Here is a 144,179-nt window from a genome sequence, read left to right on the forward strand (position 1 = left end):
TGCCTAATTTTCTTTGTATTTTTAGCATTTAGTCAATTTAGTATAGTTTTAGTTTCTATCTCTGGTACTGCTCGTGTTCGTTTAATCTGTGCAAAATAGCACAAGATGGGAGCGGAAGCGATTACGTGACACGAAGTACGAAGAATAAAGTTTTTTTTACTTTTTAGTTTAGATTTAGGAATTTAATTGGGTTTGTAAATATTGCACTTTACGCCCTCTGCGAAGGGTATTCATTTGTTGTAATAGTTAGTTGTTTTTACTTTTCTTGAACACTTTACATTTCAATAATTCGACAATAAAGAATAGTTTAGACTTGTGTGTTTGAATACGAAATATTCCCGTTCCCTGAGTTCGACCCGGTCTCATCCACTAGTGAGAACCGGTTTTTATTATTTGATGTCTGGTTTTCACATGTTTTTCATATAAAAGTCTTTTCAAAATTACAACGATTTAAAAGAAGACATCAAATTTTTGGCGCCGTTGCCGGGGAACGGCGTAATATTAGTATTCACTTTATTGCCTAGTGTTTGTGTGTGCATTTAGGTTTAGAACGACGTATGTGCATATCTTAGAGAGGAGCTTACTTTTCTGCACAACCCACCTATTAGGATTCCCTTAGAGGTGACTGTGTACGATTGGTACCGTACACATAGATTTTATATTTCTTATGCATACTCTCTTTTATGTGTAACTGCGTGGTGTTTGTTTAGTTTTGTGTTGTTTTTAGTTCACTCGCTTTGTGGTTTGCGTGGTTTGGCCGCTTAGTGCGTTAGTTAGGTAGAAAACCAAAGTTAGGACGTGTGCTACACCGGTCTACTCCAAGGTGTACGCAATGGCTGACGATCATCATTTGATCCGTCCTTTGAGGGAGTACTTCATGCCAAATACGTATACTTTCACCTCCTGCATCACAAGACCTGATGTAGGAGCGAGCCATTTTGAGATTAAGGCCAGTGTGATTCAAATGTTACCTTCGTTTTATGGCCTTAGCAATGAAGACCCATATCGTCATCTCGACGAATTCCTTGAGATTTGCTCGACTGTGCGAATCAATAATTTTGGAGACGACGCTATGAGGTTAACTTTGTTTCCGTTCTCTCTCAAAGATAAAGCCAAGCACTGGTTAAAATCTCTTGAGACGGTTCGTATTACTACTTGGGAAGGAATGCAAAAAGAATTTTTAAAAAAATATTTCCCAATTTGTAAAACGAATCAGTTTCGTAAAGCTATAACTAGTTTTTCTCAAATTGAGGGAGAACAATTTCAGGAGTCTTGGGAGAGATTGAAAGATCTTCTCCGCAAGTGTCCCCATCACCAGGTGCCTCGTTGGCAGTTGGTGCAGTATTTTTATGACGGGCTTACTGAAAAGCATCGTCAAATGGTTGATTCGTCTTGTGGGGGCACTTTTATGCTCAAGAGTGAAGATGAGGCGTGGTCTCTATTTGAGACCTTGAGTGAAAACACGATGCATCATAATTTGTCTTCACGGCTCGATAGGACTACATCTCTGCCTAGTGGTCCTAGGAAGGTTGGGATTTCCGAAGTTGGGTCCGAATTAGAATTGCATACCAAGGTTGACCAATTGACTAGGAAGTTAGATCAATTCCTAGCCAATTCTTCGAGAAATCCAATAGAAAGAGTGTGCGAGATATGTGCTAGCCCTGCACACTGTGTTTCGGATTGTCCGGCAGCACCATTATATCCTGAATTCGTTCAGGAGCAGGTGAATGCTGCCCAAGGTTTTGCTAGACCCATGCCTGATTCGTTTACATCATCATATAACCCAGGTTGGCGAAACCAGTCTATTCCCCCAGCCCATCAGCCCTCCCAGACACAGTATAGACCCAGTAACCCTTCACAAGGTTACTTGCATCCTATATTTCCACAGGTTCATCCTCAGTATTGTCAACCCCATCCTCAGGAGCCCATTCCAAGTTCATCATTTCAAGAGAAGATGTTAGAAGCTTTTTCTGATATCAAGGCCACTCTTTGTTCCCATACGCAGTCAATAGCCCAGCTAGAGACTCAAATGGGACAGTTAGCTCAGACATTGAGTAGACAAAGTTAGGGGAACCTTCATAGTCAGTCTGTTGTCTCAAAGGGAGAGGATTCAATGTCATTTGACTTGCAACCCACTGATTCACATCATGAGCAAGTCAAATCTATTACATCCCTTCAGTATGGGAAGGCGTGTCACTCCACTCAGGAATCGACTCATGAGCCCCATATCAATTCTACTGACGAGTCGATTTCCATATTACCTCAGCAGGAAGGGCTTTACTCACAACATATATTTTCATCATATAAAGCCCCATTTCCTCAGCCTTTAGGATCACCAATTGTTTTTAGTAAGCAAGAGGTGCAGATGCAGAAGGTGCTTGACCAAGTCAAGCCTGATCATATTCACCACTTGTCTGAAGTAGCATTCAGTGATACTCGGTCGGTCCTAGACTCTCGATTCTTGACCAGTCTCTCAGATGAGACTAATCTCTGTTCTTCACGTCGAGAGAATTATGATCCTACAGTTAGAGGTAGACGGGATGGAAACACAGTGCGTAGTGTCACAGATGACACTCTTTTCTTCATAGAGCCCGGTTGAGTCTGACTTCATGTCCATTGATCTCATGGACGATGAAGGATTTTTCCAGGGATCCGTCTGGCTGGGGACGTGAAACTTAGCGCTTTATGGGAGGCAACCCATATTTTGTACAGTATTACATTTGTTGTTAGGATTTGTAGATTTCATTTGGTTTTATTTTTTATTTTATATCTTTTCTATGAGTTTCATGTTTTGTCATGTATACATTGCATTCATTACATTCATTACATTCATAGAACGTGCATTTTTAATTCATGTCAGGTCATTCTACTCTTTTCCCTCATTTATTTCTCTCATGTGCATTCACTTAGTTTCATTCAAGCATGGGGGAGTGCCACTGGGACAGTGTTATTCAAGCATGGGGGAGGGTGTAGAGTGCACACCTTGATATTTCAGTTTACGTTCTTGCACATGTGTACACATTTCTCATGAAAAGTAGATTTTTAAAGAAAGAGTTTGAACTTATATGAATGTTATTTCAAATCTGATGTTTTTAGAGGATTTTTAAGCCCCACGAAAATTTTTTCTGACATAGATCTAAAAATTATGGTTGTTTATGTGGATTTCGAGGAAATGATGATAGATACATGTTAGAGTTTATTTTGAATCATAAATATGAATATGCACAGTTTTATTTTTGAAAAACTAAGCAAATGAACAAAAGCATAAAAATGAGCTCAAAAAGTGAGAAAAGCATGCGTTAGGTTGTTTGGATAATTCCACAATCCTTAGTAGATGGAACTTAGATGTAAGTTGAAACTTTTAATTTCATTTCCGAAAAGGAGAGTGGAAAACTTCGTGATCCTAAGTAACTGAGAACAGATACAAGTTGAAATGTTTGACTCTCATGTTATAAAGGTGAATGAAGGAAGTCACTTTTATGTCTTAGTTGATATCTTTTGGTATGTATTGAAAAAGTATAGAAGATATTGACATTGCACAAGGCATAAAAGCAGACCACACGCAAGCTATAAGAGAAAAATAAGTACGCAAAAAGAAAAAGCGTGAAAAGAAAAAGAGAGAGAAAAGAGCTTAAAAAGAAAGAAAAGTTCAGTGCTTAGAAGTGCGATTGAGAAAACCTGTGCAGAAAACATATGAGTGAGGATAAGTAAATAATAATATGTTTTTATTGGATTTTCTGAGAATAAAACATAAATAATTGTGATATTTAGAAAAGTGAAAGAAATTCTTTTCTGTGGTGGTATATAAAAAACTCTAATTATATTTTGATTTTGAAATAATAGGAAATATTTGTGAAAACAAAGTCTTTAATTACCTACTGCTTATGAGGATGTGTAATATTATGCATACATGACAGAGATGTTTGTGAGTAGCATCACTGCAAACCCTCACGAGACCTTACTCGTCCACTGGGGTAACCCAGGGGTTGAAAGGGCTTGTTGCATGAGCTAAATGCAACCGTGATTCCTACGAAAGTGAGTTAGGTGATAGTTTGATTTCTTGCATTTTTCTAGTTTGCTCGAGGACTAGCAAAACATAAGCATGGGGGTATTTGATCATGCATATAATTCAGGGTTTATTAACATTAAAATATGCATGATTTTATAAAATAATATTTTAAAAACCCAATTTTATGTTAGTTTTTGAGTAAATGTGCTAAAATGATTTAAAAATAGAAAATGCATGAAAAATAGTTTTATTTTACATTTTTATACATATTTTAGTTTTTGTTATATTCATAGTAGTATAGTGTTAGTTTTCAATTAAAAATAAAATAAAAAAATAAATAAAATAGTTTTTAAAATCATTTTAAATGTTTGTTTTTTAGAAAAGAAAAAAATATAAATATAAATAGCTAGAATAGTTTTTTTTAGTTTTGATTTTAATTTTTGAAAACTTTATAATAAACTAGTTTACATAGTTTTTGTTTTTACAAAATTGAAAAAAAATATATAAAATAACCAACCGGTTTACACGGTTTGGGTTTCTTGGAAAAAAAAATTGAGAAAATCATAAATAAATCGGCTGAACCGGTTTGAATTTAAAAAAAATAATAAACAAACCGGCTTGAACCGGTTTGCATTTGTTTCAAACCGGTTCCAGCCGGTTTGTTGCTCTTAAAAACCCCAAAAACAGGGAGCGGAAGGGCGCCTCCTCCCATTCACGTCTGAGTTTTTCTTTCCCTTCTTTCACTCTATTCCCTCTCTTTTCTCTTTCCCTCCACCATTGTCGGTGCCCTTTCCCTAAACTTCTTCTTCTTCCTCTTTCTCTGTCTATCCTCCTTCCGGCGATGGCAATGGTGGAAGCTCCTCCTTCCGGCGATGGCAGTGGTGGTGGAGGTCGCCACATTCTCCTCTAACCCTCAGATTCACGGTGAGTGCTGAGTACTTTTCTTTATCCTCTTCTTCTTCTTCTTCTTCTTTTTCAGAACTTCTTCTTCTTCTACTTCTTCCTCCTCTTCATCTTATTCCTCTGATTTTTCTTCTTCCACTTCTTCAGCCGATCTGTTCTCCTCTTCTTCTAATTTCATCTTCTTCCACTTCTTATTCTTCTTCTTCTTCTAATCTACATCTTCAGCATTTATTCTTCCACATTCTTCTTCTTTTTCCACATTCTTTTCAATCAATTCTGTCGTGAGGTGTTTGTTTCAGAAAAACTAAAAAAAATTTATATAGATCGTTGTTGTTTCAGATTTTTGTTTTTCATTGTCCGATCTTCTATTCTTTAGTTGATTCTTTAGTTAGTTTTCGTTGATTCATTCATTGTTCTATTTGTTTGTTACAGCATAGCATTTTCATTTCATAATCACATTAAATTTTCGATTCTTTCATTTTTTTGGTTTTTCTGTTGTTGTTTTTTTTAATTCTTTGTTTTCCCTGTTTGTTCATTTACCATTTTTTTTGGTTTTTCTGTTGTTTTTTTTTTTTTTAATTCTTTGTTTTCCCTGTTTGTTCATTTACTGCAAATCATTTTCTGCTTTTCTTCAGTTATGCAATTTTCCTGTTTATGCATATAGCATTCGATCGGTTGAATTTCTGTTTTGCATTCAATTTTTTAGTTTTCACCTGTTGTTTTCTTGTTTTTTTTTTAATACCGAATTCATGTGTGTTCAATGTTTTTCCAGGTTGAAATTCTTGTCTTTGTTATTCATTAATTGCATGATTTTTCATTCATTAATTTTCTGTTTTGCTTTCCTATGCTAATTAGAGTATTCTACTATTAGTTAAATGATTAGTTTACTCTATTGTTAGATACTAGTTAATTAAGTTGTAATTAGTTGTTAGTTGGATAATTAGCATTGTTAATTAGTTTGTAATCAGTAATTAGTTAGTTAGATTTAATTAGAATTCATTTTCATTTGAAATTGTCATTTAGAATTCTTGCCTAATTTTCTTTGTATTTTTAGCATTTAGTCAATTTAGTATAGTTTTAGTTTCTATCTCTGGTACTGCTCGTGTTTGTTTAATCTGTGCAGGATAGCACAAGATGGGAGCGGAAGCGATTACGTGACACGAAGTACGAAGAATAAAGTTTTTTTTACTTTTTAGTTTAGATTTAAGAATTTAATTGGGTTTGTAAATATTGCACTTTACGCCCTCTGCGAAGGGTATTCATTTGTTGTAATAGTTAGTTGTTTTTACTTTTCTTGAACACTTTACATTTCAATAATTCGGCAATAAAGAATAGTTTAGACTTGTGTGTTTGAATACGAAATATTCTCGTTCCCTGAGTTCGACCCGGTCTCATCCACTAGTGAGAACCGGTTTTTATTATTTGATGTCTGGTTTTCACATGTTTTTCATATAAAAATCTTTTCAAAATTACAACGATTTAAAAGAAGACATCAGCTGGTACTTCCAAAAAATCCTGCTTTCGAGCTGGTCAGTCAAAACAAAAAATCTAAATATTCCTTCCCAAAATATTCAGCTAAAGGTCGCATCAAAATCTATATCGAGTGAGTATTTCACACAGAATTCATGAAAACTTTGCCAATTTGCTAAAAGCATTTGTTGATTCTAAATATTCTTACTGCACAGAAGAATCACCTCTGATTACCTCTAGTATTCTTTCCAAAAAGGTGAAACTTTTTGCGAAAAATAGGTAAAATTCAAATCTTTTCCTGTTGATCAACCAAAAGGATGAAAGAAATATCCTCGGCATGATTAGCGAAAGAAATATTCAATGATATTGAAAAGCCAGGAGCGAATTGATATTGATCATGGCTATGGCGCATGTTTAAAGACGGCTTTCTGGCAATCAGATAGTGGAAATATCTTGAGCTATAAAAAAAAATTCACTCAATCCATGTCTCTTCCATTCATTTTCAAGCTGCAATCAAATATCTGCAAAAGGGATCTCTCAATTGTCGTCAAGATGAAGACGAATAGGCGAGCAGACCCCCGGGGCTAAAGAAGATTTGGATCATCTCCGAGATGAAGGAGTTCATGAAGGATCCTTATAGAGAAAGTTCAGATCACCGTCGAGATGAAGGCGAGTGTGATGAACCTGCCGACAAATCCTAAAAGATATTTGATTTTTGTTATCCTCTAAAGACCTTTTGAGCCAATATCATCAATAGAATCCCTCAGATGAAAGAAGGATCGGAACATCTCCAAGATGAAGGAGTTTGTGACGTACCCTTCCTTGAAAAAGAGAGAAAAGTCAGGACATCTCCAAAATGAAGGATGATGTGAAAAAGCCCGAGAAAGCCCAATGAATCAAAGAGAGTGCAAAAAGATCATCAAATTGCCGAAATTGCCAGAAGTCATCTTTTCTTATGCGAAATTCTTTTATCAATATCTTCTCACTACTTGTTTTTATGAAATTGAGAATATTTCTTCTCTTCTCATATTAAGGAAATGGATAGCTTTCTTAAAGAAAATCATCAGCGCTAAAATTTTGAATTTGACTCTTAAAACCGAGGAGTTAACCTCGTTGGAAGGAATACTCTAGGTAAAAGAGGGAATGTCTTTTTCACATACATACACATTTTAAAGCGTTGTGAGTCAACTATAATTTTATCTTATTGGCAAAATTTTTTAGATATTCCAAGAATGAAATAAATATTCAATATCCATCTTGATGCAACCTAGCGTTGTTTATATCTTTCAAAAGAGTTGCCTCATTTAGTTGAAGTATCTCTCCTATCCCATCACGGTTTCGAGAATTCTTTATGGTTATACCCACTCAGGTTAAGGGTCAAACCTGTACTTTCTGCGAGAGGTCTTTGATTTCAAAAAGCTATTTTAGTCTCAGCAATGAGACGCCCAAGTTCATCCCTTTTTCAAAGCTTTAGGGAACCCCATCTTTCCTCCTTTCACAAAACCCCTTTCGGATTTGTTCTTCCAAACTCCGAAGGTCCCATCATGGTTTCTTCGTTCGAGGATTCCATTTGGTTGTCCCCTTCAGGATAAGGGTTAAGCCTGAACCTCGCCCCTTGAGGTATCTTCCTTTTTCAGGTTTTGGTTAAACCTGAATCTCGTTCCAACGAGTCTCCCTCGTTTCGACGAGGTATTTTCTTCCAGTCCCATCATGGTTCTTCCCATCGAGGAATCCATGCTTTGTATATCCATCCAGGACAGGATCCTACTTGGGCTTCATCTCACGAGGCATTTTCTAAAAAAAAGTCCCATCAAGATCCACTTATATTCCTTCCCCCATTCAGGTTATCTTGAGATATCTTAGTCCCATCTAGGTTAAGGGCTAAACCTGAATCATTCTGAAAAGCTGATCTTGTCTCAACCATGAGACTTGATCAAACTTCTTATCTTTCATCATTTTGGGATCTTCGTCTAAAGTCCCATCACGATTTCCTCATTTCTATTATTCAGTCATATCATTTTCGAGGATTTCGTCTCCCCCAAGCCATTCAGGATAAGGTTTTTTAGCCTGAAAAGGCCATGTTGCGAAGTCATTCTTCCACACCCAGTTCAGATCTGCTGACTAGGGCATTTTTCAAAATTTGGAGTGTTTTCTTTCCCACTAAGCTCGGCTTTCAACCGGCTTAATAGCAAAGAGGGGCATTTGTAAATAACCCAAATTTTTTAAAATCTTTTAAATATCACATTTTTGCCCCTCATTTCATTTTATGAGCAATTGAGTCACTTTCAAACCAAAATTCCAGTACATTTCCCAAAGTTTTACTGAAATTAAATTCATTTTATATATCTGACTCAATTTCGGATCCAAATCCGATATCAGAATCCAAATCTGAGCATTGTCATCCAATTTTTAATTAAATTCTCAAAATTACCAAAATAACTTTTGAAAAGCTCAGACACTTCGCCCAGTATCCGTTTAGATCCATCATGTTATATTCCTCAAATTCAAGGTTTAAAGCTCGAATATTTTCTCAAAACTCAGGTCCAAACCCATTTTCTTCCAAAATTGCTCAGAAAACCTTTCCTTTGTAAATATTTTTGAAAATTTTGCAAAATTATTTTAAACTCCTTAATTTTTAGAATTTCATTCCAAAAAAACACAAAAAAATATTGAAATTCAAGAAAAGAACAAAAAAAATAAAAAATAATGAAGGAAATTACAAAAAAAAAATGTTTTTTTAGAAACCCGTTTTTGGAAAAGACTTTTTAAGAGGCCTTTTTGTGAAAATTTTTATCTTTAGTGTTTAAGAGTTGAGAACTCTCGCCTTCTCCCCTTCGCTTCCCCTCCTCTCAGACACTCTCAAAATCCTCTCTCGCCCAAACCTTCCTCCCAAAACCCTTCATCTTCAACAGCCACCTTCGTTCTCCTCCATCCATCCGCAATTGATCTCCTTCTCGAATCCTCCGCTCCCCCTTTAAGAGAATCACGCATGGGCCTCTTCAACCCCATCCGTCTTCACCCCTCCTGGCTTGGGCGTCATCTAGTCTTCATCCTCTCAATCCCTTCTCCTTCTTCACGGATATTTTTTTCCCCTTCTTATCTCTTCAATCTCCCCTCTGTTCTCCCTCCAACGCTTTTTCCCTCGAGCAGCTAAGAGTCAAAGGTGTTCGCGATTCCATGTAAGTAATCTTCTCTTTTTCTTTGTCTCTTTTCTTTCTTCCTTGATCTTTTGTAAAATTTCTCCTTATTTAGTTGTTTCTTTGTTTTGAATTCATTCCTTGATCCCTTTTTAATTTTTTCAAATATGCAATTGGTGAGGTAGACGCTGCTATGGCAGCGTCGTCCCACTTACTGCTACATCCATGGAATATATATTCCAGCAAATCTTTAATGGTCATTAAATTTGCATAATTTTTCGGATTGAAAATTTGTCTATATACATTTGTCATGTTTTATTCTCATCTGTTTACATGCGATTTCCCATTTACATTTTCTTTTCTTTGCTCCTGTTTATACCATTCTCCGATTTGCCAGGAGTCTTTGTTATGCTTTGATTACCTGTTAAGTTTAAATCCCCTTTTTCATGTGGGTCAGCTGCTGATCCTAATGGTCATAAATTCCTTTTTCTTATTTTCAGATGTCTCATCTTTGTTGCTATTTCACCACGTTTCTGTTAAGAATTATTACCTCCTTTTGATTTTCGGTAGATCTTTTCCTTTTATTCTATTGTTTTAGTCTTACTTTTGCTTTATTTCCATTCTACTCAGAAGCATCGTAGGTGGAATCAACCTGTAGGTAGCAGGATCGGTCCACCTGCTGCAATAGCCAAAAGAATTCTTTAATTCCAATATTTAGTTGTTTACCTATTTCCTAACATGTCATCAGTTTTATAACAAACATTCGCATCTTATGAGAAGATATAACGTTCATCTACCATCCTGCAAAATGTCTTTTGTTCCTGTGAAATGATTGTTATTATCTTTTCACAGACGTTGATCAGGTTGTTAGTGAAATGTCTCCTTTCTGCTTGTAAAATTGATGTGTGCTTGAGTATGTAAATTAGATAGGATAACATTGTTAGTGTCTCTGCATATGATAAGATAATAGATAGCTAATGCAATTTCTGTATAGCTTCACGGCTACCTCCAGCGTCTCAATACCCATCTCCATGTACATCTGTAAGTTGTAAATTAGCACCCATTTTCAACGTTATTGCTTCTATATAGTTTGTATAAACCAGTGTCCTGCGTTTTCAATCCAGCGTATACATTGGTTGTCATTTTACCTTGCATTATTTATCAGTTGTTACTGTATCCTCATTATGTTTGCCACCGCCTGTGGGTTGTTATGACACTTCATTTCATTATTTGTACATCCACCCCCTTTCCCCTGGTATCTCCCGGCGTATTATAAGCTTTACAGAAAGACCAAAGCTAAAATGTTGGCAAGCACATCCACGCACTATTCACCAATCCTGCTGAAAGCTATTTACCACCTCCGATCATGGTCCTGAGAATGAAGGTTAATGAAAGTAGGCAAATCTGTTAAAAAATTAATCAGCAGGATCAATCTGCTGGGTGCGTGAGCAACAGATCAAAACCTCACGGTAACTGTGTCAATGGTCCGACTACTTCAGAAATTTTCTTTTTACAGAACCATCAAGCCTGTGAGTAGCATATCTTTTCTCGTTTAGTTATTATAGTATGTTAACCTTGATCTGTCATGACATTTGCATTAGTCACCTTATAATTAGCTAAGGTTTAACAGTTTAATTCATATGGTTAGTTTACATATTATGCCAGCCAATGTTAAATTTTATCAAATGGATTAGATAGCATGTTGTAGTAAGCCTTGCTTTCCCTTATCAGATATTCATGTTATACACGTTAATCCAACTGCACCAGCACAGTTCATATACCTCTTTTTGCCCAGCAGTAGTCTGTTTGCATCAATAGTTCATTGCTATTCATTTTAATATGTCCTCTGTTCAGTATTGGACCTTCTGTGCCTATATTCCTTTTTTTTTTTATCAAGCATTAGTTACTGAATTCATTTGGGTGTCTATTCTGCGGATCAATTTATATCTTAGTCAAAGTCGACCAATGTTGCCTATAGTTTACCGATAAAATGCATGGTCCTCTGGTGTAGGGTTCTAGTTTATGTTGCATGAACATCAATTATCCTTAATCCTTGCCCTAATAGACAGAAGTAATTCAAATAGGTTGTTTTCTCACATGATGGGCTTGCTAAAGTAGAATTTCCTTTAGAAATTTTCAGAATCTAGTTCTCTCACTAGTAGATAGTTGAGAAAAGAAGAGAATTTTGTTCCTGTGTATGTATAAAGCTTTATGAGTATATTTTTAGTATATGCACTTATTGGATGGCTCCTAAAATATTAGAAGATTGGAATAATTGGCTTTTCATTTTGCTGACTGGGTATCAAAATATAAACTAGGGTAAAAAAAAAACTGTTAGCCAAATCATCATCAAATACAGGTGCAATTATTCTATGTTACAACCCTGCATCTATACCTTCACCAGCTTGGGAACGACCTATCCCAACACACTCAGAATTTGGATCGTCTCCTCTCTGCCTCCTGTTGTTTCTTAAGTTCAATCCTTATTAGCCTTCCATTGTGCTCATCTGCTTATCACCCTTCAGCACATTTAGCATCCAATATCCTTTTATCTCCATCTATAGCTTCCAGACCACCACCTACATCCCTTCGTATCTGCAATTCTGTATATATACTAGCAGCAACCTCTTTGGCCCTCACTATCTCCACTTTACACTACAAACTGACATCTTCATATTTGCTGCCCATCCTCAGTTCATCCATCTCTCATCGTTCATATCCTGCCGAGCATTGCACAACCCCACCTCCTTGCAATTATATTGCTATTCCCATGTTGCCATTACTTCCAGCATCATCATCCTCCAAATCATCAATTTCTAGAATTGCTGGGATCAACTGATTAGTGACACTAAGATCCCCCTTGAGATACTGCTAGAACTCATTAACTTGTTTTGCAAAAACCTATGTTATTGGCTGTATCATTAATTCCCTGCATATTCATCACATGTTCCGCATTTCGTTACCTGTACACTTTTCCATTTTGCACTCCATTTCACCATTTGCACTTGCCACATCCATTTCACCCCCTGCTACAGTTTCCCATTGCCTTGTATGCCATACTATTGTTGTGATGGCAACATCCTTTCATCCTACCCCTGTTCGACAAAACTATTTGCTGTCTCATTTTCTATTATTTCATCTGTGCATATCTACCACATCATTGTCATATTTCTAGCACATCATATCTTCACTAAACCCCAAAGGCGCTGAAAAGTGCCTTTTCATATGCAATTTTTCAGTAACTTAAGATGTTGTACATGTGTTTATTATTTCATTAACATATATATGTGCACCTCAGTGCCAACACCCTCATTCACCACCACTTCATCTGTGTGCACCTTCACTGCATCTTACCTTCACCAACTTCACTTCCAGCACATATGTTATTACTGCCACAATTAGCCTAATACATCGGCAACACACATTCATCCTTTTGCTGAAAGTTCAACAATAAATCCACACCAAACATGCGTGCTGTATAACATACCAGAAATTTTAATATCTTATCAGCTCCCAACTGCCACCCGGCGTTCCTGTAGCCCCATCACCATCCATTTTCCTGCTGTTATATGGCACCCATACAGCACCTTGTTACCAGTATACTCTGGCCACAACAGCACCAATTTTCACTGCCAAAACATCTTATATATAGCAGCACACCCTCTGCACCCCCACTATGTATCTCCCACAAGCACCACTCTGCTTACACCACCATCATTCTCACCCACCTATGTTATCTACATGCTACATATATAGATATATATACATAGGAGTATATGTAAATATATGCACACACATGTGTGTATATATATATATATATATATATATATATATATATATATATATATATATATATATATATATATATATATGTATGTATGTATATTGGCATGCCTGTATATATATATGTAAGCACATACGTACACATCATCTCTTGTCTTCTCACATTCTAAATATCTTGGCACATGAGCATTTTGCCATTAACCTCCATATGATATGTGCAATGTTCTTCCATTTTTATACTAACCAAGTGTTTGGCAGGGAATATGTAGAAAAGGTCGTTACTCAGAATTATAAATCCAATTTTATGAGTTGTAATAGTTAGGTCTTAACGAAAATTTACATTTTCTGCATTAGATAGAGTGAATGAGCATGTAAATCTCATAAATCCTGTGTTTTCATCTCATTTTTTTCTTTTATTTCAAAATTTCACAAATGGTGAAACACGAATGGCACGTGCACCATTCTAATAGGAGGTGGTTAATCCTAAGTTGATGATTTGCATCAATGACCATAGTCAGGATGTGAACAAAACTTAGGATTTTCATCTTTTATGGAAAAACACTGATCCACACTGGATCCTCTTCAAAAATCATCATATTTTCAAATATTTTCTTCTTTTATTAGAGTTTAACTTAAAATTAACTCAAAATATATATCAATGGCCATAGTCAGGATATATTGAGAGTTAATTTCATTTTAAACTCTATAAAAGCACAAAAATATGTTCTATTCTTCACCTGAATTCAAATATAGATTATCATATAATACATTCAATGACCATAGTCAGGAGTGTATTATATCATTAATCTTATTTACATTCATTTAAAGAATAAAATATGATTTTCAAATCCAATTTCAAAATTCTTTTAATTCATTCATCATTTAGGATAGAACTGCATTATATTTTTAAAATTCTTTTCCAAAATCCAAGAAATCTCAAATATCTCTCTTCAATCTCTATTTTAATTCTTTCTTCTATCTTATTTCAAAGATTTAAAATTTCAATTTCAAAGTCCAATTTGACTTTGAAATTTCAAAATTCAATCTTTATATTCAAAATTCCATTTCCAAATTCAAGCTTCAAATTCAAAGTCCAAATTCGACTTTGAAATTCATTTGTATTCTCAAATTAAATTCCAAATTCATTTTCAAGATTCAAATTCAAATTCAAAATTCAATTCAATTCTATTTTTTTCAAAGTTCAATTTAACTTTGAAACTTCTGAGTTATCTTCTGATTTCACATTCGAAATCAAGTTCATCTTCAAATTCAAAATCAAAGTTTGAGATTGATTCTGAATCTCGAAGCTTGACCCTTTTTAAATTCTAAATTCAAACTGGGTTTTCAAAACCCATATCCATCTTCAAAAAGTCCCATTTAGACTTTCAGAATCCAAATCCAAAGTTAGATCCTAATCCCAACTTCGATCCAGATTTCCAAATACAAATCTCCACTTTTGGATCTCAGACTTCAGACCCAATCCCCATTTAGGATCCTAGATCCACAATTCAACCTCATCTTGGATCTCATATTATAAATCCAACATCCATTTTAAATTCAGAATTCAACCCCATCTTGGATCTCAGATTATAAATCCAACATCCATTTTAAATCCAGAATTCAACTTCCATCTTGGATCTCAGACTTCAGATCCAATTCCATTTTAGGATCCAGAATCCAATCTCATCTTGGATCTCAGGTTTCATATCCACAATCCATTTAGGATCCAGAACCTAATTCTACTTTGGATCTCAGACTCCAGATCCAATTCCATTTTAGGATCCAGAACCCAATTCTACTTTGGATCTCAGACCTCCGATCCAAATTTCATTTAGGATCCAGAATTCAAATTCCATCTTAAATTCTGGATTTCAAATTCAATTCCCTTTTCAGATCTCATCTGAACTTCCTAAATCCATTTCTATTTCTAAATACCGTTTGGATTTCTTAAATCCATCCTGAACTCCAACTTTCAAATCAATCCCATTTCTCAATTCTATTTAGATTTCCCAAATCTCTTTCAGATTTCAAACTTCAAAGCCAGAGTTCAACTCCATTTCAGATATTCATTTCCTTTCCTAAATCCAAGTTTAAAATTCAAGATTCAAAATCCATTTCTGACTTTGAAATTTCCTATTCTTTTCCTTTTATCCCATCTTCAAATCATTCTCTCTCAGAAATCAAGATTTATTCTTTCAACTCTAAATTACTTCAAAGACTTAGAACTTCTCTAATCTATCTCAAGTTCTAAGTTGGATTTTATCATTCAGAAACCATTTCTTCACTTCATTATCAAGTCTACCTCAGAGAACTTAGAAATTTTCAAAACATTTTCTCAAAAGAGCACACATCCTTGCATTACACAGGCATGATTCTTTGTGCATTTAGACTTAGGATAAATTCTTAGATAATATTTAGGCAAAGAGGGAGAAACCACAAGAGAGGAAAAATTTTGCGATGATCACAATGGGGTATCGATATCGATGAAGGAGACGAGGAAGGAGAATACGACAGCTACACAACCAGCGATGGTGATTCAGGCGTATATTGTTTAAACATCATGTCGATTTTCTTCAAAATGTGTCTCTTTTATGGTGTTTATGTGATTTGTGTTGTATACTGTGTAACAAAATTTCAATATCGTTTCTTGAATATTATGCTAATGTCAGTGGAACATCCACAAAAAGCAGTGTCTGAAAACTCAGCAAAGAGCTCCAAGATAACATCAAATAGATGCAAAACAAATATGCAGAAGGGAACACTATCAGTAATTTTATACATATGAAACCACTATCAGTAATATATTTACGTATGCCATGGTATGTATGTTAACAAGTTTATATTTGTTGCAAACAGACTATATCTGATTTCGTCAAGTATATTCAAAGCAACGCAACAACCAATACTAGACGCATCATCAACCCTTATTTCATGGTATATCGGTTCTATTTTATGTTTATTTTGTTTTTTTATTTACTCTTGTTGCTTTGTGTTTTAACATTGCTATTATCACTGTTTCGGTCAACAGAGTATCGTACGTCGATTGCTATACTCTATTGGATTTCAAGATGGACTACCATACTGGGTTAATGATGATCATTACGGAGACTTTTGGTCAAGTGAAAAAGTAAGTGAACAAACCTCTTGTGCAAGGTTACGGCATAACAATCCTAACACCATTTGTACGATCAATTTGCAGGTATTGATTCCTACACTCTGGCAAACTGAAGTGCATTGGGACTTATACATGATGGATTTAAAAGAAAAATGGCTATGGTGATGCAATTCATTGGAGTTACACAGTGGTGTACGTTGTGACATTTTACATTTCGTAAGTTTCCATCTAGAAGGATATCTTATCCTGTACAGAGGTCAAGAATTTACTTTCTTCTGCATGAACCATAGGTAAGATTCGTCAAAGATGCTTTCGGTGTCAACATTGGCAAGTGGATCTTTCGCTCAGCAGAAGATGCTCCTTTACAAAATAATGGCGTCGATTATGGCGTATTTGTAATGAAGTATATTGAAGCAATATACAATGAACGAGGATCTGATTTCAACGTTGTATGCTGATTTTGAGTAATATTACCCTCTATTATTGGGGACTCAATGTATAAATTGGTCACATTACATTTTTGTTGCAGGTTGATATGCCTGGATTTCGCACAGAACTATGCAGAAAATTGATGGAGTATCTAATTGTGAAAGAGGAAAAAACTCAGCTGGCAAGAATACCTATAAGGCAATGAGCGACGGGACCCCCCACACAAGAGTAATTTGATATGCATCGACTTCCAGTAGATTTTATAGACTGTACAACCAAATTTTGTATAAACAATTCTTGTAGACTATGTATACAAATTATGTAAATATCACTAGGTTCAAATAAATAAAATTTCAATTTCACTAAACATGACAAATAAGTTGGATTGTTATATGGTAAAAGCAAATCGTTGTTATGTTTGGCCTTCGTAATTAAAAATCGTAAAAGCGATTAGTGTTGTGTAAAGTAGAAACGAGATGTTTTCTTTAACATGACTTTCTATAAATGTATAAACCTATTTTAATCAATGTAGCACACAAATGTCACTGAATAAATAGTTGTAATGATTGGCTTTCATAAATTAATATCGAACAAGCGTTTATATAAGGCTTAAACAATTTGCACAAACATTCATAAATGACGAGCATGATTTGCAATGAGGTCTGTCTTTAAGACAATGAGCTTTGTCTAAGTGAACCATAAGTACCATCGTGATTTATACAATGACGTATGAAGGCTACGTGCTATCACGATTTGCTTTTACGGGCAATGTCTATGTCAATGCAATTTCCTAATCGCTTTTACGGGCGATTGAAGTTCAAGGTTTAAGGATTTTGGGTTTTACTTCAAGGATATAAAATGAGTTAAATTCTTAAATACAAATCGATTTCGTTCATAAATACAAACAAAGACATATCGTTATCGTCGTAACTTCGTAACTACAAATCCACATGATTTACAACCACATTCATACAGAAAAAATATTAGTATTTAGTTACAATATCAATGGGAGGACAATTTCGTCCAATGCATATCTATCTTTTAGAGACTCAAATTTTTACAGAAGAGATCACCAAAACATTCATATCGTTCATCGTCGCATCCTTTTATGCTGAGGATACATCCTCTGCAAGCAAATGAGCTCAAGGAAAATGGCAGCCCACTGCACCATTTTTCCTTAGACTGAGACTGATTCTTAGAGACTCTAGCATTGGTGCACTCTCGACAATAAGCTTCAAAAGTCAGGAATTGTTCCATTGATGGAGCCAAGGGGATACATAATAGATCGCTGTGAACACCCCAAATTTTTCAAAATCTTTTAAATATTCCCTTTTTGCCCCTAAATTCATTTTTTGAGCAAATGAGTCATTTCAAATCTAAACTCCAGTTCATTTCTCAAGTTTTATTGAAATTAAATTCATTTCATATGTTTAAAATGATTTTTGGATCTGGATCCATTGTCCAGATGTTCAAATTTTAAATTAAAAATATAGAAAATACCAAAAATAGCCTTTAAATAGCTCGGATAGCCCATTCGACATCCGTTTGGGTCCATCACATTGTATTTCTCAATTCGAGTGTCAAAACTCGAACATTTTCTCAAAACCTGGGTCCGAAACCATTTTTCTGAAGAAATTTCCCCGAAATGGTCCGAAATTCTCAGAAAAATACTTTTGTAAATATTTCTCAGAAAAATACAAAAAATTAGTGTTTAATCTTTGTTTTCTCGTAAAATCTTAGATTTTCATTCCAAAAACACAAAAAAATAAAATATTGAATAGAACAAAAAATAAAAAATAAATAAAGGAAATTGCAAAAAATGGTCTTTGGAAACCCGTTTTAGAAAAAACTTTTTATAAAAGACCTCTTTTTGGAAAAAGTAAAACCCTTAAAATTGAGTTAGGGTTTCGGGGGGGAGACCCTCTCGAGTTCTCCCTCTCTGGCGGCTTCTCCTCTCCAAACAGCCGCACGCCCCCATGTGCGAGCTCCTCCATGGCCGACCTCCCTCCACCATCCATCTCGCCTTCCCCCCTTCTCTTTCGTCCATCCTCCTCCTGCTTCACCTGATCCCTCCATCACCAACGGCTTCTCCATCTCAAGATCGATCTCCTCTTCAGCCATCTGATCCCCAACGGCATTACTTCTTCCAGAGCCATCGCCTCCCTCTTTAAAAAGACGCAAAGGGGAACCCTAAATCCATCGCTTCTTCACCCCCGCACCTTCTTCAAACTTCTCAATCCATCTCCTGCCTCTCCTTCTCCTTCCTCCTTCAGCAACACCACCCCTCTTTCATGATTCTTCTCCTTCCTCCATTCCATTCGACGATCTATTTTCCACCCCGCATCATTCTTCCCCTTTTCCCTTTTTTTTCCCTCTTATTATATCTCGTTCTGATCTTCTCCCATCAACTTAAAGAGCAATCCGTCAGCGGTGATATAGGGGATTCATTCCTTTGAGATCAACCTCTGCAATCAGGTAAGTAGCTTATTTCCTTCTTCTATGATATTTTCCTTCTCACGGCATTTCCCTTGACTCTCTGTAGTTTTCTTCCTTTGCTTTTTTTTTTCCACCAAAAGCAAACTCATATCACCGATCTGCTTATTGCAGCCTCGATGATACGCATTGCCACATCAATGGAATGCATATATTCCAACATTTCTTTTTTTTTTCTTGTTTTTCTTCTTTGTAATTTATTTCTGGATTCCTTTTGCCTTGAATATTTGTTTATACATATTGTCTGTCACTTCATCATCGTTCTTCAATTCTGCAATGCACTGCATCTGTGGGTTTTTTTCTTGGTATTTAGCTTATAGCATTATTTCATCTGTGTGACATTATCAGCATCTCGGCGTTCATCCATTTTGTTTCAATTTATTATCCATGTCGCCATTTTCTGTTTTTCTTTATCACCCATCTCGGTATACCATGCATTTTTTTTTGTTTTGGTAGTTCACTGATTCAGCATGGTTATTCTATCATTTCCTAATTATAATTTGGTCACTTTCACTCTATTAGAGTATACCAATATCATATGCCATTCTTAGTTGTAACTATGCATCCGGTTTATTTGGTTTTCTGCATTCACGACATCACATTATGATTTTTTACCTGCATAGGTTGCCTATTCATGTCTTCCTGGCATCAATTAGCTAAATCTGCTAGCTTTGTGGATGATGATCGCCAATTGATTCATGGCAACATATGGCATAAATTCCAGATTGAGAATCCCACGTGTTTTGTGTATTGTTTGGATTTTATAGAAATGATGAATCCCCTACAGGTCCTGTATTGCAATATGAGTGACGATTGGTCCATGGTATAAACTGGAACTTGTAAAAAAAAAAAAATTTAACTTTGATCTATACAGATGATCAAATCTGTAAGATTCACATTCGTTTCACTATGGAGTCACAGAGATTCTGTATCTACCGGCAGCATGTAAAACCCTTTCATTTGGCATCTCCCGGAATCTGAGCATGGTATTCCACGATAAAGGTGTTCTGTGATTGTCTTTCCATTTGTTTTTTTTTATGTTTGAGATTCTATTATGTTGAGGCTCCAGTGCTCCAGCCTGAGGCTACTATGTTACCAGACAACAACCCTTGTCTCTGCCATGGAGTAATATACACCAACGAACGCAGGTATGCTCCATCAAAAGAATCTTCGATTCCAAAAGTTTTATCTCATGTTTCTCCTTCTCCTTGTTTAGAATATTAAAAGGATTATGCATGTCGATCACTGTCATATGTGTTACAGTTTTGATGTCCTTTTTTTTTAGCTAGTTTTATTTCAAATAATTAGTCTGCAGATAGATGTTGGTTATTTCCTTTTTTTTTTAGTTTGTTTTGTGATTTATATCACTTACAGAATGGTCTGGCGTTCTAAAGAAGGATTAGCCTTGTGACTCATGTTCATCCCTTTGGCAGTTTTATGAGATGATTCCTCATTTTTTTTTTCTTTCTCTTATTTTCAGAGAATTGATATGTCATTTACACCATACAGATCCTCATCTCTGGATAAATTCATGTATAGTTTTATCACCTTCCCTACAAGCATCTCTCCCACGGCTTGAAACTGTATCTAGATGCACATCCATGGTTGATGCCTGCCTGCTCTCTGTGGAGAATCGCGAAAGGAAGGTTAGTGCTAATATATGCTTTGATTCCAGAATCATTGAGGAAATAACAAGAAACCAAAGCCTGCAAGGTATTGTGAATTCATATGTTCCAACAAGGAAAGCATATCTGCAGGTCATGTATGTGTTATGTTTCATTTTCATGTTGCTAATATATACATTACAATAACAGGAGTATATCCACGTACTGTATTTCCATTACATTTCATCCTGTATTGTGAGCATGCACATTACTTTTACCTTCCATTTCATGCTACTTGGTCATCCAATACTTTCGTTCTTTTAACTATGGATTGCTTATTCCATCTAAAGAAAGGGGTATGTTATGAAGAAGTTCCTGGAGTGTCATGTGCCAATGCCTTTGAGCATGGTCTTGCTAGATCTATTGAAAACAGGACTGGAGGCATAATAAATGTCGATTGAATCGCCTCAGAAATAATATGAATCATCTAGAGCTCCAGGATTATACACATTTCAAATGAGATATTCCGTGATATCTCTCAAAATCACTAATGCTCTATTCTAGAATGACAAAATGGGTTGCAAGAGTGAAAAGAGACAAAACTGGTTTAGAAGAACTGTCTGGAGTGGCATTACAGGAGCTAAAAAAAATATATAGGCATTTATGGTGGGCAACGGATCAATGGGAGAAGCCGGATGAATGGAGTGGCATCAATGTCTTCTGGTAAATTAAAGCTCAATTCTAATCCATATGACCCGGGTCCAAAACTATCAGGCTTCACTGGGGTGAAAAGATTCTTCACCAGAGAATTCTCCAGCTCAAGAAACCAGATTCCCATTTTCAAAAGTCTGAAGACCATGGACTTTTTCCATTATGATTTGCTCAACTCACATCAAACTGATAATTCTAGTAGGATTTATTTTTTTCTTCTTTTTTTTTTGCAACATCTCACCACTGTTTCATCACACTGTCACTTGTTATAACACCATCTTCACATTCACACTTTCCATTTACCTGTCATTCACCTATCAGCATGCCATATTCCATCTGTAAATCACATCCCTCTACCTTGATAGCATATCCAACTCTCACCCACCTGGTTGCTGTATGTTACAGCCCGACATGTCCACACATTGACTCTGCTGGCCACAACATTTGTCTAGCACAGCCCCAGTTTTTCTTCATCCAACTTCACCTAGTTGCTGCAAATGCAGCAGCTTCCACCTCATGGCATTATGTTACCTCCTTACACTACACCATTCCCTTAATGCCACTTGCCGTAGGTGTCTCAACAGTACCCTGTCACAAGTGTTGAATCCCCCAGCACACATCCTCACGTAGCACCCACTCACCATCTGTTACCCTCAACATATATTTCCAGGTTTATTACCCACTTCATGTCCAGCATAATGGCTGATGTACTGTATTGAGGTGAGATTTCATTATCACTATAGTTGCAGCAGTGCCCCAACTACTTTCCCAGCCTACTGCAGTCAATAGCCCCTATGTCGTCCGACCTTCCTCATAATATATGCCTAATTCATATTCATAACAGCCTTGTGCACTTCCCACTAATCTTCCTACCCTATTTCCTGTACATCATCAATACCCAGTTTTGATGTCTCATAAGCTATTGTATATACTCTATATATATACATACATATATATCTATATACATATATATCTATATACATATATATGCATGTGTATAGATATATATATATCATTTCCCATCTTTCCATCATGAAAGAATATTTTTGACATTTATATGTAATTTCCTTCTATTTCTTCTATTAATCAAGTGTTTTGCAGGGAATATGTGAAGGATATCACTATGTGGAGTTGTAAAAATTTCATGTGTTGTAATAGTTAGATCTTAAATGAGAATTTACATTTTCTGTTCTAGATAGAATGAATGAACATTGTAAATATCATAAATTGCTTGTTTTTCATGCTTTTTCCTTTATTTTTTTTTAAATCTCATATTGGTGAAACACGAATGGCACGTGCACCTTTTCGTAAGAGGTAAATTAATCCTAAGTTGATGATCCACATCAATGGCCATAGTCAGGGTGTGGACAAAATTTAGTATTTTTATCTTTTACGAAATAACACTGGATCCACACTGAATCCATTTTAAAAAATTTAACATATTGTCCTTAAATATCTTCTTCTTTTATCAGAATTTAACTTAAAATTAATTCAAAATATATACCAATGGCCATAGTCAGGGTATATTGAGAGTTAATTTCATTTTAAATCCTATAAAAGCACCAAATGTGTTTTATTCTTCACCTGAATTTAAATATAGATTATTATATAATACATCCAATGACCATAGTCAGGGATGTATTATATCTTCAATCTTATTTCAATTCATCCAAAGAATGAAATAGCTTTTAAAAATCCAAATTTCAAAAATTCAAATTCATTCATCATTTAGGATAGAACTGCATCATATCTTCAAAAATCCCTCTTTCAAAACTCCAAGTGATGTAAATATCTTCCTCAAATCTATCTTCAATTCTTATAAAATCCAATTCATCCTTTTTATTTTCAAATTTAACTTCATTTTTCAATCTCAAAGTTCAATTTAAACTTTGAGATTTCAAAGTCATTTTTATATTCAAATTCAAATCAGATTTCAAAGTTCAAATTGACTTTGAAATTCCAAATTTATTTTATATTCAAAACTCTAATCAAACTCAAAGTTTAAATTTTAGCTTTGAGACTCTTGATTCATCTTCTAAATTTCAAATTCAAAAATTCAAGGTCTAATTTGACTTTGAAATTCGTTTGTATATTCAAATTCTAAATTTCATTTTTCAAAGTTCAATTTAAACTTGGAAGTTCTTGATTCATCTTCTGAATTTAACTCCAAATCCATTTTAGGATCCATGATTCAACACTCATATTGGATCTCAGACTTCAGATCCGATTCCTCTTTAGGATCCAGGCTCCAATTTCACCTTGGATCTCAGACTTCAGATCCAATTCCTCTTTAAAGATCCAGAGTCCAATTCCACTTTTGGATCTCAGACTTCAGATCCAATTCTCCTTTAGGATCTAGACTCCAATTTCACCTTAGATCTCAGACTTCAGATCCAAATCCATCTTAGGATCCAGAGCCCAATTCTACATTTGGATCTTAGACTTCAGATCCAAATCCATCTTAGGATCCAGAACCCAATTTTATATCGGATCTCCGATTTCAGATTTTAAATCCATCTCTAGATCCAATTTCATTCCCAATTCTAGATTTCAAATCCAATCTCAAACTCCCTAAATCCATTTCTATTCTTAAATACCATTTGATTATCTCAGATCCATTCCAAACTTAAAAATCCAAATTCAATTCCATCTCAAGTATTCATTTCCTTTCCTAAATTCAAATTCAAATTCAAAGTCCATTTTTGACTTTGAAACTTCATTTCCTTTCATTTCAAAGCTTCAAGTCATTCTTTCTCATTTATTCTTCCAATCCTGATTTACTTCAAAAACTTAAAACTCCTCTGATCTATCTCAAGTTCTAAAGTTAGATTCAATCATTTCTTCACTCCCTTATCAAGTTCATCTCAGAATACTTAGAAATTTCCTAAACATCTTTCAAAAAGAGCATACATCCTTGCATTGCACAAGCATGATTCTTTGTGCATTTAGAGTTAGAATAAATCCTTAGATTATATTTAGGCAAAGCAAAAGGCATTGATTCGATCCTTGGTTCGATTACCCCTGGTAAAGGCGCCAGGAACGGTCGAACCTCGTACCGACGAGCGAATCCCGTCTCTCCATTTTCCCGCAAATTTTCAAAACGGAGGCGAGTTATTTTCTAAATCTTTTTCAAATTAAGGTCAAGTGAGACCGCGCAGAAGAGTTCCTCTTCTCTCTTTCTTTCTTTTCTCTCTTTTCTCTCTCTTTTTCTTTCTTTTATTTTTCTCCCTTCAAAAAGGAGGAAAATAGAGGTCGGAAAAGGGAAAGAGAAGGAAGAGAGAGAAACCGACAAGAGAATAGGAAAAATTTTGCGATGATCACAGTTTTGGCGACCGTGATGGGACTTGTCTTCGTCCGGTTGGATCTATGCCTTTGCTTTGCTTTTATATAATCTAAGTCTTTATTCTAACATATGTCAGCTATATTTCCATGCAAACCTTAGGAGCTTAGACTCTGTCCTAACTTGACATTATTTTCATATAGGATCTAAGTATGGTTTGGTAGGACCATATTGAGGAGATTATATCCATGTTCACATTAGATTTAGGCCTTAAATACAACTCTCCTCAATTTTAGGGATTGAATGCAGACAATGTATGCAAGTGTATGCTTCTTTTCATTTAAATCTATCTCTTTAGGACTTGCATTAGAGCTTTCTGATTTTATTGCATGTTGATCATATTTTGAAAACATCCCTACCTATATTGTCCCGGTCTTCACGTTGCTGGGCTGTCTCACTGAACCATAGTTCGGGAGAGAGCCTCACAACTGGACCACTTATTTGGGTTTGTGCCCCCTACCACGTACCTAAGGGCCATAGTCTGAGGTATATCGGTAGGTGCTCAAGGATGCTGGGAAGCCATTACCTTAGAACCGAAGAGATATCTTTATATGCCACGTATTTCGAGCTTCGGCTTGAGTATATCGGCGTACCTTGATTGAAATCAGATGATCTAAATCTTAGAGTTAGGATTAAGGTCCTATTTGCCATTTCAAATATTGCATATAGAGTCAGCTTTAGGGAGTGCTATTTTGTACATCCTTGCTTATATGTCTGTGATTGAATGATATTACATATATATATATATATATATATATATATCTTCCTTATATTTTCCAAAACTCTGGGTATATATTATTCAAAATTTCCTCTTTTAAAACCCCAGGTGTATTGCCTTTTCTTTCTGATTTCTTCAAAATCTTTTTGATCCTGCTTGCTATTTTTCAAAAAATTTAAATCCTTGTCATCTTTCAAAATTTGTTTTCCTCCATCATGAGAGAAATGATATTGCCTATGAGGATTTTCAAAATCATAAAATCTCAAAAAGTTTATGCAAAAGTCTTCAAAAGGTTCGAATATTTTGATCTAAATCCCTTTTAAATAAACTAACATGTTGATTTTCCTTTTTCAAATTTGGTTTTGAAAACCATTTGTCTTCAAAAATCATCACCTCAGGTTTGTTTTCTTTTTTTAAAAAACCACTATCCTCGAAATCAAACCTCATGATGATCTCTCATGATGATTCTCCTTTTTAAAGGATCAGATCTCACGCTGATCGTTCTTCTTACAAATGAATTTTCCTCCCAAAATGATTTTTCACTTATCTTTTAAATAAACATTTTTCTTTCAAAATCCCATATGCAGGCAGGATCAGAAAAAACTCCTTTTTCTCTTAAATCTTATAAATTTTCAGTTAAGTTTGATATTTTTATCAGTTTCATTCATTTTATTCAAGTTTATATCAATTTTATCAAGTTTTTATCAAGTTTATCAATATTTCCTCAATTCCATTAAATTTTATCAATCTTTCTACCCTTTCAGGTTAAGGGATAAACCTGATGCCTCTTTCCCATGAGGTATTTCCTTTATTCTTATTTTTCCCGCTCAGGTTAAGGGATAAACCTGACCCTCGTTGTCCGAGGTGTTCCCATTCAGGATAAGGGATAATCCTGAAATCCCTCGTAGGAGCAATAACGCTACCTATGAGGATTCTTTCATAAATACAAGTTTTGCCAATCTTTATTGATTTTCTAGATTTATATCGATTTCCCTTCATTAAATTTTCTTAAATTCAGGATAAAGGGATAATCCTGAAACCCCTCATAGGAGCAACAATGCTACCTATGAGAATTCTTTTCCAAAATAAATTTTCAAAATTTCTTTCCTTTCTTCTTCTCCATTTTTACAAATTTTATTCTTCTCCCCTTTCAGGTTAAGGGGTAAACCTGAATCATTCCTTTCTAAATTCTCATCAAATGTCCATTTTATTTCCCCTTCAGGATAAGGGAAAATCCTGGAAACGCCGACAATCATTCTCGCTCAAATCTCAAGTATCTTAAAGAATGTCGGTGTCCCCTTTTTCTTCAAATCTCCATCAGAAAACCCAGTACTTACACTGGGGCATTTTTTTGAAAAATTCAATACTCATACAGGTAAGCCTAGCACTCGTGCTAGTGTTTGGCTGACCGATCAGTTAGCCCTCAGGTCACAATCTTTTCTCAATTTTCCTCAAATTCTGTCAATCTTCCATCAATTTCTATCCAATTCTCCTTTGAGATTCGAGTTTCAGTTCAAACTTCCTACTTTTTCCTGAAGGTCCGAGCCTTGACTCGAACTCTCCAACTCTCCTTCAAAAATCTAGGTTTTAACTCGAGTCTTCCTTTCCTTCAAAAATCTGAACTTCCAAAATTTCCTTCAAGATTCGAGCCCTGACTCGAACTTTCCAGCTTTCCTAAAAAAAAAAAAAAATTGAATTTTATCTTGATTTTTTCTTTCCTTCAATAAATAAAACTTTCAAGTTTTCCTTCCAAATTCGAGCCCTGGCCCGAACTTTCCAACTTTCCTTCAAAAATTTGAGTTTTAAGTTTTCTTGCCTTCAATAAATGAACCTTCAAAGTTTAGATTCGAGCCCTGACTCGAACTTTCCCGTTTTCCTTCGAAAATTTGGGTTTTAACTCGAGTTTTCTTGCCTTTAATAAATGAACTTTTCAAGTCTTCTTTGAGATTCGAGCCCTGACTCGAACCTTCTTGCTGTCCTTTGAAAATTTGAGTTTTATCTCGAGTTTTCTTGCCTTCAATAAATGAATTTTCAAGTTTTCCCTTGAGATTCGAGCCCCGACTCGAACCTTCCAGTTTTCCTTTGAAAACTCAAGTTTTAACTCGAATTTCCCTGTTTTCCTTGCAGAATCCGAGTCCTGATTCAGATACTTTTTCAAAGGCTTACCTTCAAAACCCAGTTTTATGCCAAAACTTACCTTCAGAACCTTAAATTTACATTTACCTTCAGAATTCAGCCTCATGTTGGATTCTTCCCCAGAATCCCACTGATATTATCAAAATTTGATGTTAAGCAAAGGTTTGGTCATCAAGGATTTCAGGAATAACTTGCCAAATTGTCATAAAATAGTTGTTGATCTCAAACTTTTATTACATAAAGAAATCTCCTCAAATCTCCTTAGTTTTCCTTCCAAAAGGGTGAAACTTCTGTGAAGAAAGGCTCAAACTCCAAATTTTATGTTGGTCAACCAAGAGGATGAAGAAAAAAAATCTTCGACATGACCGGTAAAGGAAATATTCAATGATGCTGAAGAGCCATAAATGAGCTGATATTGATCATAGCTATGGCACATTCTTAAAGATTATTCTTTGGCATTAAGACAGTGAAAATATCCTGGGCAGTCAGAAAATAACCTACCCAATTCATGTCTCCTCAAGTCAGCTAAGCTGCAAATCAAATATCTGCAAAAGAGATCTCTCAATTGTCGTCAAGATGAAGGCGAATTAAGCGAGTAGACCCCCGGGGCCAAAGAAGATTTGGATCATCTCCAAGATGAAAGAGTTTGTGAAAGATCCTTCCAGGGAAAGTTTGGGTCACCGTCGAGATGAAGGCGGATGAGATGGACCTACCGACAAACCCTAAAAGATATTCAATTCCAGCTATCATCTAAAGACCTTTGAGCCAATACCATCATATATAATCCCTGAGATAAAAGAAGGATTGAAACATCTCCAAGATGAAGGAGTTTGTGACGTACCCTTCCCCGAAAAGAGAAAAAAGTCAGGACATCTCCAAAATGAAGGATGATGTAAAAGCTCAAGAAAGCCCCATGACTCAAAAGAGTGCAAAAAGATCATCATGGGAAAATGCCCAGGATATCAAACTGCCCAAACTGCAAAGAATCTTCTTTACCTGTGTGAAATTCTTCTATCAATATCCTTTCATTTAATTGCTTTTATGAAGCTAAGAATATCCCCTCCTTTCATATCAAGGAAATTGATAGCATCCTTGAAGAAAAACCAACAACAAAATTTGGCTTTGATTCTGAATTCTATAGAGTTAACCTAGTTGGGGGTAATACTCTAGGTGGAAGAGGGAATATCTTTTGAAAGTACTTACCTTCAATTACCTTGAAACAACTATAAATGTTATCATTTTGGCAAAATTTTCCAGCTTTCCTGATGAGAAATAAGAACTTGACATCTGTTTGGATATATCTTGGTGTTGTCCTTTCCTTCTTTCGCATAGTCGAAAGAGTTGCCTTCCCCTCTTTCATAAGAGTTGCCTTCTTCGTCTTTCGCTTTGTCGAGAGACTCGCCTTCTCCTTGATAAAAGGATTGCCTTCCCCGTCTTTCGTTCTTGTCGAGAGACTCGCCTTCTCCTTGATGAAAGGATTGCCTTCCTCGTCTTTTGCTTTGTCGAGAGACTCGCCTTCTCCTTGATGAAAGGATTGCCTTCCCCGTCTTTTGTTTTTATCGAGAGACTCGCCTTCTCCTTGATGAAAGGATTGCCTTCCTCGTCTTTTGCTTTGTCGAGAGACTCGCCTTCTCCTTGATGAAAGGATTGCCTTCCTCGTCTTTCGCTTTGTCGAGAGACTCGCCTTCTCCTTTCCAAAAGGATCGTCTTCTCCATCTTTCACTTTGTCGAGAGACTCGCCTTCTCCTTGATAAAAGGATTGCCTTTGCCGTCTTTCGTTTTTGTCGAGAGACTCACCTTCTCCTTGATGAAAGGATTGCCTTCCTCGTCTTTTGCTTTATCAAAAGATTTGCCTTCTCCTTGACAAAAGGATTGCCTTCCCCATCTTTCGTTTTTGTCAAAAAGACTCACCTTCTCCTTGATAAAAGGATTGCCTTCTCCGTCTTTCGCTTTATCGAAAGACTCGCCTTCTCCTTGATAAAAGGATCGCCTTCCCTGTCTTTTTGCATTGTCAAAAGATTTGCCTTTCTCCTTGATTAAATGATCGCCTTCCTCGTCTTTTGCTTTGTCGAGAGACTTGCCTTCTCCTTGTTAAAAGGATTGCCTTCTTCATATTTCACATCTTGCCTTCTCCTTACCAAAAGGATTGCCTTCTTCATATCTTACATTTTGCCTTCTCCTTGTTACAAGGATTGCCTTCTTCATATTTCACATCTTACATTCTGCTTGTTAAAAGCATTGCCTTCTTCATATTTCACATTTCGCCTTTTTTTACTATTGCCTTATTCATATTTTACATTTTGCCTTCTCCTTGCTAAAAGGATTGCCATCTTTATCGTCATCTTCATATTTCACATTTTTCCTTCTCCTTACCAAAAGGATTGCCTTCTTCATATCTTACTTTTTACCTTCTCCCTGTTAAAAGGATTGCCTTCTTCATATTTCACATTTTTCCTTCTCCTTACCAAAGGAATTGCCATCTTCATATCTTCATATTTTACCTTCTCCTTGCTAAAAGGATTGCCATCTTCATCGCCATCTTCATATTTTCGCTCTCACCTTCTCCTGTCCAAAGGATTTGCCTTATTCCATCTTTCCCCTTGTCAAGAGATTCGTCTCCTTGATAAAGGATCCTCCTTATTCATCTTTCTTTCCATCAAAAGATTCGCCTCCTGTTACCTTATTCATCGTTCATTTTTCCTCGCATCTCCTTATTTTCCATTTCTCACATTCCAGAAGAGTTGCCTCATTCAGTTGAAGTATCTCTCCTATCCCATCACGGTTTCGAGAAATCCGTATGGTTGTTCCCACTCAGGTTAAGGGTCAAAACCTGTACTCCCTGCGAGAGGTCATTAAATTCAAAAGCTGATTTAGTCTCAGCAATGAGATGCCCAGGTTCATCCCTTTTTCAAGCTTTAGGGAACCCCATTTCCTTCCTCCTTTCGCAAACCTCTTTCGGATTTGTTCGTCAAAACTCCGAAAATCCCCATCATGGTCTCTTCACTCGAGGATTCTATATGGTCGTCCCCTTCAGGTTAAGGGTTAAGCCTGAACCTCGTACCACGAGGTATCTTCCTTTTCAGGTTTGGGTTAAACCTGAGTCTCGTTTCGACGAGGTGTTTCTTCCGCTAGTCTCATCACGATTTCCTCATTTTTTATTCAATCATATCATTTTCGAGGATTTCTTCTTCCCAAAGCCATTCAGGATAAGGTTTTAAGCCTGAAAAACCATGTCTTTTAAATAAATTCTTCCACACCCAGTTCAGATCTGCTGACTGGGGCACTTTTCAAAATTTGGAGTGTTTTTTTTGCCACTAAGCTCGGCTTTCAACCAGCTTAGTAGCAAAGAGAGGCATCTGTGAACACCCTAAATTTTTCAAAATCTTTTCAATATTCCCTTTTTGCCCCTAAATTCATTTTTTGAGCAAATGAGTCATTTCAAATCTAAACTCCAGTTCATTTCTCAAGTTTTATTGAAATTAAATTCATTTCATATGTTTAAAATGTTTTTTGGATCTGGATCCATTGTCCAGATCCAAATCTAAGTCTCCTTGTTCAAATTTTAAATTAAAAATATAGAAAATACCAAAAATAGCCTTTAAATAGCTCAGATAGCCCATTCGACATCCGTTTGGGTCCATCACATTGTATTTCTCAATTCGAGTGTCAAAACTCGAACATTTTCTCAAAACCTGGGTCCGAAACCATTCTTCTGAAGAAATTTCCCCGAAATGGTCCGAAATTCTCAAAAAAATACTTTTGTAAATATTTCTCAGAAAAATACAAAAAATTAGTGTTTAATCTTTGTTTTCTCGTAAAATCTTAGATTTTCATTCCAAAAACACAAAAAAATAAAATATTGAATAGAACAAAAAATAAAAAATAAATAAAGGAAATTGCAAAAAATGGTCTTTGGAAACCCGTTTTAGAAAAAACTTTTTATAAAAGACCTCTTTTTGGAAAAAGTAAAACCCTTAAAATTGAGTTAGGGTTTTGGGGGGAGACCCTCTCGAGTTCTCCCTCTCTGGCAGCTTCTCCTCTCCAAACAGCCGCACGCCCCCATGTGCGAGCTCCTCCATGGCCGACCTCCCTCCACCATCCATCTCGCCTTCCCCCCTTCTCTTTCGTCCATCCTCCTCCTGCTTCACCTGATCCCTCCATCACCAACGGCTTCTCCATCTCAAGATCGATCTCCTCTTCAGCCATCTGATCCCCAACGGCATTACTTCTTCCAGAGCCATCGCCTCCCTCTTTAAAAAGACGCAAAGGGGAACCCTAAATCCATCGCTTCCTCACCCCCGCACCTTCTTCAAACTTCTCAATCCATCTCCTGCCTCTCCTTCTCCTTCCTCCTTCAGCAACACCACCCCTCTTTCATGATTCTTCTCCTTCCTCCATTCCATTCGACGATCTATTTTCCACCCCGCATCATTCTTCCCCTTTTCCCTTTTTTTTCCCTCTTATTATATCTCGTTCTGATCTTCTCCCATCAACTTAAAGAGCAATCCGTCAGCGGTGATATAGGGGATTCATTCCTTTGAGATCAACCTCTGCAATCAGGTAAGTAGCTTATTTCCTTCTTCTATGATATTTTCCTTCTCACGGCATTTCCCTTGACCCTCTGTAGTTTTCTTCCTTTGCTTTTTTTTTTCCACCAAAAGCAAACTCATATCACCGATCTGCTTATTGCAGCCTCGATGATACGCATTGCCACATCAATGGAATGCATATATTCCAACATTTCTTTTTTTTTTCTTGTTTTTCTTCTTTGTAATTTATTTCTGGATTCCTTTTGCCTTGAATATTTGTTTATACATATTGTCTGCCACTTCATCATCGTTCTTCAATTCTGCAATGCACTGCATCTGTGGGTTTTTTTCTTGGTATTTAGCTTATAGCATTATTTCATCTGTGTGACATTATCAGCATCTCGGCGTTCATCCATTTTGTTTCAATTTATTATCCATGTCGCCATTTTCTGTTTTTCTTTATCACCCATCTCGGTATACCATGCATTTTTTTTTGTTTTGGTAGTTCACTGATTCAGCATGGTTATTCTATCATTTCCTAATTATAATTTGGTCACTTTCACTCTATTAGAGTATACCAATATCATATGCCATTCTTAGTTGTAACTATGCATCCGGTTTATTTGGTTTTCTGCATTCACGACATCACATTATGATTTTTTACCTGCATAGGTTGCCTATTCATGTCTTCCTGGCATCAATTAGCTAAATCTGCTAGCTTTGTGGATGATGATCGCCAATTGATTCATGGCAACATATGGCATAAATTCCAGATTGAGAATCCCACGTGTTTTGTGTATTGTTTGGATTTTATAGAAATGATGAATCCCCTACAGGTCCTGTATTGCAATATGAGTGACGATTGGTCCATGGTATAAACTGGAACTTGTAAAAAAAAAAAAATTTAACTTTGATCTATACAGATGATCAAATCTGTAAGATTCACATTCGTTTCACTATGGAGTCACAGAGATTCTGTATCTACCGGCAGCATGTAAAACCCTTTCATTTGGCATCTCCCGGAATCTGAGCATGGTATTCCACGATAAAGGTGTTCTGTGATTGTCTTTCCATTTGTTTTTTTTTATGTTTGAGATTCTATTATGTTGAGGCTCCAGTGCTCCAGCCTGAGGCTACTATGTTACCAGACAACAACCCTTGTCTCTGCCATGGAGTAATATACACCAACGAACGCAGGTATGCTCCATCAAAAGAATCTTCGATTCCAAAAGTTTTATCTCATGTTTCTCCTTCTCCTTGTTTAGAATATTAAAAGGATTATGCATGTCGATCACTGTCATATGTGTTACAGTTTTGATGTCCTTTTTTTTTAGCTAGTTTTATTTCAAATAATTAGTCTGCAGATAGATGTTGGTTATTTCCTTTTTTTTTAGTTTGTTTTGTGATTTATATCACTTACAGAATGGTCTGGCGTTCTAAAGAAGGATTAGCCTTGTGACTCATGTTCATCCCTTTGGCAGTTTTATGAGATGATTCCTCATTTTTTTTTTCTTTCTCTTATTTTCAGAGAATTGATATGTCATTTACACCATACAGATCCTCATCTCTGGATAAATTCATGTATAGTTTTATCACCTTCCCTACAAGCATCTCTCCCACGGCTTGAAACTGTATCTAGATGCACATCCATGGTTGATGCCTGCCTGCTCTCTGTGGAGAATCGCGAAAGGAAGGTTAGTGCTAATATATGCTTTGATTCCAGAATCATTGAGGAAATAACAAGAAACCAAAGCCTGCAAGGTATTGTGAATTCATATGTTCCAACAAGGAAAGCATATCTGCAGGTCATGTATGTGTTATGTTTCATTTTCATGTTGCTAATATATACATTACAATAACAGGAGTATATCCACGTACTGTATTTCCATTACATTTCATCCTGTATTGTGAGCATGCACATTACTTTTACCTTCCATTTCATGCTACTTGGTCATCCAATACTTTCGTTCTTTTAACTATGGATTGCTTATTCCATCTAAAGAAAGGGGTATGTTATGAAGAAGTTCCTGGAGTGTCATGTGCCAATGCCTTTGAGCATGGTCTTGCTAGATCTATTGAAAACAGGACTGGAGGCATAATAAATGTCGATTGAATCGCCTCAGAAATAATATGAATCATCTAGAGATCCAGGATTATACACATTTCAAATGAGATATTCCGTGATATCTCTCAAAATCACTAATGCTCTATTCTAGAATGACAAAATGGGTTGCAAGAGTGAAAAGAGACAAAACTGGTTTAGAAGAACTGTCTGGAGTGGCATTACAGGAGCTAAAAAAAATATATAGGCATTTATGGTGGGCAACGGATCAATGGGAGAAGCCGGATGAATGGAGTGGCATCAATGTCTTCTGGTAAATTAAAGCTCAATTCTAATCCATATGACCCGGGTCCAAAACTATCAGGCTTCACTGGGGTGAAAAGATTCTTCACCAGAGAATTCTCCAGCTCAAGAAACCAGATTCCCATTTTCAAAAGTCTGAAGACCATGGACTTTTTCCATTATGATTTGCTCAACTCACATCAAACTGATAATTCTAGTAGGATTTATTTTTTTCTTCTTCTTTTTTTTTTGCAACATCTCACCACTGTTTCATCACACTGTCACTTGTTATAACACCATCTTCACATTCACACTTTCCATTTACCTGTCATTCACCTATCAGCATGCCATATTCCATCTGTAAATCACATCCCTCTACCTTGATAGCATATCCAACTCTCACCCACCTGGTTGCTGTATGTTACAGCCCGACATGTCCACACATTGACTCTGCTGGCCACAACATTTGTCTAGCACAGCCCCAGTTTTTCTTCATCCAACTTCACCTAGTTGCTGCAAATGCAGCAGCTTCCACCTCATGGCATTATGTTACCTCCTTACACTACACCATTCCCTTAATGCCACTTGCCGTAGGTGTCTCAACAGTACCCTGTCACAAGTGTTGAATCCCCCAGCACACATCCTCACGTAGCACCCACTCACCATCTGTTACCCTCAACATATATTTCCAGGTTTATTACCCACTTCATGTCCAGCATAATGGCTGATGTACTGTATTGAGGTGAGATTTCATTATCACTATAGTTGCAGCAGTGCCCCAACTACTTTCCCAGCCTACTGCAGTCAATAGCCCCTATGTCGTCCGACCTTCCTCATAATATATGCCTAATTCATATTCATAACAGCCTTGTGCACTTCCCACTAATCTTCCTACCCTATTTCCTGTACATCATCAATACCCAGTTTTGATGTCTCATAAGCTATTGTATATACTCTATATATATACATACATATATATCTATATACATATATATCTATATACATATATATGCATGTGTATAGATATATATATATCATTTCCCATCTTTCCATCATGAAAGAATATTTTTGACATTTATATGTAATTTCCTTCTATTTCTTCTATTAATCAAGTGTTTTGCAGGGAATATGTGAAGGATATCACTATGTGGAGTTGTAAAAATTTCATGTGTTGTAATAGTTAGATCTTAAATGAGAATTTACATTTTCTGTTCTAGATAGAATGAATGAACATTGTAAATATCATAAATTGCTTGTTTTTCATGCTTTTTCCTTTATTTTTTTTTAAATCTCATATTGGTGAAACACGAATGGCACGTGCACCTTTTCGTAAGAGGTAAATTAATCCTAAGTTGATGATCCACATCAATGACCATAGTCAGGGTGTGGACAAAATTTAGTATTTTTATCTTTTACGAAATAACACTGGATCCACACTGAATCCATTTTAAAAAATTTAACATATTGTCCTTAAATATCTTCTTCTTTTATCAGAATTTAACTTAAAATTAATTCAAAATATATACCAATGGCCATAGTCAGGGTATATTGAGAGTTAATTTCATTTTAAATCCTATAAAAGCACCAAATGTGTTTTATTCTTCACCTGAATTTAAATATAGATTATTATATAATACATCCAATGACCATAGTCAGGGATGTATTATATCTTCAATCTTATTTCAATTCATCCAAAGAATGAAATAGCTTTTAAAAATCCAAATTTCAAAAATTCAAATTCATTCATCATTTAGGATAGAACTGCATCATATCTTCAAAAATCCCTCTTTCAAAACTCCAAGTGATGTAAATATCTTCCTCAAATCTATCTTCAATTCTTATAAAATCCAATTCATCCTTTTTATTTTCAAATTTAACTTCATTTTTCAATCTCAAAGTTCAATTTAAACTTTGAGATTTCAAAGTCATTTTTATATTCAAATTCAAATCAGATTTCAAAGTTCAAATTGACTTTGAAATTTCAAATTTATTTTATATTCAAAACTCTAATCAAACTCAAAGTTCAAATTTTAGCTTTGAGACTCTTGATTCATCTTCTAAATTTCAAATTCAAAAATTCAAGGTCTAATTTGACTTTGAAATTCGTTTGTATATTCAAATTCTAAATTTCATTTTTCAAAGTTCAATTTAAACTTGGAAGTTCTTGATTCATCTTCTGAATTTAACTCCAAATCCATTTTAGGATCCATGATTCAACACTCATATTGGATCTCAGACTTCAGATCCGATTCCTCTTTAGGATCCAGGCTCCAATTTCACCTTGGATCTCAGACTTCAGATCCAATTCCTCTTTAAAGATCCAGAGTCCAATTCCACTTTTGGATCTCAGACTTCAGATCCAATTCTCCTTTAGGATCTAGACTCCAATTTCACCTTGGATCTCAGACTTCAGATCCAAATCCATCTTAGGATCCAGAGCCCAATTCTACATTTGGATCTTAGACTTCAGATCCAAATCCATCTTAGGATCCAGAACCCAATTTTATATCGGATCTCCGATTTCAGATTTTAAATCCATCTCTAGATCCAATTTCATTCCCAATTCTAGATTTCAAATCCAATCTCAAACTCCCTAAATCCATTTCTATTCTTAAATACCATTTGATTATCTCAGATCCATTCCAAACTTAAAAATCCAAATTCAATTCCATCTCAAGTATTCATTTTCTTTCCTAAATTCAAATTCAAATTCAAAGTCCATTTTTGACTTTGAAACTTCATTTCCTTTCATTTCAAAGCTTCAAGTCATTCTTTCTCATTTATTCTTCCAATCCTGATTTACTTCAAAAACTTAGAACTCCTCTGATCTATCTCAAGTTCTAAAGTTAGATTCAATCATTTCTTCACTCCCTTATCAAGTTCATCTCAGAATACTTAGACATTTCCTAAACATCTTTCAAAAAGAGCATACATCCTTGCATTGCACAAGCATGATTCTTTGTGCATTTAGAGTTAGAATAAATCCTTAGATTATATTTAGGCAAAGCAAAAGGCATAGATTCGATCCTTGGTTCGATTACCCCTGGTAAAGGCGCCAGGAACGGTCGAACCTCGTACCGACGAGCGAATCCCGTCTCTCCATTTTCCCGCAAATTTTCAAAACGGAGGCGAGTTATTTTCTAAATCTTTTTCAAATTAAGGTCAAGTGAGACCGCGCAGAAGAGTTCCTCTTCTCTCTTTCTTTCTTTTCTCTCTTTTCTGTCTCTTTTTCTTTCTTTTATTTTTCTCCCTTCAAAAAGGAGGAAAATAGAGGTCGGAAAAGGGAAAGAGAAGGAAGAGAGAGAAACCGACAAGAGAATAGGAAAAATTTTGCGATGATCACAGTTTTGGCGACCGTGATGGGACTTGTCTTCGTCCGGTTGGATCTATGCCTTTGCTTTGCTTTTATATAATCTAAGTCTTTATTCTAACATATGTCAGCTATATTTCCATGCAAACCTTAGGAGCTTAGACTCTGTCCTAACTTGACATTATTTTCATATAGGATCTAAGTATGGTTTGGTAGGACCATATTGAGGAGATTATATCCATGTTCACATTAGATTTAGGCCTTAAATACAACTCTCCTCAATTTTAGGGATTGAATGCAGACAATGTATGCAAGTGTATGCTTCTTTTCATTTAAATCTATCTCTTTAGGACTTGCATTAGAGCTTTCTGATTTTATTGCATGTTGATCATATTTTGAAAACATCCCTACCTATATTGTCCCGGTCTTCACGTTGCTGGGCTGTCTCACTGAACCATAGTTCGGGAGAGAGCCTCACAACTGGACCACTTATTTGGGTTTGCGCCCCCTACCACGTACCTAAGGGCCATAGTCTGAGGTATATCGGTAGGTGCTCAAGGATGCTGGGAAGCCATTACCTTAGAACCGAAGAGATATCTTTATATGCCACGTATTTCGAGCTTCGGCTTGAGTATATCGGCGTACCTTGATTGAAATCAGATGATCTAAGGATTAAGGTCCTATTTGCCATTTCAAATATTGCATATAGAGTCAGCTTTAGGGAGTGCTATTTTGTACATCCTTGCTTATATGTCTGTGATTGAATGATATTACATATATATATATATATATATATCTTCCTTATATTTTCCAAAACTCTGGGTATATATTATTCAAAATTTCCTCTTTTAAAACCCCAGGTGTATTGCCTTTTCTTTCTGATTTCTTCAAAATCTTTTTGATCCTGCTTGCTATTTTTCAAAAATTTTAAATCCTTGTCATCTTTCAAAATTTGTTTTCCTCCATCATGAGAGAAATGATATTGCCTATGAGGATTTTCAAAATCATAAAATCTCAAAAAGTTTATGCAAAAGTCTTCAAAAGGTTCGAATATTTTGATCTAAATCCCTTTTAAATAAACTAACATGTTGATTTTCCTTTTTCAAATTTGGTTTTGAAAACCATTTGTCTTCAAAAATCATCACCTCAGGTTTGTTTTCTTTTTTTAAAAAACCACTATCCTCGAAATCAAACCTCATGATGATCTCTCATGATGATTCTCCTTTTTAAAGGATCAGATCTCACGCTGATCGTTCTTCTTACAAATGAATTTTCCTCCCAAAATGATTTTTCACTTATCTTTTAAATAAACATTTTTCTTTCAAAATCCCATATGCAGGCAGGATCAGAAAAACTCCTTTTTCTCTTAAATCTTATAAATTTTCAGTTAAGTTTGATATTTTTATCAGTTTCATTCATTTTATTCAAGTTTATATCAATTTTATCAAGTTTTTATCAAGTTTATCAATATTTCCTCAATTCCATTAAATTTTATCAATCTTTCTACCCTTTCAGGTTAAGGGATAAACCTGATGCCTCTTTCCCATGAGGTATTTCCTTTATTCTTATTTTTCCCGCTCAGGTTAAGGGATAAACCTGACCCTCGTTGTCCGAGGTGTTCCCATTCAGGATAAGGGATAATCCTGAAATCCCTCGTAGGAGCAATAACGCTACCTATGAGGATTCTTTCATAAATACAAGTTTTGCCAATCTTTATTGATTTTCTAGATTTATATCGATTTCCCTTCATTAAATTTTCTTAAATTCAGGATAAAGGGATAATCCTGAAACCCCTCATAGGAGCAACAATGCTACCTATGAGAATTCTTTTCCAAAATAAATTTTCAAAATTTCTTTCCTTTCTTCTTCTCCATTTTTATAAATTTTATTCTTCTCCCCTTTCAGGTTAAGGGGTAAACCTGAATCATTCCTTTCTAAATTCTCATCAAATGTCCATTTTATTTCCCCTTCAGGATAAGGGAAAATCCTGGAAACGCCGACAATCATTCTCGCTCAAATCTCAAGTATCTTAAAGAATGTCGGTGTCCCCTTTTTCTTCAAATCTCCATCAGAAAACCCAGTACTTACACTGGGGCATTTTTTTGAAAAATTCAATACTCATACAGGTAAGCCTAGCACTCGTGCTAGTGTTTGGCTGACCGATCAGTTAGCCCTCAGGTCACAATCTTTCCTCAATTTTCCTCAAATTCTGTCAATCTTCCATCAATTTCTATCCAATTCTCCTTTGAGATTCGAGTTTCAGTTCAAACTTCCTACTTTTTCCTGAAGGTCCGAGCCTTGACTCGAACTCTCCAACTCTCCTTCAAAAATCTAGGTTTTAACTCGAGTCTTCCTTTCCTTCAAAAATCTGAACTTCCAAAATTTCCTTCAAGATTCGAGCCCTGACTCGAACTTTCCAGCTTTCCTAAAAAAAAAAAAAAATTGAATTTTATCTTGATTTTTTCTTTCCTTCAATAAATAAAACTTTCAAGTTTTCCTTCCAAATTCGAGCCCTGGCCCGAACTTTCCAACTTTCCTTCAAAAATTTGAGTTTTAAGTTTTCTTGCCTTCAATAAATGAACCTTCAAAGTTTAGATTCGAGCCCTGACTCGAACTTTCCCGTTTTCCTTCGAAAATTTGGGTTTTAACTCGAGTTTTCTTGCCTTTAATAAATGAACTTTTCAAGTCTTCTTTGAGATTCGAGCCCTGACTCGAACCTTCTTGCTGTCCTTTGAAAATTTGAGTTTTATCTCGAGTTTTCTTGCCTTCAATAAATGAATTTTCAAGTTTTCCCTTGAGATTCGAGCCCCGACTCGAACCTCCCAGTTTTCCTTTGAAAACTCAAGTTTTAACTCGAATTTCCCTGTTTTCCTTGCAGAATCCGAGTCCTGATTCAGATACTTTTTCAAAGGCTTACCTTCAAAACCCAGTTTTATGCCAAAACTTACCTTCAGAACCTTAAATTTACATTTACCTTCAGAATTCAGCCTCATGTTGGATTCTTCCCCAGAATCCCACTGATATTATCAAAATTTGATGTTAAGCAAAGGTTTGGTCATCAAGGATTTCAGGAATAACTTGCCAAATTGTCATAAAATAGTTTTTGATCTCAAACTTTTATTACATAAAGAAATCTCCTCAAATCTCCTTAGTATTCCTTCCAAAAGGGTGAAACTTCTGTGAAGAAAGGCTCAAACTCCAAATTTTATGTTGGTCAATCAAGAGGATGAAGAAAAAAAATCTTCGACATGACCGGTAAAGGAAATATTCAATGATGCTGAAGAGCCATAAATGAGCTGATATTGATCATAGCTATGGCACATTCTTAAAGATTATTCTTTGGCATTAAGACAGTGAAAATATCCTGGGCAGTCAGAAAATAACCTACCCAATTCATGTCTCCTCAAGTCAGCTAAGCTGCAAATCAAATATCTGCAAAAGAGATCTCTCAATTGTCGTCAAGATGAAGGCGAATTAAGCGAGTAGACCCCCGGGGCCAAAGAAGATTTGGATCATCTCCAAGATGAAAGAGTTTGTGAAAGATCCTTCCAGGGAAAGTTCGGGTCACCGTCGAGATGAAGGCGGATGAGATGGACCTACCGACAAACCCTAAAAGATATTCAATTCCAGCTATCATCTAAAGACCTTTGAGCCAATACCATCATATATAATCCCTGAGATAAAAGAAGGATTGAAACATCTCCAAGATGAAGGAGTTTGTGACGTACCCTTCCCCGAAAAGAGAAAAAAGTCAGGACATCTCCAAAATGAAGGATGATGTAAAAGCTCAAGAAAGCCCCATGACTCAAAAGAGTGCAAAAAGATCATCATGGGAAAATGCCCAGGATATCAAACTGCCCAAACTGCAAAGAATCTTCTTTACCTGTGTGAAATTCTTCTATCAATATCCTTTCATTTAATTGCTTTTATGAAGCTAAGAATATCCCCTCCTTTCATATCAAGGAAATTGATAGCATCCTTGAAGAAAAACCAACAACAAAATTTGGCTTTGATTCTGAATTCTATAGAGTTAACCTAGTTGGGGGTAATACTCTAGGTGGAAGAGGGAATATCTTTTGAAAGTACTTACCTTCAATTACCTTGAAACAACTATAAATGTTATCATTTTGGCAAAATTTTCCAGCTTTCCTGATGAGAAATAAGAACTTGACATCTGTTTGGATATATCTTGGTGTTGTCCTTTCCTTCTTTCGCATAGTCGAAAGAGTTGCCTTCCCCTCTTTCATAAGAGTTGCCTTCTTCGTCTTTCGCTTTGTCGAGAGACTCGCCTTCTCCTTGATAAAAGGATTGCCTTCCCCGTCTTTCGTTCTTGTCGAGAGACTCGCCTTCTCCTTGATGAAAGGATTGCCTTCCTCGTCTTTTGCTTTGTCGAGAGACTCGCCTTCTCCTTGATGAAAGGATTGCCTTCCCCGTCTTTTGTTTTTATCGAGAGACTCGCCTTCTCCTTGATGAAAGGATTGCCTTCCTCGTCTTTTGCTTTGTCGAGAGACTCGCCTTCTCCTTGATGAAAGGATTGCCTTCCTCGTCTTTCGCTTTGTCGAGAGACTCGCCTTCTCCTTTCCAAAAGGATCGTCTTCTCCATCTTTCACTTTGTCGAGAGACTCGCCTTCTCCTTGATAAAAGGATTGCCTTTGCCGTCTTTCGTTTTTGTCGAGAGACTCACCTTCTCCTTGATGAAAGGATTGCCTTCCTCGTCTTTTGCTTTATCAAAAGATTTGCCTTCTCCTTGACAAAAGGATTGCCTTCCCCATCTTTCGTTTTTGTCAAAAAGACTCACCTTCTCCTTGATAAAAGGATTGCCTTCTCCGTCTTTCGCTTTATCGAAAGACTCGCCTTCTCCTTGATAAAAGGATCGCCTTCCCTGTCTTTTTGCATTGTCAAAAGATTTGCCTTTCTCCTTGATTAAATGATCGCCTTCCTCGTCTTTTGCTTTGTCGAGAGACTTGCCTTCTCCTTGTTAAAAGGATTGCCTTCTTCATATTTCACATCTTGCCTTCTCCTTACCAAAAGGATTGCCTTCTTCATATCTTACATTTTGCCTTCTCCTTGTTACAAGGATTGCCTTCTTCATATTTCACATCTTACATTCTGCTTGTTAAAAGCATTGCCTTCTTCATATTTCACATTTCGCCTTTTTTTACTATTGCCTTATTCATATTTTACATTTTGCCTTCTCCTTGCTAAAAGGATTGCCATCTTTATCGTCATCTTCATATTTCACATTTTTCCTTCTCCTTACCAAAAGGATTGCCTTCTTCATATCTTACTTTTTACCTTCTCCCTGTTAAAAGGATTGCCTTCTTCATATTTCACATTTTTCCTTCTCCTTACCAAAGGAATTGCCATCTTCATATCTTCATATTTTACCTTCTCCTTGCTAAAAGGATTGCCATCTTCATCGCCATCTTCATATTTTCGCTCTCACCTTCTCCTGTCCAAAGGATTTGCCTTATTCCATCTTTCCCCTTGTCAAGAGATTCGTCTCCTTGATAAAGGATCCTCCTTATTCATCTTTCTTTCCATCAAAAGATTCGCCTCCTGTTACCTTATTCATCGTTCATTTTTCCTCGCATCTCCTTATTTTCCATTTCTCACATTCCAGAAGAGTTGCCTCATTCAGTTGAAGTATCTCTCCTATCCCATCACGGTTTCGAGAAATCCGTATGGTTGTTCCCACTCAGGTTAAGGGTCAAAACCTGTACTCCCTGCGAGAGGTCATTAAATTCAAAAGCTGATTTAGTCTCAGCAATGAGATGCCCAGGTTCATCCCTTTTTCAAGCTTTAGGGAACCCCATTTCCTTCCTCCTTTCGCAAACCTCTTTCGGATTTGTTCGTCAAAACTCCGAAAATCCCCATCATGGTCTCTTCACTCGAGGATTCTATATGGTCGTCCCCTTCAGGTTAAGGGTTAAGCCTGAACCTCGTACCACGAGGTATCTTCCTTTTCAGGTTTGGGTTAAACCTGAGTCTCGTTTCGACGAGGTGTTTCTTCCGCTAGTCTCATCACGATTTCCTCATTTTTTATTCAATCATATCATTTTCGAGGATTTCTTCTTCCCAAAGCCATTCAGGATAAGGTTTTAAGCCTGAAAAACCATGTCTTTTAAATAAATTCTTCCACACCCAGTTCAGATCTGCTGACTGGGGCACTTTTCAAAATTTGGAGTGTTTTTTTTGCCACTAAGCTCGGCTTTCAACCAGCTTAGTAGCAAAGAGAGGCATCTGTGAACACCCTAAATTTTTCAAAATCTTTTCAATATTCCCTTTTTGCCCCTAAATTCATTTTTTGAGCAAATGAGTCATTTCAAATCTAAACTCCAGTTCATTTCTCAAGTTTTATTGAAATTAAATTCATTTCATATGTTTAAAATGTTTTTTGGATCTGGATCCATTGTCCAGATCCAAATCTAAGTCTCCTTGTTCAAATTTTAAATTAAAAATATAGAAAATACCAAAAATAGCCTTTAAATAGCTCAGATAGCCCATTCGACATCCGTTTGGGTCCATCACATTGTATTTCTCAATTCGAGTGTCAAAACTCGAACATTTTCTCAAAACCTGGGTCCGAAACCATTCTTCTGAAGAAATTTCCCCGAAATGGTCCGAAATTCTCAGAAAAATACTTTTGTAAATATTTCTCAGAAAAATACAAAAAATTAGTGTTTAATCTTTGTTTTCTCGTAAAATCTTAGATTTTCATTCCAAAAACACAAAAATATAAAATATTGAATAGAACAAAAAATAAAAAATAAATAAAGGAAATTGCAAAAAATGGTCTTTGGAAACCCGTTTTAGAAAAAACTTTTTATAAAAGACCTCTTTTTGGAAAAAGTAAAACCCTTAAAATTGAGTTAGGGTTTCGGGGGGGAGACCCTCTCGAGTTCTCCCTCTCTGGCGGCTTCTCCTCTCCAAACAGCCGCACGCCCCCATGTGCGAGCTCCTCCATGGCCGACCTCCCTCCACCATCCATCTCGCCTTCCCCCCTTCTCTTTCGTCCATCCTCCTCCTGCTTCACCTGATCCCTCCATCACCAACGGCTTCTCCATCTCAAGATCGATCTCCTCTTCAGCCATCTGATCCCCAACGGCATTACTTCTTCCAGAGCCATCGCCTCCCTCTTTAAAAAGACGCAAAGGGGAACCCTAAATCCATCGCTTCCTCACCCCCGCACCTTCTTCAAACTTCTCAATCCATCTCCTGCCTCTCCTTCTCCTTCCTCCTTCAGCAACACCACCCCTCTTTCATGATTCTTCTCCTTCCTCCATTCCATTCGACGATCTATTTTCCACCCCGCATCATTCTTCCCCTTTTCCCTTTTTTTTCCCTCTTATTATATCTCGTTCTGATCTTCTCCCATCAACTTAAAGAGCAATCCGTCAGCGGTGATATAGGGGATTCATTCCTTTGAGATCAACCTCTGCAATCAGGTAAGTAGCTTATTTCCTTCTTCTATGATATTTTCCTTCTCACGGCATTTCCCTTGACCCTCTGTAGTTTTCTTCCTTTGCTTTTTTTTTTCCACCAAAAGCAAACTCATATCACCGATCTGCTTATTGCAGCCTCGATGATACGCATTGCCACATCAATGGAATGCATATATTCCAACATTTCTTTTTTTTTTCTTGTTTTTCTTCTTTGTAATTTATTTCTGGATTCCTTTTGCCTTGAATATTTGTTTATACATATTGTCTGCCACTTCATCATCGTTCTTCAATTCTGCAATGCACTGCATCTGTGGGTTTTTTTCTTGGTATTTAGCTTATAGCATTATTTCATCTGTGTGACATTATCAGCATCTCGGCGTTCATCCATTTTGTTTCAATTTATTATCCATGTCGCCATTTTCTGTTTTTCTTTATCACCCATCTCGGTATACCATGCATTTTTTTTGTTTTGGTAGTTCACTGATTCAGCATGGTTATTCTATCATTTCCTAATTATAATTTGGTCACTTTCACTCTATTAGAGTATACCAATATCATATGCCATTCTTAGTTGTAACTATGCATCCGGTTTATTTGGTTTTCTGCATTCACGACATCACATTATGATTTTTACCTGCATAGGTTGCCTATTCATGTCTTCCTGGCATCAATTAGCTAAATCTGCTAGCTTTGTGGATGATGATCGCCAATTGATTCATGGCAACATATGGCATAAATTCCAGATTGAGAATCCCACGTGTTTTGTGTATTGTTTGGATTTTATAGAAATGATGAATCCCCTACAGGTCCTGTATTGCAATATGAGTGACGATTGGTCCATGGTATAAACTGGAACTTGTAAAAAAAAAAAAAATTAACTTTGATCTATACAGATGATCAAATCTGTAAGATTCACATTCGTTTCACTATGGAGTCACAGAGATTCTGTATCTACCGGCAGCATGTAAAACCCTTTCATTTGGCATCTCCCGGAATCTGAGCATGGTATTCCACGATAAAGGTGTTCTGTGATTGTCTTTCCATTTGTTTTTTTTTATGTTTGAGATTCTATTATGTTGAGGCTCCAGTGCTCCAGCCTGAGGCTACTATGTTACCAGACAACAACCCTTGTCTCTGCCATGGAGTAATATACACCAACGAACGCAGGTATGCTCCATCAAAAGAATCTTCAATTCCAAAAGTTTTATCTCATGTTTCTCCTTCTCCTTGTTTAGAATATTAAAAGGATTATGCATGTCGATCACTGTCATATGTGTTACAGTTTTGATGTCCTTTTTTTTTAGCTAGTTTTATTTCAAATAATTAGTCTGCAGATAGATGTTGGTTATTTCCTTTTTTTTTAGTTTGTTTTGTGATTTATATCACTTACAGAATGGTCTGGCGTTCTAAAGAAGGATTAGCCTTGTGAATCATGTTCATCCCTTTGGCAGTTTTATGAGATGATTCCTCATTTTTTTTTTCTTTCTCTTATTTTCAGAGAATTGATATGTCATTTACACCATACAGATCCTCATCTCTGGATAAATTCATGTATAGTTTTATCACCTTCCCTACAAGCATCTCTCCCACGGCTTGAAACTGTATCTAGATGCACATCCATGGTTGATGCCTGCCTGCTCTCTGTGGAGAATCGCGAAAGGAAGGTTAGTGCTAATATATGCTTTGATTCCAGAATCATTGAGGAAATAACAAGAAACCAAAGCCTGCAAGGTATTGTGAATTCATATGTTCCAACAAGGAAAGCATATCTGCAGGTCATGTATGTGTTATGTTTCATTATCATGTTGCTAATATATACATTACAATAACAGGAGTATATCCACGTACTGTATTTCCATTACATTTCATCCTGTATTGTGAGCATGCACATTACTTTTACCTTCCATTTCATGCAACTTGGTCATCCAATACTTTCGTTCTTTTAACTATGCATTGCTTATTCCATCTAAAGAAAGGGGTATGTTATGAAGAAGTTCCTGGAGTGTCATGTGCCAATGCCTTTGAGCATGGTCTTGCTAGATCTATTGAAAACAGGACTGTAGGCACAATAAATGTCGATTGAATCACCTCAGAAATAATATGAATCATCTAGAGCTCCAGGATTATACACATTTCAAATGAGATATTCCGTGATATCTCTCAAAATCACTAATGCTCTATTCTAGAATGACAAAATGGGTTGCAAGAGTGAAAAGAGACAAAACTAGTTTAGAAGAACTGTCTGGAGTTGCATTACAGGAGCTAAAAAAAATATATAGGCATTTATGGTGGGCAACGGATCAGTGGGAGAAGCCGGATGAATGGCGTGGCATCAATGTCTTCTGGTAAATTAAAGCTCAATTCTAATCCATATGACCCGGGTCCAAAACTATCAGGCTTCAATGGGGTGAAAAGATTCTTCACCAGAGAATTCTCCAGCTCAAGAAACCAGATTCCCATTTTCAAAAGTCTGAAGACCATGGACTTTTTCCATTATGATTTGCTGTACTCACATCAAACTGATAATTCTAGTAGGATTTATTTTTTTCTTCTTCTTTTTTCTTTTTTTTTGCAACATCTCACCACTGTTTCATCACACTGTCACTTGTTATAACACCATCTTCACATTCACACTTTCCATTTACCTGTCATTCACCTATCAGCATGCGATATTTTATCTGTAAATCACATCCCTCTACCTTGATAGCATATCCAACTCTCACCCACCTGGTTGTTGTATGTTACAGCCCGACATGTCCACACATTGACTCTGCTGGCCACAGCATTTGTCTAGCACAACCCCAGTTTTTCTTCATCCAACTTCACCTAGTTGCTGCAAACGCAGCAGCTTCCACCTCATGGCATTATGTTACCTCCTTACACTACACCATTCCCTTAATGCCACTTGCCGTAGGTGTCTCAACAGTACCCTGTCACAAGTGTTGAATCCCCCAGCACACATCCTCACGTAGCACCCACTCACCATCTGTTACCCTCAACATATATTTCCAGGTTTTTTACCCACTTCATGTCCAGCATAATGGCTGATGTACTGTATTGAGGTGAGATTTCATTATCACTATAGTTGCAGCAGTGCCCCAACTACTTTCCCAGCCTACTGCAGTCAATAGCCCCTATGTCGTCCGACCTTCCTCATAATATATGCCTAATTCATATTCATAACAGCCTTGTGCACTTCCCACTCATCTTCCTACCCTATTTCTTGTACATCATCAATACCCAGTTTTGATGTCTCATAAGCTATTGTATATACTCTATATATATACATACATATATATCTATATACATATATATGCATGTGTATATATATATATATATATATCATTTCCCATCTTTCCATCATGAATGAATATTTTTGACATTTATATGTAATTTCCTTCTATTTCTTCTATTAATCAAGTGTTTTGCAGGGAATATGTGAAGGATATCACTATGTGGAGTTGTAAAAATTTCATGTGTTGTAATAGTTAGATCTTAAATGAGAATTTACATTTTCTGTTCTAGATAGAATGAATGAACATTGTAAATATCATAAATTGCTTGTTTTTCATGCTTTTTCCTTTATTTTTTTTTTAAATCTCACATTGGTGAAACACGAATGGCACGTGCACCATTTCGTAAGAGGTAAATTAATCCTAAGTTGATGATCCACATCAATGGCCATAGTCAGGGTGTGGACAAAATTTAGTATTTTTATCTTTTATAAAATAACACTGGATCCATTTTCAAAAATTCATCATATTGTCTTTAAATATCTTCTTCTTTTATCAGAATTTAACTTAAAATTAATTCAAAATATATACCAATGGCCATAGTCAGGGTATATTGAGAGTTAATTTCATTTTAAATCCTATAAAAGCACCAAATGTGTTTTATTCTTCACCTGAATTTAAATATAGATTATTATATAATACATCCAATGACCATAGTCAGGGATGTATTATATCTTCAATCTTATTTCAATTCATCCAAAGAATGAAATAGCTTTTAAAAATCCAAATTTCAAAAATTCAAATTCATTCATCATTTAGGATAGAACTGCATCATATCTTCAAAAATCGCTCTTTCAAAACTCCAAGTAATGTAAATATCTTCCTCAAATCTATCTTCAATTCTTATAAAATCAAATTCATCCTTTTTATTTTCAAATTTAACTTCATTTTTCAATCTCAAAGTTTAATTTAAACTTTGAGATTTCAAAGTCATTTTTATATTCAAATTCAAATCAGATTTCAAAGTTCAAATTGACGTTGAAATTCCAAATTTATTTTATATTCAAAACTCTAATCAAACTCAAAGTTCAAATTTTAGCTTTGAGACTCTTGATTCATTTTCTAAATTTCAAATTCAAAAATTCACGGTCTAATTTGACTTTGAAATTCGTTTGTATATTCAAATTCTAAATTTTATTTTTCAAAGTTCAATTTAAACTTGGAAGTTCTTGATTCATCTTCTGAATTTAACTCCAAATCCATTTTAGGATCCATGATTCAACACTCATATTGGATCTCAGACTTCAGATCCGATTCCTCTTTAGGATCCAGGCTCCAATTTCACCTTGGATCTTAGACTTCTGATCCAATTCCTCTTTAAAGATCCAGAGTCCAATTCCACTTTTGGATCTCAGACTTCAGATCCAATTCTCCTTTAGGATCTAGACTTCAATTTCACCTTGGATCTCAGACTTCAGATCCAAATCCATCTTAGGATCCAGAGCCTAATTCTACATTTGGATCTCAGACTTCAGATACAAATCCATCTTAGGATCCAGAACCCAATTTTATATCGGATCTCCGATTTCAGATTTTAAATCCATCTCTAGATCCAATTCCATTCCCAATTTTAGATTTCAAATCCAATCTCAAACTCCCTAAATCCATTTCTATTCTTAAATACCATTTGATTATCTCAGATCCATTCCAAACTTAAAAATCCAAATTCAATTCCATCTCAAGTATTCATTTTCTTTCCTAAATTCAAATTCAAATTCAAAGTCCATTTTTGACTTTGAAACTTTATTTCCTTTCATTTCAAAGCTTCAAGTCATTCTTTCTCATTTATTCTTCCAATCCTGATTTACTTCAAAAACTTAGAACTCCTCTGATCTATCTCAAGTTCTAAAGTTAGATTCAATCATTTCTTCACTTCCTTATCAAGTTCATCTCAGAATACTTAGAAATTTCCTAAACATCTTTCAAAAAGAGCATACATCCTTGCATTGCACAAGCATGATTCTTTGTGCATTTAGCGTTAGAATAAATCCTTAGATTATATTTAGGAAAAGCAAAAGGCATAGATTCGATCCTTGGTTCGATTACCCCTGGTAAAGGCGCCAGGAACGGTCGAACCTCGTATCGATGAGCGAATCCTGTCTCTCCATTTTCCCGCAAATTTTCAAAACGGAGGCGAGTTATTTTCTAAATCTTTTTCAAATTAAGGTCAAGTGAGACCGCGCAGAAGAGTTCCTCTTCTCTCTTTCTTTCTTTTCTCTCTTCTCTCTCTCTTTTTCTTTCTTTTATTTTTCTCCCTTCAAAAAGGAGGAAAATAGAGGTCGGAAAAGGGAAAGAGAAGGAAGAGAGAGAAACCGACAAGAGAATAGAAAAAATTTTGCGATGATCACAATCGCTCACCCTACGTATTTGTTATTAAGTATATCAAAGCTTAGGCAGATATTTTTTTAACTGTAAAGTATGGTTTGTAAACAATGTAGGGTCTGACAGTAGGAATAGATCAAATAGATGGACATCTGCATAACCCTCCCTGTCTATCAAGCACATGTAGAAGGAACACAGAAGAACAAAGAAGAAAGAAAAATACAAAAAAGAAGAAAGAGAAGAAGAAGACGAAGTCGCAGGAGAAAAAAGATGAAGAAAAAGAAGTTGCGCTGCCGCAGAAAAGAAAGAGGAAGAGAGGTTAAATAGATTAGAGTTTTAGACCTAGACAACAGGTCGGGTCGGGTCGGGTCGGGTCAGGTCTGGTCGAGTTTTATATATAGATCTATATTAGGGTTTTATATTTTGCAGGGTTTTAGGCACGTGTACAGGCATCAACACGATGTATAGTCTTGGTAAAGTACAAATCCAATTTACAGTTGCAAAATATTATGAGTAAATCGCTATATTACATATCAATATCGTTCACATAGACAAACAAAGACATGGTGCTTACTGTTTAGTGTTTAGGGTTTAGGGCTTACTGTTTAGGGTTTAGGGTTTTAGGGTTTAGGGTTTAGGGTTTAGGGTTTAGGGTTTAGGGTTTAGGGTTTTGGGTTTAGGGTTTAAGAAGCTACCGAGTGTTATCGTCGCAAAATTTTTCCCCGTCTTCCCTTCCTTGCGGAAGAGAGAGAGAGAGGGAAATGGTTTCGCGCTTCAAACTTGACCGGATTTTGGAAATTTGTTTTGAAATACTCGCCTCCATTTTGAAAATTGCGCGAAAATCCATGGGATGGGGCTCGACCTGTCGGTACGAGGTTCGACCGTTCCTGACGCCTTTAACAGGGGTAATCGAACCAAGGACCAAAATTGTGCTTGACTTAGTGAAATCATTGAAATTATGTTCTATCCTAAATGCACAGAGAATTCAGGCATGTGCTATGAGATTTTGTAAAATATAAGTTGGAAAACTATGATGTATGCTTGGAAAACATTTGGAGTTGAAAAGCATTTCTCAGGAAAAAGATGGAAATCAATCTCTCAGAAAAACTCAGATGGAAAGGGGTTTTGAAATCATGAGAAAGTTCATAAAGTTGTGGAAAAATCATGAATGGTTGAAAATCCTGGGAAAATAGAAGTGATTCTTGAGAAAAAGGTGAAGATTTGAAAAAGGAAATACTTCTCGGGAAAATTCGGACTTTAAGAATTTTCTTAGGAAAAGGATGGAAAATTTATAGGAAAACTCATTAGAGAAGAAAATTGAACTTGGGAAATTGAAATCCTGGGAATCTTACCCTTGAAATACTTGGAAATCGATTTTGATCTTTGGGAAAGGTGAGAGACTTCTTTTGAAAATCTTGAGAAAATAACCTTTTCCATGGAAAACTGTGAAAAGACTTGACTTGGAAAACTGATTTTAAAAGATCCTCAGAATTTCTTGAGAATGAAATTTTCTTAAGAAAATCATAGAAAAATCAATGATTTCATGATGCAAATGATATGAGTGAATGAATGCACTTTGAAAGACTTTCCAAGAAATTTGTTGGAAAAATGTGTATTACGTCAAAATAAATCCTTCACATATCCTGACTGTGGCCATGAATATGTTCAGAGTTTAATTGTTTTAATGCACAATACTTTGAAAATATTAGAAATATGATGTGCATTTTAAGGTAGCCTAAGAGTGTAGGCTCAATGTGACTAGTAGAAAGATGATGGATCTGGGTCTCGTCCATATTCCGACTAGGGCCGTAAATATGGATTCCACCGAGTTCATCAACTCCCTAAGAGTTGGTGTACGTGCCATTCGTGAACATCCATAGTGCTTTTGAAATAAAATGCATGAATCATAGAAACAGGATATTGCATAAATTCAAACTATATGATATGCATCCTAGTCTAAGTAGGAAATTAAATCTCTTATTCCAAAATTTACTTTATTACATCACTAAATAAATGAAATAAAAGGAAAATTCAGACTTCAGCTCCTTCTTTTGAATGTCCCTGCCAAACTTGAAATAAGGTTAGCTCAAATATGTGGGTTTTTCCAAGATTTTCCAATAATATTCTGAAATTATTGGATTTAATTGGATATAAACCCTATTATCATGCTTCCTTGATATTTGAAATGATGAAAATGCAAGAAATTCAGTAGAAATAGTTTGAAATTCGAAATGGTGGTCAAAATGACCAAAATACCCCTAATTGTAAAGTTATACCTTTAAAATCAGGGTTTTTTGAAGGAAAACTTGGTAAAATTGAGATTTTAAAATTCAACTTGAAACAAATGATGATGAAATGCAGTATGAGGCATGATGACATGCTGCTAAACAAATTAGGACTGTAAAATCAGAATTTGATATTTTGCAATTTATCCAAAATAACGAATTTCGCTTGGATTCGGGTCCCACGGGGCCCTGTTTTGATGATGTGGCTAAATCAAGCCTCAAATGGATTCCAAATTACACCAAATTCGGTATGAAGCATCTACATACTCTGATAAACATCCTAGAATTCTAAAATTTACAAAATGATATGATTTGAATGCTAAAATTTAAAGAAAGTCCTAAAATGATGGATTTCACCTACGAATCCGAACCAAATGCAATGCTTGATATGATAATGCAAGATTTACACCATGAAAACTTCTGATATTTTGCAGACTGCTAAATATCCCAAAATGAAACATTTTTGGTTTTTACAGCCTTGGGATTTGAGCCATGGTGAGTTCGGTAACAAGGATTTGGTTCTGATGAAGGCAAAATCAACCTAATTTAACATAAAATGCTAAAAAAATAAAAAAAAGCCATGGGAATTTTTGATATGTTACAGAGCTACTCACGACACCTACATGGACAACTTTCATGTTCATGAATTTGGCATTTGATCAACATAAACACAGATAAAAATATAACTTTTTATGCCTAAATTAACAGAACAGGCAAATGTGACAAAACAGAGGACTGACAAGAAAAATCCGAAACAGGTATTACAACTGTTCTAAAAATCACAAGCTTTCATATGCAAATAGAGGACATCTCGGACATAACTGTTACTTCTTACAGTTTCGGATTTGGAGCGACACCCGAAGAGAACCCATTAACCTAAGGCGATCCAAAGTCTCAGAGGCCCAAATCAGGCTCTGACACGTGTCCCGAACTCTCGGATTTTTGTCAGACATAAAAAAAAAATCGAAAAATCTTAGAAAATCTGGTTAACAACTAGACATTTTCCTGAGTTCATAACATCTTTCGGATTGAAAATCGGATCTCCCATGAGGGATATCTCGATTTTATAAGTCGGAAAATAATTTTTAAAACGCATCCCGGGTAACAAAACCCGACTTGCCATTTTGAATGTTTACCGCAGTAAACAAATTCAAATGCTTCTGAATTTTTGGCACAATTCTAGGGACACCTATCGGCGCATTTCATGATTTTTTTGGATTGTTTAACAAAAAGTACACACATGAAATGACGTGTGGACTGACTGACAAAAACAGAGAACTACTGAAACTGAGCAGAATTGAAATAAATGCTAAATTAATCCTAATTAATTCATGAAACATGCTAAATTAATGAAATAAAATGCAAATTAAATTTAGCTAAATGCATGAATGCTAAAATCATCAAGGAATCATAATCAGGTATTTTTATATATGTCGTTTTATGAGAATAGCTCAATCCATCTCTCGGATGAGCTCTTTCTTCAAACGACTCCCGAATCAAATTATGAAATCAAATCAAGAGGAAAAGAGGTGCACCTTGCTTCGTTACGCAGCTTTGAAGCTCGTGAAAGGGGATGCTACCAAGGGCTTCGTTCGTCCTTCGATCCGGGCTTCGGATGATCCACCAAAATTGACCTACGCTTGAATCGAGTTGGCCATTGCACGAACTTCACTGCACCTTCTCCACTGAGCCAAAGGGGGCGTGAATTCCCACAGTTCAAAATCAGATTCTCAGGAAGGCTAGGTCGAATTTCCAAGTCCAAAAGAGCTCAAAAAATGGTCTCCCCAGGCTGGGCGTGAACCCTTGTTTTTATAGATTTTTTCTAAAAAATTTAAATTTCAAACAGGCTCAATCTGAGCCCTCCATGTGGCGCCATCTCAGGGGTGCTATTTTGATTTTTGAGAAAATAAAAAATGAGAATTTTGTGGGTGAGACACCTCAGCAGGATTTGAAATTTTTTAAAATTTGGTTTGCTTGATTTTCTCTGCAGGAAGCTCCCAGATGGCGCCACCTCAGAGGGTGCTATCTGGGGTTTGAAATTCAAAATTGTTTTTTGTAGGAAGTCCTTAGGTGGTGCCACCTCATGGTGGGATACTTTTATTAAAAATAAAATAAAAATAAAATTTGAAGCCAAGTGGGACTCTGGATTGGCGCCACCTCAAAAGGTGTTCTGAGGTGTAAAGTTGGAAACAATAGGAGCATGCCATGTGGCATCACCTGTGGAGGATCTTGACACATGTCAGAAGGATAGGAGTGGAAGAAGCAGATTGTACCACCTCAAAGGAATTCAATTTCTACTTTTCTGCAGGAAAGGAGAGGCTGACATGTGGCAGTTCCTCAGAGTGGCTCCTACAATGCCATGTGGCAGGAGAACATGACTGGAATAAGCAGAATGCGCCACCTCAAAGGGGGGGTTCTCCTACTTTTTCTGATGCAGGGAGGTTTGGACATGTGGCAGACAAGTGTCAACTGTCTGGAGAAGCCTTCTCAAATGGCACCACCTCAGAGAGAGATTTGAATTTCAAATGGAGTTTGGCTCTGGAGGAATGGAGGATGGACACATGGCATTTCTTCAGAGTGACTCCTACAATGCCATGTGGCAGGAGGGAGGAAAAGGAGGGCAAGGGACATGTGGCACCATCTCAACAAATGAATTTAGGGAGGAGACTTCAGGATTTGCGCCACCTCAGCCTGGAGTTTGAATATTTGAATTGTTGCTTTTTCTGAGAAGAGCAGAGAATGACATGTGTCAGTCTGCTTTTTCTGAGAAGAGAAGAGAATGACATGTGTCATTTGCTTTTTCTGAGAAGAGCAGAGAATGACATGTGCCATTTGCTTTTTCTAAGAAGAGCAGAGAATGACACGTGTCACCTGCTGCAGGAGAGAATACCTCAGATGGCGCCACCTCAGAAGGAGACAACTCTACTTTTTCTGGCGGAAGCTAGGAGTGACACGTGTCTCCTACTTTTCTGAGAAAAGTAGGAAGAGACATGTGTCAGTCTACTTTTCTGAAAGAGGGAGAGGTTGACACGTGTCCCCTGCAGGAGACACTCTTCAAATGGCGCCACCTCAGAGGAGACAAGTCTACCTTTTTCTGGACAGGACAACACATGACACTTGGCATCTCAGGGTGATCTATGGAATGACACATGGCGCAGGGTGAAGATGGTGGATGCTGACACATGGCATGGAATGAAGAGGGGGTCTAATGACATGTGACGGCTTCTTAAGGTAGCCCTACACTGACACTTGGCAGATAAATAGGAGGAGAGAGAAAAGACAAGTGGCGCCAATCCAGGGGACAAGGCTCCTATATTTTTGGGTTTTTCAAAATTCAAAATTTTTCAAAAGAAAAGCCTATGTGACACCACCTCAATGTGGGTCCCACATTGCTTCTTTATTGAAATAAGGACAAGACAACAACCTCTTTTTGGAATTTTCATAAAATTTGGGCTAATTGGTAAAACAGGATTTTTTGCAAAGAGTTGGCCCCTGTAGGGCAATTTTGTAAAAAAAAGATATTTGAAATTGTCAAAAGGGCAAAATCTGAGATAAGGTGGCTGAAATCCATATTCAAACTATCCAGATCGTTTTCCTGAGAAAATATTTGGAAATTCAGAGTCCTGGGGGTAAAATGGGAAGAATTGATAATTTTGAAGACCCAGGGTTTTAAAATCAATTTTGAAAATAGTTGAAATTCTAATCTAGATTGAAAATTTTGAAATCAAGAGTTCTGGACCTCGAAATGACATGCTGTGCAGTGCAGTGATATGAAATGCTCATGCAATGATATGCAATGTCATGTCTTATGCCATAGAATCTTGAACCAGGCTTTGGGGATTCCCGTCTCCTGTCAGGAGTAGAATTTTGAACATCTGAGCTAAAAATAGAGAAATTTTGAGAGTTCCAGATGAAATTTAGACTTTTGCAAGGTCCGGGCTCAGAAAATGACGATTTTGCCCTCTGGCAATTTCAGAGGTTGGATGATGATGTTTGGTGGAAATGTCGGAGAAGTGAGTGAAAATTTGGGGTGTTTACAGATGCCCCTCTTTGCTACTAAGTCGGCTTGTGGCCGAGCTTAGTGGCAAAGAAAACACACCAAATTTGGGCTATAAAAAAATGCCCCAGTTAGAAGGATCTGACTGGATGTGAGGAAATTAGCCTGGTGATCATGGTACATATGAAATGAAGAATGAAGAGAGATTCACTCTGTGAGAGTGAAGTTCAGGTTTATGCCCTTAGCCTGGATGGGACAGAAATACCTCGCTTGGAACGAAGCTAAGGTTTTTCCCTTAACCTGATTGGGGAGTGGAATATCTCATTGAAATGAGACTCAGGTTTTTACCTTTATCCTGATCGGGCAAAAAATGGAATACCTCTTTGATTGAGGCTCAGGTTTACACCCTTATCCTGATCGGGTGGGAAATGGAATACCTCATCGAAGGAGGCTCAGGTTTATACCCTTATCCTGATCGGGCGGAAAATTGATGGAATCCTCGAAGGAAGAGACCATGATGGAACCTTCGGATCTTGCACAATAATCCGACAGGGTTTTTTGCAAAAAGAAATAAAATGGGGTCCCTAAAGCTTGAAAAGGGATTGATTTGGGGCGCCTCATTGCTGAGAATAAATAGCTTTTGAAATTGCCTTTTGTGGGAAATGATTGGTGGTTCGACCTCGAACCGAAATGGGACTGTCTATGGTGGGACAGTGGGGACACCGGGAAGTGTGCAAATCTGAGAGTTCATGCTCTCAAAGAAGGGAAGGAATCAAGTCCTTAAGAGGGGTTTAAAATTGGTGTCAGGATGTGTCGAAAACGAACATCAAGCTCTCACTTCACGTCAGGATAACTAGAAAATATTGTCAAAATATTAGAAAATTTGCTGTTGATTTAAAATTTTTGAAAATGTTGCATATTGTTGCAAAGATATTCTTTCTCTTCTACCCAAAGCATTACCTCCAAACAAGGTTCACTTCGTAGAATCGAGACTTGAAATCCAAATTGCTCGCAATTGACCTTCTTCAAGGAAGTTATCAATTTCCTTGATATGAGCAAGGAAGAGAATTTGATATTGTGAAAGCAGTTGATGAAAGAGTATTGATAATAGAATTTCACAAATTTAAAGAGGATTCTTGATAGATCTGGCAGTTTGATATCCTGAGGGCTTCTCTCATGATAATCTTTCTGCACTCTTTTGGCCCTCTGGTGTTTTGGCTACATTCTCCTTTATTTTGGAGATGTTCTGACTTTCTTTTTCCTCTCTTTCTTTCTTTTGGGAAGGGTACGTCTCAAACTCCTTCAACTTGGAGATGTTTCGATCCTTCTTGGGTGACAGGTTTGGAGATCTTTGGATGATAGCTGAAATTAAATACCTTTTAGGGATTGTCGAGGGGTTCATCGCATCTGCCTTCATCTTGACAGTGCTTTGAACCTTCCCTGGAAGGATCCGTCACAAACTCCGTCATCTTGGAGATGTTTCGAATCTTCTTTGGCCCTGGGGGTCTACTTGCCTAATTCGCCTTCATCTTGACGACAGGTGAGAGATCCCTTTTGCGGATATTTAATTGCAGCTTAGGTGATTCCGAGGAGACAGGGCTTGGGTAAGTGTTCTCTTTTCTAGCACTAAGGATATTTCCACTGCCTCGTCCTTACAAGAATAGCCTTTAAAGATGCGCCATTGACTGCGATCAATATCGATCATCTACGGCTTTTCAGTAACATTGAATCTTCTTTTCTGGCCATATCGAGGACTTATCCTTCATCCTTTTGGTTGGCCAATAGAAAGAATTTGAATTTTGAATCTCTTCTCGCAAAAGCTTCACTCTTTCGAAAGTAATGCTGAAGGTAAATTGAGATAGAGATTAGTGCAATAAAGATTCTGAAATCAACAAATAATTTGACAAATTGACAAAATTTTCTTGAAATCCTTGGTGAAAGTGAGTATCTGAAGTCCGGCTCAATACATCCATGACAAAAATTCTCCTCTTTTTTTCCCCAAAAAGAGAGACTCGGGCTTGGCCCATACCTGAATGGGAAATGAGAAATACTCCTCTCTTCCCTGAAGAGGAGGTGTTTGCAAAACGAACTTTCGAAGAGAAATTGAGCTTTCGTCAAAGCTCCCTAATATTAGGCTTCTCTTATGGAAAGGGGGCCGATAATAGTGAGGTCTGAAAATTGGGTCATGAAAAGAACGAGTCCATCACACTCTCCTTGCCAAGAGGGTCCTTCATGACGAAAATGGCCTAGTATGAAATTGGGGGGTTACAAGAAAAGTGAGTCTCCGTCGAGCCTCCCCCTTAAAAAGGGTTCCTCGTGTGAAATTGGAAATTGTTTTGCAAACGGTTCACAAAGACGCGAGTCCCTTCAAACTCTCTCTGAAAAGGGGCTAAGTGAACGAGTTGGATAGCATGCGAAAAGAACGAGCTCCCTCGAACTCTCCCTAAAAAGGGTCTCTCGCAAGAGAAAATGATTGAAATTGGATATTGAGATTGATTGACTCGAAGGTCGAAATTGGAAATTGGAAAATTGGTTGTTGAAAATTGAATGACCCGAAGGTCGAAACTGGATGACCTGACGGTCGAAATTGAGAATTGATTTGACCAAAGAGGTCAAAATTGAGAATTGGTTGAAAGGTCGAAATTTTGGAAATTGGGCGACCCAAAGGTCAAAATTTGGAAATTGATTGACCCGAAGGTCGAAAATAGGAAATTGATTGACCCGAAGGTCGAAAATAGGAAATTGATTGACCCGAAGGTCGAAAATAGGAAATTGATTGACCCGAAGGTCGAAAATTGGAAATTGGTAATTGAAATTGAGAATTGGAAATTGTGTGACCTAGAGGTCGGAATTGGAGAATTGCCTGATTCAAAGATTTAAATTGAAATTTGGAGGGCAAAATATCAAATTTTAAGCAATTGACATACCCTGATGATAAAAATGACTTGGACCAATCAAAGGAGAATGATGAGTTTGAGTCAGATCTCGGATAAAATTTAGAGATCACGAGTCGGAACCCGGATCAACAGAAGAAAATGAAGACCTCGAGTTAGAGCTCGAGTGAGGTAATGAGATCAAGAGTCGGAACCCAGATCAACGAAAGAAAATGAAAGGCTCGAATCAGAGCTCAAATAGGATAATGAGATCACGAGTCGGAACCCAGATCAACGAAAGAAAATGAAAGTTTTGATATTGTAATACCAAGGCTTCTTCTTTTGCTCAGCCTGGTTTACTTGTTCCGCTGGAAGGAAAGCAGGTTGGTCAAGTCTGCCAATTTCAAAAGAGCGACAAGATTCTCCATTTCTGAATGTCATAATGGAGCCTAAACTGGCTAGGCTATCAGCCACTTGATTAAAATCTCTCTTGATATGGAAGAGCTGAAATTCTTCAAACTTGCTGGCAAGAGCTACAACAATTTTCTGATAGGGGAATAGCTTCTGATCTTTGACTTGCCATTCGGCTCGAACTTGATTGACAACAAGTAATGAGTCGTCGTAGGCATGCACTCTCTTAACATTGAAGTCTAGTAGAATCTTTAGACCTTGAATCAGGGCTTCATATTCAGCCATATTGTGGGTACATTGAAAATCTAACTTGAGAGAAAATGGAATCATCTCCTTCTCAGGAGTGATTAATAGGATTCCGATGCCTATTCCAGCCATGTTCTTAGAACCATCGAAAAATAAATTCCAAACTGGAAATTGCTGGATATTACAAATTTGCTCATCAGGGAAGTCATCTTCGGCTTTCACTTCTTCTGCCAGAGGAAAATCCGCCAATTGATCTGCAATTGCTTGGCCTTTGATTTATTGCTGCGAGACATATTTTAAGTCATACTACTTCAATAAGACTTGCCATTTTGCGACCCGTCCGCTTAGGAAAGGTTGCTCCAAGATGTACTTGAGAGGATTGAGTTTAGACAAGATTTTGACTTCAGATGCTAGCAGGTAGTGTCTTAGCTTCTGACACATCCACACCAGAGCTAGGCAGGTCTTCTCTATTTGAGAGTATCTCTTTTCATAATCTATGAAAGTCTTACTCACGTAATAGATGGCGTGCTCTATTAAGCTGCCCTCTTTGTATTGTGCCAAGAATCCGCCGCATGCGACTTGATTTACTGAGATGTATAGCAGGAGAGGTTTTTCCAATTCTGGCGGCTTCAAGATAGGAGGATTGAGAAGATACTTTTTTATCCGATCGAACGATTGTTGACATTCCGGTCCCCATTCGAACTTCACTCCTTTTCTGAGCAAGTGGTTGAAAGGTTCGCATCTCATTGCCAAGTTGGAAATAAATCGCCGGATTGACTGCATACGTCCTTGAAGGCTATGCAGTTCTTTGAGATTCTTTGGGGGTGGCATATCAATGATAGCCTTTGCTTTGGCTGGGTCAACTTCAATTCCCTTTTTGCTGACCAGAAAACCCAACAGTTTGCCTGATTCGACTCCAAAGACACTTTTGCGGGTTAAGCCTTAACTTGTAAAGAATGAGTCTCTTAAAGACTTGATCAAGTGCTTCGAGGTGATCTTCTCCCTCTTTAGATTTCACGAGGATATCGTCAACATACGCATCCATGATTTTGCGCATTTGATCGTGAAAGATAACGACCATTGCCCGTTGATATGTTGCTCCAGCATTCTTGAGCCCAAAAGGCATAACTGTATAGCAGAAAGTGCCCCAAGGCGTAGTGAAAGAAGTTTTGGATTGGTCGCGGGCGGCCAACTTAATCTGATTGTAGCCGGAATATCCATCCATAAAAGAGAACATAGCATGTCCTGCCGTGCTATCGACTAGAAGATCGATGCTTGGAAGTGGGTAGTCATCCTTCGGAGTTGCCTTGTTGAGGTCTCTGAAGTCTATGCAAATTCTCACTTTGCCACTTTTCTTTGGGACAACGACGATATTGGCTAACCAATCCGGGTAGTCAATAGCTCGGATAAATTCTGCTTTGAGCAAATCTTCAAGTCCTTCTTTGACCTGCTGTTCTATTCTTGGATCCATTTTTCTCAGCTTCTGCTTAACTGGTTTAGCATCTGGCTTCAACATGAGTCGGTGTTCGACCAATTTGGGGTCTAAGCCCGGCATGTCTTCATATGTCCATGCGAACACTTCTTCATGCCGCTTGAGAAAATCTATAAGCCTTTTCTTTTCTTCCGGACTCAGACTGGTTCCGATCTGGAGAATTTTGGGATCTTCCTCTGAACCGATATTGACATCTTCAGTCGGATCTTGCACTAGAGGAGATGGTTCATCCGGCTTGAACTCCGGTAATTCTTGAAAAGACTGATCATATTCTGCACAATCATCTGACTGCTTTGCAATCTTGTCATCTTCGGTGCTTGCCTTGACTCTGTGAATTGCTGCTGACTTCTGAAAAGCCTTGGGATTGAGAACGAGCTTCTTACTTGTCCGAGAAGTCATTCTGAAATTTTTGGATGAAAAATTTGGTTCAGATAAATCGGCCTATAGTAAGACAAGCAATCATTTGAAGAGAACCATGCATAAAATGGCATTAAATTATAAAATGAAGAGATAGACAGAAAGGGAATGAATGGCATCCAGATAGATAAAGAAATTTGAAATTTTATTGATTTTGAATTGATCAAGGACATTGATAAAAATGAGACATTTATTTTGGAAAGGATAGAAAGAAATAACAAATGGTCTTTATTGTGCCCCTTTGACAAAAACAGTCTTCTTTGACGAGCTTCCTTCGGAGAACCCTAGTCCTGCTCTGTGGGGACGATGTTTCTGGATCACTGGCTTGATGCGGCCGTCCTCATTCTTGCCGAGTCCCTTGAAGGGTCGATAACCATGCTTCAGGAGTAACTCAAATCCCTTTCTTGCCTTCATGAATTGAGGAAACAGGGGGTGATCCTTAATGGTGCTGTAGTCGATTCGGCCTCCAACCTTGAAGAATTGAGGACCTCTCCATCGGGTCATGGCTACGGTGTGCAGAGATAGTTCTGATGATGTCGGGAGTATTTCTCGATTTTCTCCGTGACTGGTCTCTTCACTTTCCCTGATGCTGGGAATATCTGCATTGAATGATGGCCGGGGAATCATGGGCTGCGGGAGCCTTTCTTCTGGGTCTTCTCCCAGTATTATGGTAATCATTCCACCTTTTGACCACTTTACGCATTGATGCAGGGTGGAAGGCACTGCATTAGCATTGTGAATCCACGTCCTTTCAAGCAGCAAGTTGTAGGTGGGTGGCACATTAACCACATGGAAAAGGACGGAGTGCACCGAATAGTTGATGAATACCTCCAGAAATATCTTCCCTTTTGCCGTTTGACCATGGTTGTCAAATCCATATATTGTGATGGGATCTGGGATGTATTCTTCATCTTTGATCCCTAATGCTTTTGCGGTCATCTCGGGACATATATTGAGGCTGCTGCCTCCATCTACTAGCACATAGGGTACTGTCATTCCCCTTACCCGAACGACGATGTAAAGAGCATTATTGTGAAAGGAATGAGGCTTTGGAAGGTCCTCATCCGAGAAGGTAATTGGTGCATTGGTCATGGCGGAGTTCACAATCTGTGCCATGTCTTCAGGAGTGGTACTGGGCTTAACCTTGATTTTCCTGAGTAAATCATCTAGTACTTGCTGGTGCTTGCTAGAATTCTTGACCAAGTCAAGGATGGAGACATTGGAAAGAGCGGTCAGAGGCTTCTGACTTGAATTCTCCAGCCTGGGTTTGATAATTTGCTTGAAGAAGTCGGGAGTTCCCTTTGACTTGGGGGCTGACTTTATAGACGCTTCTGAAACTTTCATTTTGTCGAATGCTGAGATTAAGTCCATCTTCTTAGAATCAGGAGCTGCTTGTCGTAGCACTGACACCTGATGCTGAACTTGTAGATCTTGTACAGAACATGGCTTCATATGCTCGTGCGATAGAAATGGCCGCGCAGACACTACAGCTGTGGTGTGCGAAGGGAAGGGGTGATTGAGAATGTCCATTTTGTCTTCTTCTTCTCCTTCCACTAGAAGATTTTTTTCAATGAGGTCTTCTATAATGTTTTTGAGAACAAAGCAGTTCTCAGTGTTGTGTCCCACTGTCCTGTGGAACTTGCAGAACTGATCTTTCCATTACCCCATGGGCACAGGGGGATCGGCCAATCTGGGCAACTTGACCATTTCTTTTGACAGCATATATTCGAGCACATCTTCGAGTGTTTGGTCAAGAGGAGTAAACTTTCTATCGTAACTCCATCCTTCATGTTTGGTCTTCTCACGTAGTTTCGGCCCTTGATCCTACTGAGGAGGCTTGTTGTACTGAGGAGCAGGCTTTGCTTTCTGATCCTTGTTGTTCGAACTGCCTGAGCTGTAGCGGTAATCTCTCTTCTGCTCTTTGTGCTGATTTCGGCCTTTGTTGCTGTTGTTGGCAGAATAAGTGAAGTGAGCTTTTTTCTTCTGCTCACCTTGGGGGTTGCTTTTGGAAAAGGTGAAGCCTTCATAGACTCCATTTTCCACAATTAGTTCGAGCCATTCGGCTCGTTCAGTTAGCTCAATGAAGGTCCGGGATGGTGCTGTGGAGATCAATCCTCTTAACGGCTGCGAAAAGTTGTTGAGGATTAGGGACAATGCATGCCTTTCCGAGATAGGATCTCTCATTTTGTTGCAGGCCGATCTCCATCTGTGAATGAAGTCCCGTGCTTTTTCATTCTTGTTCTGCCTTAGATTGCAGAGGTGACTCAATGTAGGCAGTACTTCTGTGTTGAACAAGAAGCGTTTAATAAACAGATTCACAACTTTGTCGAACTCCTTGAGCTCGATGGGGTTGATATGCTCAGCATACCACTTAGCTGCAACTCCTTCCAAGCTGCGGGGGAAGCATAGAAACAATGCTCGGTTATCCCTTTTGAACCTCGAGCATTCAGCAAAGAAAGTGGCGAGATGGGCTTTTGGGTCGCCAGAACCGTCGAATTTGATGAATTTATGGGGAAGATTCTCCAGATCATCATCCCCTTCTAAGCCGTCATAGAAGTCCTCACTGGTGAAGACTTCCTAGCCCTTGTTGCGGGCTTGTAGATCCTTGACAACTCGGGCCATTTCCTTGAATTGCGCTTGCAAAGGCTCTTCTGCCTCTCTGCTCTTTGATCTGCGGCTTTTACTTTGGCCATGTTTCTGAAATGCCGGAGGCACCTCATATTCTTCATCAGTATTTTCAGTTGAGTGTTATTCATCTGAAATCTCTTCTGGCTGGATTTGCTTCTTGGGAGCCTTCTTACCCCTGTGACCATGGAACCTTTCTCTGAATGGATTTCTTTCTGAGCTGGTCCAGGGCTGCTCATTCATAATTTTGTTCATCATTTTTCGAAACATGGCATACATTTGAGGGTCTATGCCATCATCTTCTTGCTGCTGCTCTTGACTCTTCTCGGATCGGGGGGAACCCATTTCTTCTTCCGAGGCTGACGAGTACTGCGGTGTTGCTGTTCTTTTGCCTGATCTTGTTTGCACCATCAAATGTTGTGGATGCTCTCTGCAGGGCAAAGACCTGATTAGATTTTGTAAGAATTGATTTTTTGGAAGAAATATTTGTTGAAAATATGATAGACAATTTGAAAAAGATATCCCATTACTACGGACTGAGTCATCGCGAGAATCACAACAATTGTGTTGTTACTCCTTTTGTAAAAGAAATAAACAACAAAAATATGCCTTGTTACCTAGGCGAGGTCGTCAAACCACAATGGAAAGAGAGAAAATAGAAATGAGGAAACATGATTTTATTGATCTTGACAAAGAGGTGGGGGACAAACAATTTGCCACCATTCATGATAGTCGGCAGACACTGTAGGACCTGAAAAGATTTTAAGAGAGACAAAGGAATCCCAGCTCTAACGGGCAGAATGATATGCCCCGGACCATTGTGCGGAAGTGAGATCGAACTCTGCCATAGCTCCTGATAACAGTCGGGCTTCGACATACTGCTGCCTCTGGGAGAACTGCCGAACACATCTCTCTGGTTGGTAGTAAGTGCAGAAGAAAGGTCCCAACAACTTGAACTGCTTGCCATAAGCGTAGGTATATCTGGGAGGAGACAGCTGTCGATCAAAATAGTCCCAAACAACGTCATCTTCTTGAATGCTGTTGATCACGATTCGGTACTGCGATACTGGGAGAAGTTCTTGACCATTGTATCTGAAAGAGCTTGCTCGGGCCGAAACATGTTGGAAAAACCAGGACTGAAGTTCGTAGATGCATCCTTCAACTAAAATGGATTCTCCAAGTGAGAATCGAGTCAGACCTCGATATAGGAAGGCGAGCGCTGCCATGGCTATGGAGAGGCGATTGGTTTGCCGACTCCCCCATCTTCTCATAAGCTGAATTATTCTGATGTCCATATAGTTTTGTCCATATGGGAAGAGGGATAATCCTACAGTGCACAGAATCATTGCATTCTAAATCCTTTCTTTGGCTGTTCTTGATAGTGAGCTGACTTCGACGAAGGTCCCGTACTGGCGGTACAACTCAATTAGGTCAACATATTCATTTCCTTTCAACTAGAACAGAGGCCAAGATCGGCGACCTGTCATACGAGCTAATGAATCTCGGGGGTCCAAACCCTTGACATTGATAAGGAATTGATGCTCTAATGGGTCTCCTGGTTGACCGGCTGGTTCTGGCAACCCCATGATTTCTGAAAATTCATCCATTAAAACGGTCATTTCTCCCCATGGGAACCAGAAGGTACACGTTCGAGGATTTCATCGCTCCGCCATTGCATTGATTAGATTGCCGTTGATGGTCTGTTTTCCGACTGCTGACGCCAGTTCTAATCCGCACTCGCTCAAATGGTCTGGGAACATTCGGGAAAAGCTTTTTAGCCAGGAATAGTACCACCGGGGAATGAAAGTTTCGGTGTTGAGTTCTCGATGTTTAGGATGACCTTGTCGCACCTCGTAGGAGATGTGACCTTCAGGAAAGATAGGATCGACTTGACTGGATGCCATTGAACTGAAAACAGAGGAAGACTTAGAATGAGACTTAGGAAAATGTGGGAAATTTTTGAAAAATTTTGCAGGCATGATATAAATGCAGCTGGAAATTTGAGATCCAGTAGAATGGTAGAATGAAAAATCACCTGGAGTTTTGAAAGAAATGGGATATTTGAGAAAATTATCCAGCGTTTGAGAAAAAGACCTTGTGGAAAATAAGGATATTTTGAAAAAGACCTAATGAATTGAAAAACATTGGGAAATATAAAGAATTGAGAAAATCATACATACAATCACAACCTGCACAAACATTTATGCACATTCAGCACTCCCTAAAGGCTGACTCTAGATGCATCAATTTGAAAATAGCTGTAGCACCCTAATTCTAACTCTAAGTTCAGATCATCTTTGTCCAATTCAGTTATGCCGATATACCCAAATCGAAATCCGAGGTACGTGGCATACAATCTCAACTCCGATTCTAAGGTAAGGTTTTCCAACATCCTTGAGCGCCTACCGATATACTTCGGACTGTGGCCCGCGGTACGTGGTAGGGGGTGTTAACCCAAATAATTGGCCCAGTTGTGAGGCTCTGTCCCGAACTATGGTTCTGGAAGAGAGCCCAGCAACGTGAAGACCGGGTAATGATAGGTAATGAATATTTTGAAAAATGATCACATGCAAGAAATAGAGGGCTCTAAATCCTAGAGAGATAGATTTTGAAAACTTTGAAGAAGCATACATTGTTTGCATTCATATCCTAAATTGAGGAGAGTTATATTTAGACCTAAGTCTATGTGAACATGAAAATATCTCCTCAATCTGGTCCTACCAAACCATGCCTAGTCTATATGCAATCAATGTCAGCTAGGTCAAAATCTAGGCTCCTAGGTTCACATGATATCAGAAAGTAAAGAGCTGACATTTTGTGAACATAATTTCGATAATTGAACTAAGTCAAGCACATTTTTGACCAGACAAGGACAGGTCCCATCACGGTCGCCAAACCTGTTATCGTCGCAAAATTTTTCCCCGTCTTCCCTTCCTTGCGGAAGAGAGAGAGAGAGGGAAATGGTTTCGCGCTTCAAACTTGACCGGATTTTGGAAATTTGTTTTGAAATACTCGCCTCCATTTTGAAAATTGCGGGAAAATCCATGGGATGGGGCTCGACCTGTCGGTACGAGGTTCGACCGTTCCAGCCGCCTTTAACAGGGGTAATCGAACCAAGGGCCAAAATTGTGCTTGACTTAGTGAAATTATCGAAATTGTGTTCTATCCTAAATGCACAGAGAATTCAGGCATGTGCTATGAGATTTTGTAAAATATAAGTTGGAAAACTATGATGTATGCTTGGAAAACATTTGGAGTTGAAAAGCATTTCTCAGGAAAAAGATGGAAATCAATCTCTCAGAAAAACTCAGATGGAAAGGGGTTTTGAAATCATGAGAAAGTTCATAAAGTTGTGGAAAAATCATGAATGGTTGAAAATCCTGGGAAAATAGAAGTGATTCTTGAGAAAAAGGTGAAGATTTGAAAAAGGAAATACTTCTCGGGAAAATTCGGACTTTAAGAATTTTCTTAGGAAAAGGATGGAAAATTTATAGGAAAACTCATTAGAGAAGAAAATTGAACTTGGGAAATTGAAATCCTGGGAATCTTACCCTTGAAATACTTGGAAATCGATTTTGATCTTTGGGAAAGGTGAGAGACTTCTTTTGAAAATCTTGAGAAAATAACCTTTTCCATGGAAAACTGTGAAAAGACTTGACTTGGAAAACTGATTTTAAAAGATCCTCAGAATTTCTTGAGAAATCGATTTCTTGAGAATGAAATTTTCTTAAGAAAATCATGGGAAAATCAATGATTTCATGATGCAAATGATATGAGTGAATGAATGCACTTTGAAAGACTTTCCAAGAAATTTGTTGGAAAAATGTGTATTAAGTCAAAATAAATCCTTCACATATCCTGACTGTGGCCATGAATATGTTCAGAGTTTAATTGTTTTAATGCACAATACTTTGAAATTATTAGAAATATGATGTGCATTTTAAGGTAGCCTAAGAGTGTAGGCTCAATGTGACTAGTAGAAAGATGATGGATCTGGGTCTCGTCCATATTCCGACTAGGGCCGTAAATATGGATTCCACCGAGTTCATCAACTCCCTAAGAGTTGGTGCACGTGCCATTCGTGAACATCTATAGTGCTTTTGAAATAAAATGCATGAATCATAGAAACAGGATATTGTATAAATTCAAACTATATGATATGCATCCTAGTCTAAGCAGGAAATTAAATCTCTTATTCCAAAATTTACTATATTACATCACTAAATAAATGAAATAAAAGGAAAATTCAGACTTCAGCTCTTCTTTTGAATGTCCCTGCCAAACTTGAAATAAGGTTAGCTCAAATATTTGGGTTTTTCCAAGATTTTCCAATAATATTCTAAAATTATTGGATTTAATTGGATATAAACCCTATTATCATGCTTCCTTGATATTTGAAATGATGAAAATGCAATAAATTTAGTAGAAATAGTTTGAAATTCGAAATGGTGGTCAAAATGACCAAAATACCCCTAATTGTAAAGTTATACCTTTAAAATCAGGGTTTTTTGAAGGAAAACTTGGTAAAATTGAGATTTTGAAATTCAAATTGAAACAAATGATCATGAAATGCAGTATGAGGCATGATGACATGCTGCTAAACAAATTAGGACTGTAAAATCAGAAATTGATATTTTGCAATTTATCCAAAATAACGAATTTCGCTTGGATTCGGGTCCCATGGGGCCCTGTTTTGATGATGTGGCTAAATCAAGCCTCAAATGGATTCCAAATTACACCAAATTCGGTATGAATCATCTACATACTCTGATAAACATCCTAGAATTCTACAATTTACAAAATGATATGATTTAAATGCTAAAATGTAAAGAAAGTCCTAAAATTATGGATTTCACCTACGGATCTGAACCAAATGCAATGCTTGATATGATAATGCAAGATTTACACCATGAAAACTTCTGATATTTTGCAGACTGCTAAAGATCCCGAAATGAAACATTTTTGGTATTTACAGCTTTGAGATTTGAGTCATGGTGAGTTCGGTAACAAGGATTTGGTTCTGATGAAGGCAAAATCAACCTAATTTAACATAAAATGCTAAAAAAATAAAAAAAAGCCATAAAAATTTATGATATTTAACAGAGCTATTCATGACACCTACATGGACAACTTTCATGTTTGTGACATTGGCATTTGATCAACAGAAACACAGATAAAAATATAACTTTTTATGCCTAAATTAACAGAATAGGCAAATGTGACAAAACAGAGGACTAACAAGCAAAATCCGAAACAGGTATCACAACTGTTCTAAAAATCACAAGCTTTCATATGAAAACAGAGGACATCTCGGACATAACTTTCATTTTTTACAGTTTCAGATTTGGAGCGACACCCGAAGAGAACCTATCGACCTAAGTCGATCCAAAGTCTCAGAGGCCCAAATCAGGCTCTGACACGTGTCCCAAACTCTCGGATTTTTGTCAGATATAAAAAAACTCCGAAAAATCTGAAAAAATCAGGTTCAAAACGAGACATTCTCCCGAGTTCAGAACATCTTTCGGATCGAAAATCCGATCTCCCATGATGGATATCTCGATTTTACAAGTCGGAAAATAATTTTTAAAACGCATCCCGGGTAACAAAACTTGACTTTCCATTTTGAATGTTTACCGCAGTAAACAAATTCAAATGCTTCCGAATTTTTGGCAAAATTCTAGGGACAGCTATAGGCGCATTTCATGATTTTTTTGGATTTGTTAACAAAAAGTACATGCATGAAATGACGTGTGGACTGACTGAAAAAAACAGAGAACTACTGAAACTGAGCAGAATTGAAATAAATGCTAAATTAATCCTAATTAATTCATGAAACATGCTAAATTAATGAAATAAAATGCAAATTAAATCTAGCTAAATGCATGAATGCTAAAATCATCAAGGAATCATAATCATGTATTTTTATATATGTCGTTTTATGAGAATAACTCAATCCATCTCTCGGATGAGCTCTTTCTTCAAACGACTCCCGAATCAAATTATGAAATCAAATCAAGAGGAAAAGAGGTGCACCTTGCTTTGTTACGCATCTTTGAAGCTCGTGAAAGGGGCTGCTACCAAGGGCTTCGTTCGTCCTTCGATCCGGGCTTCGGATGATCCACCAAAATTGACCTATGCTTGAATCGAGTTGGCCACTACACGAACTTCACTGCACCTTCTCCACTGAGCCAAAGGGGGCGTGAATTCCCACAGTTCAAAATCAGATTCTCAAGAAGGCTAGGTCGAATTTCCAAGTCCAAAAGAGCTCAAAAAATGGTCTCCCCAGGCTGGGCGTGAACCCTTGTTTTTATAGATTTTTTCTGAAAAATTTGAATTTCAAACAGGCTCAATCTGAGCCCTCCATGTGGTGCCATCTCAGAGGTGCTATTTTGATTTTTGAGAAAATAAAAAATGAGAATTTTGTGAGTGAGACACCCCAGCAGGATTTGAAATTTTTCAAAATTTGGTTTGCTTGATTTTCTCTGCAGGAAGCTCCCAGATGGTGCCACCTCAAAGGGTGTTATCTGGGGTTTGAAATTCAAAATTGTTTTTTGTAGGGAGTCCTCAGGTGGCGCCACCTCATGGTGGGATACTTTTATTAAAAATAAAATAAAAATAAAATTTGAAGCCAAGTGGGACTCTGGATTGGCGCCACCTCAAAAGGTGTTCTGAGGTGTAAAGTTGGAAACAATAGGAGCATGCCATGTGGCATCACCTCTGGAGGCTCTTGACACATGTCAGAAGGATAGGAGTGAAAGAAGCAGACTGTGCCACCTCAGAGGAATTCAATTTCTACTTTTCTGCAGGAAAGGAGAGGCTGACATGTGGCAGTTCCTCAGAGTGGCTCCTACAATGCCATGTGGCAGGAGAACATGACTGGAATAAGCAGAATGCGCCACCTCAGAGGGGGGGTTCTCCTACTTTTTCTGATGCAGGGAGGTTTGGACATGTGGCAGACAAGTGTCAACTGTCTGGAGAAGCCTTCTCAAATGGCGCCACCTTAGAGAGAGATTTGAATTTCAAATGAAGGTTGGCTCTGGAGGAATGGAGGATGGACACGTGGCATTTCCTCAGAGTGACTCCTACAATGCCATGTGGCAGGAGGGAGGAAAAGGAGGGCAAGGGACATGTGGCACCATCTTAACAAATGAATTTAGGGAGGAGACTTCAGGATTTGCGCCACCTCAGCCTGGAGTTTGAATATTTGAATTGTTGCTTTTTTTGAGAAGAGCAGAGAATGACATGTGTCAGTCTGCTTTTTGTGAGAAGAGCAGAGAATGACATGTGTCATTTACTTTTATTGAGAAGAGCAGAGAATGACATGTGTCATTTGCTTTTTCTAAGAAGAGCAGAGAATGACACGTGTCACCTGCTGCAGGAGAGAATACCTCAGATGGCGCCACCTCAGAAGGAGACAACTCTACTTTTTCTGGAGGAAGCTAGGAGTGACATGTGTCTCCTACTTTTCTGAGAAAAGTAGGAAGAGACATGTGTCAGTCTACTTTTCTGAAAGAGGGAGAGGTTGACACGTGTCCCCTGCAGGAGACACTCTTCAAATGGCGCCACCTCAGAGGAGACAAGTCTACCTTTTTCTCGACAGGACAACACATGACACTTGGCATCTCAGGGTGATCTATGGAATGACACATGGCGCAGGGTGAAGATGGTGGATGTTGACACATGGCATGGAATGAAGAGGGGGTCTAATGACATGTGGCGGCTTCTTAAGGTAGCCCTACACTGACACTTGGCAGATAAATAGGAGGAGAGAGAAAAGACAAGTGGCTCCAATCCAGGGGACAAGGCTCCTATATTTTTGGGTTTTTCAAAATTCAAATTTTTCAAAAGAAAAGCCTATGTGACACCACCTCAATGTGGGTCCCACATTGCTTCTTTATTGAAATAAGGACAAGACAACAACCTCTTTTTGGAATTTTCATAAAATTTGGGCTAATTGGTAAAACAGGAATTTTTGGAAAGAGTTGGCCCCTGTAGGGAAATTTTGTAAAAAAAAGATATTTGAAATTGTCAAAAGAGCAAAATCTGAGATAAGGTGGCTGAAATCCATATTAAAACTATCCAGATCGTTTTCCTGAGAAAATATTTGGAAATTCAGAGTCTTGGGGGTAAAATGGGAAGAATTGATAATTTTGAAGACCCAGGGTTTTGAAATCAATTTTGAAAATAGTTGAAATTCTAATCTGGATTGAAAATTTTGAAATCAAGAGTTCTGGACCTCGAAATGACATGCTGTGCAGTGCAGTGATATGAAATGCTCATGCAATGATATGCAATGTCATGTCTTATGCCATAGAATCTTGAACCGGGCTTTGGGGATTCCCGTCTCCTGTCAGGAGTAGAATTTTGAACATCTGAGCTAAAAATAGAGAAATTTTGAGAGTTCCAGATGAAATTTAGACTTTTGCAAGGTTCGGGCTCAGAAAATGACGATTTTGCTCTCTGGCGATTTCAGAGGTTGGATGATGATGTTTGGTGGAAATGTCGGAGAGGTGAGTGAAAATTTGGGGTGTTTACACCGAGACAATGATATATCTTTGTTTGTCTTTGTTAACGATAGTGATATTTAATACCGCGATGGACGAGCTTTGTGTTTTAGGTTTATGAATTTTTGGTGGAGGATATTGAATTTAGGGTTTAGTGTCATGATCTTTGTCTATGTGAACGATATAGCCTATCATAATCATAGTTGAAAATCGATTTCGCTGCTACGATTTGTCTGGTCGCGATTTGTGTTGATGAGCTTTGTCTAGTTAACGATTTTCCTATCACAATTTACACAATCATATAAAAAAGATGCAAAAAGATGATAAAAAACAAATCTAAATGACACTTGATATCATGATTTGACTGATTCTTCTTATTGCTTTGATAAGTTTTGTATAAGAAAGATGAAATGACATTTATTGACTTCATTACTGCACAATGTAATTTATTGGCTCTCATTTTTTGGTAACTGACATTATTTGTTTGAATACTAGCAGTTTGTGAAACGATGTTTCCTTCATATATGAATGACACGTCGCATAAGTACTGAATGGTGTGATTATCCTCTACTTCGTGAACGAGTAACAGACAAACCGACGGTTCCTTTATAAACCTCATGTTTGTGAATCGAACATATAACCTGCTTCATCGTAAATGGGGTATCGATATCGATGAAGGAGATGACGACAGCTACACGACCAGCGATGGTGATTCAGGCTTATATTGTCTAAACATCGTGTCCATTTTCTTCAAAATTTGTCTCTTTTATACCGTTTATGCAATTTGTGTGTGTACTATATAATGGAATTTCAATATTGTTTATTGCAAAAAAATTAATAAATGATGAAAACGATTTGCACAAGCAATGACAGTGCACCTTTAGCATGATTTCTGCTCATGAACAAAGTGATTGCCATCCAGTTGTGACTGACATAGACGTCAATTCGTAAATCGTTATACCATCACGATTTACAAAATTACGCTTGTCTTTTAGACAACGAGCTTTGTCTAAGTGAACGATACGTACCATTAAGATTTACATAATGACCTATGAAGGCTATATGGTGTAGCGATTTGCTATTACGGGCAATGTCTATGTCATCAATTTTTCCTAATCGCTTTTACGGAAGATTGGGAAAGATAGTTTAAGGATTTTGGGTTTTGCTTCAATGATAAAAAATGAGTTACATTCTTGAATACAAATGATTTCGTTCAAAAATAAAAACAAAGACATATCATTATCACCTTAACTTTGTAACTATAAATCCACATAATTTACATGAATTACATGATTTACAACCATATTCGTATATAAAAAATATTAGTAGTTGGTTACAATGTCTATAAGCAGCTGAGGATACATCCTCTCCAAGTAAACAAGCTTAGTAGTAATGGCATCTCAGTGTACCTTATTTCTCAGTAAACGAGCTCTGCTATTTTGTTAAACTCTTAACAAATCCGACAATGTGGAAATTGGTTCATGCAAAGAGGCATGACAACTAACTTGATGGTAATACTTAAAAATAGTCCACACACAATTCTTGTGTTCCATAGCTCGCTTTCAAATTGATCCGAGTCTGTCATGAAATAGAAAATATAAGACACTGCATTAAGTTTCACAAGAAATACAAACATCCTCCCAACATTGATTACATACCAAAAGACTTGTAAAACTGAAGCTATCGTTCCAAAAAATCTGGATGGAAGGATCGAAGGTTACAATATTGAAAATTATGTCTGTAGGGTATTGCTGCATGTTGAAAATTACACAAGTTAGATATTGATAAGCTTCACGTAATGCAATTTACATGGGAAGCAATATAATGTCTTACATACCTGTTCATGCGAACGGCTTTGTTGTTTTTTATTAGAGGTTGGTTGTTTCTTAGACCTTTTTTTGCCAACCAATTCTAGTGTACCCTTTGCCCTCCAACGACTGCGATTAGAGGCAGGTTTTCTTTTGATACCCTTTGCTTAGTGAATATTTTCATCATAATCAACAGCGCTCACTCCTGACTTGTTGAAGATGATGTTTACGCTTCGACGCAACTTCTCAAGAGTGTCAAGAGAAGCATGATTTTCACCTATGTTGTTCGATCTTATTATCTTAGACTGGTATTCATGAGCTGCAACAGACTGATGGTGAATTAATTGCACATTTTCAAGTAACTCCCTTGACGCTTTTCTCATGCATACATAGGCTTCTTCACTTTTCAATGCCAAATCTGCAACATGCATAAATGACCTACACAGTTGTTAATAACGGGAGGCTATGTGACACTTCTCATCAATACCAGATTGACTGACATTATCCATATCTATTAGTTCAATCTTTGCTTGTCTCCTCCATCTTCGCATTAAATATGACTCAGATATTTCTTGTATCTTCTTTTGATTAAGTGCCTTTAATGCATGACGATATAAAATACCTTTGAATTCATATATTTTGCACGTACATTCAACTTTTTTTTTGTCAACATTGTACATGACATGTGCATCTTACCTTTTTTTATGCTCTTCGCCCTCCTATAAAATATGGTATTTGTGCATATTCTCGGTTTGCACAAGTCATTCTATGTTGCAATTCATGACATGTATAACCTCTTTCTTAATCCATTCAAATACAGTTAGTGTATACAGATTTGCAGGTCACATCAATATTTTCATGTCCAAAGTTACAGGGCATGTATTGAAGCATTTTACATCTTATTCAAGCTCATTTTGTCTTAGACCGTCTACAAATAATTCATATTGTTCCATGAAGCAAAACATTGTTAAGCATAAATACAGGGTTTTCTTCAGCGTGGCATGCATAGATTCAGCTCTTTGTGTGTTTATCATACCTGCACAAAAGTATTATCTTTCATATGCCAATGTCCACTTCTCTTTTTCTGCATATAAATTTTGTAACCACAGACAGTCTTCAAGGTCATATATCTGAATCATTTCCTCCCAATCTGACATAAAGGTGACCTCGTCTACGCTCTCAAGTACACACCTTGAAAACTTTTTATCAAACCCTGTCTTCTGATTAAATATGTGTCATATGTTCTTTGCTACATTTTGAAAGATATGCCACAAACATAGGCGATGATATGCATCTGGCCACACATAAAATACTGCAGCCGCAATTGCGTGATCACCATCTGTAAGTACAGCTTCAGGTTGCTTCCCATTCATTGCCTATGTAAATACTATGAACAACCACTCAAAGCTTTTCTTGGTCTGATCATACAAAAAAGTGTCGCCTAATATACAACTCTGTGAGTGATGATTCACTCCAACAAACTGCGCAAATGACCACTGTTCAGTATTAATCTTTATTGTCGTATAAAAAACAAGCACATCATTGAAGCATTTATAATCTACTCTTGACTTTGAATCTGCTCAAAACATATTCACAGCATATCCATCTTTATCCAATTGCATTGCACTAAAGAAACCAGGGTCAATGTTTGATTTCTTCTGTAAGTAATCAACCAAAGAACATATTTCTCCATTCTTCATGTTATATGTCCTCTTTCTTCTCAAGTGGTTTCTTAGATCCATAGGTGTGAATGACACATTCTCGTGACCACCATCTATGTGCGCAAACAAATTGTATGTCTTCCTTGGTACAATGTCGATGCTATCTGCTATTTCAGCCATTGTAGCATGCGCTACAGTTACTTTACGATGTGACCTTAACATAGGAGTCATAAATGAAGCAGATAAATCATGATTATGATCACTGATTAAAGTATGAACTACATATTTCTCATTCAGAAGTTTTCTTAACACCATTCTCGTTGGACATCTACATCTTGATTTTGGCATGCTCCTTGTTGGATTTCCAATTAATTTCTTCCAACCTTCCTTAGAACAAACATATGTCTTTCTCACCACGACACCCTTGCATTTTTTGACCAAGAAAATCATCTAACACTGAAGCTAAATTGTAAGGCATAATCATTGTAACATTTATATGCAGCATCCTCAGTTTTAAACTGCATTCCTTCTACGGGAACAGAGTCAGGTGTACTATCATGTACACTCCCAGTGCCTGCACCTTTATCAAGTGTACTATCAGGATCGTCTACCTCATTATCGAATTGCATTTTTTCTGCTGAAACATTCAAGTCAAGAGTGAATCCAATGCCTGCACCCTTGTTATCACGTGTATCATTAGTGCACGTATTCGCTTTTTTAGGTACGTCATTAATACATATGTTCATTTCTCCATATCTTTCAAATGATTGAGATAGATCATCTTCATTACAGCCAGATGATAAGCTCACCATTGTTATAAGCAAGATATCAATTTGTGTTAGCAAGTGCATATGTTTACTATGATTTATTCAGGATGCATATAACAACGGATACCGATAAGGTTAAGCAAGTCAAAGAAATGATTTAATCAATCGCAGTATAAAGCAACTGCAGTTTGTTATTTGCTTATACTATGCATCGAGTTGTTACTTACCATGCCAATAAAAGAAACGACATGTCGTACATGTGTGTTGACGATAGCGCTTTAATTATATCTAGGATGTTGTGAAGCGAGTTCCATAGAAATCGCTTCACAAGCAGCGATTTGAATACGAAAATCGCCACCACAAGCACGTAAAAATGTATTTCTGGATGCACACATTTTAAAAGTCTTTCTACAAATATCTTACAAATATATACTATAAAACACATAATATCTTACAAATCGATATACATATAATATATTACAAATCGATACGGCAATTCAGCATAATACCTTACAAATCGACACTACAAAACACATAATATCTTGTAAATCGATAAATATATCGCAAAATATATTACAAATCGATATAAAAATTCAACATAATAGCAAACAAATCAATATTAAAAAACAAAACAATATCTCACAAATCAGTAGTATGTTACTAAAACCGCGATTTGAGATACAATGCATATACTGAGTGAATGGCGGATACCGGATGGGGTAGAGGCCCTTTCTCGCATTTGTAAATAAGCATTTTTGTCAACAAGTCCTAGCGTCTTACAAATATCGATAAGTTTCCAACCATCAAAAGAACAAGATCCACCTGCAATAACAAAACAACGCTTTAATGGCACTCAAGACGACATACGTTCTTCAACGATAGCATGATGACATGGAACGGTACTCACGCCTTAATGGCACTGGTTGAAATGTTTATACATCATTGCTTTCTTCCATAATGCCTAACGACAATGAAAAAGAAGAGAAGACTGTAAAAAGAGATGGCCAACAAATTCGCCTATGACACCCACCAATGATCGAACCAGTCGATCGAGAACACAAGAATGTTTTGTAACACAAGGCAGGAAAGAGAAGGCGACAATGTGTTGTAAAACAGGCTAAAAAACAAGGCGGGAATCTCGACTTGAGACGACGACAAAGTTTGTGTTGTCAAAGGGAGCTTCTGTTATAGCAGATGGCCCAAAAGTTTACTGCTTAGGGCGAAAACAGAACGTTTGGACTTTGAAAAGTTAACATCATACTTTCTGGATGGAGGACTTTTTTTATCCTTTTTTCGAACAGTTGTTTCCCTTCTTTTGAATGGAGGACATTTTTGTAATTTTCTTGAACTGTCGTTTCATGGCGAGCATAACAAGAAAGGGTACTTAAGTCTTTGCAACCACACCAGATTCCGATGCTAAGTGATGCCAACACACACGGGGATACGAGCTCCATGAGCTCTTATACGTGGCGCTCATTGGGACCCCCGAACACGAGATGTAGCTAACGGCCGTCTTCGGGGGAGAACACACACCACCCTCTTCTCCCCATGAAAGTAGAATAAACAAAAAAAAAAGAGAAATATTTACCTTTGAGTGAGAACACCAAATGGGCAAGATGCACTCCCTCATCCTTCCATATTTGGTGTGAGGCCCACTGAGGAAGGGAGCTTCACACGCCTAGCCTTTTCATTCTCTTTTTATGCCTCTCTCTTTCTCTCTATAGATTTTTCTCCCTCTCTCTCAACTTTTCTCTCTTCCCTCTCATCTCTCTTACACAGTTTGAGTGAAAAAACTCCATTAGAGGAGTTGTGTGGTTTGGAGTCCAGATGAAGGTGCACACATTGGGATGCTCATTTTTCTGTTGCTATGATTTCTATTCGAACTGTGACAAGGTAGGGTTCTTTGAGATTTTCTGGGGTTTGAAAAATCAATGGTCTACAATGTACCAAATTTTTAAAATTCAAAAAATTGCCTTTTTACATTGAAAAAATATGATCCAAGGGCCCATTCCTACTATTTTGACCATGCTAAGCACATCCATGGTGTTATATTTGTGCAAAATAACCTCTCCGTATGATTTCCAACTAAGGGGTTCCTTACCCATGGGGGTAGTAAATGCTTTTCCATTAATGTGTCTGGAAGTCTGTCCTAGGTACTACAACTAAGTTGCATTTTTTATTATCTGTTACATGTTTTTCCAGGAAGCCATTAAGCATAAACCAACATTAGCCGATGCCCATTTGAATCAAGGAAATATCTATAAGGTATGCCATCATGCATTGTGGCAGTATGATTGCCTAGTAGCAGATTGCAGGAGTGGTTTCTGTAGAAAAACAGATCTTTCTTTTGCCTTTTCCAGGCTATGGGAATGCCCCAGGAAGCTATGGCTTGTTTTCAGCGTGCTATAGCCCGACCAGACTACGCAATGGCTTATGGTGAGCTTTACTTGCAGAATGATGTTCATTTTAATTAGTATGCCCTTTTATTAGCCAAGTTTAACTTAGCTGTTTCTTTCTTGTTCTATTGAGTTCCTTCTGAGAGAGAAATTTGTTGCGTGAAATGTTGCCTTTGTTTCTGAAAGTCTGTTAATAGCATCATTTAAATTTTAGAAGGCATTGTTCATTCTGTGCGGGCAATGTGGCATGTTCACATTATAGGCAAGGTCAGCTGGACCTGGCAATTCTTCACTTTAAACAAGCCATTAGTTGTGATTCAGGGTTTGTGGAAGCATACAATAATCTGGTAAGACCTTTGCATGCTTTACACAAATGTGTTTGGTTTATGATCTGCTGACAAAACACTGTTTGCTAATCAATTGATCTCCTGAAATCAATTTTAAAATAATCAAGGGAAATGCCCTCAAAGATGCTGGCAGAGTTGAAGAAGCAATTAACTGTTATAGGGTCAGTATCTATCCTTGGACTGCTATCTGTTAGTTTCATATGTAACATTATGTGACTGTCATTTATCTTATTCCTGTTGCCATATGAAGTCATGCCTGGCACTCCAGCATAATCACCCGCAAGCTCTAACAAACCTTGGTAATATATACATGGAGTGGTGAGTTTCTTTTCTCTGTTTGAATGTGAGTGTTGTTATCCAAATCTGTATGATGCTGCAAAGTAGTCACCAATGACCTGACATAACGTTGTTTGTGGGCTTTAGGAATATGACAAGTGTTGCTGCCACCTTTTACAAAGCTACATTGGCAGTGACAACAGGATTGTCTGCATCTTTTAATAATCTGGCAATAATATACAAGCAGCAGGTTCCAACATCACCTCCAGTTGTTCCAAAACCCTGGTATGGCATCGTGTTAGCTATAGTGAAAGCTGATTGCTGATGTATGCAGGGAAACTATGTGGATGCAATATCTTGTTACAATGAGGTTCTTCGGATAGACCCTTCAGCAGCAGATGGCCTGGTGAATCGTGGCAATACGCTTAAGGAGGTTGGTCGAGTTACTGAAGCGATTTAGGATTCTATTCGTGCAGTTAACATCCGTCCCACGATGGCTGAGGGTCATGCTAACCTTGCATCAGCTTATAAAGATAGGTTGAACTAGGAGTTGATTGAGCAACTTTATATTTTTGAGGTATTTCATGTTCTCTTCTCATTTGGACATGCTTATGTACAGTGGTCATGTGGAATTAGCTATAAAAAGCTACAAGCAGGCATTGCTTTTGTGTCCTGATTTTCCAGAAGCAACTTGTAACCTGCTACATACCATACAGGTACAAAAGAAACTCTGTAAACACCTTGACACAAATTGCAGATATGAAGTTCTTGCACGGTGGCAACTGCAAAATGGGAAACCCCTTCACCTAACGTGATCTTTCCGTCATTAATATAGAAGCTGAAGTTTTTTTAGAAAGTTTTCACCTAACCTGTCTTCTTGTCAGAGTATGAAGATTTTTTGAAAACTAGGGTATAAGACATTGATTCTTTTAATTGTTTAATTGATAAAAATTTAGCTTCTTGATAGTAGAACATATAAAATTGTATTTAATATTGAAAATGTTATTAAAAATAGTAGAATAATATCTGTATGTATCATGGCATTTCCTTGTGTTGTGTCGTGTCCCCTAGACATTGGACCCAACATGACATGTGCCTGTGTCATTGCTTGGAATGGTACTTCATGAGACTGTCCACTTTGAACAGTGTTACTGAAATATTTTCTCACTGGTCTTATTATTATTGATTGCACTCAAGTTGGTCCATGAAAGCATGTATTTGAATTTGATTTCATCATCCAATTGTTAGTAATGTATTATTTGATCTGATGTCTGTTTTTCTTCTCTGCTGTTTTCCTTAGTCATTTTTTCTGGCAGTATGTGGCTGTGGTGTGCACTTTCTTGCACATATCAGGCTGACGTGCTTCTATGGCTTATTTTTTCCAGTGCGTCTGTGACTGGAGTGATTGCAAGAACAAATTTCTTGAAGTTGAGAACATTATAAAGAGACAGATTAAGGTTTGATTTTGCCCTTGCACACGAGTATTTTGTGTTGCTTTAGGTGTCATTCATATATAATTATATATGCATTTTTTTTCCGTGTTTTCCCAGATGTCTGTTCTTCCTAGTGTTCAGCCATTTCATGAAATAGCATACCCACTTGATCCGATGCTTGCTCTTGAAATAAGGTGCATGTCTGTTACTTGATGCATTTGATGGTGTTTGATGTACACTTATCTGTTACTTAATGCATTTGATGGTGTTTGAAGTACACTTATTATCCTCTGTGTTTTTGCAGTCGAAAATACGCTGCACATTGCTCTTTAGTAGCATCTCATTATGGCCTTCAGGCTTTCAGTCATCCTCCTAGTATACCCATTAAGAGTGAAGGTGGGAGTGGAAGACTAAGGGTGGGGTAGGTTGCTTCTCATATGAATCTGAATTTATAAATATCTTGTCTATCGTGCATCTTAATCTTTGGTGGCTTTTCAGCTATGTAAGCAGTGACTTTGGTAATCATCCACTTTCACATCTTATGGGCTCGGTGTTTGGCATGCACAACAGAGAAAACATCGAGGTTTTGTAGGCAATACCCTTTTGTGTTTCATTATAGTTGATCATTGTCTTTGGGGGAGTTTATGAGTCCTTTTGGTCAGTTCTTTTGTTCAGATTGATGAAGACAAGGGAAGTCGGCAACCATTGTTTGTTAAGTTTCCTAAATCTCTCTATCTCCCTGTTGGGATAAGATTGAATTTCCTATTTTCTCTCCTAAATATCTTCTTTCGGTTAATTAGCTTTGCTATAAAAATCAGGGTGTACCTCATATGATAATTATTGGAAGGGAAATAAAGTGTTGTGGTGGTTGCATATCATGGACGTAGGTCTCAAAGACCGAACCACGTAAATCGATGTGTCTGCAAATCATGATAGTTAAAAATCGCAGTGTTGGTAAATCATGATGCCAGTAACCCATAGTACCTACAAACCACAGTGCCAGTAAATCGTGATGCCTGCAACTCATAGTGCCTATAAATCGATGTGTCAGTATATTGTGGCACCAGCATATCGTTGTGCACCTATAAATCGTCATGGTATCAGAGCGAGAGCTGTGATCCTATCATCAGCTTCGTGTTAATTGCCACAGTGCGTTGCCTGCTTCGTCATGGTCAACACATCAGAAAAGATTGTCATTCAAGATCAGGTATCTCCTTCTCTCAAGATCACCTCTATCTTACTCAATGGTTTCAACTATATTTCTTGGGCCAAATTGGTGGCTCTATTCTTGAACGGTAAATCCAAGTTAGGTTTCATCAATGAGAAACTCCCAAACCAGATAAAGATGAAACACAAATCGATGAATGGCAATAAACCAATGACTTGGTTATGTTTTGCCTTCTTAATTCTATGGAGCCTAAAATCGCTGAGAGTTTTTTGTTCCTTCATACCGCTGAGGAAATTTGGACTACAGTTAAGGAGTTGTACAATGAGCAAAATAGCATAGCTCGCATGTATCAACTCACCCAGACCCTACACGAACACAAGAAAAACAACTCATTCGTGAGTATCTTGGAAAACTTAGGAGTATGCGAGATGAATTGGACTCTATGGCCATCTCTTCTTCAAATGTTTTCATTATTCAAAAACTTAAAGAACAAGGAAAAAAATTTCATTTTTTAGCTGGGCTTGGATCAGACTATGAAACTATTCGAAGTCAAATTCTTTTAGAATAGAAATTGCCATCTCTTAGTAATGTTTGCTCTAGCATCTTGAGGAAAGAAAATTGTAGAAAAGTAATGTTGAATAATACCAAGTCATTCATCGAAGAATCGGGTGAAAAAGTTGCCTACAACATGTATTCCACACCTCAAACTACAAAGAATAAAAATCGATCGAATAAATACAAAGGAAAACGTCTTGTTTGCTCTCATTGCAAAAAGGAAGGGCATCATAGAGATAAGTGTTGGTTTCTTCATGGTAAACCTAACAACTATAGGGATGAAAGGAAAGATACCACTAGAACTAAAATGGCCTATCTTGCTAAGGATGATAATTTGTTCTCTCTAAACTCTTTAATAGATTTTTTGAACAACATCTAGGGAAGCAAGAAGGACGTCCCTACTGTTGCTGCATCAGCTGTTACGTCTGTTGAGACAGGTATGTGTGCTTCCTCCTCAAAAAAAAAACCAAATATTTGGGTTATAGACTTAGGGGCTTCAGATCATATGGTTCAATCTGCAACAAATATCCAAAACATGCGGCCTGTATATGAGAAAGATTCGGTAACCATAGCCAATGGATCCTCCATCCAAGTTGGGGGAAGAGGAGAAACATATTTGTTTGACAAAAAGATTTCAGTCCTTCACATGCCGAAGATTTTTTCAAATTTATTATCTATCTCTAAACTGACACATGAACTAAATTGCAATGTTGTATTCTCTCCATACAATGTTATTTTTCAAGATCGTCTGACGCACAGGAAGATTGATGAGGGCCTCTATGTGAAAAATAAAGAAGACTCGGCTATGATCTCTAGTCAAAGCATGAATAATGGTCAGAGATTGCATCTCAGGTTGGGACATCCTTCCAACAGGTCTCTTTCAACCTTGGTTTCTGATGTTGTTTTTGACACTCATATATGTGATGTTTGTCGATATGCAAAGATGACTCGACCTCTATTCCCAATATCTGATAATTTTGCTAGTAAATTGTTTGATCTTGTTCATTCAGATGTTTGGGGTCCTGCACCCACAACATCACATATTGGTTTTAAGTATTATTTAACATTCATTGATGATCATTAAAAAATGACATGGATATACTTGCTCAAATCCAAGGATGAAGTTTTTAAAAGATTTAAGTATTTTTATAATTTGGTTACACGCAGTTTGATACTCGAATTAAGGTTTTGAGAACTGACAATGGGACAGAATTCAAAAACAAGAGTTTTGAGGAATTTGAAGACCAAAATGGCTTGGATCATCAGTTTACCTGTGTCAATACTCCACAACAAAATGGAGTGGTCGAACAAAAAAATAAGCATCTTCTTGAGGTAACTAGATCCTTACTTTTCCAAACTCATATGCCAAAATATTTTGGAGTGATGCTATCATGACAGCATGCTATATTATAAATCTCCTCCCATTGGTAAAAATTCAAGGAAGATCCCCATGGGAACTACTGAAAGGAAAAAAACCGAGTGTGAAATATTTGTGAGTTTTTTGTTACATCATGTATATGTTAATCCCTAAAGGTGATCGAGACAAACTCAGTCACTGAGCTAAAAAATGTTTATTCTTAGGATAGTCCACAATGAAAAAGAGATATAGGTGTTATAATCTGGAAGAAAAATGCTTGTACATCTTGCATGATGTTAACTTTGAGGAGACACGTTAATAACATGAGTTACTGTGCACAATGCTTCACCCCAAAAAGGTCTTGACAACTTTGCCTCTGACAACAAACATCTAACACTTTCAACAAGAGTTCTATTCATTCTTTCAGCTACACCATTCAACTGAGGAGTCTTTTGATGTCTTATACCATGCATCTTACAATACTCATCAAATGGTCCCAAATATTCACCTCCATTGTTAGTTTGAATGCACTTCAACTTCTTTTCTGTCTGTCTCTCAACAAGAGCATGAAATTGCTTGAATGCATCAAACACTTGGTCTTTTCTCTTCAAAGCATAGACCCACAACTTTCTTGAATGATCATCAATGAAAGTCATAAAATAAAGTGCACCTCCAAGCGAACTCTCTTTCAAAGGACCACATACATCTGAGTGAACCAATTCTAAAATTTTCTTCTTTCTTGATGGAGGATGACTCTTGAAAGATACCCTTCTTTGCTTCACAACCAAGTAATGAGTACATCTTTTCAACTTCTCTTTCTTCACTCCAAGAAGTATATTCTTCTTTATCAAACATTCAATGCCCTTTTTGCTCATATGACTCAACCTCTTGTGCCACAATTCAACTGACTTTTCATTTTTAGTCACATTCACGACATCCTTTGAAATCAATGCCTGCAAAACATACAAACGGTTGCACTTCTTTTCACGAGCCATAACCAATGAGCCTCTAGTGAGCTTCCATTGTCCATCATTGAATATACCACAAAAGCCTTCATTATCAAGCTTTTCCGCTGAAATTAAATTTAAACAAACATCTGGCACATGCCTAACATCTTTAAGCATCAGCATAGTTTCATTGATAGTTTACAAATTTACATCACCAATACCAACAATTTTAGACAAACCATCATTGCCTATTTTCAACACTCCAAAGTCACCCAGAGTATAAGTAGCAAAGAACTCCCTATTTGAAGTAACATGGAGAGAGACACCACTATCTATCACCCAACTAGTATCATGACTAGTCAAGTTCACCATATCATCATCATCGACAATAACTAACTCAATCGAAGTAGTCGCGGTGACACGACCACTATTCTCATTATTCTTCTTTTCTTGCTTTTCATAATTTTTGTTCTCTCTCTTCAACTAAAAACAATATTTCTTAATGTGCCCATTTTTTCCGCAATCATGACACTCCATATTCTTGTATCTTGATCTTGATTTGCTTCAACTTTTATCTCTACCCTTCTCAACCTTAAATTTACTTCTCCCCTTATTCTCAGCGATAAATGCCTCTGACTGTGGAGAATAGCCTTGAGATTTTCTTCTCATCTCTTCATTGAGAACACCGGATTTAACAAGCTTCATAGAAACAACACCATTAGGAGTGGAGTTGGTGAGTGAGACCCTAAATGTCTCCCATGAATCCGGTAGAGTAGCAAGCATCCAAATCCCTACAACTTCATCTTCAAATTTAATACACATGCCAGACAAGTGATTAATAAGCCCTTGAAACTCATTCAAGTGGTCGGCTATAGAGCTTCCTTCTTTATGCTTGAGTTGCATCATCCGTCTAAGCAAATACAATTTGTTGTTGTTGGCCTTTGAAGCATACAAATTTTTAAGCTTAGTTCACAATGTTCTTGCATGATTCTCATGTTGAATATGATTGTAGACATTCTCATCAATGAAATGTCGAATAAAACCACACACTTGCTCATGCTCAAATTCTTATTCTTCATCACTTTTAGATTCGGGTTTTTGAGTAGCAGACACCGGAAGATGCATAGCCTTAACAAACAAAAGATCTTTCATCTTGTTCTTCCATAAATTGTAATTTTTGCAATTCAAACTAATCATCCGACTTGTGCTTATATCCATTCTTGAACCTGAGGCTCTGATACCACTGATGTTGAGAGAAAAAAAGCATAAACTGAATGCAACCACTTCTCAAATGGAGGCGATGGCAACAAAGTACCTAAAAGAAGAACACTTTTATGCCATACACATAACACTACAAGAAAAATGTTAATTAGCAGCAGAAATTTATGATGGAAATAATCTGTTGCAAATTTATGATGGATTAACTAGAGAAAACTAGTCATCTCTAAAATTAGAATTAGTTGCAAAATTAGCGACGAACCAATTCTGTCTCAAAATCTGTCACTAATTAGCGACAGAAACATTTTCTCTCAAACTCCATCGCAACTTTACGATAGATGAGTGACAGAATATTTTTGTAGCTACTCAGTCGCTAATTTATGATGGTGTTTGAGACAGAATGTTTCTATCGCTAATCCGTCGCTACTTTTCGATATGGCCAACTAGGGCATGAGCCCCTTTCTTTCCCTTTCTGTTTTATCTCTTGCACACAGTCGTCGCCCGTCGCTCGAGTCTTCTCCTTCACCTCCTCCTTCTTCCCTCACTTCATCTCTCTCACTGTTGCGTGTCGCCGCTGAGAGCCCTGTCTGCGATGCCACCTCCTCCCTCTTCTCCTTTGCCTTTCCCCGTCTATGACCTCGTCGGAGCAGCATCGTCGCTGACACCCCCAACCGACCCCTCTTAATTCTCACCTCCTTTCTCTTTTGTTCCTTTTCCATTCAAGAGCAGACCCGAGGGCACCTTAGTTGTGAGTCGTGTCATTGCCAGAACCTGTGACATCACCTCACCATTTTGGTGATTCCTTCTCTTCCAAAACCCTCCACCACTGAAGTCGAAAGTCGGGTGAGCCACTATCGTGAAGTGTCAGTTTGGGTGCCTTCTGGAGACCAGCGCGGTTGTCACCGCCATGACCTCCTCCTCCTTCCTTCCATGTTTGTCGATCGGCCAGAGCTGCGGCACTGCCATGACCACCACCATCTCCTCCTTTGTTTCCATTTCTCCTTTTCTTCTTCTCCCTTTTTCTTTCCTCTGTCATTCTGGTGTCTCCCCTTCATTCGAGTGTCGACTGGAGGCCGCCACCATCGTGACCCACCGTGACGCCTTCTCCCCTTCCCCGTTCGCAGCCAGATGCCATCGTTGGAGCCGCATCATCGCTGACACCCTTGCTTAATGAACGGCACCACCATTGCAGACTGTCACTGACCTTCCCTTTTTTTTCCCTTCCCTCTTCCCTCATTTCTCTTTGTGCCACCACCGTAACCCTCACTGCCTTCCCTGCTTTTGGTGCATGGCGATGGTTTTATGTTATCACTGACCACCTTTGCTATCAGTTCCTCTACTTGTCGGGCATCAATGCAATAACATTAGGAGGCTCAGCTTGTCGGACATCATTGCCTATATAAATTTGCATTACAGGTGCATAGCAGAGCAAAATGCATGATGCTTAATGCTAAGCATCGTATGCGCTTTAAAATGTCATACGAAAAGAAACAAGAAAAATGCAAATGCAAAAGCATGCAAATCGGGTAAATACCCGTGGTGAGTAAGTGATGCAAGTGCATCATATGTTATTTACTTTCTTGGATGCAACACTTTTTTGCTCACACACTCACTTAGTTGTGGATATCTAGAATTGTTTTGCTGGAGTTTGGAGATTATGTTGAGCATGAGTTGAATGTATGGCAATAGAAGTGCTCTTATTTTTGTAGTTCAGATTCCATGCTAGTCATGGTTATAGTTAGCATAATATTGGAGTGTGTTTGTTGCAGATACATGTTTGACATTGTTGTGATATGAATAATTGAATGTATTGCAATGTTTGACATGACTATCCATGCTTTCATGAAGTTATTTTTTATTTAATTATGTATTCTATGTGAAATTGTATTATGAAAACATGCTTAAAATGAATGTATTGTGTTTATGAATGTGATTTCATCTTTCTAACTATCCTTGTGATGTGTGTAAATATGATATGATGGTGTTACACACAAAAATATTAAATTATCAATGCATGTGTAATAGTTCATGGAATTGCATTTTATGTTAAGCATGTTTTGTGGTAGAGAGGGAAGGAAAATTTATGCCTTAACTGAAACAAAAAAATTGCTCACCAACAATCACCAAAAAAGAATTTCTAATAGATTTGTAAACCACAATAAAGTGTTAACCAACTCAACATAAGCAACAAGCAAAATGAAGACTTTATGACCTACAATATGCAAATTATAGCAAACCAACAAGGAGAAATCAGTCATTTTATTTCCATTAACTTGAAAAAATGGAACCTACTTTGTAATTTCATCTGAATGTATGGAAAACTACTTTTGCTTGACAATAGTTTTCTTGGAGGTGAATGACTATATATATATATATAATCATTACATCCACCATCAATGCATGATAAATTAGATATTTTTTTCATCAAAGCATTATTATGATTCTCTTTTAACTGGTTAAGATAATATTCGTAACATCATAGGATAAAATGGCTGCAAACCATGAATGGATGTACCATAGGATAGTTAATAATGAGGTGTCGCTTGAATATATAGATGGTGTTGACAGTTTTATTGAATTTGCAACGGCAAGTGTCAGTATAGTGAATCTCATCGGTTAGATCAGGTGCCTCTGCATGATGTGTAAGAACAATTGATTTGTAGAACCTCATGGTGTTAGACATCACCTATACAGGAAAGGTTTTGTTAGTGGTTATCAGAATTGGATGCTTCATAGTGAAGAATTTTAGAATAATTTTGACGCACGGGTGGATATGGTGCACAATAATTTATATATGGATTTGATAATTGATGTCGCAGAACCAGAACTGGGTTCTGCTATGGGTCCTAGTGATGTACCAACTGGGGTAGAGACAGAAGCAACAATTGATGTAGCTAGTAGATTTTATAACTTACTTAAAGATGTTGATGAGCCATTGTGGAATGGTTGCGAGAGTCACACTATCTTGTATGTAGTTCTTCAACTACTGAATTTGAAGTCAGAGTATAATTTGAGTCAATCATGTTTTGACCGTCTGTGCTCTATTGTGAAGAGTATGTTGCCCAGAGATGATAAATTGCCACAAGATTTCTATCGTGCGAAGGTTATGATCAACGCTCTAGGTATGGGGTATCAAAAGATAGATGCTTATCCAAATCATTGTATGTTGTATTTCAAAGATCAAGAAAATAATAGATCATGTCTGTCATGTGGGCATCCTCGATTCAAGCCAAAGATAAGGGGCAATGCTAGCACGAGGTCAAAAAAAGTGTTATACAAGTCACTCTATTACTTTTCTCTCACCTCTAGATTGCAACGACTGTATATATCTTCGAGGACAGCTAAACACATGAGATGACATGCAAATAAAGTTTGACTTGATGAAGACAAGATCATGCATTCTGTTGACGCGAAAGCTTGGAAGTACTTTGATCGTACTCATCAGACCTTCGCATTGGAAGTGAGAAATGTTATGCTCGGTTTATGTACAGATGAATTTAATCCACTTGGGGGTAGATCAACCCTATACTCGTATTGGTCGGTTTATGTATAAATGAATAGTGGCGTGTGTGTCAAGGGTAGCCGTTACGGTAAAAATAAACTTGACTACTACGGTCTTATTGAAGAAATAATGGAGTTGACTTACTTAGGTATAAATAACATGGTAACTTTATTCAAGTATCATTGGTTTGATCCCACAACAACAAGAGTCGACAAAGCCTCAGGCATTGTGGAGGTAAATTATAAATCAAGGTTTGGAACATATGAACCATTCATATTAGCATACTTCATATCTGAATAGAAGGAAGTCAGATAGAAATGAATGGTGGGCGGTTTGTAAGGTGAAGTCTAAAATATACTTCAAGTATGATCAATTACAGAAAGACAAGATTATTGAAGAGGGTGATTACTATTAATCAGATGATATGTGATGCAGAGCATCCTGAAGATTCGTGCATTGAAAGCAAAGTTGGATCCATATCTAACCCATCAGATCCGATCTGGGATGCGATCTGTGGCAGATCCAATCATGCAAGACTATTTAGGTCCAATTAAATCTCCACGTATCCAGATCCATTTTGAATATCATGTTCTAATTTTTAGGATATTTTGTTTTCTCGGAAATTTTATTTCTATGTTTGATTCCATTTTGTATATCTGGAATCATTTATGCTTTTTTTATGTATTTTATTTTATGTAATTTTTATTTTTAGGTGCCGGATTCTACGGAGCTGAATAGTTTTAGTGCCATGTAGGATTGTTTTGCGGCACTAGAGGGTGTATGGGGTACTCAGGGTAGTTTTCTTTTTTTTTCGATTTAGAAACCCAATATTGTGAAGGGTTTTTTGAGCAAATGCATCATTTGGATCTTAGATCTTATCCAAGATCCAATTCAGCCCAAATCATAGATGGAGCCACCTTGATTGGACCTCTATAACCCTCATTTGAAATCAGTTTCACCATAGAAGGTTAAAAAAGGCTATTGGAGAAGCAATGATGCCTATTTTCAAAAGAAGCTCATGCATTGGGCAAGTGGGCGACACCTTAGAGAATCCCACCCCCCTTTTGGTGTGATTGGAGCTGGGGGATGGCATCATCATTCTACTCTTCAGCAGAGCTTAAGAGCCCATGGGAGTCGACCATAGAGGAGGTCTTCTTGTTTTTTAGAAAGAAATTCGAAATGGTGATGAGGGAGGGGAAGATGTTGTTTAAAGGGTGAATACAGTCTCAGTATTTTGGTCGTATCTTCCTAGATAGTGGTTCAAATTGCATGATCTTTAGCTTTTTGGAAAGCTAAGATATGGATCTACAAGTTTGTTTTTTATCACTTGGTTTGATTCTGCTTGTTTAAGCTGATAAAGTATTTGACAAGTTGCTTACTGATGGCATCAAAGAAATTTGTGGGTGATGGGTTGTGAGGGATCCTAGTGGGTGTGAGAAGGAAATGAAGAAGGTGAGTGTGTGAGTGAGAAGGACCTTTGGTGAGTGTTTTTTGGTGAAGAAGAAAGGAGCTTGAACTGGTGAGGAGGACCACGGTCGCTGCAGCTGGAGGAGTTGGCGCATTCGAACCATCCTACCTCGTCTCCATTGACATCTACAAGCTTTGTTTGCCTTTTTAAACCCATGTTCTTATATTTTGAACTTGTTACTTTTGATTATCTCAGCATGAAATCACTTGGCTTATGTTTATGAATGAAAGTTTGAGTTTTAAGTTTATATGTTGTTTGAAAGTAGATTCCAACAATCTGCAAAACTTGTGATTGCTTACTCTTCTATTTCCTTTCAAGAATCGGATTTCTGGTTCTGGAGTTGTTAGAGACAACTTCAAAGAATCGACTATATCTGCTAAGATATTGGTCTAATTCTGGTATTTTTAGGCTTTTTAAAAAGCTAAGACACGGATCTACAATATTGTTGTTGAAGTCACGGCCTGATTCGGCCGGCAGGGTCCTAGAAAATCCCTGTCAAGCAATCGGTCTGACAGAATATATCAGACCCTGTCCCGTCTAGAACACTGTGAACAGTGTTTCATATTTTGGAGATTTCTCACGATTCCCTTCATATAAATCGGATCTGTTTGATTTTGTAAAAAGCTAAGACGAATATCTAAATTTTTCATGTTTTTTATTTTAATCGATTCAGCCTAAAAGTAGTCCAAAAAAGTCTATCTTTCTATACTTTTCTTAAGTTTGAATATAATATTCACTGCTAGAGCATTTTGTGTATGTCTTCATATTTTTTTAATATTTGACTATGTATGGGGTGAAATTGAAATCCAAAAGTTAGTCTAGTTAGCTAACATTTGTCCTCACCATAGTGAAGTTTGGGGTTTCTTCTAAAACCCTCATCTGAGTACTTGAATCCAGGGCTATTTGCACGGCCAACTGGAACTCAATTAGCAGGTTAGGCTAGTTAGCAATTAGTTTATCAGAGATTTTAAAATTCAATAGAGGTGCATGTGATTGCTCAAAAATTACAAATCATAGCTTTTTGGAAAGGTCTGAATTAGACCTTCACTTCATCTGTTAGGAGTTTTTGCAAACTCTATCGTCTAAGTTGTCAAAATGCTCTTCAAATAGGTTGTCCACTGAACTCAGAGAGCATGTCCTAGATTTGACTATCAGTCTCGGTTTTGAGACCGTGGAGCAGACATTCTTGATCTGAATCCCATGATTTTGGATTCTTTGCAAAGGTGTGTGAGTCACGCACAACTTTCCTTTGGACTACCTCTATCAAAACAGAGTGCATGAGTCTCAAAAACCTTATTTTCTAGAGTCCTATTTAGACTCATCTTAGTGAAAAAGCTTTCGCGCGTATTAAGATCCATTTGGATCTTGGATCATGGATTGGTACGTACCGAGTCCACATCAATATGTATGACTTCTCTTATGGTCATGATGTCACACATGGTATGCATGTCACACATGGTATGCATGTCACATCTTCATTGTTCGATGACATACATATGAAAGAATGTGATCCAAATGATATACCAAGTGGATGACCACCCAATGAAGAAGAAGACAAAGAGGATGAAGAAGAGAAGGAGGAAGAAGAAGAATATGAAAGTCAAACAAGTGATGAGGAAGCATATTCAAGCAAGTAAAATATATCTTGTAATACATACCACATCACTTTCTCATATGCACCATCTATTTTAACATTATATCTTGCATATCATGTTATATTTCATGCATACTTAGCATGTACATGCATAGTTATAAAACTGATTCATGTAAGACCTTTCAATCTTTACATTTCATGCATATGTCATGTCCATGTTAAGATCAAGAGTTATATAACTAATCCAAATAACATTTTTATTTGTTAGAATATGGTTCATGGAGATCACAGTGGTCGAGCACCCAGTGGTCGATGACTAAGTGAAAGTCGTAGGACAACATTAGGTAGATGTCTTTGTGTTATATTTAAATATAAGCATTCATTATATTTTTGCTTATATGTTGATATAAAAATTGTTATTTGTTAATCGTCTTTATAGGATCTCAGCTCAGTGATAGCCAATCTCAGCCTTCGTTTTCACGTAATGCTTTGATAGGTATATCATTTAAATAATTATATATTTGATTAGTTTAAATATGTAATAGTGAGTGGCCAAAGGGGCTGATGATGGTGCACATGAGTGAGAAAGTGCAGGAAATGGAAGGGCTGATGGTGTGGAGTGAGGTGCAGCAGGGTAAGGAAGCCACAGCAGCCTTTGGGCAGATATGTAATTATTGTTAAATTTTAGCGATGGATTACCGAAGGACATGTATCTGTCGTAAAACCAAATCAGTGCTTATTTAGCGATGGATCATGACATTCGCTAATCCATCGTGAATTAGCGATGAAAGTAGCAACAAATTAGTTTTATCGCTAATTAGCGACCAAGAAATTACAACAGACGCTATCTATTGCTAAGTCATTGCCAATCCGTCGCTAAACAGTTCACCAACGGATTTGCGATGGATTTGCATCGGATAGCATCCGTCGCTAATCCGCAGAATTCTTGTAGTGTAATACATAGAATAACTCCTTCCACCCGAGCTTCAAAATAAAACCCTTATCATCCAAGGGATACCACAAAAATATATATACTTTGATTCACAAGAGCAAGGGATAATAAAGAAAATAAAGAACACAATAAGAGAGAGGCACACAACAATTTTAACGTGGAAAATCCTCTCAAAATAAGAGTTAAAAACTACGGGGTTGAGAGCAACACAATAACAACTTCATTATGTGATATGAAGAATGGTTACAAAGGGGCATACACATTGTCAAACCACAATAAGCCCACAAATCACCATAATAGAGAAACATCAAAACAAATAAAGAGGTGAAAGTGGAAGAATCACTACAACAAAGCAGTAGATTAGCGACGACCACATTCCGTCGCTAATCCGTCGCTAATCTGTCGCTAATCTGTCGCTAACATGGTTAGCAATGGATTAGCGACAACGAGGCGACAGTATGCTTACGTCGCGAATATTTCGACGCTAACTGGCGACAGAATTATTCCGTCGCCAGGTCCGTCGCTAATTGCGACGGAATAACAAGCGCTATATTCCGTCGCCAATCCGCCGGTACTAAACGGCGACCATGGCTTGGCGACGGATTTACTTCCGTCGCTATGCCGTCGCTAGATTAATATGAATAGCGACAGATGGTTTCGTCGCTAATCCGTCGCAAACACGAAAAAAAATTAAAAAAAAATTATTTGAAAATTAATTACCGAGAACTGTACAATTTCTATTTCTTGTACAATTTATATTTCCTGTAAATAAAAAACAAACCACACAAAAAAATTCATATAACAAGAATCTACAACAATTAATCGTTCCACCTTAAAATTAAGAAGTTTAATTATTTACAATTCAACAATTACAATTAAAAAAAATAAAAAAAATAGAACTTCTTCAACACAGTCCTCTAATCATCGCCAAGATTTTGTGCGTCTTCTTGTTCATTGTCTTTATCTGTCCCTTCAGCTCCACTACCCTGATTATCGCTAGCAGCCTACACAAGAAAAGAACAGTTAGTATTGATAAACAAAATATAATGAAATAAATTACACACTATATGTGATTCTATCATGTGCTCATGTGTGATCTAAGGCAATAAAAAAACTCTATATGTGATTCTATCATGCTCATATGTGTGCTAAGGCAGTCAAAAAATTGAATATGTGATTATAGCATGTTCATATGTGTTCTAAGGCATCTAAAAAAACTCTATATGTGATTCTACCATGCTCAGATGTGCTTTAAGGCAGGCAAAAAACTATATATGTGATTCGATCATGCTCGTATGTGTGCTAAGGCAGTAAAAAAATTGAATATGTGAATATAGCATGCTCATATGTGCTCTAAGGCAGGCAAAGCCAAAAATTTTATATGTGATTCTATCATAAATGATATATAACATATTCATATGTGTTCTAAGGCAGTAAAAAAACTCTATATGTTATTATAGCATGCTCATATGTGTGCGAAGGCAGTCAAAAAACTGAATATGTGATTATAATATGCTCATATGTGTTCTTAGGCAGTCAAAAAACTGAATATGTGATTATAGCATGCTCATATGTGTTCTAATGCAGTCAAAAAAACTTTATATGTGATTCTATCATGCTCATATGTGCTCTAAGGCAGACAAAAGTTATATATATATATATATATATATATATATATATATATATATATATATATATATATATATATGTTATTCTATCATGCTCATATGTGTGCTAAGGCAGTCAAAAAATTGAATATGTGATTATAGCATGTTCATATGTGTTCTAAGGCATCTAAAAAAACTCTATATGTGATTCTACCATGCTCAGATGTGCTTTATGACAGGCAAAAAACTATATATGTGATTCGATCATGCTCGTATGTGTGCTAAGGCAGTCAAAAAATTGAATATGTGAAAATAGCATGCTCATATGTGCTCTAAGGCAGGCAAAGCAACTTTATATGTGATTATAGCATGCTCATATGTGCTCTAAGGCAGACAAAAAAACTTTATATGTGATTATAGCATGCTCATATGTGCTCTAATGCAATAAAAAAACTCTATATGTTATTATAGCATGCTCATATGTGCTCTAAGGCAGTCAAAAAACTGAATATGTGATTATACCTGAGAGGGACCTGGAATCGAAGATCCCCTATCCTGAACAGCGGCCTTGATCTTATTTCGGAGAAAGGGGGCGACGGTGTATTGAAAGTAGTTATTCAGTGATTCATTAATGATCTGGCGTACATCATCACTGGAAAGAATATTCGGCTGCTTGGAGCTTATGTCGGCGCAAGAAGTCGGTGAGCCGTAACTGGAAGAACCAATAACTGGTGAAGTGTTCATATTACTCCCAAACCCGAACACGCGACCTTTTTTGGGTTCACCTGCTGCAGTCACCCATGCTGTAGGATCAAATGATGGATGCTGAGTAGCGTCATCGCCATATCGCTCTACCATCTGTTGCTCATATGCCTCCTACAAAATAATGTTTAAAGTATTCATTAATAATTAATGATAACATTATGATAACTTGCATATATATTGCAATGATTATTAATAGAATTAATACATACCGTTGTCGTTCTCGCCTTCTCTTATACGAAGACTCCCGTGGTCTTCCGTTTATGTGTTTCTACAAACACATCCTTATATGGTACACTGCCTCCTTTTTCTGCTTCCTGCGAAGTTAAATGACAAAAGATTTAGTACACAAGTTTGCAACAATACTTATAAAATTAATATTATATATTGATGAGTTACCATTTTCTTTAGGTGGCTCCCAAATGTCTTAGATCCACCTGTGTGTAGATGGGCTTCGGGCATCTTCGATCGATTTTGTGAATCCTTCGCAGAGCGATTTTTAAATGCATCTCCCGCTCACTTATCGCACATTTCATCATAGTAATCTCTCCTGATAGTAATAGGACCATGGCCCTTCCACAGTAATGGATCATCTACTATGCCAGATGCTTTTTTTGCTGCAGTCTTCATAGTGTGCAGCATGTCTGCAAATCGATTGGCAGCCACCTTCTGCCACACCTTCCTTGCATCATTTTCTTCCACTGTAGTTGCGAAGCGATTCGAAGCCTACAAATATTTTCAGAAAGTTAGTAGACATTGCTTAAATAAATTAAATATGAAACACATTAACTATGAGGAACAACTGTATACCATGAATGAGGACCACAATCTGTCTAACACCTCCTTTGGGTACTCTTTCCATTGAGCAACTGGTCCTGGTAGATGTTGAAGAAGTGAATTACTAATCTCCCGTACTACTTCTTGTGGCTCAAACCTCGTGCTGCACATGAATTGTTACACAGTAAATATCAATATAAAATATTTAAAAGATATGCAATAATTGAAAACAAAATACTTACAGTCGATTATCGATATACACTAATCGAATGAGTCTTCTTGTGCCAGCCTGAGAAGACCATGTTTCCTGTGTTGGCTGTTGACTTGTGTGATCAACTGGTGTAGGTGGGTCGTGTACAGGCGCAACATCATCTGTAAAAAAATACATTAGAAATTCTCAGAATGTGCATTTGAACTAATCAAGCATCTAATTAGTTATATGATATACCTATCACAGGAGCCCGTGAAGATGAAGGCTGAGCCTGGCTACTACTGGATGAGCGACCACTATAACCTCCATGAACCATATTCTAACAAATAACATATGTCATACAATACATTCAAATAATTCACATCAAGTATTACAATGCATTCAAGTCATTCACATCAAACATTGCAATGCATTCAAATAATTCAAATCATTGGCATCAAGTATTGCACTAATTCAAATCATTCGTTAATTGCATAAATTATAATACATTCAGATAATTGAAATCATTCACATCAAGTATTACAATGCATTCGAATCATTCGTATCAAGTATTACAATACATTCAAATATTTTTTTAATCATTCACACCAAGTATTGCAATACAACTCACATCAAGTATTACAATGCATTTAAATAGAGGTTTGTAATATAAGATTTTGCTCACTAGCTTGAGAATTCTTCCTCGTCACTAGTTTGACTTTCTTCTTCTTCTTCTTCTTCTTCTTCGTCACTAGTTTGACTTGCTTGAAAATTCGTACTGACACTTGCCGTTGCAAATTCAATAAAACTGTCAACACCATCCATATATTCATGCGATAACTCATTGTCCACTATCCTACGGTACATCCATTCACGGTTTGCAGTCATTCTGTCGTATGATGTTACGAATAGTATCCTAACCAGTTAAAAGAGAACCATCAGAATGCTATGATGAAGAAAATATCAAATTTATTATGCAATATATGATGTCATACAATCACAAGAATTATGATGCATGCATTGATAACTTAATATTTTCATGTGCAAACTATTCATGACACGATACATTCATTTGAAGCATGCTTTCAGTATACAATTTCACATGGAAGACATAATCAAATTGAAAGTAACTACATGTAAGCATAGATACAATCACATCAAACATTGCAATACATCGAAATAATTCATATCAAACAAATGTCAAACATGTACCTGCAGCAAACACACTTCAATATCCCACTAACTACTACCATGCATAGCATAGACTCCGTACTCCAAAAATAAGAACACTTCCATATTTATACATTAAAATCATGCTCAGCATGATCTCCGAACTCCAACAAAGCAGTCCTAGATATCAACAACTAAGTGAGTGTGTGAACAATAAAGTGTTACATTCAATAAATTAAATAACATGTGATGCGCTTGTATCACTTACTCACCACGGGTATTTACCCGATTTGCATTGTTTTTGTCACTTACTTACCACGGGTGGCGGGGCACAAGCGAGTTCCGTTGAGAAATCTGCACAAAAAAATGATGTTTTAAAATGAAGTCACCATGAAAAAAAACTCACTCTAAACAAATGATTTATAAAAAGGACACGCCTAGTAATAAACTAATTGGTTGGCCATATATGGTTAGAAAAAAAAAAGGTTAAAATATTTATCTCTTATTCCAATAACAAAAGAACGTAAGAGTGGATATTAATAATGAAGGAAAAGGAGTAATTCTATACACCAAGTGGCTATTGAATTTTATCATGGATAAGCAGGCACTACAATGTAATAATCTAAAAGTTGAGCTAGTTTTGCAAACAGAGTGCACAGGCTTTTGTAATTTATTCAAATAAAATAAAAAATTTTGATTTAAAGTCCTAACCAAATTAACTAAAAATCCTTAATTAAAAAAATTATGATTCAAATCCCTAATCATAGAAAATAAAAATAAAAGCTCTAATCAAATCCAAGAAAACCCTAATCAAATTAACTATAAAATGCCCTAATTTTTAAATTTTGATTCAAAGCCCTAATAAAACAAAATCAAATAAAAAACCCTAATTAAATTAACTACAAATAGCCTTAATTTAAGAAATTTGATTCAATTGCCTAATAAATGAAAATCAAAATAAAAAATCCTAATCAATGAAAATCAAAGAAAACTAAACAATGAAAATAAAATAAAAACCCTAATTTCTGAAAAAAGAAAAAGAAGAGCAAGAAACCAGGGGGTCGACCCCCGGCCGGACACGGCAGGGGGTCGACCCCCGGTCGGACATCAAAAGGGGTTGACCCCCTGCCGGACAAGGCAGGGGGTTGACCCCTGGCCGGACACGGCAGGGGGTTGACCCCCTGCCGGACATCAAAAGGGGTTGACCCCCTGCCGGACACGGCAGGGGTCGACCCCCGGCCAGACATGGCGGGGGGTCGACCCCCCCCCCCCGGCCGGACACGGCAGGGGGTCAACCCCCTACCAGGGTTGACCCCCGGTCGGACACGGCAGGGGGTCGACCCCCGGCCGGACACGGCAGGGGGTCGACCACCTACCGGGGTCGACCGCCTGGCGGAGTCGACCCCCTGCCGGAAAACGCAGGGGGTCGACCCCCAATCCATTTCACGGTGAAATACCTGCGGTTGCTCCGGGCAGCGGCGGCGGCAGCGGAAGGTTGACGGAGATCGACTTCCGGCGAACGGTGGGGGCCGGCAGAGAGGTCGACGGGATGTATAGGGTGGTCGAAGGAAGAGGGCGGCAGGAGGGAGAGGGCGGCGGGCGGGAGCAGCGAAAGGAGAAAGGAAAAAGAGGGCTGGGATTAGGGGTAATGCGACATTTAGCGACGGCTTAGCGACGGATTAATTTCGTCGCTAAGCCATCGTAATTCAAAAAACGAAAAGGCGACAGAAAATATTCCGTCGCCTAGGCCGTCGCTATGTTGCGACGGAATTTTAGCCATCACAATTCCGTCGCTAACTGCCGTATTTATTGCGACAAAATATTCTCTCGCACAATCCGTCGCTACTTAGCGACGGATTTTGCGAGGGAATATAATATGTCGCTAGTTTCGTAAAATTCTACAAATATAGCGACGGATTCATTTCTCTCGTTAATCTGTCGCTAAGTAGCGACGATATAACTCCGTCGCTAAATTCCGTCGCTAATCACCTGTTTTTTTGTAGTGAATATCACCTAATCAATAGTGATGACTTTCTCATAGCAAAAACCTTCGTTCTCTTGCCTTAATCTTTACAAAACAAGAAAGGGATAAAAAAGAAAATGAAGAACACCAATAATCAAAGCTTTTCTTCTTTCTTCCTCATTCTCTCCCACTCTTTCGCAATCTTGTGGAAGCCTCACACAAAACAAGAGGAAGAAACCCTCTTCCCTCTCTTTCTTTCTCTTTTTTCTTCAAAGAGCAAAACCCAAAAGGACTCCCCAAGCATACCATCGTGCCCGCTTTTCTCCTTTTTCTTTCTTTTTCACTTTTTCAATTTTAGTCCCTCACTTCTTGTTATTTTGCTCATTTTCAAGCCTAAAAAAAATGCAAGGTGAAGTGTGTCTCTTTACCTTCCTTAGATCGGGTCCACATGGAGGGGACCCAAATCCAACATACCTATCTTGATTGAGACTGAAAACTCTTCAAATTGATGCCTGTACAAAGATTGTTGGGAAAGAGATGGCTTTTCACTGATTAAATGAAGCATTTTTTTTATAGAGATCTGATTACATTTGATTCATGCACGTGGGAAAAATCTTTTAACATTTGATTTTATTTTTTTTCTCATGTTTATGAATGAGATGTTTCATTTCATCCGTGAAATGTCATCGCTTAACCAATTTGTTGTGCGGACGTTTTGATTTGTGCAGATCTGAATTGATCTGTGGTTCCAAAGATGAGCAAATTGAATGGTCTGAAAATGGAGCGGAATGCTTAAGCAGAAGCTGATGACTATTACCGTAAATTTGGCTTTATTTCCAGTGTTAGTTGCATATTTCTTCACACAGTACTGGTTCAGATGATACACACGGTTCCTTGTAGAATAGATGAATGTTTGCCTTCATATAAGGCTCTTCAGTAAACGGTGTTTCTTCATATTGATTCTTATAGAGTTCAGGTTTAATCTTTATTGATTAAAAAACAAAGCTAGTGAAAGGATAGTTAAAGCCAATTGTTTCTACTCGTATGAATCATAAAGTTAAAACTTAAAACCAATAATGTAGGTTTCATGATAAAAAAAAATGAAATTAGTGAAGTTGAAAGCCAATGTTGGACAATCTGGTAATGGACTTGGACATGAGTCATTGAAACCAACGTTGGAGGATAACTCTGTTTGGCATAGAATGGGATGAAGGCACAGTGTAAGCTCAGAGCCTGAGACTATTGGTCAGATGAAATGGGAGAGAAGTAACACCTGATTGGCTCAAGACGACTATTTTGTTTCATTTGGTGGCATCCTATTGTGCAGAACGTGTAATTCAAAGGCTTCTAAGGAAGCCTCAAAGGGGTTTGTGTAGCGGGATGGGGGCTAGGCCGCTAGGCAGGTAGTCTAGGTTCAAATCCTCATGACCATCACTCCTTGCACAAGCCAAAGCGTAGAAACTCTCAGGGGGCAAGGGGTAGCCCACGAAGTTTTATGCTGCTAGGACAATGATCTAACTTCGACAGGCTGAGACAGTGCCACTAGGATCTCTGATGAGTCTAATCCTGGGGGTGGTTTCTCCATGTAAATATAAAAAAAGGCTCTAAATATTTATTGGTTTGCTTGCCCTTGGCAGCTGTTAGCTGCAATATGACAAATATCAGTGTTTTCTCATAAAAACATTGTTGAGTTGTGTACTGGGTCCACCCATGATGGGCGAGATCCGGACCCGACCCACATTTGAGGAGGGAGCGGTTTGGAAACCGCCCACCTCCCCATCTTTTCCCATCATTCCTTATTTACATGAATAGAGAAAGTGAGAGAGAAAATGTGCACAGAGAGTGCACATTTGTAAAGAAAGAAGAAGAAGAAGATAGTGAGACCATCTTCGCGGTGATAGTGCATCGTAGGGCACTTGGATTCGTGGATTCACCATTCTCTCCAAGTGAGGGCATGCACCCGTTGAGCACTGCAAGCATCAACGATCGCTTCTACGCTTCTGCTTCAAAGAGGTTTTTTTCTTCATTGGTATTAGAGCCAAGTTTTTTTTATGTTGTTTTGTTTGCAGGTGTATCCCTTGTGTGCAGGTGGCTGGAACCACATGCATGTGCGTTCATGGTGGACACACACGGCGGGGCCGCCATACATCAATAAAAAAATTTGACCGTGTGACAGTGGTTGCACGGCCAAGGCGAGGGATCGGTTGGCTGTAGAGCGTGGGCCAGGCCCGACCTTCAGCCACGCCCAGCAACTAGGCCGCAGACCTTGCCTTCGGTCAGGTGGGCCACTGCAACGTAGGCTGCGGGCCCGGCCTCTGGCCAGGCCTATTGTGGTAGGGTCGCAGGCCCTGTTTTTTATTTGGGGTCGGATCCTGGCATTCAGCCAGGGTCCATGTGGGCAGAGGCCCATGGCCTACGGCTGGTGCCGCAGGCCATTTTTGTTGTTGTTGTTATTGTTGTGCCCCGGTTGGGCCAGGGATACCCGAACCTGGTCCTGGGTAATTATTATTTTTTTATTTTTTGTTTTAATATATATATATATATATATATATATATATATATATATATGAACACAATATTGAATGAATGTGATGTGATCATGTTGATTATTTGAGGAGTTTGAAGTACTTTAGAAGTACTTACTCCATGAGTTAATATTTTATTTATACAATTATAATACAGTTTAGATTAATATAATCATCTTAGGGAAAGTGAGAGATGATTGTGAACGTAGTGAGCTTTCGATTCCACGCCTTGAGAGAAATTATATATTATCTAATCGTTTGATTATGATTGCATATAGATGTGCTAGTGATTAGATCACAACATGCATGAATAACATAGTTGTATATTTTATCTTTATTAGGACATGGATGCGCCAAGCAAATCCATAACAGGCTTAGCTCGAATTGAAAAACTGAACGGTGATAACTATGATATATGACATAGGAAGGTTCAATTTACATTGTAGGAGGCTGAGGCCTTGGAGGCTTTCAACCATACTATAGAACGACCTGAAAATGGTAATGGTGCACAATCTCATAGGGACATGGAAACCTATGTGAAATAAAAATGCATGAATAGTGTTGCACATGTCACCATGCTATGTTTAATGCAGGATGACATCATGTGTCAATATGAGCATTATAAGACTGCTCAACAAATGTGAATGGCCCTTAAAGATAAGTTTGAGGAAACATCAACCACAATGCTTAGAAGGCTGGCCATCAGGTTTGATTCCTACAGGAAATCTCCTCAGCACGCTATGAGTCAGCATCTCAGGGAGATGACAAATATGATAAGAGAGCTCAATAGTGCAGAACATATCCTTACAGATGAACAGTAGGTCCAGGCTGTGATTCATGTTTTGCCACACAGTTGACAGCATATGAAAATTAATATGACCCATAATGAGAGTATTAAGATTTTTGATGATATTGCTTGCCATGTAGAACTAGAAAATGATCGACTAGAAGTGACTGGACCATCTAGCATGAGGGCATATGTGGCAGAAAGCTCAAAGAGGCCAAAATCTTTTAAGAAGAAATTTTATAGACCAAGGAAGTTCAAAAAGGGTGACAAAAAGGGACAAGACAAAGAGAAAGAAAAGAAACCTTATCAGTGCATTGGGAAGCGTGATAGCAGGAAAAATAAGGCGAATGCAAAATGCTTTAAGTGTGGCAATTTGGGTTACTATGCTCATGAATGTCATAAGCAGGAGAAGGTACATTCTTTTATAACTCCTGATATATGTGCCAATGTTTGTAGTTGTGCACTAATTATTGAATCTAATCCTATGTGGATTTTAGACTCAAGAGCCACCAACCATGTGACCAAAAAGCGCACAAACTTCATCGAGTACATAAGATGCCATCTGGTTCAAAGTGGTTGTTCTTGGGGAACAATACTAAAGCAGAAGTCAAAGGAATCAGGACCTGTAAATTGGATTTGAAAGGATGATCTTTATTATTACATGATGTTCTACATGTTCTAAAGATTCGACGAAATTTGATTTCAGTTTCTGCTTTATCTATGTTAAACTATAAACTTGTGTTTGGAGATGTCAATGTTGACATCCTTAGTGGACAAACTTTAGTTGCTTCTGGTTTCTTGATGAATGATTTCTATGTGTTGGACACAGAACTTAAAAGTTTGAATATTAGTGATGAATGTTTTTCTCTTGTTTCCACTGCTAGTAATATGAATGTGGATGTATCTATATGGCATGCTCGACTTGGACATATAGGGCAAAAAAGAATGGATAGGCTCACACGAGAGGGTCTTTTGGGATCCTATGCAAAGATTGAAATGCCTATATGTGAGCATTGTCTCACTGAAAAAGCAACTTGATTGCCTTTTGGAAAGGCAGTTAGAGCAACCTATCCTCTTCAATTAATTCATTCTGATATATATATGGGCCAATAAATGTGGCAACGAGACATGAAGCCTCTTATTCTATTACTTTCATTGATGATTATACACGATTTAGCCATGTATATTTAATTTTACATAAATCTGAACCATTGGATTACTTTAGATCCTTTATGAACATGGTTGAGAATCAACTTGATCGTAGGATCAAGGCTTTGAGAACAGATCATGGACGTGAATATCTATCCGAACAATTCAAGGAATTGTGTGATGATAAAAGGATAGATAGACAATTGACTACTCCTCGAACTTTGCAACAAAATGATATTGCAGAAAGGAGGAATAAAACCCTCTTAGAGATGGTCAGGTCCATGATGGCGTAGGCAAATTTACCCATTTCTTTTTTGGGTGATTGTTTGTTGACTACAGCCCATGTATTAAATTGTGTACCAACTAAATTTGTTTCTTCAACTCCCTATGAGTTATGGATAGGCAAAAAGCCTGATTTGGCTCATCTCAAACCCTGAGGGTTTGTTGCATATGTCCATGATTTTTCACATCAACATAAAAAATTAGGTCCTAGGGGAAAGAAGTGTATCTTTATAAGATATTATGAACATTCAAAAAAATATGTATTCTTAGGAGAGAATACACATGAGAGTATTTCTGAGATAGATTCTAGAGATGCCACATTTATTGAGAGTGATTTTCTTAAAAGAGGAGAGATAGAGCGTAACTTCGAATTCTATGAATTGGATAATTCATATCAGTCTACAGAGATTGATTATCATATTTTAGAGACACAAGAGGATATGTATATACCACTATTGAATAGTGGGAGTAACACTCAAGTGGATATCGACTTTGATGAAGATCTGACAACTTGAAAGAGTTCAAGGAAGAGAATTCATCGCCGGAGATTCCAAATCGAAGGGGAAGCCTTTGTGGTCATGCGCCAAGATGATAAGATACCTAAGAGTGTTAGAGATGCTCTATCTTGTTCTAAAAGGGATGAATGGCGCAAGGCAATGGAAGAGGAAATGAAATCCATGGCATTCAATGAGGTCTAGGATCTTGTTAATTTTTCAAAAAGAAGAAAACCTATTGGGAGCAAATGGGTTCTTAATATTAAAAGGAATGCTCATGAATCTATCGAGCGATACAAAGCACGTTTGGTTGCTAAATGATACACACAGATGGCAGGGATAGACTATGAGGAGACATTCTCTCCTATGGTCAAATTGACCTCTATTCGCCTTTTGTTAGCCATAGTGTCACATATGGATTTAGAATTACATCAAATGAACGTTAAGACTGCATTCCTAAATAAAAAATTGGATGAAGAAATATACATGGAACAACCCAAGGAGTTTGTTACTGCTAGATTTGAGCGCAAAGTATGTAAGCTCAAACAATCCATTTATGGATTGAAGCAGTCATCCAGACAATGGTATTTAAGGTTTCATGAGACCATAATGAGCAATAACTTTGCTATGATTGATGAGGACTATTGTGTTTATCTTAAGCGTCAAGGTCCAAAGTTTGTAATTCTAACTCTATATATAGATGATATTTTATTAACTAGTAATCATTTAGAGTTTCTGAAAACCATTAAAGAATGGTTGTCTATTCATTTTGATATGAAAGACATGGGTGAAGTATGCTTTATATTGGGCATAGAGATTAAAAGAGATCGTTCAAAAAGTCTTTTTTCTCTTTCACAAGAGTCGTGTATAAAGAAGATCTTAGAACGATTTCATATGCAAGATTGTAAACTCATAGATACTCCTATTACAAAAGAGAATGATTTAAGTCTTAAGGTATGTCCAAAGGAGTCAAAAGAAATAAAAGCTATGTCCAAAATCCCTTACTCCAGTGCAGTAGGCAGTCTGATGTACCTAATGATGTGCACCCAACCTAACATATGTCATGTAGTAGGGTTGGTGAGTAGATATCAAGTTAATCCAGGACAAGCGCATTGGAAGGTTGTCAAGAGGATTATGTAATATCTTAAAGGCACATCGGATTCAGTTCTTTGCTACCATGGTGGTAACATGCGTATAGTAGGCTATACGGATGCAGATTAGGGCGGGGACCCTGATGAGCATAAGTCTACGTCTGTCTATGTGTTCTTGATGAATAATGGTGCTATATCTTGATGTAGTAAGAAGCAGATATGTGTAGCCTTGTCCACAATGGAAGCTGAATTTGTTGCAGAATTGTTGGCAGTGTTGGAATGTGTTTGGTTAAGGAGATTCATCAAACATTTGGGAGTAACTTCTGATGCAAAACTGCCAGTGACTTTATTATGTGATAATCAAGTGGCAATTGTGTTTGCCAAAGATCCCAAGTTTTACAATAGAACCAAACATATAGACACGAGATGCAAGTATATGTGTGACATTGTATCTAAAGGCAAAATTGTTTGGTATATGTTAATACCCAAGATATGGTGATGGATCCCTTGACTAATCTGATTAATAGGGATTCTTATATAAAGCATGTAAAATCTATGGGTATTTATAAGATTTGATATGCTAATGTTATTCATATTTCTTTCTATGATTATTGTATAGCATGTTGCACATCTATATGAGTATTCTACCAGGTTTGAGATAAATCTTCTTATACGGATTTATCGCCTTAGACGCTGCTTGTGGGCGGGATGAGATGAGATGTAACAAAATCCAAGGTTACTAAATTAATAAGCATGTCGGATTTTGGGGATATCATGTGTTAATAACTTAAAAGAGTGGGAGTACAATAAGTTATGATATCCGCCATATATACGTATATGGGATGCATCACCCTAACTGGGTTAGGATAAGGTCTCATGTATATTTAACTATATGGAGAGACTAGCCTTGCTATCTAAATGTCAAGGGTAACCTGGTTGACCAGATCTGAGGACTTTGATAGACATTACATGGGAATGTGCATCCTGAAGAACTCAAGTTAGTTTCTCGGGGAGAAACTGAACTAGTATAGATCTGTACGACAAAGAATTTATGGTGTATGCATACACTCATTAGAGTGAGATAGTCTTGTCGTAATACGTGAGTCATACCGCATATGTCGCACCATAAATATAAGTCGACCACAAAAGGAAATGAAGAATGATCCTTGCTTCTTCATTGTGTGAATCCTTGATTGATATATATATATATATATATATATATATATATATATATATATATATATATATATATATATATATATATATATATATATATATATACTTTGGTGTCCTTAATGACTTTTGACCTTATTTTAAGGAGAAAGATGAGTGTTGCTACTTTAGCATGTTGCTTAAGGACATATCTGATCTGGTCTAAAAGAACATGTATGGGAAAGCAACTTATCTTGATTCAAAGAATGAGTGTTGGAAAGGAAGATCATTTGACATTTTCAGATTATGCATATGTTAAAAGCTAGCTTATTTTACCACATCCTAGGGACATAATGGAAGGCCTTGTCTGGCATAGCTTGGCACTATAAATATGTGCAGAGGGATTTAGTATGCTAGAATGTGAAAAATGTATTTGATCTAGGGCACAGTGAGCTTCTTACCTTGCTTGTGCAGGTATATCTTGTGTCATCTTATTTTTTACAAGTTTAGGCTATTATGTTACACTAACCAGTACATAATATGCCTCCAATATCTAAGCTCACGGGTCGCATGATCCATTTGCCAGTATGAATACCTGGTGTTATTCACCATTTGAACACATATGGTGTTCCTTCTTTTAAGATATCTTCCCATCATGTGTGAGTGGGAGAATGCTGGGTTGGGTACCGGGTCCGCCCATGATGGGCGAGATCCAGACCTGGCCCACATTTGAGGAGGGAACGGTTTGGAAACCGCCCACCTCCCCATCTTCTCCCATCATTCCTCATTTGCGTGAATAGAAAAATACTACAAGAAAAATGTTAATTAGCGACAGAAATTTGCGATGAATTTTTTCTGTCACAAATTTGTGACGGATTAACTAGAGAAAACTAGTCATTGCCATAATTGGAATTAGCGATGGAATTTATGATAGAATTTTTCCTTTGCAAAATCTGTCGCTAATTAGCGATGAAAACATTCTATCTCAAACTCCGTCGCAACTTCGCAACGGATGAGCGACAAAATTTGTCCATCGCTAATTAGCAACGGTTTTTGAGATAGAATGTTTTCATCGCTAATTTTCGATTTAAACTGCAAAATTTTTTCACCCCCTTCGCACTTTTCCCCCTTTCACTGTATGCAGCTGCCCCCCGAGTCTTCTCTTCTTCTCCTTTCCCTTCCTCGTCCGCAGACCGGTCAGAACCACATCGTCGTCGACCCCCGCCGGACGACTCTTGTCTTCCCCTCCTTCCTCTCTCCTTTCCCTTCTCTTCTTTTTTTCCCCTCTTCCTTTCTTTCTCCTGTGTTTCCCCTTTCGTCCGAGTTTATAACTTTCTTCTCTGCCATCGACGCTCTTCTAAAGGAAGAACCAGACTCCATCTCCTTCGTATTCTTCTGTGCCCACGAGGATCGTGTACAGAGGGTCCATCTCCCCCATTCTCCCTTTCTGGTAGCAAAACTGGTTCCTTCTTACCCTTTTCTCCATGGAAGATTCCCTTTTAGCTTTTTTCCTCTTCCCTCTCCTCAATCTCGACACTGATCTCTCCTACACGTCCTCTGTTTCTACCAATTCCGAAGGCGTTGAGGTTCACTATTGTGATCTCAACTCCGATCGTGTACAGAGTTTGTGATTTGATCTATTCTGCATGTGTGCTTGTTTTCATTCACTATTGTGAATGTGAACAAATATCCGAACAATTAATTGTATTGCAACTTTCTATCTCCAAAGACCGGGCTGTAAAAGAAGAAGCTCTGAAGGTGGAAGCTATAAAGGAGAAAGTTGCACTACAGCAGTTGCTCATAAGAAAGACAGAGGGGACAGTTTTGTTCTACATAGACGAATGTATGTTGGATCATTTTGTCGTTTAAAGCAGAATGTGTTGCAACGTGCAATTAAGTGTAACCATTTCTAGTTTTATGCAACAGGAGCTAGTCCAGTCGAATGCGGAGTGTTCCAAATTACAGGAGAGGAGTTTAGCTCTTGTAAAAGCGCTTGCTGCACACAAATTGTAATAAATCTTTTGTCGTTCAATGGCATGAAAACAGTACAATGTAGGTTTGTTTTGTTGACATGATTGTGTTTTTTGTTTTTCTTATCGATCCAGGGTATCTAATTTGGAACTAGATGAAGAAGAGATAACTAGATTAAGATTTGTTGGTCATGCAAACAATAGCAAGGATGTTATTGATACCTTGACAAAGTCTTTAATCCTTCGAAACAAGTAAGCATTTCACAAAGAAGACAATATGGCTTATAATTTTGTGTCTTTTATAGCATGATTGCTTTCTTCGATGTCGTGATGCACTGCATCATCTTTTATGCAATTAAAGATGGCTTATTGAAATCACAGACCTGTAAAACTATTTGGGTAGTATTGGTTGATTTGGGAATTGGTTTGCACAAGAGAGAAACTCCATCATAGTAGCCTTGCTATATTCATTATCATTTACACACATTAGTGAAATGTTGCTAAAATCTCCATCTTTATGATTCACCACTCAGAACTGTGCTCTAGCATTTGAAATATGATTATCATTGACCAATGTTGATTAGCATATGCCATGGAAACAATGGATGGCCTCACATTCCAACCAAAGCCATGTAATTTAAATAGTGTGGAAGAACCTTAATTTTTAAAAAGAGCATCATGGTTTTGTATCATGGTTTAGAATTGTCTCACATGTCAGCTGTATTTGAATGTTTCATTGTGATTGGTTTCTTTCTCAGAATTTGCATCATGCCCCCATTTCCAACTGTCAGCCAGAGTAGGATGAAACCTCAAACTATTCTTGGTATACTCTAATCCAACAATCTGTAACAAATGCCTTTTCATCTCTAACAAGGTGATAAATTGTCATAAATCATGAAAATAAGGGACTCAACTAGCTGCAAACATATCTTAGAACTTAGCCAATATTCATATATAATAATGAGTATCATCCGTTGCATGCGGAATAGACAGGTGTAAACTGTAACCTCATCACATTTGAATGCCATTTTGATACAATCTTAGAGATGTAGCAAATCGGTAAACAGGGCCATTAGAACATTTGGTCATGCTGTAACTTGTAGTCATCAAATTTCATGATAGTTTGAATTATTGTATTTTCAATTTTTTAAATAAAAAGTGACATAGTATTGCAACATAGTTGAAATGCATTGCCAAAGTATATTTATCATGATATTATTGCATTAATGTCTCAATACATTGACAACCACAAAAAATATGGTTGTAACTGCGGAATCATAAATATTGAACCTAGACATTTCTGAGTGCAGAATTCATGTAATTCTTAACCCTATAGGATTGAAACACAAAATGGTTTTTGTCCTCCCTTATTCTATGTTGATCATTTAGAATTGTTTTTCTATAATTTTTGTTTGATGCTGACAATTTGATATGAATAAGCTGATAGATTATAGCTTTGTCACGATAAATTGTGTATATTGGTTTTCTACACATACAAGCATTGCTTTGTGTATTCAACAGAATTTGTAATGTTAATAAATGATACATGATTGGTTGTATGCTTGTTTCTTGCATGTACCTAAACCTATTGTTGTATTATCATGGAACTTAAAATTGGGGGAAACCATGGATCATTTTCTTATAAAGTTTTATTTTTCCTTTTAAGTAAATTGTAGTTGAACAAGAACGAGGCCTTGGGGCTAAAATATAGGCAAGTCTGGGCAAGACACATTGGCTAGGCCATGCCTAGCACTTAAAACAACCTTGTCTTTATTTGTGGTGTTAATATCATCCTTTCATTGTCTAAATACCAAAGTCTGAAGGATTGGTTTTCAGTTGGTCTTCTCATCTAGAAGTGTCCAACTTTGCATGGTTATTAGCAACTTTATATATCAATAGCTTTCCCTTTATGCTCCCTTCATTGATTTCTATGTGAGTTTAAATTTTTGATAAGTTGATAATCTAGCATATATTAGTTTGTCTAACCTTCATTTCAAATGGGATTTCAAAGGAGTTATAAAGAATTGATGGCCTAATGCAACCTTTTAAGGAGAGAAGAAGGGCAAATTTCTCAAAAAAAGCTTGCCAAGGCTGTGAAAAAGATAGAAAAATTAAAGGTATGGTCTCCCTATGATCACTTAATGTGTTTATGCTCTTATTTCCCCTGCCTTGTTGAAGATCTCCATGTTTTCATTAACTGTATCAGGAAAGATTGAAAGAAGTGGTGATAGTTGTTGAAGATGGAGATAATGAGCTATTGAGGGCCTTAAAGTTGAAGGCATCTAAGAGAGTTTGTGCAGAAGGAATTGATGAATATGGTGTCGAACTTAGCTCTAGTGACTTAAACAGCCACAAGTCAAAAGTAAAAAAGGAATGTACTGATGTTAGTCCAGACTCATGTTATATTGGTTTCTTGCCTAACGTTAGTTCAAACTCACATTGCACTGGTTTGTTGCCAAATCATTCATTTGATATCAACGCAAATGGCTATCTTCCCAAAATTTCAATATCTTTCAGTCTGAATGGTTTGTTGCCAAATCATTCATTTGATATCTAATGCTATGTGCATATGTAGTAGACTTATGTTTTTACCTTGAAACTGTCTTAATGTATTTCAAGTATTTAATTGAAAGTGTGCATTTAATATTCATTAATGCGGCTGCTATATGCATTTGATGGATTCTTACCGATCATTGCAATTAGATTTATTGAGTTCTCATCTGGTCATTTTCTTTGTGTTTGTATGTAGAAAGTGTATTCAACATTTCAGCTTTTTTTTACAAATTATTTTTATCAAAAAGTTAAGGATATACATGTTATCCATGAAAATAGGTATGCTCATTGCTTCTGACAATATGGTTAAATGTCTCTTATAAAAGGTTGGAGTTGTCTGTCTTGTTTTTTTGAAAATTTGTATTTTTACATCATAAGTTGCTCAAGTGGTCTTAATGTTCTTGAAAGAGTTATTGTTGAATGATTACTTTTTGTTGCAGTCAAGGATGTTGTATTCTTCCTCTGATCATGATGGTGGTTTTATCTTAAGCAGTGGGAGGCTCTTGGTCTTTTGCTCATTGGAATTTCTGTCAACCAGCTCCGGTCACTTCCAGAGAGTACCACGACAATGGGTTTATCAGTTGCTACTGGTGCATACTTGTATACTTCCATTTTTGTAAGTGATAGTTGTTTTTTTGTCATCCACCATTTCATGAAGTTTTTTGTTGCATTGATTCTTGTAGACAGAAATATTGTCATTAGCCGTTTCACGTAGTGAATGATTGTTAAGCATGAGTCTGCTCATTCTCTTGTCAAAGAACCAAGTAATCACTATAAATGTTACATAGGAATCATCGTCTCCATTTAGTTTCCTATTCAAACAAGTATGAACTTGAATGAATTGCAGGCAATCTGGCATGACCTAATACTACTTTGTTCTATCTTTAATCATGTTTGCTTTGTCCACTTTCAACTGTGTTAACTTTATTTTCATTTAAATATACTTCAAGCATTCTTATTGTCTTTTCTTTTATTTTTTTCATTTTGGGTAAGAATGGCATTTTTTTCCAAGTGTTAACTGTATTATACCATTTAGCAGTATCATATATTTTCCTTACTAAAGGGGGGTCTGGGGGTTCCCCCGGCACGGGTCCCGCTTCTTATGGATCAGACCCAATTCGTTTGAATTTTTTTAGTTTTTTTTTAAATTTTGCAACGGATTAGCGACGAATACAATCTGTCGCTAATATTTGGTTTTGCAATGGAATGTAATTCATTGCTAAAATAGCGACAGATTACATTCTGTCGCAAAACCAAATATGTGCTTGTTTAGCGACGGATTAGGGACGGATGACATCCATCGCTAATTAGCGATGGATTAGCGACAGATCAGTTCTGTCACTATTTAGCAACCAGAATTATGTGACGGACTCTATCCGTTGCTAAGTCGTCGCCAATCCATCGCTAAAAATATTTAGCGACGGATAGCGTCCGTCGCTAATCCGCATTTTTCTTGTAGTGAAAGTGAGAGGGAAAATGTGCACAGGGAGTGCACATTTGTAAAGAAAGAAGAAGAAGAAGATGATGAGGCCATCTTTGCGGTGATAGTGCATCATGGGGCACTTGGATTCGTGGATTCACCGTTCTCTCAAAGTGAGGCCATGCACCTGTTGAGCACTGAGGGCATCAACGATCGCTTCTACGCTTCCGCTTCAAAGAGGTTTTTTCCTTCAAACACAAAAGAAGAAAACACAAGAAATTGACTAGATGATGTTTTCTGATAAGAACTCTAGAAATGAATTTTATTTTTCAAAATCAATTTTGAATTTTTTTCTTGAAAATATTAATTAAGAATTAGTTCTTCATTTTTTAAATAAAAATTTTGTCATTTTGGATGCCAACATTTACCTGAAAAAATGATTTGACTGTCTGATATTTCCTGATAAAAACTCAAAAATTAAATTTTAACTTTTAAATTTAGTTTATAATTTTTCCTTGTAAAAATTAATTTAAATTTAGTTTTTCATTTTTTTAATTGAAGTTTTTGCCATGTCTGCCAAAAACCTCCTGATTTATAAAAAAAATTCAAAATATCACTTGATTTTGGCTGCCAAGATTTACCCCAAGAAGGTTTTTTGTTACTATGGTTAGCGGACAATAGGTGAGAAATACGCTGAGAGGATCGTTAGTGGGGGATGTGAGGGCGTGTTTTAGGTCGGATATTCAACCGACATAAATTCGTTTAATTGGGTTTGATAGAAAGCACATATCGAAAACACGTAACCGCCTGGGATTGGCCTGATGAAATCATTCAAATTTGAATTTGGTCTTACATTTTTTTTTTCTTTTGACAAAGAAAGATGGGGTTAGGCAGACCCCTACCAGTTATACAACCATATACCATTGGATTCGAACTTGCAACGTCCCAACACATAAGGTGACGTGCTCTAACTGCTACAAGCAGCCCCGGTTGGTGGTTTTACATTTTTTTTTTTGAGGGTTAGGCGGATCCCTACCAGATTAAATTAACAGTAAACATAAATTACAGAGAATCAAATATCATCCCTACCAGGGAACCAATTAGGGGGGCTGATCCTCCCAGGATTTCTGGACTCCTCCTTTCGCTAATTTCGCTAGATTTCTAACTATACAAGTGGAATTGAATTTGGATTTTCGTACAACAATATTTTTGGAAGCTTTGCAATTGCTGAACAATTTGTATTCAGAGAATTCCTTAGCTGTTTGGAGTGGCTTCTATTTGGTCTCTAGGAGAAATGCTACATCAATACGCTGGTTTTACATATTTTTTGATGACAAGGAACTCTTGCCGAGAAGTGGGTCACTTAGCCGGCCTGCTTTCCTATCAGTAGGGGTGGCAATCGGGTCGGGTTGGTGGGTCAGCATACCTCAACACGAAACTGACCCATTTATTAAACGGCTAACCCGACACGACCCGGTTAACCCGTTTAATAAACGGGTTGGTCGGGTAAACAGGTTGGCGGGTTAGTGGGCGGGTCGGGGTGGGGTAAACGGGTTGGTCGGCAGGTTGGTGGGTCGGGTAAACGGGTTGACCCTTCCGCCTAACCCATTTATTAAACGGGTCAGCCGGGTTGGCAGGTTGGCATACCCCTAACACAAACCCAACCTGTTTAATAAATGGGTTAGGCGGGTTGACCCGTTTATGACACGAACCCGTTTAAGCCAAACCCGCCTAAGAGGCATGTTGACGGGTGGTGCCAGGTTTTGCCACCCCTACCTACCAGGTAAACCTCACCTACCTTTTCCTCAAGCTCCCTGCCACTTGGGCTACCGGTCAGGTTGATCAATAGTCTTTTAATTACTGTTTGAAGAGGGTTTAATTGGGTCCACTATAAGAAAAAACATACCTCGACCCGATAAAAACTACATGAACCAGACCTGCTAAAACCATATTTTTTATCATTTTTACATTGAAAAATTGCGGGTCTTAATCTGAACTCAGGTTGGGTTAGGGTCTGGTATAAAATTTCACAAACTATACCGGAGTCCATGTATTAATCAGACCTTCGGGTCTGGACTCGGGTCTTAATTGAATCTTATTATTTTATCATCATACTCGGACCCTATAGAATTTGGTTTCAATCGGGTCCAGGTAAACTACGACCATTGACACCCCTAGTTGCGTTATGACCAGCCATGATCAGGTGCGGCTGCACCTCATGCCCTTTATCTTTGGCCGACAGTCTGTGTCACTTGTAGGGCCCAAAAGCAGACGGAGGGCAGTCAGGTCACTCAAAGTGTGCCATGTCATGACACCTGATCCTGGCTCTGAGGAATGATGGGTTCTGCATACAGTAAGCAGTATCTAATGATGCAAGAAACCACAGTAAAATTTATTGGGTTAAGATTTGCAAAAGTTGACTTAGCAAATGGTGTTTGCTTTTTTTTTTGTCCTTACATCTAATACCATTGATATGATCTACATGTTTTGTTCAGTGGAAACTCGGTTTTGGGTGGCCGGAATCTGGTTTTTCAGGTTATAAAAAAAAATCAACTATGAAGGCTTCAATTTTTTTGACTCATAAAAATCATATTTTTTTGTCAAAAAATAGGATCCAAGACTTGATTATTACTGAATCGATCATGATGTATGAGGTTATATTGTGTCAGAACAACTCGCATCGTGAGATTAGTTGCAATAGTATGTACTAAATATAAACCCAATTTTATCTCTGTGTCCACTCGCTTTTTTTCTTTTTCTTTTAAGCTTACCAAATAATATCAATGTTGGATTTGACTACAACAATAAAATTTGTTTTTTCTTTATTCTCTGTTTTGAAAGTGGTAGTGGATGGAGATTATGCGTTTGAAAAGTGGCAACTGCCAAATCGATTTCATTCTTTAGTGTAAATACCCATCCCAACTACCAGTTTCCAAACGTCCACTACCAGGGTAGTTTGAACAAGTTTTTACTAATTGCATTAACTCCCATCTCATCTACCAATACCAAGGTAGTTTGATTATTCTAATGAATTTTGATCATATTTGATTTTATTTAATAAGGGGTAATTTTTATGTATGACTTTGAATCATATTCCAAATTAAAGGAAATCCAATTAATTAGGTTTGGAATGACCTACATTTAAACTAATTTCAACCTGTCTACAGCCGTAATTATTAGTAGATCACAATATTATTCTGAGTTTGGGTTATGATTTTTTTTTTTTCTGATATCATGACCTAACCTGGCTTGACCTGAGTATTTTATATGTTATTTTTGGTGAAAATAAGCACTTTAAATTATATAAATTCGGATTTGAAAGGTTTGAGATTTCACCTTTTTTGACCCGGCAAAACTTGAACCCGGATCCCATTTCAGCAACTAATGATCCCTGAGTTTGGGTACACCCTGATGTGTCGGATACCCGACCAGTTTACAGCCCTAAGTTCCGACCCACGTCCTTTATCCTGAATACCAATGCGACCCGGAGAACAGAAAGACTTCCAAACATCAAAACACCATGAAATCGAACTACCAACGTGCACCATATCCAACAAACAGACAGTCAGGATTCATCTGAGGATCATCATCAAGAATCCGCGACTCATCCTCTTTCCTTATTAGATCTGGTGCAATGTGATTGCACACTAAACGTGTGCTGCTAAGCTAGATCACCCAGCAGATTATTATTAAATGGGCCGCTTATGGTTTGTGAAATTTTATACCAAATCAGGGTCCGAGCCGAGTTCCAATTAAGATCCGCAAATTTTCAATGCAAAAACTTAAAAATATTATTTTTCTGGGTCTGGTTTATGTAATTTTTATTGGATCCGGGTATGGTTTTCTTATAAAAAATCTGATCGGATCTAAATATAAATCTAATACCCGTATTACTTAGTCGGATTCAGGTTTGAACCACCAATTCTAACGAGTGTCCGACCCGTTGACACCCCTAACTGTACCCCAGACCCGTGGGTGACAGGATGCCGCAGCACACTCAAAATGTGGAATCACATCGTAACCCCTAACCACCGTTCATCTGGTCCAAAGGAGCCCGTCAACGCCGTTGGATCCACGTAAGCGGCACTCTGGTTTCAGAAACCGAATCTCCTCGAAGCCAACGGCTATAAAAGAACCACCCATTCTCCCTCTCCCTTGCCTTTTCACCCGAAGCAAAACCGTGCCCAAGAAAAAGATTTTGAAGGAGAAGAAGAAAGAAAACGTCTTCCGCGAATGGCGATCTCCGTCTCATCGATGGCTTCCTTTGTCCTACTGCTCTGCTTCACCGTCTTCCTGGTCTGCCCTTCTCTCTGCAACGCCCAATTGGGGCGCGGAGTTGGAGGGAGATCGGACATCCCCAACGTGAAGTCGGACAGAGAGGTTCAGGATCTGGGGAGGTTCTCCGTGGACGAGTACAACAAGAACCAACACGCGAGCATCTCGTTCGTGCAGGTGGTGGCAGGGCAGCAGCAGGTGGTGGCGGGGATCAAGTATTACCTTCGCATCCAGGCCGTCGACGGTGGTGCCACCAAGCTCTTCGATGCTGTCTTGTGGGTCAGGTCTTGGCTCGGGTCCAAGGATCTCCTTTCCTTTGATCCCGTTGCTTAATGAGCATTTCTCTCTCTCTCTCTCTCTCTCTCTCTCTCTCTCTCTCTCTCTCTCTCTCTGTGAGTTTGGGGGGTTTTCAGTGAAGTTGGGTGTGTCTGTTTCTGTGGGTAAAGTGGATTGGGGGTTCAGGCTGGGGGTTTGAGATTTTGGTGGCGATCTGTGTATTTGGGTGTGTGGTTTTTTGTGTATGTGATTCTGTGAAAGAAGTTTTGTTTCTTTTGGTGAATTCTGTATGATTTTTGTGTATGTGAAAGAAGATTTTGTTTGAAAATAATTTTTGGTATCGTCTTCCTGGGGATTTGTGTTTTTATGGGGAAATTGATGCTTTCTTTACAATGGAAGTAGTTTGTGGCAATGTTGCCAGTATCGGTGTAGGTCCTGAATCGAAGCAAAGAGTACCACGTATATAAGCATGTGCGTCTTGTATCCTCATGTTTGTCAGCATTAATTAGCGTTGGAGTTTGATGCCATTGCAAAGAGTTAAGTACCCTCTCCTGGTGTAAAAAAAAATGACGGTTCTTGAAAAAGAGTGGTTGTAAAGACTTAAGTGCTTCGAAAATGATTATTTAAGACTCAGTCTCTGCACTGCAGGATTATCCGAGAAAGAAATCTCTCCTGGAGGAGGCCATGAATATCAACCCTCTCACTCTCTCTCTTCCTTCTATTTCCGTTTCTGTGCACATCCAGCAGAAGATTCTACATTGCTCCATCAAGCACCGATTGATCTGCACATTGACTGTTGTGGAGCCTTATTCAGAGTTTTTACCCTTACAGGAGAAGGGTTTGGGGCTCATCCCAGTGTGGGTAGCATCATTATACTAAATGAGTTCTAGATCCTGATTCAGAGTTTTTACCTTTACAGAAGAGGGGTCTGGGGGCTTCTCCCAGCGTGGGTAGCATCAACTTGAAGAGTTGTGGAGTCTGATTTAGAGTTTTTACCCTTACAGAAAGGGAGGTCTGAGGGCTCCTCCCAGCGTGGGTAGCATCATTCAACTTGAAGAGTTATGGAGTCTGATTCAGAGTTTTTACCCTTACAGAAGGGGGGTCCGAGAGCTCCTCCCAGCGTGGGTAGCATCATTCAACTTGATGAGTTGTAGAGCTTGATTTAGAGTTTTTTCTCTTATAGGAGGAGGGTTTGGGGGTTCCTCACAACGTAGATAGCATCGTTCAACTTGATTCGTTGTGGAGCCTGATTCAGAGTTTTGGCCCTTACAGAAGAAGGGTTTGGGGGCTCCTCTCAGCGTGGGTAGCATCGTTCAACTTGATTCATTGTGGAGCCTGATTTAGAGTTTTTGCCCTTACAGGAGGGGTCCGGCTCCCCTCCCGGCACGGGTCCCGGGTGTCGTGGTAAAAAAATGCACAGGGTGTCATGGTGAAAAAAACATACATTTGTTTCAAGCAAGGTTGGAAGAAATCAATAGAAAATCCAACAGGGAGCATGCCAGAATCAAGATGTGGATGTCAAGCGAGAATGGTGTTGTGCAACTCAAATAACACAAAATAATAAGGGTTTGGTTTTTAGTTAAAATGGAGAATGAAATGACAATAGAAATTGCTTAAAATTTACAGGAATAAACTAGACTCAATAACGAAGACACCACTTTTTACGGATTTGGAATATGACCTCCAGTTAGGGAGATATGACCCTGACAAGTTGGTCCTAATTCGGGTAGCGATTTACATCGATTTGCTTACTGAATAACACTACAAATCGCTATAGCGATTTGCGGAAGACACTACAAATCGCTATAGTGAGATTCAAAAACACTATAAATCGTTATAGCGATTTGCGGAAGACACTACAAATCGCTATAGTGAGATCCAAAAACACTATAAATCGCTATAACGATTTGCGAAAGACACAACAAATCGTTGTTGAAAAGCTGGATAACACTATAAATCATTGTGTGGCTCGTTGGAGACCCGAAAACACTACAAATCATTGTAGGAAAGCCTGATAACACTACAAATGGTTGTTGGAAGGCCCTAAAAAAATTTGGTCCGGAGGGCGCTGCCCCCCGAGCCCCCCGCCAGGGGTGGCCCCCCCTGGACCCCCGCCCGCGCAGCGGGATCCGCGCCGGGGGGGACCCCCCGAACCCCCCTCCTGTAAGGGCAAAAACTCTAAATCAGGCTCCACAACAAATCAAGTTGAATGATGCTACCCACGCTGGGAGGAGCCCTCAGACCCCCCTTCTGTAAGGGTAAAAACTCTGAATCAGACTTCATAACTCTTCAAGTTGAACGATACTATAGTCAATGTGCAGGTCAGTCGGTGTTTGATAAAACAATGTAGGATCATCTGTTGGATGTGCACAGAAATAGAGAGAGAATGGAGAGAGAGTGAGAGGGTTGATGTTCATGGCCTTCTTCAGGGAGAACTCTTTGCCTCCCTTGATTTCTTCTCTAGAGAGAGAGATAGAGTTTTACAGTGTTTTACGGAGAAAGAAGAAGAAGACTTTGAAGAGTCAACATCATCCTCGACTTTCTGGATGGAGGACATATTTATCATTTTTTTGAACGGAGAAAGAAGAAGACTTTGAAGAGTCAACATCATCCTCGACTTTTTGGATGGAGGAATTGTTTGTTCTTTTTTTGAATTGTTTGTTTTTTCTTTTTTGAATGAAGGACATTTTTATCATTTCCTCAAACCATCACTTTATGAGAAGAATAGCAAGAAAGGGTACTTAAGTCTTTGCAACAACACCAGAGTCCGATGCAAAGTTATGTCAACATACACGGGAATACGAGCCCCATGTGCTTGTATATGTGGTGCTCATTCAAAGCCCTGAACACAGACGTGGGATTCAGTGCATCATCGGGGGGGGGCATACACCACCCTCTCGTCCTGTATCCACTCAAAAATAATAAAAACTATTATGTGTCAATCATAGCGTGACACCTGTTAAAACCATTAAAATAATTAAAAAATATTTTTTGATATTTTTTACATTTATTAAAAATGAGCTGTATCGGCCTTGAATCGTATCCAAATACGCGCTCATACTGATAACATTACTTTGTGGCAAATTATCATATTGTAAGTGTTGGTGGAGGGGTAATGTTTGCTACACTCGTGGGTAAGGAATCCCCTGGCGACGAAAAAAATGTAATAAATTTTATTTTATTTTTTGCTCATCAGATGTGATCTACGTAATAAGTTTAGTAGAATCTGACTTCTGAGTCATGTGTTTCTCCCTTATATCTCAGATCTTCAGAGGATTGAAAAATCAACCACCTACACTATACCAAATTTTCAAACCTCAAAATACATATTTTTTGGTTGAAAAACTGTGATTCAAGGGTCAATTCTTATTATTTTGACCATGCTGAACGTCAGATTTAGTCAAAACAACCTTAGGGTAGCAAATGCTATCCCTTGGTTGAGAGAGAGAGAGAGAGAGAGAGAGAGAGAGTTACAAGGGGTCATCCAAGAAAGAGAAGCACAGTCTTGCAAATTTGCAATGCTTGGTTTGGGCTTAATTGGTGGAAAAGCCTTTTCACAATTTTGCCTCCCCAACGTTCTTCCTACAAATGACAACATTTTGTGATCTTGGACTCCCCCAAACGCGTGTTAGAAGGATATAATCCAAACGAAAATACTAGAAATTTTTGGCCATTTTGGAAACATGGAATTGGTCACCATCATTAGTTAACTCATATTTTTTTTCACATCAACATTCCTAGAGGTATTTGACCGACAAGGTCATTTATTTGCATTAATCAGCAGTGCTCAACCTTTAAATGTCTTACAATATAATACTACCTAATACATTTATTAAGGAAAATGTCATTGTTTTTTTTTTTTTTTTGCGTTTGAATGGCAGACGCCAGTGGACAGAACAGCGTGGGACTTCCAGTCCAAGAACAGGACAGGATATGCTGTCCCGCCCTATCCACGCACCGTATTTTTTCTTGTTTTTTTGGTGCTCGTGCTTGTACGTCTGTCGCTGTTCCGTTGGGGGGCATGGAACAGTGATGGGTGCGTGCTGTTTCCGTGCATCCTGTGTGCGGATGCACGTGGGGGCCGTTCTCGCTGTGTCCGCGGAGGGGGATTCGGACTCCCCCTAAAAGGAAAACGTCTTTGAGATAACCGTTTGATACTGTGTGGCGACCAAAGACTAGGGACTACCGATACTGGGATTCAAACATGGAGCGGACTTAATTCCTGATGTCAAAGTGACTTTGTTTATTTATGCAATACAACTATACAAGCACTAGCTGCACTACCGCGTTTTAGTGGCAATTGTTGGTGTGTTCAACAGTGCAAAAAGCATGTCCAGAAATAAATGGATCATGAGTCATTCATGGTGCCATGACAAGAGTTGTTACTATTATGAACGTACATGGCCAGCTCACGAAGGTTATCTCTATCCACAGTTAGGGGTGTCAACGGGTCGGGTTTAGTTGGACCAAACTCTATAGGGTCCGGTGACAAATAAGAAGATCCGATTAAGACTCTCGGGTTCGGATCTGAAGGTCCAATTAATACATGAACCCGGGTATAGTTTGTGAAATTTTATATCAGATCCAGACCTGACCCGAATTCCGATTAAAACCCATAATTTTTCAATATAAAAATGATAAAAAATATTATTTTGCCCGGTATGATTCAGGTCTGATTCATGTAGTTCTTATCGGATTCAGGTATGGTTTCTATTATAGTAGACCCGATTAGATCTGAGTTCAGACCCGATACCATACCCAAAATCTAAGTATGGTTCTACTTGAATCCAAACCCAACCCAACCAGTTGACACCCTTATCCACAGCACCTAGTGTAAGACTTTAAAATTGAATAATTGAGAGCAGATGAAGTGATCTGCCGTCCACAATGGGATGAAGCAATAGACGGGCAAGATGCCAAATCACTTTCCTTATCTGCTCTCGTAGAGCAAGCGATCAGACAAATCACTTTTAAAAAAGTGACATCCTCACCGTCTACAATTTAGAAAAGGATCATGAGGTTATCCTCACCGCCCACAATGTATCAAGGACCAATGAAGCAATATAGGAAGATACGCAAGACCTCATAATTTTCATGGATCACTGTCCCACTCTTATGCTTTGATCTAGAAATTCTACTACTTTTGCCACTCATTCAACGGCGGTTGCGAGACACGTCCGGGCCTTGGATCCATTTCTATCATTTGGATTTTAAATTGGATGTATTTTTTAAGATCAGATCTGTTTGGGATTCTTTTTAGATCAGGCTTTCTCTCTTTTGCCTTGGTCCACCCAGAACCCCAATGGGTCCGAGCCCCAGGCCCAACAGGTCCTTCAATGAGTTTGGGTCTCAAACCGGGTCCAATCGGGTCAGACTCAAACCGGTCCACTCTGAACCCTAATGGGTTAGGGTCCCAGACCGAGTCTGACCGGGTCAGACTTAGACTCGTCCACCTGAAAACCCAACAGGTCTAGATTCAAGATCGGGTACCAGTCCACCTGAAACCCCAACGCGTCTAGGTCTCAAACCGAGTCGGACTGGGTCGAACTTAGACTCGGTTCACCCAAAACCCTAATGGGTCCAGGTCTCACTGGGTCGAACTTAGACCTGCTCCACCCGAAACCCACAACGGGTCCGGATTCTGGACCAGGTCAGACTTAGACCCATAGTCCACCCAAAACCCCCAATGGGTCCATTTTTATCATTTGGATTTTAAATTGAATGTATTTTTTAAGATCAGATCTGTTTGGGATTCATATTACATCAGGATTTCTCTCTTTTGCCTTGGTCCACATAGAACCCCAATGGGTCTGGGTTCCAGACCCAATAGGGTCTTTCAACGAGTTTAGGTCTCAGACTAGGTTCGATTGGGTTAGACTCAAGTCGGTCCACTCAGAACCCTAATGGGTTAAGGTCCCAGACCATGCTCGATCGGGTCAGACTTAGACTCGATCCACCTGAAAACCCAACAAGTCTAGATTCAAGATTGGGTATCAGTCCACCTGAAACCCCAATGCGTCTAGGTCTCGAACCGAGTCGGTCTGGGTAGAACTTAGACTCGGTCCACCAGGACCCCAATGGGTCCAGGTCTCAGACCGAGTCTGATCAGGTTGGACTTAGACTTTCTCCACCTAAAACCCACAACGGGTTCAGATTCTAGACCAGGTCAAACTTCGACCCACAATCCCATTCGAAACCCCCAACGGGTCGGGTCTCGAACCAGGTTTAACTGGGTCGGGTCTCAGAGTGATCCACCTGAAAGCCCAACGGGTCTGGGTCCCGTACCGAGTCCGACCGGGTAAGACTTAATTAAACCCAGTCCACCCAACAACCCAATGGGTCTAGGTCCTGTACCAGGTACCAGTTCACCCGAAACCCCAACGGGTCTGGGTCCCAAACCAAGTCTAACTGAGTTCAACTTAGATCTGGTCCACCCGGAACCCCAATGGGTCCAAGTCTCGGATGGAGTTCGACCGCGTTGGACTTAAACTTTGTTCACCTGGAACCCACAACGAGTTTGAATTTTGAACCAGGTCAGACTTAGACCCGCGGTCCACCCGAAAACCTTCTTTGTCATATATGTGCATATGAGGATGTTCAGCTAAAGCTAAATTATATAACCCACATTTAGAAGTCTTCAGTCCTAGAACAACTAGTAGATTTTTAATTGGTTATTTAGAAAGATCAAAGGGCTTTAGGTTTTATTATCTTTCTCATACACCACAGATAGAGGAAACAAATAAAACAAGATTACTTTAAAATAATACTATTGGGATAGATGCATTTCAAAGTTTAAAATTTGAGAAAATGCATGAATCAGGTTCCATACATGTGAAGAAAAAAGACCTAATTTTTTTTTATCATTGTCCATTTGAATAATGTAAGAAAAAATCAAATCAATGAATATCAATCTCAAGTAGAACAAGTTATTGATGAAGATATACAACAACAGGTGGTAGGAGTTCATTTTGAATCATCTGTAGCACTTGTATGAAGGCCTAAGAAGACCAGAAAATATGTTATCCATACAAACTATGTAGTATATTTGCAAGAGTCCAATGATTTTATAGACATTGATGATGATATGTTTACCTTTACAGAAACTATTGAAAGTAAAAGATCGACACATTAGATTAATGTCATGAAAGAAGAGTTTGACTATATGGCAATGAACCAAGTGTGAGATCTTGTATCTCAACCTGATGGAATAAGCTTTGTTGGTTGTAAGTGAGTCTTTAAGATCAAAACAGACTTCAAAGGGCAAGTGAAGAGGTACAAGGCTAGGCTCATTGCAAAGAGTTTTATACAAATAGAGGACATTGATTATAATGAGATTTTTTTCCTATCTCAACTAAAGAATTGTTGAGGATAATCATGACACTCGTAGCTTATTTTGATTTAGAGCAATATCAAATTGATGCAAAAATTGCTTTCCTGAATGAGGATATGAAAGAGAAGGTATAACATCCTCGTTTTAGTGTAGATGAATAATTTAGTTTGCAAATTGAAGAATTCAGTCTAACTTAAATAAGCTTCCCGCCAGTGGTATAAAAAGTTCAATCAAGTAATTTTGAACTTTCGATTCACTGAAAACATTGTTGATCAATGCATATACATTAAGACTAGTGGGAGTAAGTTTATAATTCTTGTTTTATATATTGATGATATTGTTCTTGCAATTAATGATTAGAGCATGTTATATAAGATAAAAGATTGTTTTTCCTCTCATTTTGACATGAAGGGCATAGGTGAAGCCGCATATGTCATTGGAATTGAGATCCATTATGATAAAACTAAGGGTGTCATTGACCTCTCTTAGAAATCATATATCTTTAAGGTTCTTAAAAGATATGGGATGAAGAATTATTTTCCTGGATCAGCACCCATAGTGAAAGGGGATAAATTGAACCTAAAGGACTCTCTATGCAGACCTGCACACGTCTAGATATTGTATTTGTTGTGGGCCCATAACCCAATGTTAGAATAAAATGAATTACAGAAGTGCCACTTACCGGATGCCGCCTTGGACGATCCGAACGACACTTCGATGGATGCGAATAGTCGATGTTCTTTTCAACCAATCGATGCCCTCAATGAGCCTAGGCTAGCCGACGGGTGAGCAAGACCCATGAACTCAAAGAAAAAGATCATATATGAATGTGACACTCAACAACCACGTATGCCTTCTTGGTACTCTCCATTAAGCTACCATGGATCGCTCATATTTATAGGGATATCTAGAGGAGGCTTATAATGGATCCATAATAGGCACTAGTGGAGGTCCCCAATAAGCAAGAATGCCCCCTAAAACCCAAAAGCCTCTCCCATGATATGCCTATGTCAATATGGGTTACATTCATCCGATTCAAAAATCCAACAATAATTTTTTTTTATGCCTTCACTTTTCTTATTATTTTCTCACTTCCATGGCAAAGGGATCGTAAACAAGAAAACAGATTTAGGATGGAGAAGGTGCAATTAGATAAGCTTTTTTAAAACAATGGAAATTCGGAAATCAGATAAAGGGAAGCATCGCGATCCAAAAGGCGTGTTTCCCTTGGATGCTATCACTTTTCTACTCAAAATTCTTCGAACTATCACTATCAGTTCAAAATTTCAAACGCTTCAATGGAAAATGAAATGTGAAGTGAACCAACCTTGTTGACTGGGAACCATATCAACTTGGTCATCGATGGCAGGTGATATTAATGAGTCGGGGTGGCTGGGCCCAGATCAGGTCCATTGGAGCCCATTGACTTGAAGCCCTGGTCCATTGCTAGGGGCAAAAAACCAGCAGACACAGGACCGGATCGTTGCTGATCCGAAATTCAATTCCAAACGGGACCTGGTGAAGTAAACAATTTTATATGGAGATACTCTAGATCTGTGCGGGAAACAAATGTCTGGTGACATGCATTTGACACGAGAAAATTATAAATTTCGAGCAGGCTACACTTTTTTTATCAGCATCCAAATCCAAAAACAAATACAGTCCAACCACACTAGTCCAAATCCCGTCTGATTACACATTTGAGATCTTGCTTTAAGATCATTTTACAAGAAAAATATGTCAGACATGGATCATAGGTCCAAACAAATCCAGTCCAATTTGCAACCCTACCTGATGCTAGCTCTGGCCCAGCATTTAATCTGGCTCGGGTCGGCCCGCAGGACCCTTATTTAACCAGGACAAGACAGTTCAGGGCTCACTATGTGTATAAAGGGCCCATTTTGAAAAAGTATTATAATTATATTCGAGCCAGGCCGGTTTTCTTTTGGACGGGCAAGCTGGGCTAATCAGACCCTTATCAGTGGATTAAAGCAACAAATGCATCATTTTTACAGATCATTGATAATCGGGTGAACCAACGAGGGAAGATCAGGGGATACATTTTTGGGCTGCTGCTGCACCTGATCACCCTGTATCTACTGTTGGGTCCCACAGCTGACAGGCTGTATCTCAAACATAGAGGGTGATCAGGTGCTGCAGCATGTTAAAAGTGTGCAATCACATTGCACCTGATCCTCAATCCACACCAACAGGATCTGTCTTTCTGTATCACCCAAATAACTCAAGCCGGGTCAGTTAGCTGTAGGCCCTGACCCTGACACTACAGCAAAAGGAAGAATTAGCAGCACTGGTAATGTGATGGGGTCTATGCCGCTAGGCAGGCAGTTTAGGTCCAAATCCCATGAGTGTCATTCCTTTCATAAGCCGAAGCGTGACAACTATCCGAGGGCAAGGGGTAAGCCCACGGAGTTTTACGTTGTCAGGACATTGATCGTAAGTACAGCAGGCACAGCCAGCATGACTAGGTCTCTGATTTTGAGGGTGTTTTTTTTTTGTGTAAATATCAAAAACAAATTCCTACAACTGCAGCTATGAGCGCTGCTGATAACTTTTAACGTTTAGTAGCCCTGCTAAAGCTCCTTGAATATTAAAAAAAAACAAAGGCTTCAGCAACACTTTGGAAGTGTTGGTGAAGTCTTTACCTTCAGCAGCACCACTCAAGCGCTGCTAAACGTTTGAAAAATAATAATCATAGTAAATATTATATTATATAATTCACCACAACAAAGCAGTAGATTACCGACGACCACATTCCGTCGCTAACAGGCGTAGCGACGACGAGGCAACGGTATGCTTACGTCGCAAATTTTCGACGCTAACTGGCGACAGAATAAATTCGTCACCCGATCCGTCGCTAATTGCGACGGACTAACGAGCGTTGTATTTCGTCGTCAATCTGCCGGTACTAAATGGCGACCTCGGCTTGGCGACGGATTTACGTCCGTCGCTAAGCCGTTGCTAGATTTATATGCATACCGACCGATGTTTCCGTCGATAATTCGTCGCAAACATGAAAAAAAAATAAAAAAAATTATTTGAAAATTAAATACCGAGAACAGTACAATTTATATTTCCTGTAAATAAAAAACAAACTACACTGAAAAAATCCATATAAAAGGAATCTACAACAATTAATCGTTCCACCTTAAAATTAACAAGTTTAATTATTTACAATTCAACAATTACAATTAGGAAACATAAAAAAATAGAACTTCTTCAACACAGTTCTCTAATCATCGCCAAGATTTTGTGCATCTTCTTGTTCATTGCCTTTATTTGTCCCTTCAGCTCCGCTACGTTGATTATCGCTAGCAGCCTACACAAGAAAAGAACAGTCAGTATTGATAAACAAAATATAATGAAATAAATTACACACTATATGTGATTCTATCATGTGCTCATGTGTGTTCTAAGGCAATAAAAAAACTCTATATGTGATTCTATCATGCTCATATGTGCTCTAAGGCAGGCAAAAAGTTATATATGTGATTCTATCATGCTCATATGTGTGCTAAGGCAGTCAAAAAATTGAATATGTGATTATAGCATGCTCATATGTGTTCTAAGGCAGCTAGAAAAACTCTATATGTGATTCTACCATGCTTAGATGTGCTTTAAGGCAGGCAAAAAGTTATATATGTGATTCGATCATGCTCGTATGTGTGCTAAAGCAGTAAAAAAACTTGAATATGTGATTATAGCATGCTCATATGTGCTCTAAGGCAGGCAAAACAAACAAATTTATATGTGATTCTATCATAAATGATATATGTTCTAAGGCAGTAAAAAACTCTATATGTGATTTTGGCATGCTCATATGTGTTTTAAGGTAGTCAAAAAACTGAATATGCGATTATAACATGCTCATATGTGTTCTTAGGCAATCAAAAAACTGAATATGTGATTATAGCATGCTCATATGTGTTCTAAGGCAGTCAAAAAAACTTTATATGTGATTCTATCATGCTCATATGTGCTCTAAGGCAGGCAAAAAACTTTATATGTGATTATAGCATACTCATATGTGCTCTAAGGCAATAAAAAAACTCTATATGTGATTATAGCATGCTCATATGTGCTCTAAGGCAATAAAAAAACTCTATATGTGATTCTATCATGCTCATATGTGCTCTAAGGCAGGCAAAAAGTTATATATGTGATTCTATCATGCTTATATGTGTGCTAAGACAATCGAAAAATTGAATATGTGATTATACCTGAGAGGGACCTGCAATCGAAGATCCTCTATTCAACACAATACTGGTGATCTCATCTCGGAGAAATGGGGCGACGATGTCATGGAAGTAGTCATTCATTGTGTCCTTAATGATTTGGCGTACATCATCACCGGAAAGAATAGGCTGCTGCTTGGAGCTGATGTCGGCGAAAGTAGCCTGTGAGCCGTAACTGGAAGAAGCAATAACTGGTGAAGTGTTTAGATTACTCCCAAACCCGAACACGCGACCTTTTTTGGGTTCACCTGCTGCAGGATCAAATGATGGATGTTGAGTAGCGTCATCGCCATATCGCTCTACCATCTGTTGCTCATATACCTCCTACAAAATAATGTTTAAAGTATGCATTAATAATTAATGATAACATTATGATAACTTGCATATTGCAATGATTATTAATAGAACAAATACATATCGTTGTCTTTCTCGCCTTCTCTGATACGAAGACTCCTGTGGTCTTCCGTTTATGTGTTTCAACAAACACATCCTTATATGGTACAATGTCGCATTTTTCTGCTTCCTGCGAAGTTAAAGGACAAAAGATTTAGTACACAAGTTTGCAACAATACTTATAAAATTAATATTATATATTGATGAGTTACCATTTTCTTCAGGTGCCTCCCAAATGTCTTAGATCCACCTGTGTGTAGATAGGCTTCGGGCATTTTCGCTCGATTTTGTACAGCCTTCGCAGAGCGATTTCGAAATGCATCTCCCGCCCACTTATCGCACATTTCATCCCAGTAATCTCTCCTGATAGTAATAGGGCCATGGCTCTTCCACTGTAGTGGATCATCTACTACGCCAGATGTTTTTTTTGTTGCAGTCTTCATAGTGTGCAGCATGTCTGCAAATCGATTGGCAGCCACCTTCTGCCACACCTTCCTTGCATCATTTTCTTCCACCGTAGTTGCGAAGTGATTCGAAGCCTACAAATATTTTTAGAAAGTTAGTAGACATTACTTAAAAAAATTAAATATGAAACACATTAACTATGAGGAACAATTGTATACCGTGAATGAGGACGACAATCTGTCTAACACTTCCTTTGGGTACTCTTTCCATTGAGCAACCGGTCCTGGTAGATGTTGAAGAAGTGAATTCCTAATCTCCTGTACTACTTCTTGTGACTTAAACCTCGTGCAGCACATGAATTATTACATAGTAAATATCAATATAAAATATTTATAAGATATGCAATAATTGAAAATGAAATACTTACGGTCGATTATCGATATACACTATTTGAATGAGTCTTCTTGTGCCAGACTGAGAAGACCTTGCTTCTTGTGTTGGCTCCTGACTTGTGTGATTAACTGGTGTAGGTGGGTCGTGTATAGGCGAAACATCATCTGTAAAAAAATATGTTAGAAATTATCAGAATGTGCATTTGAACTAATCAAGCATCCAATTAGTTAAATGATATACCTATCACAGGAGCTTGTGAAGATGAAGGTTGAGTCTGGCTACTACTGGATGAGCGACCACTGTAACCTCCACGAACCATATTCTAACAAATAACATATGTCATACAATATATTCAAATAATTCACATCAAGTATTACAATACATTCAAGTCATTCGCATCAAGTATTACAATAATTCAAATCATTCATATCAGGTACTGCAATGCATTCAAGTCATTCACATCAAGCATTGCAATGCATTCAAATCATTCGCATCAAGTATTACAATGCATTCAAATAATTCAAATCATTCACATCAAGTATTGCAATAATTCAAATCATTCGTTGCATAAATTATAATACATTTAAATAATTTAAATCATTCACATCAAGTATTGCAATGCATTCGAATCATTCATATCAAGTATTACAATACATTCAAATAATTCAAATCATCCACATCAAGTATTACAATATATTCAAATAATTCGTATCAAGTATTACAATACATTCAAATAAAAATTTTAATCATTCTCATCAAGTGTTGCAATACAACTCATGCATTCACATCAAGTATTACAATATATATATATATATATATATATATATATATATATATATATATATTCAAATAATTCAAATCATTCACATCAAGTATACAACGCTTGCATCACTTACTCACCATGGGTATTTACCCGATTTGCATTGTTTTTTACACTTACTTATCACAGGTGGCTGAGCACGAGCTGGTTACGTTGAAAAATCTGCACAAAAAAACATTGTTTTAAAATAAAGTCACCACGAAAAAAAAAAGTTGTTCTGGCAAGGGGTCGACTCCCTTGCTATTTCGGCAGGAGGTCGACCCCCTTACGGAACATAGGGAGTTAACTGACCCCCTATTCGGGCAGGGGGTCGACCCCCAGCCTTTTCGCCAGTGAGTCGACCCCCTGCCGGAACAACAGAGGGTCGCTCCCCTGCCTGAGCAGGCAGAGGGTTGACCCCCTGCCGGGGTCGACCCCCTGCCGGAACAGGCAGGGGGGAGGGGTTTAACCTCTGCCGGAAAGGCAGGGGGCAGGGGTCCTTTGCCAGAAACGGCAGGGGGTTAACCCCCTGCCTTTTCTGTAGGGGGTCGACCCTTTGCCGAAAAATGCGGGGGGGGGGGGGGGGGGGGGGGGGGGGGGGGGGGGAGGGAGGTGCGTCCTTTACCTTTCACCGGGCGGCGGGGCCTGCGGACGGTGGGACCGGTGGACGGTGAGACCGGGGAACGGCAAGAGTGGGACCAGCGAACGGTGGGAGCAACGAAAGAAGAAACAAAAAAGTTGTCTGGGAAGAGGGTTATTCGAAACTTAGAGACGGATTAAATCTGTCGCTAAGCCCACGTAAATCAAATTTACGAAACCAGCGACGGACTATACGTCATCGCCAAGTCTGTCGCTAAGTAGCGACGAACTAGAGTTTGTCGCAAGAGTTGTCGGTAAATCGTGCGGCCGTAACGACAAAATAGTATGTCGCAAAATCCATCGCTAAATAGCGACGGACTGGGCGACGGACTATATCCCGTCGCTGGTTTTGTATGTTTCATGGACTATAGCGATGGATGTTTTTCGCTCGTTAATCCGTCGCTAACTAGCGACGGAAATATTCTGTCGCTACCGTCCGTCGCTAACAACGTGTTTTCTTGTAGTGATTTGTTTTCTTGTTAACGTCTTTGTTGCCACTTGCAAAGGTGTCATTCTTGCCACCAATGCATTAAACCAACAACATCCAGGGATGCCAATATTTATTTAAAAGAATTTTGAATGGCTCACAATCAAATCAAGCTTTTAAAGAAAATATGTTCATAAACTCCATTTGACAATTATTTTGTCCAAATACATGGTCAAATAATATATTATTACATAGCAAATAGATCGGTTTCTTACAAGCAGTAACGATATGAAAAGCTGCTCCCAAAAAAACCGTAATGGCAAGTCTGGAGAAAGCAACAAATTCCTAGAAACAAGTCAATTCTCAACGTCAGTGCTTCTCATCTGGGAGTTCCATCCAAATCCAAGTTTCCCCTCCATGTATGTAATTTCATAACACCAAACTAGAATACTACATCATTCCAAAGCTTAAGAGCACAAGAAGATTAATTTGGCTAAATAAGAAGGCTTTTGGAGAGCGTATTATAAATATATATGATATAATATAATATAGTACATTATAGTTGTATGGAAAATAGGCTTGTATTATATATTGTTAACTCATATTTATGTGTGTCAACGAGTCGGGTTTACCCGAACCGAATCAAACCCTATAGTGTCCGGGTATGGTGATAAATAATAAGACCTAGGTCTAAACCCAAAGGTCTGATTAAAACATGGACCCAAGTATAGTTTGTAAAATTTATACCATACCCGGACCGGACCCTTGTTCCGATTAAGACCGACAAATTTTCATTGTAAAAATGATAAAATGAATATGGTTTTACCGGGTATGGTCTCGGTCTGGTTCATGCAGTTTTTATTGGGTTCGGGTATGGTTTTTCTTATAATGGACCCCCTACCATACCAAAAAATTGGGTTCAATTGTTTCCACCTGAGTCAGAACCAAACCCGACCCATTAACACAACTACTCATATTAGATCATCATATAGATACAAGTTTTATACATAAATAAAAATTTCATACAATTAGAGGAACTGGACCAAACTCACTGTGCTCAGACTCGATCTTTTTTTTCTTATTTTGGAAAATTGGAAAATGCCACATGACTCACTTGCCAGCTCCTTGGTTTAAAAACCCATTGTTCCCCTTGCTCATCAGGTAGACGCCTAACTTCAGGCTCGTGGCAAGGGACTTACACATGTGGGTTTCAAACTCGTGACGGTTGGGTCGTCCGGTGCCGCCTCCCCTTAATGGCGATGGACCTGTGCTGAGACAGAAAAAATACAATAAAATTGTGTTAAACAAACAGGGGAGATTGTTATACCTGAGGCAGCCATTGGCGGGCTGCTGTTGCCGGTGGTGAGGTTCAACTGGAGCAGAGGAGATTGTTGCCGGAGGATTATGGTCGTTCAGGGCAAAGGGGTTATCTCCGCTCAACTGGGCTGCAACCACCACAAGCGCAGACTCCCTTAGGCAGCTGATGAGTAGACATCTTCCCTCTTGATGGAAATCGATTGTATGGAGAGGTAAGAACTTGGAAGAAAACCCTCTCCCTCAATTTCTCTGTATTTTTCTTAATGAGGGTTGCTCATGATACTCTCTTATATAGGGCATAAGGTGGGAAACAGTTTGTGTAATCGTTCTCCCTTGATCCTATGCAGATTTATCAAAAGAGATCATCCCTGATGTGGGGGGATGAATCTATATCGTGGATAACCACCACGTAAATTGTGGTGGTTAATCCAACATTCTCCCACTTGATCTGACGATAAATCTTTTAACCAGAAAACTTTATGGGAATAACTTGATTAATAGAATGACCTTTTTATTTTATTCTATAGGTTCTTAGTTGAATCTCCAATCTTTATGAGATTAACAACAAAAATAATGAGAATCATGAACTGAAAGTGATCACTTTATTTATATGCATATGTCAAAAAGAGTTTAACAAGCCCATCCTCATTACATGTTCGAAATATAATCTCGGTGCTAGCTCTTTAGTAAGAGGATCAACGATCATCTCTTTGGTACCAATATTAACAATATGCACTAAATTATTCTTCGTTCTTTCTTTAACAACAAAATACTTCAATTCCATATGCTTACATGACGTAGTACTTTTGTTGTTGTTCGAAAAAGACACTGCAGCTTGATTATCACAGTAGACCTTCAGTGGCTTCCTAATGGAATCAACCACCTTTAATTGTGATATAAAATTCTTTAATCATATAGCCTGCGAGGTAGTCCCGTACAATGCTATGAATTATGCCTCCATGGTGTGGGCAATAGTGATCGTCTGCTTTTCACTCCTTCAAGAGATTGCGCCCTCAGCAAGTAAGAAGACATACCCAATAGTAGACTTTCTACTATCAAGGCATCCTCCTAAGTCTCCATCTAAATAGCCAATGACTTCAAGGTGATCAACTTTATGATACGTCAACATATAGTCTTTTGTCCCTTGCAAATACCGCAAGACTTTCTTGGCAACCTTCAAATGGGGTATACCTGAGTTAGACTGAAATCTGCTAAGTACCCCTACTGCAAAAGAAATATCTGGTCGAGAACATGTTTGCAAATGTTTACCCCTCCAGTATATTTCATAGATATGAGTTTAGACATCAGGGTACTAGCTCTAGCCTTGTTTGAACTCATAAATTGTGCTTCAATAGCACTTAAAAACTTTCTAACTATCATGCATTGTGGTATGACACTACAAATATTCTTAGCCACCTTAGATTGCAAAAACAACAAGCTAAGTCTATTCGAGCGCTCTCACTTCTCAAAAGCAGTCTTTTGATTAATAGTGCTTTGATCAGTTAGAGCAACATGTTCTTCTATCCTTAGACCCATATCCATATACCCCAATATAAAAAGTACAGTTTCTTTTCAATCACTAGAATTTGATCCATCTAGAAAATGTATACAGCTAGAGCCATCTAAAATCACAAAACTAAAAACTGCACGACAAAAGACATGTATCAAGAAGCATTAGTACGAGACTAAAACTTTAATGGAAAAGGCAAAAAGAATAAAGACCCTTAATATGCTTATTTTCAAGCGAGTGAAGGGGGTCATCGAAGTCCTACTTTGATAAGAGCTTTGACATGCAAAAGCACTTCTTCTACCGACCATATTCGGTAAAACTAAGGTTCTTGTGAAGTTAGACCATCGACACAAGGTACCTTTGGATACACATGTGTGATGTATCTCAACACATTTACCTTATTCTACCTTACTTAAATTTCAAACACGATAAAACTACCTTTGGATCATTTATCATTTTATGAATCTAAGTACAATGTTAATATCGGCTTAAACTATCTGATAGTGTTAAAATTATTTGACGACATACTTGTATTCAGTCACTTTGGTGACGTGAATACACTAAGTCATCTAACTATCCTTAATGTCAATATTAAACAATCATTTACGTATGCATAATTTCAAATAAATGCATAAACAATAATAAAAGTCAAGCTTAAATGTGTAAAACCTTGGGTCCTTAAGCAGGAACTGGTATGAAAGTACTCTAAACTGGTCTAAAACAATCTCCAACCGGTTATCCAAGGGTCCGAACTGGTTCTGGACCTTATGAATCGGTGTCAAGTATGAACAAAGGTTCATAAAAACCCTATAATCATATGCCAAAATCTCTGTATTTTCTTATATTTATGAAAACAGGGTCTTAGCATTTCGAAACCGGTGAAAAACTGGAAGGAACCGGTCAAAAATGACTCTCAACCGGTCCAAAAAGGGGCCGAATCAGTCTCTGGTCCGGTTTAGGCCAAATAGTGCCTGGACCCTACTGGATCTGGGTCAGAACCAGTTCAAACAGGATCTGGGTCAGACCCAACTTTAACTGGATCTGGGTCAGACCCGACTTTAAATAGATCTGGGTCAGACCCGGTTTGAACTGTATCTGGGTTGGACCCGGCTTGAACTGTATCCGGGTCGGACCCGACTTGAACTGGATCCGGATTGGACCCAGTTTGAACTGGATCTAGGTCGGACTCAACATTAACCAGATTCGGGTCAAACCCGGTATTAACCATATCTGGGTCAAACCCAGTAATAACCTTATCTAGGTCTGACCTGGTATGAACTAGGTTTTAACTTGATCCGGGTTGGACCCGGTATATAACCGGATCCGAGACTGACCCGATTTTAACTTGATCCGGGTCGAACCTGGTATATAACCGGATCTGGGTCAGACCCAATATATAACTGGATCTGGGTTGGACCCAGTTTTAACTTGATCTGGGTCAGACCCGGTATACAACTGGATCCGGGTCTGACACGGTTAGAAACAGTATCCGGATCAGACCTGGTACTAGCTGGATCCAAGTAAGACCCAGAATGAACGGATCAAACCCAATATCCGGACCCAATTTCATTGTTTAAAATCAAAAAACAGAAACCAGAGGGTTTCTGTTTATAAAAATTGTGAAAGAAGCTGGAAAGGGGGTTTTTGCCATCTACCTGTCGGCGACCGACGTCACCTTCCGGCGACCAATGTTGCTTACCGGCGACCGATGTCGACTGCCAAAGTGTTGTCACACCTGTCGGTGACACTCACGGAAAAACCTGGACTGACATATCAACTTTTCTCTGCCCGATGGTAGAGAAACCCTAGTGCCGGCTGCGTCACCAGACAGATACCGGCCATTAAGCCGGCGACACTCCATGGCAGCCACCGGCAATGACTGATTCTCCTACAGCCCAACGGCCATAGGTAAAAACCCAAAACTTTGTTTTTTATCGCCCTACGGCGACAGTCGTCTGTGTCGACGACCAGCTTTAGTGTCTCCCTACGGTGACCTGCACAGCCAGACGACTAGAAACAGACCCCGTGCAACGGATGCGAGGTGTTGGCCCATAACCCATTGTTGGGTGGTCCGGTGCTGCCTCCCCTTAATGGTGGTGGCCCTGCACTGAGGCAGAGAAAACACAGCAAAACTGTGTTAAACAAAACAAACAAGGGAGACTGTTATACCCGAGGCAGCCATTGGCGAGTTGTTGTTGCCGGTGGTGAGGTTCGACTGGAGCAAAGGAGATTGTTGCCAGAGGATGATAGTCGTTCAGAGCAAAGGGGTTATATCCGCTCAGCCGGGCTGCAGCCACCACGAGCGTAGACTCCCTTAGGTAGCCGATGAGTAGACCTCTTCCCTCTTGATGGAAATCGACTGTATGGAGAGGTAAGAACTTGGAAGAAAACCCGCTCTCTCGATTTCTCTATATTTTTCCTTAATGAGGGTCGTTTATGATACCCTCTTATATAGGGCATAGGCTGGGAGACAGTTTGCGTAACCGTTCTCCCTTGATCCTATGCAGGTTTATCAGAAGAGATCATCCCTGATGTGGGGATGAATCCACATCGTGGATAACCACCACGTAAATCATGGTGGTTAATCCAACAGTGACGTCCCTTCAGCCTATCACTAATCATCCTTACCAAATGAGCAGGCTGTAACCTGATAGGTCCAATATATATATATATATATATATATATATATATATATATATATATATATATATATATATATATATATATAGAGAGAGAGAGAGAGAGAGAGAGAGAGAGAGAGAGAGAGAGAGAGAGAGATGAGTAGGTGTCCGACTGTTTTTGTGCATGCCTACCGAGATTTGGAAAGATTGTTTTTATTTCTTCTAAAATCTGATTATGTGATCTATATGTTTGATTTTGCGGGAATCAACTTTTGGATCATCCGATTTGAACACCATTTTTATAAGATTCAAAAATCAACGGTATACAAATTTAAAAAATAATTAATGTTTAAAAAAACCTTTTTTCTCTAAAAAAAAGGATATATACACACACGAGCTCTGGCTAAACCGTATATGATGCACGCCAACCGCCGATCACATCCCAATCTCGAGTTCCAAGCCAATGTCATGGCTAAACTTGAATGTAGGATTAGGGATGGCAATGGGGCGAGGCGGGTGACAAGGTCTCCACCCCCACCCCGCCTCAAATTTAGAACCTCCATCCCCGCCTCCATCCCTGGCGGGGATGGATTTTAACCTCCACCCCCACCTTCATCCTGGTTTCATGTCCTCCATCCCCGGTTCAAACGGGGATGAGGCGGGGCGGGGATGAGGTGGGGATGAGGCGGGGACAGGGTGGGGTGGGGAAAACGGTACGTCCATCCCCGCCTCCATCCCTGAACGGGGATGTATTTTAACCTTCGTCCCCGCCTCCATCCCCGTTTCATACCCTTCATCCCGGTCCAAACGGGGCGAGGCGGGGCCAAGCTTTCCCCCGGTCGACTGCCATCCCTAAGTAGGATGGATCCCATCCCAACCTACGGACGTCAAACTCTTATTCAACCTATGAGATGGCATCTTGGTGATGTGAACAATATAGTTCGTATATTTTGAGAAGAAAACCATATATACTCTTTAAATCAAATAAAAAATAAACCAAGGAACCGATGGACCATTAAAGCTGATGTTCACACCCAAGATTGGTTTAGTAATATCCTAAATGAAAAGGTACCTAGCAAAGTTGGATCACTGTGCTAGACCACAACCAACAAATAGAATAACAAGAATCCACGTGATATTCCCATAGAGCTGTCTTGATCCATTGCCATACTAGCTAATTAATCTGAGCTCGAGCTCATCATTCTCGATCCCGTGACAGAATTCCAATGCTTGAATTGGTGCAAGTCCCTTGGTTTGCATCAATCTTTAACTCAGAGCACCCGTCCCTCGCACAAGTTAATGACTCGCCTCTCTCGCAAGTGGACCAACGGTCCACGATGATGCTTTGGAAACCATGATCATTTCGTGGACTAAGTGTGACGTCAAAATCGATCAAGCTTGAGCATGAGGATTCTGTTGTCTCCCAAGTCGATTCTATTAACCTGTCATGCATGGATTTTAATTAGGTATTAGTTTTTTTTTTAAGTCATAATCTGGCAATTTATTCAAAGTACTACAAAGATCCCAATCCACACAAGTTAAATATAACGAAACTATTCAGTTGGGAGTTTTCCAACTTGAGCCCACATCTCATAAAGCAATACCCGACCCGTTTCGGTCCATGTGTGCAATGTTACAACGAACTATCCATGGATTCGCATATGAATCTAAATTATCATTAGAGTAGGAACCGTAGTATGTGCAAGTATGGATGACAAACCAAGCAAATAAAATGAACCAAAATTTGTCATACCTCGTATCACATGCTTGATGCTTCTTTTCCTTATGCAGCTCATCATCCTTGTTAAGACTAGCCAGACTCATCTCAGTACTCTCAATCTCTTGATGTTGGTCAGCTTTCTTCATATCTTCTTGCGAGATCCCCAAAAGTCTGATGGATCCCTCAGAAGGAGGAGGAGGAGGAGATGGTGCAGCAACAGGCTCCTCTTCCATGGGAAGATGAATGGTGACACCAAAAAGCCTTATGATCTTTGCTGCTGATGTTATTGTTTCAACAGGTTCGGGCACGATAACTGGTAATGGCAGATTCGGCTTAAAGACTTCAACGATAAATTCGGATTCGGTCGCTCCACGGAAGAAGCGAAGGAAGTGCTTGACTTCCAGATTGTTTGCTTCCAGGAAGCTATTGAATTTCTTCAAGATGGTTATTTTCTCACTTGACCACCAATCATACACAAATTCCCAGTCGCCTACTCCAGGAACTATGACACGCACTACCGATCCGGGGCGAGGGAAATGAACCCGGTCTCTTTTGCGTATAAGCAACCTATCATGGTGCGTCGATACGTCAGTTTCAGTGAGCTGCTTCTCAAAGAAAAAACCATTGATAGGCTGATCAGCAGGTGGCCTTGAAGGACTTCCTGACCCGAAGTGCCCATGCAAACTCAAATTGAGATTGAAAGCTTGTTTCCTGTTTAGCATATAAAGCAACAAAAGCAAGTGTTATACTCGGCATGGATCTCCCCAAGTCATTTAATTTGAAGAAAACCGTTCTGATAACATTCATGAAGAAATCTAACCTCATAATTTCTGAAAGCAACTTGAGAGCCTACAAGTGTATTGGACCAAGTGGGTTCCAGTTCCACTTCTTTCTGATTGCATTGGATCTCAGATTTGATAGCGTGCTCTATGGTGGGGACTAGGGCTGTCAATGGGTAGGGTTTATATATACGGGGTACCTGACCTGAACCCAAATTATGAGCATAAAAAGTGCGGACCTGATCATAATATTTGGGTTGACCCAAACCCGACCAGAGCAATATGCGGTCCAGGTTTGCGTTATGATTTTTGCAGGGTACCCGACCCAACCCCAATATTTTATATGTATTTTCAGTAAAAGTAAATTTTTGAAATTATTCTGGTCTGGGTTTGGGTTTCCATTTTTGTGACCTGGCAAGACCTGAACCTGGTAATTTGTTATATTGGGGAGTTTGGGTATACCCTGATGGGTCGGGTACCCGACTCGTTAACAGCCCTATATGGGGCTCATGCCAAATTCCTGGTTTTGCAAACAAAGAGATCCTCGGTTTTGTTATTCTGAAAAGCCCCTTAAACCTCTGTGATAAATATCGTGAGATTTATAAAAAAATCTGGCCGATATATCGTGAGAAATTGACTGGAAGTTTAAAAAGGCAATTTCTCGCGAGATTTTCAAACCGTGACAAATATTGTGATATTTATATTTTTAAAAAAATATTGTGATATTTATATTTTTAAAAGATATTTATATTTTCATGCCCAAAGATATTTTTAAAAGATATTTTTTAAATGTGTTTTATTTATATATTTTTATAAAATTTATTTTTAATGTTTTTTAATTTATTTTTTATTCCCAAGATTTTGCCAGAAAAAAAAAACAAGATTCATAAAAAATTTCAAAATCTCTGGAGTTTTTTTCCTGCTGAGATTTCGCCGTTTTTAACTTTTGTCACTATCAACGGGGCAACCGCTAACCAAATAAACTACTACTCTTTCTTGGTCTAGAAAAACCAACTATACGTAGTTCAAAAGAAAAGAGATCGTAATCTTACCTGGTTCTCTTGCGACCTTTCTCTATCTGCTTGTCACCCTCCTCCTCCTCCGCCATTGGTGCCTTCTCCTCTCTCCCATTCCAAGATCCCCAAGACCCTGACGACCAACTCATATTCTCAGTCTACTCCCAATGCCTTCACAAGCTCTCTCTCTCTCTCTCTCTCTCTCTCTCCCTCTCTCTCTCTCTCTCTCTCTCTCTCTCTCTTGATGAAAAATAATCTCAATTTCCGGTGCAAGCGGGGTGTCCTTTTCTTTGTGGCAAGTAGGATCCCTACTCTTAGTAGAGTTTCATTCTAATTAACACTCACTTGTTTGGTAACTTAGTCGACAATAGATCCCATCATCTAGATCTATGAAATCCTAACCGTTGGACGAACAGCTAGGATTAGTTCACATTTTCACTTGATGTGGACCAACTCTAGTTGTCCAGATACATCAGTTAGATGGCTAGGATCAACATAGATTCTATGGCTCCTTTTCAAGTTAGTCGGTGCTATCACATTCACTTAGTTGGGACTTCTAAAATGGTTAGGTTTGCAGAACCGATTCTGATAAGTTGGTATTCAAAGCATGCATATATAGGGGTGTCAATGAGTCTGGTTTGACCTGGACCCGTCTCGTACCAAACCCTATAGAATCAAGGTTTGGTGATAAAAAATGAGGTTAGATTATAAACGGGGCCAAACCCAAGGGTCTGATTAGTATAT

The 144,179-nt window shown here is 38.0% G+C and overlaps 2 protein-coding genes across 7 annotated transcripts; both read left to right on the forward strand.

The window, feature by feature from the left end:
* Positions 1–9,246: 9,246 nt before the first annotated feature.
* Positions 9,247–114,510, forward strand: LOC149843206 (putative UDP-N-acetylglucosamine--peptide N-acetylglucosaminyltransferase SEC). Of its 6 annotated transcripts, XR_016430854.1 has the most exons (18): positions 9,247–9,561; positions 80,380–80,920; positions 81,028–81,081; positions 81,171–81,238; positions 81,344–81,446; positions 81,531–81,733; positions 81,816–81,912; positions 82,582–82,653; positions 82,747–82,823; positions 82,934–83,050; positions 83,128–83,212; positions 83,292–83,340; positions 111,069–111,182; positions 111,266–111,348; positions 111,445–111,561; positions 113,321–113,426; positions 113,516–113,731; positions 114,356–114,510. XR_016430854.1 is itself a non-coding variant. In XM_089999648.1 (14 exons), exons 8-14 carry the CDS (start codon positions 81,690–81,692, stop codon positions 83,461–83,463), a joined length of 651 nt encoding a protein of 216 aa, XP_089855774.1. In that variant the 5' UTR covers positions 9,247–9,561; positions 80,380–80,442; positions 80,538–80,613; positions 80,788–80,920; positions 81,028–81,081; positions 81,171–81,238; positions 81,344–81,446; positions 81,531–81,689; the 3' UTR covers positions 83,464–89,256. The 6 variants fall into 6 exon arrangements, 4 of the variants coding, with proteins under 4 accessions (XP_089855774.1, XP_089855773.1, XP_089855775.1 ...); XR_016430855.1 differs by lacking the exon at positions 113,516–113,731; XM_089999648.1 differs by lacking the exons at positions 111,069–111,182; positions 111,266–111,348; positions 111,445–111,561; ... (1 more) ...; positions 113,516–113,731; positions 114,356–114,510 and having other exon boundaries at positions 80,380–80,442; positions 80,538–80,613; positions 80,788–80,920; positions 83,305–89,256.
* A 5,005-nt stretch (positions 114,511–119,515) lies between these two features.
* On the forward strand, positions 119,516–119,890 carry LOC149843207 (cysteine proteinase inhibitor B-like). Its single transcript, XM_090000855.1, has one exon. The coding sequence runs from the start codon at positions 119,516–119,518 to the stop codon at positions 119,888–119,890; it is 375 nt and encodes a 124-aa protein (XP_089856981.1).
* The last annotated feature ends 24,289 nt before the right edge of the window (positions 119,891–144,179 follow it).

Source organism: Nuphar pumila, chromosome 3, assembly GCF_984573655.1.
Source record: "Nuphar pumila chromosome 3, dmNupPumi1.hap1.1, whole genome shotgun sequence".
Classification (NCBI taxonomy): domain Eukaryota; kingdom Viridiplantae; phylum Streptophyta; class Magnoliopsida; order Nymphaeales; family Nymphaeaceae; genus Nuphar; species Nuphar pumila.

Bases quoted from the DNA above. Each gene is read 5' to 3' on its own strand.
- LOC149843206 (XM_089999647.1), top strand. From the start codon at position 81,690: ATGGCTGAGGGTCATGCTAACCTTGCATCAGCTTATAAAGATAG. The intron at 83,051-83,127 runs GTAGGTTGCTTC...GTGGCTTTTCAG, and splicing joins AGTGGAAGACTAAGGGTGGG to CTATGTAAGCAGTGACTTTG. The intron at 83,213-83,304 runs GTTTTGTAGGCA...TCTTTTGTTCAG, and splicing joins ACAACAGAGAAAACATCGAG to ATTGATGAAGACAAGGGAAG.
- LOC149843207 (XM_090000855.1), top strand. From the start codon at position 119,516: ATGGCGATCTCCGTCTCATCGATGGCTTCCTTTGTCCTACTGCTCTGC.